The sequence below is a fragment of the Orcinus orca genome, chromosome 11, assembly GCF_937001465.1.
Source record: "Orcinus orca chromosome 11, mOrcOrc1.1, whole genome shotgun sequence".
Classification (NCBI taxonomy): domain Eukaryota; kingdom Metazoa; phylum Chordata; class Mammalia; order Artiodactyla; family Delphinidae; genus Orcinus; species Orcinus orca.
The window spans coordinates 45,814,868-45,959,046 of record NC_064569.1 but is presented as its reverse complement, the minus strand read 5'-3'; the positions used below and the strand labels follow the sequence as shown (position 1 = coordinate 45,959,046).

General features: G+C 43.6%; 2 protein-coding genes and 4 long non-coding RNA genes across 17 annotated transcripts; 3 read left to right on the top strand and 3 right to left on the bottom strand.

Moving 5' to 3' along the window:
* Positions 1–19,542: 19,542 nt before the first annotated feature.
* Positions 19,543–34,722, bottom strand: CCDC163 (CCDC163 homolog). The gene is made up of 3 exons (XM_049694933.1): positions 34,572–34,722; positions 19,973–20,149; positions 19,543–19,841 (listed from the first exon to the last, which is right to left on the bottom strand). The coding sequence occupies exons 1-3, from the start codon at positions 34,720–34,722 to the stop codon at positions 19,723–19,725; spliced, it is 447 nt and encodes a 148-aa protein (XP_049550890.1). The 3' UTR covers positions 19,543–19,722.
* Positions 34,723–48,044: 13,322 nt separating this feature from the next.
* LOC117203939 (uncharacterized) lies at positions 48,045–63,290 on the top strand. 2 transcript variants are annotated; one of them, XR_004486910.2, is made up of 3 exons: positions 48,045–50,418; positions 53,118–53,264; positions 63,051–63,290. It is a non-coding gene; the product is annotated as an uncharacterized LOC117203939 (long non-coding RNA). The 2 variants fall into 2 exon arrangements; XR_004486911.2 differs by lacking the exon at positions 63,051–63,290 and adding an exon at positions 53,363–53,939.
* On the bottom strand, positions 59,236–80,533 carry ATP23 (ATP23 metallopeptidase and ATP synthase assembly factor homolog). 10 transcript variants are annotated; one of them, XM_049694021.1, is made up of 8 exons: positions 80,092–80,229; positions 79,496–79,762; positions 70,776–70,849; positions 68,325–68,370; positions 67,535–67,616; positions 63,792–63,929; positions 61,777–61,860; positions 59,236–59,869 (listed from the first exon to the last, which is right to left on the bottom strand). In XM_049694021.1, exons 2-8 carry the CDS (start codon positions 79,660–79,662, stop codon positions 59,666–59,668), a joined length of 795 nt encoding a protein of 264 aa, XP_049549978.1. In that variant the 5' UTR covers positions 79,663–79,762; positions 80,092–80,229; the 3' UTR covers positions 59,236–59,665. The 10 variants fall into 10 exon arrangements, with proteins under 10 accessions (XP_049549978.1, XP_049549979.1, XP_049549980.1 ...); XM_049694022.1 differs by having other exon boundaries at positions 80,083–80,220; XM_049694023.1 differs by lacking the exon at positions 63,792–63,929.
* Positions 80,363–90,502, top strand: LOC117203937 (uncharacterized). Its single transcript, XR_004486908.2, has 4 exons — positions 80,363–80,481; positions 83,538–84,026; positions 85,517–85,643; positions 86,717–90,502. It is a non-coding gene; the product is annotated as an uncharacterized LOC117203937 (long non-coding RNA).
* LOC125960401 (uncharacterized) lies at positions 85,494–143,675 on the bottom strand. 2 transcript variants are annotated; one of them, XR_007470001.1, is made up of 4 exons: positions 143,453–143,675; positions 142,746–142,791; positions 128,224–128,306; positions 85,494–85,623 (listed from the first exon to the last, which is right to left on the bottom strand). It is a non-coding gene; the product is annotated as an uncharacterized LOC125960401 (long non-coding RNA). The 2 variants fall into 2 exon arrangements; XR_007470002.1 differs by lacking the exon at positions 85,494–85,623 and adding an exon at positions 109,224–109,805.
* On the top strand, positions 115,664–117,276 carry LOC117203938 (uncharacterized). The gene is made up of 3 exons (XR_004486909.2): positions 115,664–116,186; positions 116,328–116,539; positions 116,788–117,276. It is a non-coding gene; the product is annotated as an uncharacterized LOC117203938 (long non-coding RNA).
* Positions 143,676–144,179: the final 504 nt, after the last annotated feature.

The window sequence follows — 144,179 nt, the reverse complement described above, 5'->3', positions numbered from 1 at the left end:
GAGGGCTGGATCTTAACCCTGCAAGGTGTTGCTACGCAGCTGGCGTGGAAACTAAATCTGCAAACTAGAATGCTAGTCTGGCATTCTGACTGGCCAGTGACCTCCGGTGATGAGGAACACAGCAAGATCAATAAATTCCATTAGCACCAGTCCATGGCTGCACTTCAATTACTAGTAAATGAGTTCCTTGGTCAGGAGCAATGCTGTGGGAATACCTCGACATGAATCGTATCATCTAAGTCCACAGATGGTGGTTTTAGCCAAAGCACTGAAGGCAAGGAAAACAAACTCATATCAGGAGTGTCACTTCCAGTAGGAACCAAGTACTGCCTCTTCCAAGATGGATGTGGTCCAGTGTAATCAACCTGCGACCAGGTGGCTGTCTCCTCATCCTGGGGAATGGTGCCATCTCGTAGGGCTCAGAGGTGGTCTCTGCCATTGGCGGGTTGGGCCCCCAGCAGTCACTGTAAACAGATCAGCCTTAGTGAGTGGAAGTCCATGTTGCTGAGTCCATGCATAATCTCCCTCTCTGATGGCATGGCCACTTTGTTCATGAGCCCATTGGGCAAGGATGGGGACACTGGGGAAAGAGCCTGACTGACATCCACAGAGCAGGCCATCTTGTCCACCTGACTGTTAAGATCCTCCTCTACTGAGGTTGCTTTTTGATAAACAGTCACATCTTCATGCTCTGCGACCATTCAGAAAGATCTATCCACACACCTCCTTGTCACCAAATTTCCAGTTGTGCTGCTTCTGAGGCAGACACATTCCAGTCCATAATGCTGACCATCTAGTCAGACCATTAACCACTGTCTATGAGTCAGCATAGAGCCATATCTCAGGGCATTTCTTCTTCTAGGAAAAATAAATCACTAGATGCACTCCTCGAATTACTGTCCAACAATAGGACTTCGCTTCACCACTGCACTTCAGAGCCCCCTCAGAGGGGGCCAGCAGTACTTACTGAGCTACCTGCTTTGGTCTGTGCCAGCATATCATGCAGATCTATAAACTGGGCCTGAATTTTGTTCTTCCTCAGTCAACATGAGTCATAGGGAACTCCCTATGAGGCCAAACTTGTGGGATGAGAAAGAGGAGGCAAGACAGCAAGAGTAGGGACCACGGGCATCTGGGTCTCCTGCTCATTCGACTTACCTTCAGGACCTGCTCAGGCTGTGCTACATGCCCAGCTTTATGGTTTGCTGGGCCAATACTCAGGCAGCTCAGGCTCATTTGATGGCCCATGGCTAAGTGTTGAGTCTCCAGTAAGGCCTAGTAACAAGCCATAACCCGTTTCTCAAAAGAATAGCCATCTACAAAAGATGGCGAGCTTCGCTCCAGAATTCTAAAGGCAGCATACGCTGTGATTCACCTGTGGGGGCTGCAAAGCACCACCCACATCTTGATCCACACAGACGCTTCAAGTACCACTGGATCCTCTAGGTCGCTTGGCCGAGCGCTCTACACAGCAGCCTGGACCCATTACAAAGCCTTCTCTTGCTGGGTGACATTTTGGCTCATTTCTACAATCACCTGATATACAATCACACATGATATAGAATCACTTGTATTTCTTCTCTGCTAATCTAGAACTTACGTAAGGAAAAGGGGGCTATTTAATTTGTGTTCCTCAAACACTCTAAAAGATGGGATGTGGGGACTCTGGCTTTTCTTATTTCAATATATATGGAAAGGGTAGCTCCACGAGGCTGGAGCTCTTCAGGACACCCAGTGACATGTGTAAGATACAGGTCCTAAAATGGAGGAAAGGGCCAAACCTTTGATGACCATAAGACCACTTATCTGATGCCAAAACCATTTACCACAAAGTAAAAATTCAGTTAATCATCTCTTTGGTCTTTTTCACTGCACTAAGCATCCAGTTTGACTGACGGCCCATCAGTCATTTTAGTCCCACAGCCTGTAAATAACAACCCTGTGCTTCCACGAAGAGGAGGGCCTTCTGCGAAATGGAGAATCATTTTGACTATGTGAACATTATAGTTTCCAACTCTTTGCTTCTTATCATATTTACTTTGTATTCTTTCAGGCCAACCTGAATAAAAATGCTAATTTAACCCAGTTTAAAAACCAAAGAGGACAGAGATTTCACTTGAAATGGGATCGTTTTTATTCTTGTCTCTCTGCCTCGGACATAGACATTTAATATTTAAATGCTGCTCCCTGTGAGGTCTGGACTTTCTGTACTTTGTGGCTGCGACAGAATTCAAATTTCGAATTCCACCTTGTGTGAAAATAGCATTTCGAAGTGTGTGCCCCGGGAGAATAATAATAAACCTGAGTCTTGGCATTTTTTAAAATGGACTTTTTTCTTCAGAGGTCTCTTAAAATATGATTCATCCTCACTCCTTCTAGACACCGGGAATTCAGCAATGATGCTTTTCACTTTCTCCCAAGTTTAGTCTGAATCTGTTACCAAATGACTCATGGTAAGCAGAATGAGTAATGGCAAAATGAAGATTATTGTGTCTGCATTTAACACTAATTATAATATTTTATAATATGCTAACCTTATCCTTTTATTCTAATTTAAAATGTTATATTAATTTCTCTAATTATAATTTGAGTACTTAAAACATGTCTGTTGTTTTCCTTTGTTGTTAGTATAATCCTGAAAACACCTGCCCACAATCTACTAAATACTAGGGTTGCAGTGATTAATAGTAACAAATCCTGTGAAATCACTTTTTATCCTTAAGCAGTCTGAACAAATTGGGCCATTAAAACATCTTAGCTTAAATGCTACACTGCTCTGGAATGTTTCATAAGGTTGCATAAAATCTGTCACTTCACATCCCATAATTCACATAAGGCGACAAACGCAGGGCAGGGTTTAACCACTTAGTGTCCACGACTGACTGTGGCCTGGGAAAGCTTAGTGGGCATGTTTTTCATTAAAAATTTATAAAATTATGGAAATATTAGTTTTAAGATTTTCTTTAAAGGTGATTTTCTTGTTTGAGTTCTCCCAGACTTTTTTCACAGTCTCTATTGTAATAGTATTCAAATGACTTCCTGAAAGAGAACTGACTTTTCCTGAAAGTGTAAATATAGAACTTACACTTCCCGAAAGAGAAGTGTAAGTTCTATATTTTGACATATGCCAGAATGACCAGCTAATTTCTGCTTTAATTAGGGTTGGCTCTTTTGCTGTAGACTATTTATATGACTAAAAATGTAATTAACAGAAAGGTAGAAACGTTAAGAAAATCATTATTACACCTCTATTTAGCTTTTGTTTTCAAAGTTTGTTATGGTCTGTTTTTATGAATTGGGACGTTCTGCCTTGGTTGAAAATATTAACAGATTAAGGAAATTTGAATTTTACATCAGGAAGTTAGAATTGGCAAGTATTTTCAAGTCGTATATCATTGCGTCATTGGCATATGTGGCAACAAGATATCCCCCAAACTTGAAGACAAGGCTAAACGTGAAATTGAAAAAACTTTTTTTTCTTCAATAACTAAAATAAATTGCTGGAAAAGGTAACCCCATCCTAAGCAATAATTTGAAAAAATGGCTGAGGAGTTTCAGTGCACCCAAACTCCTGTCATAATTTCAGAAGACAAGGAGTCTATTTGCAGCATGCTCAGTTGCATGATGAAAGAATGTTTTACTGGAAGAGTAAGCTTGATGGCTAGAAAAATGCAAAGACTTACTACCCAGAACCCTTGGCGGATACCTTCTTAGAGTAGAAATGGATGCACCGGGATCTCATAATTCAAAGACACCAGACACCAAGTCACCCAGCCAGCCCCCTGGCTCTAATTCCATGCTGCTACCACCTCTTTGGTGTAATCTGGCTTCTGGAGTGAATTTTTGACAGAAGTTACTGTTGAACCACAGAGATAATATTCAAGTCCCCTGGATGTTCATTTATTCCACAGATACTAACTGAGCAACATCTATGTAGCAAGTACCCTGCCAAGCACTGGGCAATATGGTAGTAAACTGGAAGTCTAGCCAGAGAGAAGACATTAAACAAATTAGCATACAAATTAATGAATGATTATAAATTTTATTAAGTGCTATGAAGGAAAGTAAGAAACAATAACTAGAAGGACTTTCTTTGAATAGGAAGATCAGGAAGGGCCTCTGTGTGGAAAAGATGTTTAAGTTGAAATTTGAAACATGTAGTAACCAAGCAAAGGGTTGGGAAGGAACGCCACTAGCAGGGGGACCTGGAGGCAGGAGGGGCTTGGAACAGGTGGGTCAGGATCTGAGAAAATACTAGTGTGAATAAAGGAGAAGGGGAAGCAGGAGTGGTCTTGCGATGAGGTGGAGCATGAGGTGAGGCTCAGAGCAGGCAGGGCCAAACTCCTTCCAGTTTCTACTTTATTCTGATGGTGACCAGCCACAGAAGGACTTACAGACTGAAGGGGGCGTGATCCGATGGATGGATGTTCCTTAAAGATCACTCTGGTCGTCCTGTGGAGAAAGGACTGAAGGGGAGCAGAGCGGAGGTGGGGAAGCAAGCTGGGAGCTATTGTGGACTAGCTCCCAGGTGGGAGATAAAGATGCTGTGACCTAGGATGGAGAGAAATTGTTGTCAACTATAAATTATTAAAATGGTATTTCAGCTTACCCATCAGTCTCTTCTGAGTTTCCACAGGGTTTCCATGCCCAACTCCGACTGCAATGTCAAAATACAGATTCTGCACTTGTAAAGCTGAGGGCTGCACTCCAGAACAGAAGAACTACACCCAGCTTCCACTTACCCAGGCTCAGTCTGGGTGACTGGCAAGCCACCCTGGTTGCCACCCTTACCTCCTCTCACTCCAGATGCACCACTTCAAAAGGGACAAGCCCTTAAGTCAATTCCTTGGGAACAGGAGTGTATAAAGAACGTGAATTCACTTTGTTATAAAGCAGAAACTAACACACCATTGTAAAGCAATTATACTCCAATAAAGATGTTAAAAAATAAATAAATAAAACTACTTCTTGAAAAGTCAAAAAAAAAAAAAAAGAACGTGAATAAGTGAGTTTGTCACTTGTTCCTCCTGTGGTGAACATTGGTCCCCTTTGTAGCTGTAACGAGTCATTTATGTCAAATTTAAGACTGTGATCCCCATGAGAAAACCTCTGTTCCCAACCAGTCATTTCCTAACTCATAATAACAGCTATCAAACACTCACCATGTATCAGACCCTGATCTGAGCACTTTACGTGAATCCACCCATCTCTGGCCTTTAAACAGCCCTGGGCCCTCTATCTGGACTCACTCCCTAAATGAGCTCATCCACTCGCATGGCTTTTAATGCCATCTATATGCTGCCAACAATGCCAGATCTTTCCAATGTCAACAGTAGGAGATTTATATAAAATCTCAATGACATGTTTAAAATTAAAATCGTTTTTTTCCTAATTATACATGCTCACTGTAAAATATTCAGGAGATATATAAATGTATATGGAAGAATAAATACCACGTGAAATCCCATTGCTCTGCACTGGCCACCATTAACATTTGGTGACCGTATTTTTACGCACCAGCGCCTCTTTTTACCTACACGTGCACACAAGCATAATTATACCTAAGTCGACTATTATACATGCTATTTTTCACCATGGACAACTTTTTATGATTTTTTCCCTTGCCTTCCCATGCCCCCTTTTTGATTTTTCACCATTGGTACAAATAGTTTCAAAAACACTCTGTGGGGGCTTCCCTGGTGGCGCAGTGGTTGAGAGTCCGCCTGCCGATGCAGGGGACGCGGGTTCGTGCCCCGGTCCGGGAAGATCCCACATGCCGCGGAGCGGCTGGGCCCGTGAGCCATGGCCGCTGAGCCTGCGCGTCCGGAGCCTGTGCTCCGCAACAGGAGAGGCCACAACAGTGAGAGGCCCGCGTACCGCAAAAAAAAAATAAATAAAAAGTAAAAATAAATAAATAAAAAATTTAAAAAAAAAAAAAAAACACTCTGTGGGCCAGATAAAACAGGTCCAGCTTACATATCCTCAATTCGTCATTTTTACCTTACACATACCCTGACTCATTTCATGTTCTGTGTTTCTCGGTTCAAATTTTCTAGAGAAAAAAAATCTAGTATTCCACTGGACAAACCACTGACCAGTCTACTCCTAGTCTATGCAGCTATGGAGGAGACCTAAGCCTGATTCTTTACTGTGAGCTAAGGGTAAGGGCAGATCCCGGACAAGGGAGCTGGGAGCTGGAGAAGCCTCGAAAACATTTCTGCTTCGTGCTAGTAGTCCAGGACACTGCCTAAGAGCAAGATCTGTGGAGTCACACTAGATTTAAATCTCAAATCTGCCAATTTACTGTGTAACCTTGAGCCAGTTACTTAACCTCTCTGTGCTTAATTTCTTTTATCTGGAAATTGAGAATCATGAAAGCACCTAACCTGTAGGGTTTCTTCTGAGGATGTAAGTGTAAAAGGCTTAGAACAGTATTTGGCCCATGGTAAATATTAGATAAATTATAGCTAATGGTAATATTATTTTTTTCTTTATTTTTCCCTTTATCTGAAGAGTTTACTAATGCAACAGCTTCCACTCAGCACACTGAGAAAGGCTCTTTTCTACATGACAGTTATCTCTGTAATATAACAAGGAGAATTCATTTATATTTTAGGAAATTGTGACCTCCAAAACATCTATTGTGCTTCTGTTTTCAGTGGTTTCGACTAACCAAGCTTCTACCAATAGTTTCTGCTATTAGTTGACATGACTTTTGTAAAGAATGAACTTTCATTCAAAAGTGAGGCAGGGACTTCCCTGGTGACGCAGTGGTTGAGAATCGGCCTGCCAATGCAGGGGATGTGGGTTCGAGCCCTGGTCAGGGAAGATCCCACATGCCTCGGAGCAGCTAGGCCCATGGGCCACAACTACTGAGCCCATGCACCTAGAGCCCGTGTTCTGCAACAGAGAAGCCACCACAATGAGAAGCCCGCGCACCACAACGAAGAGTAGCCCCCGCTCGCCTCAACTAGAGAAAGCCTGTGTGCAGCAACAAAGACCCAAAAAAAAAAAAAAAAAAAGTGAGGCAGAAAGGACTTCCATGGTGGTCCAGTGGTAAAGAATCCACCTTCCAATGCAGGGGATGTGGGTTTGATCCCTGGTCAGGGTACTAGGATCCCACATGCCGCGGGGCAACTGAGCCCACGTGCCACAACTACTGAGCTCACACGCCTTAATTAGAGAGCCTGCGTGCCACAAACTACAGAGCCCACGTGCCCTGGAGCCTGCATACCACAACTAGAGGAGAGAAAACCTGCATGCCACAACTAGAGAGAAGCCTGTGTGCCACAATGAAAGATCCTGTGTGCCACAACTAAGACCCAACACAGCCAAAAATTAATTAATTAATTAATTTTTTTTTTTTTTAAGTGAGGCAGAAGACAACTAATAAGGACCTACTATATAGCACAGGGAACTCTACTCAATACTCTATAATGGCCTATATGGGGAAAGAATCTAAAAAGAGTGGATATATGTATATGTATAACAGATTCACTTTGCTGTACACCTGAAACTAACACAATACTGTAAATCAACTATACTCCAATAAAATTTTTTTTTTTTTAAAAGGTGAGGTAGGGCTTCCCTGGTGGCGCAGTGGTTGAGAGTCCACCTGCCAATGCAGGGGACGCGGGTTCGTGCCCCGGTCCAGGAAGATCCCACATGCCGCGGAGCGGCTGGGCCCGTGAGCCATGGCCGCTGAGCCTGCGCGTCTGGAGCCTGTGCTCCGCAACGGGAGAGGCCACAACAGTGAGAGGCCCGTGTACCGCAAAAAAAAAAAAAAAAAAGGTGAGGTAGACTTGCTTCCTATCCTCAAGGATACTTCATCTTAGTGGAGGAGTTAAAATATATCATCAACAACTGTAATACAAGTAGAAAGTAATAGGTGTCATTAAAATGTAGTAAGTAAGCCCTTGTAGAAACCCTGGTCACATGCTTCCTCCTTAGATTGAAATTTAATCCAACTACACTCTTCAACAAATTAAGGATAATTGTTGCTAACAGAGTTATATAGACTATATCACAGGGATGAAACTTTCACACTATGTATTGGTCAGAAAAGAATAGTTTATAGTGCAGTAACAAATAAGCCAAAAGTTGCAGTAGCTTCTAAGGAGGAAGTTTCCTTCTCACTCATCGTAAGTTGACAAGGAGGGTCTGCTCACCATGGTCACTCACGGGTGTAGGCGGACATAAGCTCCATTTCAACATGTGCTTCCACAGGAGTAAAAGGTAGAGTTTTGGGGGGTTTTTTGTTTGTTTGTTTGTTTTTGTGGTACGTGGGCCTCTCACTCTTGTGGCCTCTCCCGCCGCGGAGCACAGGCTCCGGATGCGCAGGCTCAGGGGCCATGGCTCACGGGCCCAGCCGCTCCGTGGCATGTGGGATCTTCCCGGACCGGGGCACGAACCTGCGTCCCTGCATCGGCAGGCGGACCCCCAACCACTGCGCCACCAGGGAAGCCCTGGGGGGTTTTTAATTTAAAATTCTTTTAAAGCATGGCCAGTCACATTTCTTAACATTTCTGCCTGGAAGAGCCACCCTCCATTTCTGCTCACATTTCATTTATCAAAGCAAGTCACGTGGCCGTGCCTGAGCTCAGTAGCATGAGGATACGTAATCCTCCCACCTGGTGGCCACCGCAGGCCTGGGAGCCAAAGCATCAACCACACTAGGACTCACACCTCAGACAAAAAAGTAACTCCCTTTATTTTCTAGCGCTGATCTCCTCTCCCTCTAGAGCCCCATTCCCAGTGATGGTGAAAGATTCCTGTTCAGTACTTCCCGAACGTCCTCCGATTACTTCTAACCCGGAGTGCCTAAAGACTTTCAGCCATCGTGGCAGCAGGTGGACCAAGGCCCTCAGGCCAGCTCCTTAGCCCTTTTCCTCTGCACCTCTGTGCTCCTCCTGAGCTCTAAGCTGAGCCCTCGAAATCTGGAGCTTGTGATATTTAAAGGGAAGCTTTTAGAATTTAGAGAGTCCTGTTCTTTTCAACAAAGCCTGGCTTTCAATAACTGCCTCACTGTAGATTTAACAAATCTACTGTAAATGGTATAAATTGGATAATGATAAATCATCTGTGTGAAAACATGGTACTCTATCTTTATGTCTGCACACACTTTTCTTTGACAAGCTTCCACTACCACTTGACAGTAAGAAAACTAAATTTAGTCCAATCCACCAAACCTGGCCCAGTCCAGCAGTCTTCTAATCCACTTCAGGAATTACTGTCTCAGTTAATATCATCCAAGTCTCTTTCCCAGCTTCCCTCTCTTCCTTCCCTCTGACTCTACACCCTGAGAAAAAGATGGGATTGCAAACCAAGCCAGCCACTGCCCCATTCACTTCCACTGGTGAGCTCTGAGCCCACAGCACTAAAAGGGGGGCTTGGCACAGATGAGATATGCTGCAGGTTGAATACACTCACCCTCATCTTTACTCAAAGGAATGTCAGTGATGTCCCATGTCTTCAGACGACCTTGTCGTACAGATCACTTTGAGTTTGCTGTAATTTCTAGCGAGTAATTCATTTTAAAGCTTTGGGAACTATTATTAATCACAAATTACTTGTGACATACCTCACGAGCAACATATCTCAGTTGGGAACTGCTGCTCCAGGTGAGGGCTGCTGGAATTAGTTAAAAATATTGATGCTAAGCGTTATTAGTAAAAGTTGCAATAACCTTACCTATCCTATCACTTGTATTCAGTTATGTTACAATTTATAATCCACTAAAAAAAAAAATCTCTGTTTAATTACCTATGTTTTTTTCTTCAATGATCCAAAGTATTTAAAAGGACAGTATTTATTACCTTTTCTTATCTCAAGCATTCTTCATGTAGCTGCTCATGGTTATTTTGAATATCGTGAATTAACCGCCACCAAGCTTTCATTAGACAGTTTTCAGTCAGGCATGATTTATAAAGGGACTTGTGTCAAAACATGTTTCCATTTGTTCTTCCTGTAGTATAGTTGAGATTGAAATATTATCTTCACTCACCAGCACATGTATGCACATAGAGTTCATATTTGTGACTACTTCTAAAATCATTAGATGGAAAGCAAGTAAAAGTAAAGATACTTAATATAAATGGTTATTCTCAAGACGCACAGCCCATGTTAAAGTATCTGCAGATCTGGTGCTCATCTCAATGGTCAACCAACAGATGGAGCGCTCTGTCTGTCACATTACTTTGGAGCTTCTAAATGTGCCTGGTGGGAATTCCATTACTTGCACCAGCTGTACAGGTGACCTTGCCTTCCACTTGCCAGATTCAGAATCCAGGAGGCAATTTTAAGCATGATTTTAAAATACAACTTATGCCAATATGCCTGTACTTGACATAGTTACTCTGGTGCCAAAAAATAAAAATAAAAAAACAAAAGCTGTCCTTTTTGCTTTAACCCTTGGAATTATGGGATGTATGGTTTTCCATCTTCTGAGTCTTCCTGCAAAAAGTTATTTAACGCCCTTCTACACTGGGAGAAATTTTTAAGATTTTTTTAGTACCTACGGAAGGAGTTTTTTTTCTGGGGTAAAACTTTATAAAGAGTTCTTATTTTCTTATCAAACAGAATTAAATAATTAAAAGGTGGCATTTGGGAGACATCTGGAGACATTCTCAAGCTAGAAATATCTTCCTTCAGAAGGCCTGAAAGTTCTCCATTAATGATGCATTATTGGGGGCTCAGCAATCTCTGTCTGGGCACCCTTTGTATAAAATGCAGTAAGCAGAGCCAGGATTGAAACCCAGTTCATTGCTGCACCACTCTTGCACTTTTCCCTACTACAAACTTCCTCCCTTTGAGGATGGTCACTAACAAGTAAATGTGAGTTTTTTTCCTAAGTGAGAGGAAAGAAATCAGTACATGAAAACACTGAGTAAGTAGAAATGAGGACCCAGGAAAAAGGGAAAAGGAACAGATAAGGAAGCTGAGAGGTGTCAAAAGAATAACGTCCACTTCAGTTTTGCCTCGAGTTGGCCATCGCTTGACTTTGACTTCTAAGAACTCTGTCTACAATGTTACCTGGTAGTAACCCACTCCACTTTCAAGACCTCCTGTCTGAAATTTCAGTTCAATTTCAGTATATGTTACAATATGTCGGATCAGATTGAATTAGAAATGGAACATCCAGCTATTTTTATTTGCTGCCTTATTGAGTGGGTAAGAACAACATTACAAAATATTGTAGTAGCGGTGAGCACCCCTAAAAGCAGTTTGTATTGATATATCATTTCCCACTGAAAGGAAAAGAGCTCCTTGGATAAATGACTCATTCCAAGTAGGGGGCAGAAAGTGCATGGAGATGAATCCGGGAAGGCCTTTTGAAAGGATGCTTCAACAAGGAGTAAGCGCACATCAAAGGGAAATAGGAGCCCTTAAAGGGATACCCACTGGCCTAAAGGAAATCAGAAAGAACAGTAACTGCAATGGATTGATTGAAACTCACCAGTGCTAAGAAGCATTGAAACACATGGAAATGCTACGGAGAAACAAGGAGGAGGAACTGTTTTGGTTAAAAGAAATTTAGTGGACATCCGATCAAGCATTGTTTGGTCCTTGCCTAGACCTTGTTTCAAACAAACCAAAAATAAGAAGACATGAGGACAACTTGAACATGGATGGAACATCAGATGATATTAAAGAATTGTTAACTTTATTGAGTGTGATCACGGCTTGGTGGTTATATTTTAAAAAAAAAAAAACTTACTGGAGATGCAAATGAAAGTATTTACAGGTGAAATGACCTAATTTCAGGAATTTGCTCTCAAATGCTTTAGCAAAAAAAAAAAAGTGTAGTAAAGGAAATAAATGAGACAAAATTGACCAACTCTATATTTGTTGAATCTGGCTGATAGGTATTTGAGGTTCATTTTACTAATCCTTTACTTTTTTACCTAAAATACATAGTTACATTTTAATTTATCTTTAAATTAAATCATTATTTAAATGTTATTAAAGTTATTAGATTTTATCTAAGGTTTAAATTTTTATATAAGGCTTTTTATCCATTGCATTATTACACCCATGTCTACATGACACCAAAATAAGGAGTTGAGACGAGAAAGCTTTGTGGTTGCCAGCCTCCAAGATGAGCACTGTTGATCCTTGCCTCCTGGTACTCATGCCCTTACCTAGTTCCCTTCCACATTTTCTCAGAGTTGGTCTGGGTGACCAAGAGAAACCAGTGGGAGTGATGCTATGTGACTTCTAATGCTAGGTAATAAAAGACATTTCTGCTTCTGCTTTGCTCTTTGGATCACCCACTCTGAGTGTCGTGAGGATACCCAAGCAGCTCTATGGAGAGGTCTCTGTGGCATGAACTGAGCTCTACTGCCAACAGGCTACATCAGCTTGCCAGCTACAGGAATGGGCCACCTTGGAAAAAGATCTTCCAGTCCCTGTCAAGCCTTTGATGACTGTAGCACTGGCCAACATTCTGACTACACCCTCATGAGAAACCCCAAGCCAGAACAGCCCAGCTAAGCCACTCTATGTAAGTCAGCATTCAATCAGAGAAGCAGAACCAGTAGCAATATATGGATTTAAAACAAGGAATTGGCTTATGAAATTGTTGGGTCTGGCTTAGCAGGTCTGAAGTCCATAGGGTGGGCAATCAGAAAAGAAAGATCACAAACAGGCTGAAACCCCAGGCACAGAGACCAAAGCTGTTGTTCACAGGCACTCAGGAAGAGAAGATCAAAAGCAAACAGCAAAGCAAACAAGCAAAGCAGTCAAGGTTGAACTCCTGGATACAGGCAGAAGCTGCTGTCCACAGACAGAAGTGTCTCTTTCATGTTCATGTGCTCACTCTCTCTCTCTCTCTCTCTCTCTCTCTCTCTCTCTCTCTCTCTCTCTCTCTATATATATATATATATATATATATATCTCCCCCCACCCTCCTCTCTCTTGCCTAAACCCTCTTTTAAAAGGCCTTCCAATTGTTTAACTCATGCTCACAATGGAGAATCTCCCTTTCAACTGGATAACTCAGGCCCACCCAAGATAATCTCCCGAACTTAAAGACAACTGATTAAAGACTTTGATTACATCTGCGAAATCCCTTCCCGCCAGCAACTAGATTCGTTCCATTAAATAACTGGGAAGAGGCATATGTGTGTTACAAAATGGTTGTGCTTCTTTTCCATCCTCCAACTCTCACAAAACAACATACCTAGGAGCCCAACCTATCTGGAAACGTACTAGAAAGGGAATTCTAAAGGACACAGTTCAGCCCAGCCAAGTCGACACACCCCAAACTCCTAACTGACAGAAATTGTGAAATATGATAAATGTTTATCATTGTTTTAAGACTTTGGGTTTTGAGGTAAGTTGTTACCCAGCAGTTGAAAACTAATACAGGTTTGATGGAACAAATTATCTGTAATCAAGTGTAACAACAAGTGAAAAGCTGTTGCCTGAGGTCAGCTGAGTTTTACTAGATTTGTACTTACTGAATTCACAGAATATTTGTGAGTGGATAATGGGGGTGGGGGGTGGATTGTGGGAGGGGCTTATATGGGTGGGGGTGGGTTGGATAGTCTTCATCATAATCAGACCAGCAAAGTAACAAAGTACAGGGAGACATCTTGATTGTCTCAAAAACACCTCATGACTCCTGAAAACTTGCTGAGGAATAAAGCAAAAAGACTTAGGAACCTACATTAATGCAATCTCCCTGACCCACGATGCCTCATCCCTGACATGATCATACAACTTTGGGGGTGGTATGAAATGGGACAGGTTCTACAGTCACACACACGTGGGTTCTTGCCTCAACTCCATACCTTACCAGTTACATGACTTTGGCCACTTTACATAACTTCCTGCTATGGACTGAATTTTGTTCCCCGCAAAAGAATCATATGTTGAAGACCTAAACCCTCGTAGCTTAGAATGTGACTGCACATGGGCCATTACAGAGGTAATTAAGGTTAAAAGAGGCCATAAGAGTGGGCCCTAATCCAATATAACTGGTGTCCTTATAAGGAGAGGAACCCCATGGGCACTTTCACAAAGAGGAAAGAGAAGGTGGCCATCAAAAAGCCAAGGAGAGAGGCCTCAAGAGAAATCACACTTGCAGACATGTTGATTTTGGACTTCCACTCTCCAGAACTGTGAGAAAATTAATTTCTGTTGCTTAAGCCACCCTGTCTGTGGTATTTTGTTATGGCAGCCCTAGCAAACTAATATACTTCCTGAGCCTCAAATTTTGCATCTATAAATTAATAATACTTATAGCTCTAGGGTCTAGACCCTCCTTTAGCTGTCAGAATATTTGGGGGCTTAAAGACAGACAAAAATCTTTGGTCAAGAAGAACCTTAGATTTTATTGAACGACTGAGGTTCAGCCTTGGGAGTCAGGCAATGTTCCAGTCACACCTGACTCAGGTTTTACAAGGCAGAATGTTACAATATTTTCCCAATCTTCTCCGAGAAAACACCCTCTCCCAACAACGCACATAATAAAATGGGAAGGAAAAGAGGTTCCTGGGGTTATCTAGTCCAGGAGCTTTATTTTCTGTGATAGCCCATGATTTAAGAGAACCGGTATACACTGTCCATTGTTCTTTAAAGAAGGCAGTTACCTGCATTTTGCATATTAGTAAATCTGATTCCTATCAGGGAAATGGGAGGAGAGGGAGGAGGTGTTTGTTAGGAAATAAGAAGGATTTCCTAAAGAAATTACTTGGAGCAACAGAAAGATAAAATGAATAGCCGTTCGGCAAATACCTGGATATCCATAGCCATTCTGCTCTGATGTCCTTAGGAGAAATGGAGAATGAGGAAAGACAAAATTTTCCGTCTGTCAAATTCTCTTCTGACTTTAGTTTCATATTAAAATTTCTTGTGATTAATAACTTTAATTTTTCTTAATATCAACCTCAGAGGTTATTATAAGGATTAACACAGTAACTTATAAAGCACCAAAAATATAGCAGATGCTCAGTCCTTTCTCCTTCCCTTAGGACAACAAAAACAATTCCTTGTGCAAGTTTTTATATCCTCCAACCTTCTTCTATATGTTGCATACACACAGACACACACACACACCCCTTAGCCTGGTGATTTTGAAGACTGAAAATAACAGAAGACTCCACCAAGATATTCTCTGAGGTGAGGGACTTTCAAGGGGCATGTCACTTCCCCACGAAGGAACCCACAGGAAGTTGTCTTTTTTTCCTGGAATGCCTGAATGACCCTGTCTCGAGGGTGTGATCACTGAACTCATTTTGATTCTGCTTTATGGAACTCTTCCCTCTTTTTGGTCCTGACTTGAGCAATGCAACAAAATGAGTCCTGGATGTGGCCCGTCCAAGTCGACGATGCTTTGATACATACTTCACCTGTTTACCTCCAAATGCCTCTTCAGGAACAGGGAAGCCCTTTAGCACTTTAACATTTATTCTTTCCAGATACTTGCCTGACAGACTTTTACAAGCACAGTTTAAATGGGGCAGGATCTCAGAGTCAATTTTTTTTCCCTTTTTCAGATAGCATTTTTCTTTTTCTCCTGGCAAGGGAAAGGTTTGGGAACAATACATATTTGTTTGGTCCAGGAGAGAGATGGGGAACTGGGATGTGTTTATGTCACTTTTTTAAAAAAGCGTTTAAACAAGGTGCTCAGTACACAAAGAGATGCCTCCAGAAACTGAAGAGGGATGGATCTCAGCATATTTAATGTGAGAATCTGGTAAACAGTTCTAAAGGTTGGTTTCCAAATCTCTGCCCGAAAATCATTTCTTTCTCTCTGTGCACGGATACCATGGAGCCAGTGGACCAGAGGAGGTAGATGGGTAATTGGGCAGCAGCACAACTCATTTCTCAGCTGGCAACCTTTTAAAGACTTTTAAATCCTCAACAGCAACTGGCCTTTCCATTGTTCTTTTCCTCCTTCTGGCTGATGTCTGCACAGACTTTACTGCCTCTGTATTGACGGGCCTAAAAACTCCGCCCACTGCCTGTATCAGGAACACCCAACACAAACCGTCTGAACATAAACAACTAGCCATGTAATAGCATGGTATGTTTCCTCGTATCCAAGTTTCTGCCTAATGGGAAAAATCTGTTTTCAGCTTGAACTGCAATAGGAAAGTTATTTATCTTGTGAAAGATGGTGAAATAAAACAGTCCTTCCATTTGGTCAGCAAATATGTAAAGAGAACAGAATCTGTAACCCTCCAAGATCTGAGCACTGGGAAAAGACAGAACCAGGGAGTTACACAAACCGAGTAGGAATTCCCGAGTTCATAAGGATTAAGAGCTTTTTGTTGACCGCTTTTTTTTTTTTTTTTTGGTACGCAGACCTCTCACTGTTGCGGCCTCTTCCGTTGCGGAGCACAGGCTCCGGACGCGCAGGCTCAGCGGCCATGGCTCACGGGCCCAGCCGCTCCGCGGCTGGGATCTTCCCGGGCCGGGGCACGAACCCGTCTCCCCTGCATCGGCAGGTGGACTCAACCACTGCGCCACCAGGAAATACCTGCCGACCGTTTTTGAGGGAGTAAACCCCCTTAGCAATACTGAAATGAAAAATTTGGTGTTTGAAACGTTGATTCTCAACTCAGGCTGCATATTAGAATCACCTGGGGAGATTTTTAAACTAGATCCTTGGTCCTGGGTCCCGCCCCCCCGAGATTTTGTGGGTTTGTTGTTTGTTTGTTTGTTTTAATCTCCACCAGGGATTCTGATACACAGCCAGGATGGAGAATAACTGGGTTAGAATGTGAAGAAAGTTCATAAACAGAGACTGGAGATCAGAACCCTAGCTGCAGAAGAAACCTCCCAGAGCAGATCAGCCTGACAGGTATATAGCAACAGAGAGTAGAAAAGTGGTTGCCAGGGACTGGAGGGTGGGGGAGATATGGAGAGGTTGGTAAAAGGGTGTAAACTTTCAGTTATAAGATTAATAAGGTCTGGGGATCTAATGTATAACATGGTGACTGTAACTGATAGCACTGTACTGTATAATTGAAATTTGCTAAGAGAGTAGAATGTAAATGTTCTCACCAAAAAAAGTTAAAATAAGGTCAATATGTGAAGTGATGTGTTAACAAACTCAATGGGAGAAATCCTTTTATGACATATACGTATATCATCACTTTGTATTCTTTAAATATCTTACAATTTTATTTGTCAATTATACCTGAATAGAGCTGGGGGAGGGGAGAAATACGGCACATAGATACAGTGGAATATTATTCAGCTGTTAAAAAGAAGGAAGTCCTGCCATTTAAAACAACATGGGGGTGGTGGTGTGATGAATTGGGCGATTGGGATTGACATGTATACACCGATGTGTATATAATTGATGACTAATAAGAACCTGCTGTATAAAAAAATAAATAAAATAAAATTCAAAAATTCAAATAAATAAAACATGGATAGGGCTTCCCTGGTGGCGCAGTGGTTGAGAGTCCGCCTGCCGATGCAGGGGACACGGGTTCGTGCCCTGGTCCTCGAAGATCCCACATGCCGCGGAGCGGCTGGGCCCGTGAGCCATGGCCGCTGAGCCTGCGCGTCTGGAGCCTGTGCTCCGCAACGGGAGAGGCCGCAACAGTGAGAGGCCCGCGTGCCGCAAAAAAAAAAAAAAAAAAAAAGGGTAAATCTTGAGGTCATTGTGCTAAGTGAAATAAGTTAGACAGAGAAAGACAAATACCGTATGATCTCACATGTGGAATCTAAAAAATAAACGAACTCATAGAAAGAGAGTAGATTGATGGTTGCCAGGGGTGGGGGAACAGGTGCAGGTGGTCAAATTCCAGTTCTAAGATGAAAAAGTTCTGGGGATCTATGGTGACTATAGTTAACAACACTGTGTTGTATACTTGAAAGTTGCTAAGTAGATCTTAAAAGTTCTCAACACACACATACAAAAACACAGTAACTATGTGAGATGACAGATGTGTTTAACTGAACTTATTGTGGTAATCATTAGGCAATATACACATACATTGAACCGTCGCCTTGTACACTTTAAACTTAAGCAATGTTATATGTCAATTGTATCTCAATAAAGCTGGGGGAAAAAGAAAACATCAGCTAATAGGTAATAAAAATAATAAATTATCACCACTTGGCAACCCCTAATGAAATAAAGGATTTAGGCCAGTAGTTCTGAAGCTTGATTGTACATGGGAATCACCTTTGGGAGCTTGAAACACACTAACTACCGGCTCCCACCCCCAGAGATTCCCATTCGATTCACCTGGTGGGGAGCTTGGCAATGAGACTTGGGAGGATTAACATCTCCCTGGGTGACTCTAATGAGCAGGCAAGGTTGAGACCATTGATATGGGCAATGGACATCAATAGTCACTGGAACAACAGATAGAAAAGCTGGTCTAGTATAGATGGATCAGATGGATCACAGCTAACTGCACTGATCTATCCCACCATCGTCAAAAGGTGGGATGCAATTGGAAGTACCCAACACCACTTAGGATGTGTACTTGTCAAAAAGTCAACCTGAAACTGGTGTAGCCTCTTAATTTAACTATCACCTACAGGAAGTAAAAGGGACCTACACGAAATAAAGGACACCCTCAGGATGTAATCAGCAAAATCCAGAATGTGGTGAAGTCTACAAGACAAATACTTCAGTTTCTCTAACAAATAAATTATAAGAAAACGATAAAGGATAGGGAATTGATGGATTAAAATAGTCATAAAAGACATAACCAATGCAAATACATAGACCTTATTTGAATCCTGATTTGAACAAACCAACGGTTTAAAAAAAAATTATAAGACAATCAAGGAAATCTGAATATTGCTAGATATTTGATGATACTAAGACATTTATGTTAAATTTTTAGGTCAGCAGCTTTTTCTATAAAGGGCCAAATAGTTAGTGTTTTAGGCTGGGTGGGTCTACAGTCTGTTGCAACTACTCAGCTCTGTCATTGCAGCCTGAAAGCAGCCACAAACAACACATAACAAATGGCTGTGACTGTGTTCTTCACAAAAACAGACAACTGCATGGATTTTGTCAACCTCTGTTTTACAGATACATTCAAAAGAGCTTCTGGATGAACGAATGGAGAGGAGGGGAAGGTGGCTGAGCAGTATAAATGGAACAAGGTCAGTCATGTGCTCATAAGTAGCTGAGGATGGGTACGTTATACTCGTGGTTCTCCAAGCATGGTCCCAAGACCATCGGCATCAGCATCAGCTGCAGACTTGTTAGAAATGCAAATTTCAGGCCCCACCTAAGACTTAGGAATCAGAAACTCTGGGGGTGGATCCCAGCAATCTGCTTTAATAAGCCCTCCAGGTGATTCTCATGCACACAGACTAATGTTATTCATTCTCTCTGTCTCTCCCTGTCTCCCTCTCCCTCTCCCTCCCCCTCCCTCAACTCTCCTACGTGTTTGAAATTTTGTGGAGTAAAAAGGTTTTTTCCCATCTGGTTTTCAAAGTGGCTGTACCAGATAAACAGTCCCTCTTAGGAAATACAGTTGTTTTAGATGACATATGATTGCTGAAGCAGGGAATTTAAAAATTCAAATGAAACAACCTTTTTTTTTTTGAGAGTTAAACCATTTTATTTATTTATTGGTGGGTAGGGAGGGACAGGCAGTGACAAGCCTCAGTAGGGGGGCAAATACCAGCTAGATCAAGAAGGGAGGGGCAGGGGATCCAGAAACGGGGACCTTGGAGGGGAAGGTGAGCAAAGAAGACGTCATCCTACCACTCTTACAAGTCCTTCCAGGTCACTCAGGAACATCTTGGGGCCCTTAAAGAATGGGTCGTCCCGCTCAAGGCTCTGGGCCTGGAGCTGAAAGCTGCTGGGCTCCGGGTTAGAAAGGGTGTGCCTCTGGAGCTCCCCCACCTAGCTTCCTTAAAAGTTCCCAGCTACTGTTACAGTCCGGAAGACTGATTTCAGAGCTAGATGAAGAAAGTGACATGGCGAAGATGGCAGCCGCAGGCAGCTTAGACTGGAGGATGTGAACGGAAGTTCTCCAGCTGCGGCCTGAGTGCCGCCCCTCTGTCTTTGGTTTCAGCAGCAGCACCGGGTGCCGGCTCAGCTGGCCTTGCAGCAACTTCTGTTCCTCCCGAAGCATCTCTGGCTCCTCCCACGGCAGTTGCTGCTCATTCCGCAGCTCTCGGTGAAGGCCGCTGGTAGCCTTGACCTTCTGTGGTCCTGTTTGTATCTGGGCTCTGGAGCATTCCTGCACCTGGCTTCCCAGGCCCTGCAGTTCCCTTCTGAGCCCCTCCAAGCGTTGCTCCGGGAGACGGGCCCTTCGCTCTGGGCCCCCCTGCAGCAACCTCAGTGATGCTTCCAGGGCACAGATCTGGTACTTCTGCTGCTCTTGCTATTCCAGCAGGCCCTGCACAGCCTGCCTCAGCGCCTCAGTCACCTGAGCCTGGGATCCGAGCTGGGATCTAAGACTCGTAGCTACACCCCAGAGAGAGGACGCACCGTGGGCCTCGGCCCAACTCAGCCTCTCTGGGACTATGGAAGTCTCTAGAGTCCAAAGCTGTTGAGCTTGGACTCGATCCAGGTCCCAGCGCAGTGGAGACCCCAAGGGGATACAGCCGCTGCTTAATCGTGGCACATTTCCGTCAATTGAGAAGCACGCGTCGAGCTTCTCAGATCAGCTCAGGCGCCTACTCAGAGCCTGCGGCAGAGGTCTGGCTTCCTGGCATCTTGGGCCCTTGCTCTCCCGATCGTGGACACCTGAGGCACAGCCCAGGAAAGACCACACAACGTCAGATCGAAAGAGGTGAGTGGGGATGCAATGCTAAAGGTAAGGATGCAATATCAGACCAAAACTGCGCCTCTGGGACTAGTCAGGGGAGAGGCATCCTTGGGGACCTGGGGGAAAAGTGGGATGGATACCCTGATACGCAGGTATCCGGTGGGAGTCAAAGGTGCTGCATCTTGGTCGAGACCTCCCCAGACACAGGACGCTGGTGCCAGCACACCAAACCGATGCCAGCTACTATGAAACAACCTCTCCTGAAATGCTTCTTCTAACTCAAAACACATGACTAGCACACAGATTTTTGTATAGTCCTGGGCTTTTAAAAAAAAAGTATTATTATTAAAACAGGAGCTAACCCACCGAAAGTTTATTTTATATGTACTATCAGCTGAACATTTTTATCAGTTTTTCAGGGAAAAAGTCATTTGTTTGATCTGAAAACACCTCTGTTATCAAGAACAAATTATCTTGCAACATATACAAATATCAAATCATTATTTTGTATGCCTGTTATCTTTCAATTATGCTTCAAGGAAAAGGAATATTTCTTCCTAATACTCTACTTTGTGTTTTATAGGTATCAGATATTATTTTCCAGATTTTGTGACATTTTAACAATGATTTACGATATTTATTATGATGATGTCTTGAGTTAATTTGAGCTGAAAAATGTGCCAACTTTCAGAACACAGCAGCAGATTTTTTAAACTTCTCATTATGCCAGCAAATAGTTTGCAATTGTTTTGGAGATGAGGTATGTGGAGCACGTCTCCATTATTCCTTAAAATTTATCCTAGCTATTATAGAACGAAGATGCTCTCTGTGTGGCAAAACAGTCTGTAACAAGCCATTTTGTTGCATAAATTCACTATAGACTCTCTCATTCCTCTACAACTAAGCTCTTCTTTACTTGTGTCTAAGTATATGAATCACTCGTTCTAAAATTACTGATGGTGACAAGAAATCTAGAGGAGGCATCCGAAGTATAATATGTTGTATGTAATATAACGTGAGCAGAAGTTACATCATTCCTACTTCTTGATCTCATTTGCCTAAATGCATTTAGTCTATCAGGATTGAAATATACTATCAAAAGTTATCATTTTTATGTTAAATATTCAGTATCTTAAAAAACGTATTTTCTACAGAATAAGTGATCCGGGCATATTGTTTTCAATCTGTATAATAAGATACAGATTCTCCTCCTATGAGAAAGTGAATTATTTTATCAATTAAGATGACCTGGCTGCAAGAGATAGAAACTGCCTGGGGAACTTTAGCAGAAAAAGACTGTATGGGAAGAAGACAAGGTAACTCACAAAATGGAACAAAATGTGGAATAAACAGATTCAGAAAGGGCAGGAACTAGAGCAACCCTGGAGAAAACAGAAGCCGGACATGATGAATGGTCACTTCAGGGAGTGCTGCAGAGATAAATAGTGCCGGCCATTTGGGGTCTTTAGATCACTCTTTTCAAGAACATAAATGCCTCCAGCCACCTGGCTTGGGTCAGGGGTCATCATGTCACTGATTGATAGTCCATCAAAGCAAAGTTGGGGTGCTATTAAGCAAAATAGCAGATGGGGGCAAAAATGATAAATGTCCACTGAAATCATTGATTTTCTTTTTTCTTTTTTTTAATTGAAGCATAGTTGATTTACAATGTTTTGTTAATTTCTGCTGTCCAGCAAAGTGATTCAGTTATACATATATACATTCTTTTTTTAAATATTCTTTTCTATTATGGTTTATCATAGGATATTGAATATAGTTCTCTGTGCTACACAGTAGGACCTTGTTGTTTATCCATTCTATATGTAATAGTTTACATCTGCTCACCGCAACCTCCCACTCCATCCCGCCCCACCCTCCCCCCGGCCCTTGGCAACCACAAGTCTGTTCTCTATGTCTGTTTCTCTTTCATAGATAGGTTCATTGGTGTCATATTTTACATTCCACATATAAGTGATATCATATGGTATTTGTCTTTCTCCTTCTGGGTTATTTCACTTAGTATGACAATCTCTAGTTGCATCCATGTTGCTGCAAATGGCATTATTTCATTCTTTTCATGGCTGAGTAGTATTCCATTGTATATATGTACCACATCTTATTTATCCATTCATTTCTCAATGGACATTTAGATTTTTTCCATGTCGTGGCTATTGTGAATAATACTGCTATGAACATAGGGGTGCATGTATATTTTTTAATTAGAGCTTTGTCTGGATATATGTCCAGCAGTGAGATTGCTGGATTATATGGTAATTCTATTTTTAGTTTTCTGAGGAACCTCCATACTGTTTCCACAGTGGCTATAACAACTTACATTCCCACCAACAGTGCGTGAGGGTCCCCTTTTCTCCACAACCTCTCCAGCATTTGTTATTTGTAGAGTTTTTAATGGTGGCCATTCTGACCGGTGTGAGGTAGTACCTCATTGTAGTTTTGATTTGCATTTCTCTATTAGCGATGTTGAGCATCTTTTCATGTGCCTATTGGCCTATTTGTATTTCTTCTTTGGAGAAATGTCTATTTAGGTCTTCTGCCCATTTTTCAATTGGGTTGTTTGTTTCTTTTGTTGTTGAGTTGTATGAGCTGTTTGTATATATTGGAAATTAAGCCCTTGTCCATTGCATCATTTGCAAATATTTTCTCCCATTCTATAGATTGTCTTTTCATCTTGTTTATGGTTTCCTTTGCTGTGCAAAAGCTTGGTAAGTTTGATTAGGTCCCATTTGTTTATTTTTGTTTTTATTCTATTGCCTTGAGAGGCTGACCTAAGAAAACATTGGTATGATTTATGTCAGAGAATATTTTGCCTATGTTCTCTTCTAGGAGTTTTATGGTGTCATGTCTTATGTCTCAGTCTTAAAGCCATTTAGAGTTTATTTTTGTGTATGGTGGGAGGGAGTGTTCTAACTTCATTAATTTACATGCAGCTGTCCAACTTTCCCAACACTACTTGCTGAAGAGACTCTTTCCCATCGTATATTCTTGCCTCCTTTGTCAAAGATTAACTGATCATAGATGTGTGGGTTTATTTTTGGGTGCTGTATTCTGTTCCACTGATCCATGTCTCTGTTTTTGTGCCAATACCATGCTGTTTTGTGAAATCATTAATTTTAAAATACCACTTAAAAGCAAGTCAATCATAGTAATCCCTCATTCAAGAAATATGGTCTGTCCATAACACAAAGTCTATCATCTCTTTAATTCTGGTTATATAATTGAAGACACACACACACACACACACACACACACACACATGGATATGAGTAAAAATTACAGATAAAGTGTGTTAAGTTTGAATTATATTGGGCCTAATAATATAAGGGGCTCATCCATTCATTTATCCACAAATATTTAGGCACAGTTCTAGATATTGGGGATACAAGACTGAAAACAAAAATTTATTTTAATCCTTGCCTCATTTTTGTGAGAGAGAGAGAAACAATAGACAAAATAAATAAGTAAATTTTGTGGCATCTTAGAAGTTGACAAGTGCTATGGAGAAGGATAAATAAGGGAGGAAGGACAGAGGAAAGGGAGTGCCAGGTCAAGGTTGCAAGTTTAAAGAGAGTGATCAGGAAGGGCCTCACTGAGGTGACAATGGAGCAAAGACTGGCGGGGAAAAAGGATGTAAGTCAGTCAGGTATCTGGAGGAAAGTACTCCAGGAAGGAGCAGCAGGTGTAAGGCACTGAGGCAGGTGCTCACCTGGAGTGTTCAAAGACCACGAAGAGACCAGTGTATTTGGAGCCCCTGGAGTGAGCCATGGGAGAGGGGTTGGAGGTGGGGTCAGAGTAAGAGGGTGATCAGGCCATGACAGGCCTTGTAAGCCACTGTGAAGCCTTTGGCTTTTTCTCTAAGTGAGATGGGAAAATCACACCGCAGAGAACCCATGCTCCCACCTAAGAATTCATCTTCCCTTGAATCATCTTTCCAGTCCAAAACCTATCAAATATCAAAACATCCTGGGGGGGCTTCCCTGGTGGTGCAGTGGTTAAGAATCCACCTGCTGGTGCGGGGAACACGGGTTCGATCCCTGGTCCAGGAAGATCCCACATGCCGCGCAGCAGCTAAGCCTGTGTGCCACAACTACGGAAGCCCACGTGCCTAGAGCCCATGCTCCTCAACAAGAGAAGCCACCGCAATGAGAAGCCCGCGCACCGCAATGAAGAGTAGCCCCCGCTCGCTGCAACTAGAGAAAGCCCGCGCACAACAGTGAAAACCCAATGCAGCCAAAACCAAATAAATAAATAAATAAATAAATAAATAAATTTATTTTTTAAAAAAAACATTCTGGGGACTTCCCTGGTGGTACAGTGGTTAAGCCTTCGCCTTCCAATGCAGGGGGCACTGGTTCGATCCCTGGTCAGGGAGCTAAGATCCCACATGCCTTGGGGCCAAAAAACCAACACATAAAACAGAAGCAATATTGTAACAAATTCAATAAAGACCTTAAAAATGGTCCACATCAAAAAAAAAATCTTTAAAATAATAATTCTTCCCCCCTCACCCCACCCCAGTTTTCAAAGCCCATCTGTACACTTCCTAAAGAACTAAACATTTCTGCAATATCCAGGCATTGTCTCACTCCTCAAGCACTGCTACTCAACTGTATCTGTCAATGTCCAACTGGGAGACAGAAATCACACAGTAATTTTAACAAGGAAAGTTTATAACAGAAGATTAGATAATGGAGCATAACTAATAAGAAGTAAACTCAAAAGAATATAGGGTGTTTCCCTGGTGGTGCAGTTGTTGAGAGTCCGCCTGCCGATGCAGGGGACACGGGTTCGTGCCCCGGTCTGGGAGGATCCCACATGCCGCAGAGCGGCTGGGCCCGTGAGCCATGGCCGCTGAGCCTGTGCGTCCAGAGCCTGTGCTCCGCAACAGGAGAGGCCACAACAGTGAGAGGCCCGCGTACCGCAAAAAAAAAAAGAATATAGGAATTGCAGATGTAAGGAGCAGTGACCACTCTTAAGGCTGAGATCTGTACCTTGTCAAGAGAGCACAGTCATCGCTCACTGGATTGAGGGGAGTTGCTGAGGTGCCGTTACTGTTGCAACTTGCTGGAAATCCACCCTCCGGGGTGCCAGAGAAAGCAATTCACAGGGAGATGCAAAGGTGCACAGGGAGCTACCAGGGAAAGCTTCTGGATGCTGGATACTGTTGGTTGCTATGCACTCATTTCTGGAGCCAAACACCGGAGGAGGCATTCACTAAACGAGCTGGGTGCTGGAGAGGACATGCACTGCAGAAACTCAGTACTGAAGAAAGTTGGGCCCTGCACTGCCAGCCTGTAAGATAGAAGTCACATAGAGAGTAGAAGCCTGCCAGGAGAACACTCTGGAACCAGGACCAAAAAAAAAAAGAAAGAAAGAAAGAAAAGAATAAAGGAAGAAAGAAAAGAAAAAAGAAAGAAAAAAATTCTCCCCCCAGTATCCCTCTAGCGTCCTCTACCGACAAAGTTTAACATCATGCCAGTTGGCACAGGAGAAATATTTCAAGAGCCCTATTCCATTTTCATAGAGCAGGCAATAACGGATGGATTTGAAGTTAAGAGGCAATAAACTGATAACTGGCATACCCTCTTTTCTTATTTGGATGCAATATTCACAGCATAACCTGTTGATGAACTGCAATATTATACTTTTCTAAGAGTTGCTACTTTCTAATGCAACATACCCTCCCAACCAAAAACAATCCAAAACCATGCCTAAGTGTGAAGCTCCGGGTCCTGAAGAATAAAGTGTAGTCTATCCATTCTGAAAATGTGACACTTAGAAGATACCTGAGTATCTACTTAGGGCACTGAAAGGTACCCTTGTCCAATAATGCCCTGTGTAGGTCTGGGTGCATGCTGTTCTATATAATCATAAATTCAAGTTATTTTATTCACTTTAAATTCTTGCCTCTTAGTATTTGCTTTTGTTTCTTCTTTCTGATATAAGCACACAATTGTTGTCCTCTTCTACTTGGATGTATTATGAATGAATAGCGCAGTAAGATGTATCATGATGGAAAGAGCATTGGCTCTCTGTCAGGCTGACCTGGTTTTAAATTCTGACTCCATCACTTTCTGGGTGTGTGACCTTAAGCAGATCATTTAATCTCTAGAAACTTCAGTTTCCTCATCTTCAACTGGGACAATAACACCCACCTTGCAGAGTTTAAAAAGACTCTCTGGAGCATCTACTAGAGTACTTGCCCCAGAGAAAGTATCTATTTTTAAAGATGGCCTGCATCTGTGATTTCTGCTGCTCTCATCTCTTTAGGAATTTTACTCAGCTGCCCATGGTGAACATTGTAAGCATGCCAAGTTAATTCAAACTCTCATTCCAAAGACAGCCACAGAAACATAAAGTAAAGCTTTGTAAAATGGTCCACTAATTATCGTAAATTTCTAAACAATATTCCAGAATTGTTGGGAAGAAAAAAACAGTAATGGGCATAGGCACCAAAGGTTAATAGAGATTCTCAGAAACATTAGCTGTCTTGCCGCCTCTCCCTGACTTTTGTTACTCTTTATAGTGAGAGATATTTTTTTAAAGTGAACTTTGCTTCTTAAAAGTGTCTTGATATAATAATTCTATTCTCAACTTAGAAAGTCAAATAACTTCTTATAGGACAACTAACCACTTCTTTATAGAGAATGCAGCTGTTGACAACAGTTTACCAAATGGAATGAGATGCTGCACTAAAGGACTATGAAAATAAAACCCAGACCATAGATCTGTACTTTGGGTAGAAACACCAGAATGAACTCAGACTCAAGTTTCTCACTGCAATAAACAAGTTGTTAGAACTTTCATCTAGTTTAATCCAATCTCAATTTTCAAAGACCACAGTGGACTTTCTAGACCATATGTTCCTTCGGTTCATAACATATCACCAGTGACTTTCATATTCATCAGCGGACCTGATGCCAAATATTTTTTCTACTTTTTTAAAGTAGATGTAGCCAGAGAGGAATGTAGCTCTTCCTTGGCAAGAGGGTTCTGAAGTTTCCCCTAAGCCAACTGAATTCTCAACACAAGATCAGACCAACAAGAATATAATGGAACCCAGGTGTTAGACTAATTACTAATTTAGCCATAAATGAAGAAAAGGGAAATATTAATCCATGATGCAAGTTGTTGTGTTATTACAGAACCCATCATAATGAAGTAACGACCTCACTTTGCTCAGAGGTTAACTGTACGGATGGTCCTGTATTGACCGAATGCTAATGAGTTGTGTGTGTGGCAGCAGGTAAGCAGGAGATGGCAGAAGGAAACTATTGTGATAGGTACATAATTACAATGGAAGTCATGTCTCGGGTAACGAGCAAGATTCACGTCACATCTTCTCAGTCACAGCACAGTTTCTCCAGCTCTGGAGAAGCAATCGGTGGGATTATTTGACAGCAAGATGACATTTTGACTTTGGAACAAATTTTTCTCACAGAAAGCACAATTACCCACTGATGTTGTGATATGCAATTAGATACAGCCATACTGGGCAAGTTACATTGTTTTAAACATGCAAATTGTGGATATGTTGTTCATTAGCACAGGAGATTCTTCAGTCTTTGTCTATGGCCCTTTGGGTCTAAATGCCTTTGTCATATGCAATGGATGCATTCTGAAACTTTTTAATTGCCTATTATTTAAGCTTGAAGTTTTAAATTGTTTAATGTAGGAGTATTCTGGCAGCTAAAGCTAATATCTGAGGCGGGTCAGATCTTTATTGTATGCAGAGACTGTGTTTCAAGGAACATTATTTGGCTTATATTCTATCTAAAACCATTTAACCAAAAAATCCATATGATAAAGGAATTTTATTACAGTATAAAATGTACTATGCTGGAAATATGTATGAATTCTTATGAGTCCAGTTGTTTTGTTTAAACTCACTGAGGCATCAGTAATGTACTCTACTGAGTATGTAAAAGAGAGAAAAGCTCCTTTTGTTTGCTTTCCACATTTCACCAAGTTCAGGAAGGGAGTTCTTTCTCTGGAAAGGGAGAGAGAGAGAGAGTGTGTGTGTGTGTGTGTGTGTGTGTGTGGTGTATGTGTTTGCATGCACATGCATTCATATCTGTCCACATTTAGCCATCTCTCAATTAACTGCATATAAAATGGCAAAGTTTTCATCTTACACTGACATCCCCTGCCATCCCTCACAACCACCCTCCTCTCTCCTCAGAGTGTATTCAGGAGAAATCAGTACATTTTAACATTAGACTAAAAAAAAAAAAAATTAAATGGAAGAGATGTCTAAAATAAGTTGTTATCTGTCATAGTCAAATAACTTAAGCATCAACAATGCACTTAAAATCATGAAAAATAAGATAAATGTATTTTCTTTCTGTGGTATAGGTGACATTTAAAACATCCTCATAGAGGACTTCCCTGGAGGTCCAGTGGTTAAGACTTCGCCTTCCAATGCAGGGGGTGCGGGTTTGATCCCTGGTCAGGGAGCTAAGATCCCACATGCCTCGGGGCCAAAAAAACCAAAACATAAAAAAAAAAACAAAAACCAGAAGTAATATTGTAACAAATTCAATAAAGACTTCAAAAATGGTCCACATCAAAAAAAAAAAAAAAACTTAAAATAAAATAAAATATCCTCAGAAAACACGGGAAACTCGTGTTGTTCTATGACACCTTACAAACATGTCGTTAGTCAAAAACAAAAAAATCCCACTAACTTCTTGGTGTGATATCTGATTGCCAGAGATTAGCGGACTAAACTTCTGCAATATTTATCTATAACAAGGGATAATGTAACTACTGTGTGAGGGTTATTGTGAAGATTTAATGAGAATAAGCAGGGGGTAAGCAAATTATGGCTGCTGAGCTAAATCTGGTCCACCATCTATTTTTTTAGGCCACAACGTAAGAATGGCTTTTACATTTAAAAAAAAAAATTTTAATCAAAAGAATAGTAATATTTCACGATGTGAAAATTGTGTAAAATTCAAATTTCAGAGTCCATAACTGAGGTGATACTGGAACACAGCGACACTCGTTCATTTTGTGTTGTCTAGGCTGCGTCCGCACTACAACAGCAGAGTCGAATAGTTGTAGCAGAGACCTCATGGCCTGCAAAGCCTGAAATATTTACTTTGTGGCCCTCCCCAGACGAAGTTTGTTGACCTCTGAAATAAGCATGAGGCTTGGCACATAGTAGGGGCTCAATAAATGATATTCATTGACATAAATACAGCCTTGGCATATTAATAACTATTATATGGACTAAAAATGTTTGGTCCTCCAAGTGCTGGTCAGGTCTCCAATAACATAGTGTGGAGACTCAGCTCAACAGAACAGCCAGGCCATGCGGGGCCCCTAAAAGGCTTTCTCCATCCCTCCCCCGCTACACCAGGACTTGCCCCTACTCATGTTCTGCCCTGCAGAGAAGGTGGAGGGGCATCTTCCGTGCACCTCATCTGTGGCTTTCCATGCTGGTTTAGATCATTGCTCAGAACCCCTCCCTCCCTCTCCCACCATCTCCATGGATGGAACGTACCTTGAGAACAGCCACATGACTTGCCTTGGAACGGAACATGAGCAAACATATCATGACCTACTGGAGTCCTCGCTTTCAGAGTATTCATTCTAGACCTCAGTTACAAGAGGAGCAAAAGTTGTTAGAACTAGAAATAATCTATTAATGAACTGGCCACCTATGAACTCAATCTCCAGTTCAAACTTTCCTCACCATTGGGGCCATTCCTGCCCATCAGATCAGAACCTTCATCATCTCTCTCAACTGACCAACGTTTCTGCCTGGTTGGACCCAAGTTCAACCCTGCCAGCCCAGATGTCTGCAGCCCACCCAGTTGCTGAGGTTACATTTTTAGGTCTGCAAGAATACTGAAATGGATAATTCACAAATATTAAGCCTCAGTTAAATGTATTCTTTCTGCCAGCCACATGGAAAGGAAAAGCTCTGGTGAAAACATAAAACGCAGTCAGCTGGGGTTACAGCTCATTTTTGCATGGGATCAGCTTCAGATTCTCATCTAGAATAGACTACTTCCAAATCCACATGTTTAAAAGTGAGGAAAGAAAAGAAATTGGGTTCATAGTCATTTCAGCAGTGAATGGTCTATGGACCCCCTTGACACTCTCTCGAGACCCCTAGTGTCCCAGCCTCTAGGTAATTTTAAAAGAAAAACAGTTTGGAGGAATGTGTTACCATCATTTATCGACCCACTGGAGGAGGTCTCACACATCACTCCAGTTGGGTTTCCTACTGGGTGGGGCGTATGCTCACCGTCATTCTCTAATAGCAAAAAGAAAGGCTTCATGTCATCAAAGAACAGGGAATTCTGCTCTGAAAGGACATTGCCTCTGAAGATTCCACACCACTAGAATTCTTGGCTCAGTTACGTAATGAAATTATCCAAATGCTTTCTACTAACGCCACCCACCTGATCAGACGTCCTTCATTCCTGGTTCATTTTTTAATAATGTTTTTAACTTTGTTTGTTTTAAAAAAACTTTTAATGTAAATATTCAAAGCTAATTCAAGTCTTATTTTAAAGTTACCTCTTGGGGAGGGGAGGAGCTGCTTCTTTGCCAAGGGCACTTTGGTTGCTATTTTCTATTTATAAGAAAGAGTATATTTCCATGTCTGAGCAGTTAGACAGGCATAAATGAATAAATTAGCATTTGCCTACATTTAAATTTCAAAATCTAAACTACTGGACAACTGACTCTTGATTGATTTATTATTGCTCAGAGTTATTGTTTGCCAACTGAACCCAAATGTTATGGTAAAGGACAAATTACTAACCAAAAAAATGATGCCTCGGTGCCCTGGTTTTGGAGCTCAGAACTCGTCCTGTGGGTCTCTTGCTTCTCCTGGAAGAAGTCTCTTTGACTTATTCCCTCACACTCAAGACTTGACTTTAGAAGATAGATAGGATTTGTAAGCTGAAGAAAGGGGGGTGAGCATGCCACACCAGAGAAACAGGTTGACCATCGTAGGAAACAGTAGGACTTAATAAGCACATTCCTTTGATGAAAATAAAAGGTGCTCAGTTTCAGCTCCATTCTCCCGTCATACATGGGAGAGTGAATAGTGGTCACAAAGCACAGGTTGAGGTGCTCCGTGGAGGTACTCATTAGAAGGAATTTCTTCCTTCCCACACTTGACTACATCCAGCCAGCTTCTTGAGGGTTTGTGTGAATGACTACCTCCCAGAGGGACTTGGACTAGGCCAAAAAGGTCAGCTTCCCACTTGAATGGACCTATCCCTGGGCCGCCACCACAAAGATATCTGACAGTTTTAAAGGTGGAATAGAAACTTTTCAAGGCTGACAGATTCAGTAACAGTTGGGGTAGGGGGTACTGTGTTTTTGTGATGTGTGTGTACGTGGTAGGGGGTGTGAGCCTATGGGTCAGAAGAAATATCACTGTTATACTTGCCACTGTCCTGAGAGGGACAAGGGCGAGAAAGACTGCATCACTACTGAATTCCCTTAGGGAACAAAATTAATATAAGATTTTGTTTGTTTGTTTGTTTGTTTGTTTGTTTTTGCGGTACGCGGGCCTTTCACTGTCGTGGCCTCTCACGTTGCGGAGCACAGGCTCCGGACGCGCAGGCTCAGCGGCCATGGCTCACAGGCCCAGCCAGCGTCCATGGCTCACAGGCCCAGCCGCTCCGCGGCATGTGGGATCTTCCCGGACCGGGGCACGAACCCGCGTTCTCTGCCTCGGCAGGCAGACTCTCAACCACTGCGCCACCAGGGAAGCCCCAATATAAGATTTTTTTAAGTGGAAAAGTGTTCGATTACACAGAAAGATAGAATTATATATAGAAAGAAATAAAAGAGTTTTGAGCACTTGGTATGTTTCCGACACTGTTCTAAGCACCTTATATATATTAGCTCATGGATTAGCTCCTAACAACCATGTGAGGTAGGAGCTCTTACCCTTTTTTTTTTTTTTTTTTTTTTTTTTTTGCGGTACGCGGGCCTCTCACTGTTGTGGCCTCTCCCATTGCGGATGGAGCACAGGCTCCGGACGCGCAGGCTCAGCGGCCATGACTCACGGGCCCAGCCGCTCCGCGGCATGTGGGATCTTCCCGGACCGGGGCACGAACCCGCGTCCCCTGCGTCGGCAGGCGGACTCTCAACCACTGCGCCACCAGGGAAGCCCTTACCCTTATTTTATAAATTTCTGAAACCGAGGTACAGAGTGGTGAAGTCAGTCACCAAGATCTCACAGTTTGCCAAATGGTGGGGCCAGGATGTGAATACAACAGTCTGACTCCAAAGCCCACGCTGGTGTGGAGATTGACTCATACATAATCTGAGTTTGATTGATAGATACAAACCATTGAGTTTCCCTCTGGCAACATCCTAACTCTGGAAATCATTCTACTTGGGTTACACATAGCTCTCTCCATCAGGCAAAGACTGAGTCCTCTACTCACTAAGGGCTTCTGCTATTTCTATCAAGTGTATATTTTGGAGGAAAAGTAAAATATTTTTTATAATAGATGGTCTTTTAAAAAATCTCTATTATGAGATCTTCAAATATCCCGAAGAGTAGAGGAACAGTACAATGAACTCCTGTATGCCCATCACCATCTACACCTTCACAACCCATTTATCCCCGTTAGTCCCCTCCCCCCACCTATTCTGGCTTCTTTCTCCACGGCAGCATGGAAACTCATCAAGGTTCCCAAAGACTTCTTTGAATCACAGGCCAGTGGATGTTTTCCAGCCTTTTTCAATGTCATTCTCTTGATCTCTCTGAATCTCCTGACACTTTTGAGAAGATACTTCTAAGATCATATTAATAGGATAGTTACCATGCTCTGAGAACTTTCTCTGTGCCGGGCACAGTCCTGAGCACTTTTTATACATGTCATTTAATCTTCAAAACAATGTTGAGGTAGGTACTATTACAGTCTCCATTTTCAAAAGGAGGAAACAGACTGGTAAGCATTTCTCATTTTGAGGAAACAAAATGAGGCATAAGGAGGCTAAATAGATTTGACTGAGATTGATGCTGAAAGCTCAACCTCTGTGCACCGGTGCCGAATCGAATCTTAGAGACAGAGTTTTGGGTGAAGTAGAAAAGAAGAGCTTTATTACTTTGCCAGGCAAAGGGGGCCACAGCAGCCTCGTGCCTCTCAAAACTGTGTCTGCCCCGCCCCCCAGCCCCGGGGGATTTAATGAGGGTCTTTATAGCAGTGGTCATGGGTGGGGTTTCTGATAAGATTAGGATGTGTAAAGGTCTGCACTGCCTTAATCTCCTCTCAGGTGGATGTCTCCTAATTTTAATGAGCTTCTCTGGCCCCTTTAATCTTTTTTTTTTTTTTTTTTACGGTATGCGGGCCTCTCACTGTTGTGGCCTCTCCCGTTGTGGAGCACAGGCTTCGGACGTGCAGGCTCAGCGGCCATGGCTCACGGGCCCGGCTGCTCCGCGGCATGTGAGATCTTCCCGGACCGGGGCACGAACCCGTGTACCCTACATCGGCAGGCGGACTCTCAACCACTGCGCCACCAGGGAAGCCCATGGCCTTTAATCTCAGATGGTTTCTTGGCTGCCACTCCCTTGATTAGCAACTGGTCTAATCTGCACTTTGGAACTCAGGGAAGGTCATGGAGGCTGGAGTCTTACCTCCAAGAAATGGGGGACAGAAAAGGCTTCTGGGCCCAGGAGCCCCACAGAGTCCTGCTTGGTTTCAAGATCACATAATTAGTAATGGCTAGAACCTGGACTGCAACTGAGGTCTGCCTGACTCTGAAGTTCATGCTGTTCACCACTACACCAGACCCTGAATCGCTCCCCTTCCTGGCTGTTAGTACATCACTCTCTCCTGGAGCTCCTTGTGTCTCTCTCACCTTCCTTCTCTGTCTCCTCTATGGGCTTATCTTCTTCATTCCATCTTCTAAATGTCAGTGTGCCCTTTGGCGCTGCCATCATGCACTTCTTCCTTATTTCTCTCTTATACTCCACGATCTGAAGGACCTCAATCATGGCAATGACACCCATATGCCAATGACCTCCAACCTATGATTCCAGCTCAAATATCTTGCAAAGATGCCAGTCCCAACATTCTCTTGACCGTCCCATAGGAGCCTCCACCTCAGCATGTTCATTCATCATCTTACCCTCAAAAGCTACTCCTCCTCCTGTGTTGCTGGATTAGAGAAATTGCATCATACAGATGTCCACCAAGTCCTATCAGTTCTGTCTCCAAAATATTTCTTGAACCTGCCCTTTTCTCTCTATCCTTGTTAGTTCAAGTCCACACCATTTTTTCTTGGATTATGGCAAGTGCTGGATTATTGCCAGCCTTGAGTCCCCCAATCCATTCTCCAAAACTTTTTCAGGTTGATTTTTTTAAATACAGATCTTATAACATTACCTGTAAGCCATATAACATGATTCAAAATGGAGTAACACCTGTCAAGGGCCCCTATTAAGTCTCTTTCAGACACCCAAGAACTGGAAAATTACTGAAGACTGCAAGTCTATTCTCCGAAAAACCACATCCTATAGAGACACAGCCAGCCCAGGTACTGCTGTGGACCAGAGTAGACATCAACCCTGTGAAGCCCAGTAAAAGACTCAAATCCCCACCCTTGGGTGCCAACGCCGCTCTATGCATCTGGCCACTTTCCTCTCTTGGGAAGTGAATAAAATCTCTCTTTTCCTCTTGCTAATATTTCTGTGAATTCTTTCACAACCCGCGTTGGCTCACCTAACATTACCTGCCTGTTTAAAATACTTCAACAACCTCACATAACCTTCCATATAAAATCCAAATTCCTTATTATGGCTTACAAGGTCCATTGTAGTCTAGACTGATTCTAGAATACCTGTCAGAATTGTACCTCACCACTACCCATTTGCCCTTAATTTTCTAGCTATGTTGTAACTCTCTGAAATGCTTCTTAGGTGCTTATAATCTTTCGTATTTCCATATTCTTCTACATAATGTCTAGATTGTCCTTCCATTCATCCCCACCTCTGCCCCCTGCCACCATACACCAAAACAAGCTCACATCTTCTCTACTTGGCTAATCTAGCTTATCTTTCAAGACCTAGCTCGAGAGTCATCTTTAAGGACCTACTTTGACCACCCTCTCTTCATCCCAGTCCAAGTTTGGGGTCTCTCCTTCATGGTCCCATAGCACTCTAGATTTCTGAGGCAGAAACCGTAAGTCGTCTACTCAGTGTCCTTTCTCCGCTCTCCTCACTAACCGAGCTCCAATTCCGTACCGTGTACAAGGTGTCCATGTAAAAATACTCATCATCCGGGCTCCCTTGAGCTAAGAGTGAGCATGTGACCTACTTTGCTCAATGATGTGGAAGTAGAATTTTATTGGGTGGGGCTTCCAGAAAGCTAGGGTTTTCCTGATAAACACAGACTTAGCTGGCCAATGCCCTTGCCATTTACCCTTTTCCTGACCCCCTGCCTAGAACACAGGGCACCCGGAAGTAGAACAACCAGCTTGCATCTATGAGAATGGAAGCCAGACACTGAGGATGGAAGAGCAGGAAGTTAGATGGATCCTGGTGCTATTTGACTTGCTTGAGCATGAGTGCCAGCCCTGGGCTGCCTTCCTCTGGTCTTCTTGTTACATGAGAAAAATGAACTTCCATTGGATTAAGCTACTACTGTTGAGTTTCTGTTATATGTAGCCCAACCCAGTTCTGGCTGATAAACTCTCCCTTTTTTCTTATCACTTGTCACATTGTATGTTAGTAGCTGCCTATTGTCTAAGTCTACCACTACACAATAAGATTCATGAGCACATGGACTGTTTTATCAGACTCCTCTTCTGCCTTAGCTCATGTCTCCTGGCCCACTTTTTAGTTCAGCCTGGGCCACAACAGCCGGCAGGAGAAAACGGACAGCATAGTCTCTCAGCTTCACCAGTATCTCTGGTTTTCTATTGGGGAGCCGCGGCGTCTGCTAGGGGACCCCAGGAGTCACTCAGCCGTTCTGATTCTTACACAAACTTGGAAGTGGAGGGAGTTAACATCCCAAGGACAATCCTTATTCAAGGGATTGACTACTGCCCACTTCCATATCTCAAGTAGGCAATTCTGAGGGGCATCCTACACAGCTTCTTAGAGGGTGCCCAGTGGGATTGAACCCTCATTGCCCACAGTGGTAAGTCAGTTCAGTAACGCTTTGTGTCCTTCCTATTTCATTGTTTCCAGTTCCCACTCTTGTTTATTTCCCAAAATAAAACTTCTGCTTTTGGGGGGAACCTGAGCTAAGACAGCTATGACTTAGTGTGGTGCCCAGTTCTTAACAGATATTTGTTCATTGATACATAACTGAATGAATGAACTTCTTTTCCAGTGACGCTTCTTTGTGAGAACTGCTCTTTATTCCATCAAAACATCATAATCATTTGAAAAGACAGGAGTGCTCATAGGGGTGGAATTTAATAGCTACTAACTTCCACAGAAAATACTGGCCTCGGAGAGGGAGGCTATCATAACAGCAGCATCTACCCAGATTTCAATCAGTGAGGATTCACATTTATTATGATCAACTAGATGGGGAATCCCTGAATTATCAATATGAAATTTATTGTCCTAAATACAAGGACACTTAAGCACTAAGCCTTGGTTTATTGATGAATTGAACATTTAGACAAATAAAAGAATTAAAATATTATTAAAAATTAAAAGATTGGGCTTCCCTGGTGGCGCAGTGGTTGAGAGTCCGCCTGCCGATGCAGGGGACATGGGTTCATGCCCCAGTCCGGGAAGATCCCACATGCCGCGGAGCGGGTGGGCCCGTGAGCCATGGCCGCCGAGCCTGCGCGTCTGGAGCCTGTGCTCCGCAAAGGGAGAGGCCACAGCAGTGAGAGGCCCGCGTACCACACACACACAAAAAAAAAAATTAAAAGGTTTGGTTAGGAAACCAACAACATCTATGAATATAAAATCATGTTTTTCCAAAAGATGTGACTCCAGTCCCAAAATAAATCATCAGATCTAAAACAGTTATAATAAAGTTCCAACCAATGGTTTTAAATTATCATAAAATCAGGAGAAAAGTAAGTCGTTTTTAGGATAATAAGAAAATGTTAGCGATAAAGCATTATTAGAAAATACAAGACAACATTCTGTTATCACGGGCTTTGTTTTTAGATCGATGATTTGATAAAAATTCATGTGGCCCTTTCTGTTTATTTTTTAAAAAGAGAGAAAAACCGACCACAGCAAAATGCTTCTGGGTCTGTGCACAGTGCCTTAGAAATAAAAATGTATTATGAAAGGATACAGCCTCAGCCCATCCAAAGAGCTCCTCCTACTGTTTATTCAAAATATAAAAGGAGTCTGAAGAGAGGAACACTCATTGAAGAACCAGAGCATGACAAAATCAAGGAGTAGCAAGCAAGAGGGTCCAAGCTTCCAAGTCAGAGCTAGGTCTCCGATTCCTTGAGCAGGACGAGCCCAAGGCCAAACTCTGACACGGACAGAGCATCCCGGGATTCTCAGGGCCCTACCTCCCCATAAGCGGCCTTGTTGAGGAACTGTGCTCACCTGCAACTTTACAGGGGCTTTCTGGCGATAATATCTTAACTCCAAGAAATTCAGCTCTAATAGGAAAATAGCATAGGAGAGAGTCATGGGAGAGAATTTTTGAAAAAGACACCTCTTCCCATTGTTTCCAAGTACTCCTTCAAGGGCAGTCTCTTTACTCTGCACACATCATCTTTTTTTTTTTTTGCGGTACGTGGGCCTCTCACTGCTGTGGCCTCTCCCGTTGCGGAGCACAGGCTCCGGATGCGCAAGACCAGCGCATCGGGTCAAATTATAATGCTGTACACCTGAAACTTCAATAAAATTTAAAATCCTGGCATAATAAATCACCCATGTTCTCAAAAAGACCAAAGCCATGCCACGACAGAATGGACTCTCTTATAAGATGAACTTCTATCCCTGGAAAGGTTTGTGCAAATGTCGACATCTGGCTGCCCATCAAGAAGGCATAAGGTGGCAGTTCAGACTACCAGACCTTTACTGGCCCTTAAATCTAGAGAGAATATTATTCTAGAGCAACTCTGGGTTTCCACAGTAACGCAGGTCCTCTGAGAAGGGAAGTGCAGCCATAAACTGAAGTGCTGTTTAGTACTGTCTTTGTCTCTGTGGCTACATTGTCAGTTCTTTGAAGACAAACATTGAGTCTCATCCTCTTTGTCATCCTGGGCAACGGCCTCACTCTGGTCAAGGTCACCTACAACCTTTAAGAGACAAATCCAAGGCCCATCTCTCTGTTCTCGTCTTACTGTATCTCTCGGCAGTGGTAGACACTTCCTCCCTAAAACCTCTTTTTCTTTTAGTTTCCATAACACCTCACCTCTCCAGCTTTCCACCCACCATGCTGGCTCTTCCTCCTTTTCCCAACCTCTCTATTGGTGTGACCTAGGACGCAGTTCTTGACCATCTTCTCTCAGATCTATACTCTCCCCTGGGATCAGCTGGTCCAGTCTCTGGTCTTCAAATACCATCTATAGGCAAATGATGCCCAAATTTATATCTGCAGCTCTGACTTATCTGATCTCAGTGTTTTGATGTCCAATAAGCATCTGAAACTAACCAAGTTCAAATCAAACTCTTAATTTCCACCCTCTACAACTCTTCTTTCCCACCTCAGTAGGTTGCTCAGGACAAATACCTCTTTTTCCTTCATGCCCACATCTAATCCATCAATATATCCTATTGTCTCTTTCTCCAAAATATATTTTGTTATCAACCACTTCTATTTCCACCTGAATCCTAAGCCCCTGGACGTACCTGAAATAGCCCAAAGTGTCTTCCTGATCCCATTCTTGCCATTTTCACAGTCATTCTTCTAGCTAGAATGATTTTGTAACCCTTCAACAGCTTCTGACTACACATGGAATAAAATCCAAACTCCTCACCAGAGCCTTACAAGATCCCTCATAGCCCAGTCCCTGCCTGCCCCTCCTTCCCCATCTTCCATTCTCCCTCCCTTGCTCACTAGGCTCCAGCTACAAGAGCTCCTTCCAGAGCCTTGCACATGCCAAGCTTGCTGCTGCCTCAGGACCTTTGCACTTGCTGTGTCCCATGCTTGGGATGCTCTTCTCCTTCCCCACCTGACTCCATCTCCTTCAACACTCCCTCAGAGAGGCCTTTTCTCATCTCACACCTATCACTCTCAGCCACATTTATCCTATCTGATTTTCTTTACAGACTCAATGTTAGTTTGCTTATCGTCTTTATTCCCACTGCAAAGTAAGCTTTAAGAAAGCTAGGACTTCATCCAACATTTTCACCAGTATCCCAGTGCCCAGAATGATGCCTGACACAAAACAGGTACTCAATAGATATTCATTAAAGAAATGAATAGAAGTATTGAAGAGGTTTTGGTTAAGTGATGATTTCATGCCACAACTGGGGTTACAGGAGTTAAAAACATTCATCTCTGTTATAAACAAATGATTACAGAGTCCCGAGTTGCCCAAGTTGCCCTAACAAGTTCACATGAGATCTGGGACTGGAAGAGTGATGCTGGGAGAGGTTGCAGCCAGTGACTCTCAAGTTCAGCTCCTTTTGTTTTGCATTCTCAGTTTCTCGATGTAGGGAACAGAGTTTTAACGATGAACTGGCCTGCTTCTTCCCTGACCCCATAGTGCACTTACATGAAACAAAGAGTAACCAAGGCAGAAAGCCTACTAATGGTGCCAATTGGGACCAAGACATGAATTATCCCGTTTATATGGTCAGATAGGTGTCTCGTTCCCCTAGGATGCGATCCAAATAAGGTCATGAGACACTTCCAATGTCATATGAAAAAGACCCACATGGACATTCTCTGAAATTACTAGTGAGTTTGTAGCTCCGCTGCAAGTTCCATTTCCATTTTCAGAAATGTCCGTATTTTTAGATATTAAAGCAAATCTCATGAGGAGGATTAAGGATTAGGGGTTATCCATGTAAAGAGAACACTATCATTCTTAATCATGACTGCATTATGTAAAAAAATGACTTCCTTGCATTGGATTTTGGTGTAAACCGTTCGACTGAAATCGGCTTCTGAAAAGTTATTTCAGGTAACTTATTTATAGTCATGATGCAGAGAAACACAATTTGCCACCAGTATCCTATTATTTCTACACTGCTCAGTTATTTGTGACCTGAATAAATAAGGCCTGGCGGTTTAATAGGATGATAAGGCTGCTAAGATATGTAAAGGCAAAGATAAAACCTCTGCCCATTCTCTCCAAGATGATGAACTTGATTCAATGGAGCTACAAGTCATGGTACTTCCAAAAGCATAACTGTCCACCCAGAGCCCTTCCACGTGGAGCCTACTTCAAAAGGACGTCAGGGTGACGTCATCAGGCTGGATTAAATAAGATGATTCAAAAGGAAAAATCAGTTTCTGAATACCTCAGGAAAATTTCCAGATAGAATTATCCAGATCATTTTTCATCATCTTCACATTTCCATTTGCACATCTAATCACAACGGAATATTTCATTTCCAGCTCTTCTGTGAATGGTGCAACCATGAATGAATTTCTTCCCTGTTGGTAGTATGCTACACTGCTTGATAAGGCTTTAAAAGAGTCTTAGAGAAAAGGTGCCAGAATCGGGTGAACTCTCACATCTCTGGAGAAGAAAGACTAGAGATCTCCAGCTTACTGACAACTTGTCAGGCAACAAAATTACTGAAAGATACCGACATTTTTTTATTCTCTAAACTCCAAATCCTTTGACCGATCCCCTGATATAGATATCTACATCCTTCATTTGCTTTTGTTCAACTAATAAGTGACATGAAGATGTGATGCTCTGATGAGATGAAATCGAGTGTGTGCATGTGTGCGCGCTTGCATGTGAAAAGGAGAACATCTGTTTTCCCAGGGTATGTCAAAGATGTATGATTCTTAATGACTTCTGTTAGGATCTACTCATAATCAAATGTTTAAATGTCTCATCCTCAAAACGTCTGAGCCATACTAAATTAATGAAAGAAAATGGTAATTGTTCGCTAGGGGAATGAAACAGAATGCCACATTAAGAAATCACTGGGAAAAAAAAAAAAAAAAAAAAGAAATCACTGGAAACCCTGTTATCCATTAACACTATCCTATTCTAAAAATTGGCGAAATAAGATCACAAGAATTGGGCTTCCCTGGTGGCGCAGTGGTTAAGAATCCACCTGCCAATGCAAGGGACACGGGTTCGAGCCCTAGTCCGGGAAGATCCCACATGTCACAGAGCAACTAAGCCCGTGCGCCACAACTAGTGAGCCTGCGCTCTAGAGCCCACAAGCCACAACTACTGAGCCTGCGAGCCACAACTACTGAAGCCCGCGCACCACAACTGCTGAAGCCCCTGTGCCTAGAGCCCATGCTCTACAACAAGAGAAGCCACCGCAATGAGAAGCCCACGTATCACAACGAAAAGTAGCCCCTGCTCGCTGTAACTAGAGAAAGCCAGCGAGCAGCAACGAAGACCCAACGCAGCCAAAAATAATAAATAAATAAAAAGATCACAAGAATTCAAGCTATATTCCCATTCAAACTAAAGGCATTTCTGCCTCCTCACCTAAACTGTAAAGTCCTCTACAATAGGATTTGTGTCATGTCTCTGGGTCCTAACCAAATGCTCTACAAACAGAAGGGGCTGAATACATGTTTTTTGATGATGATAATAAGAATAATGAACTAACTCCCCTTAATTCCTACCATGAATGATATTCCATATATTTATTCATTAGACCCATATTTCTCTAAACATGTTCCACAAAAGGTACCTGTGTTGCAATACTGATGGTTGTTCTATTAAATATGGAGGAAGGGGCTTCCCTGGTGGCGCAGTGGTTGAGAGTCTGCCTTCCGATGCAGGGGACAAGCGTTCGTGCCCCGGTCCGGGAGGATCCCACATGCCGCGGAGCGGCTGGGCCCGTGAGCCATGGCCGCTGAGCCTGCGAGTTCGGAACCTGTGCTCCGCAACGGGAGAGACCACAACAGTGAGAGGCCCGCGTACCGCAAAAAAAAAAAAAAATGGAGAAAGAAGAAGGGCTCCTTAGATCAATTAAGATTGTGAAACCTGAGGTGTACAAGGTTAAAGATGTTTTTCTGCCACAGAAGTTCTTAAGAAAGTTTATAACATGTTTGTGCATTGTGAAACTCTAAGAGATGGTTAAAGTTTGCAATATTTTCCAAAATTGTTTAATAAGGAAAACTTATGAAACTTTGAAGGGCACCAGTGTCCTTCACAACGAAGTTTGGGAAACGCTACCTTAGACAAATGTTAAATGAGTACCCACTGTATGCAAGAATAGTGTCCATGGAAACACATCCCTTCTCTCGGCCTCGGTTGTTATTGTTATTTTTTTTTAATCTGTAAACAGATGATAATAACATCCATCGCACAGGGTTGTCATGAAAATGAGACGAAATCAAGTCTTTAAAAGGTCAAGCCTAGCAGCGCAAAGCAGGCACATGATGAATGCTGCTTCTCTGTCCATACAGGCAGTACTGGGGGGAAAATGAAATTGTCCCGAATTTAACTAGACCTGCATACACCTTTTAGGTGTGTACACGTGAGGACAGAATTGTGGCACGTGCACTCATTCTCTGGTTCAGGAGTCAAATCAGGCCAGCCGTGGCCATCTCCCATCCCAGCTGGGATTTCCATGTCCTTCATCTGATAAACCTCCACCTGCCGCTGCTTTTGTTCATTAGACCCATGAGCATTCACACAATCACACACACTTAGACACACCCGGGCATTCAAGCCTAAACCGAAAGCACAGTGCTTCCAATTGCCAACATGGGCTAAAGTGTATTTCTCAGCCAAGGATCTTGGGCAAAAGAAATATATCAATTAGGGCAATGCAAGTGCTGAACAGTACACTAGCACTGCATTTGGTTTCTAATCTGTGGTGGCAACACTGCATGGCAAAGTGGACTGAAATATTTAAATAAAATCAAAGTAGCACGAGGCACTGCAAAAATGAGCCTTTTGTGACTCGAAATTCATCAGTGATACGCTGGCGCCCTCTGCTGGCTAGATTTTCTAACAGCTCAGATGGCTCAGTAGTGTTTTTTGGGGTTTTTTCCTTCTTTTTAAGAGCCTGCGATGTTTCATTTCGGTTCAATTTTTTTTACACATAAACTAGAAAAAAGTGTTAGTAGAATGGTACTTACTATAGAATCAAAATGCATGGAATTATTTAAAATTATTATTTCTTAACCTTTCAGTCCTCACCTGAAGAGGTAGCTTGGTCAAAAACACTTAGAGATTTCCTATTGAGCTGTAATCATGGAGTATTATTGTATTCTTTCTCTTTAAATTGTAAAATATTCCATAAAAGGCAATTTGTGTAGGCATCCTGCTGGCACATCATATAGATTCTCATTTTTATTAACTATGGATAAAATTTTTGCCTCATTTTACATGGCCTATCGCTTTGGACTGCCAGATCTGGCAAATAAAAATATGTCCCACGTACTTGCATGACACATACTCATACTAAATATATTAAAGAATACTAAATTATTGAGTAGAAAAGAATCCATTGTTTTTCTGAAATTCAAATTTAATTGGGTTGCCTGCATTTATCCGGAGACCTTACTTATTTTCAGGTGTGCTCTGAATTTCATAATTGAAATTCTTTTCTCTTGTGATACGCAGTGCTTATCCTACCATAATAATGAATAGAAGCAAAACATCTCTCTCCCTGTTTTCTGTTTTTCCCTCACATTTGTGAGACACTGAATAGGTTTTAACATATCAAAGCTTAAAGCAAAAGATTGCATTAGCAGGGTCTGCTAGGCCTGAGATTGAAAACATTTGTTCTTTTTTTAGAAAACATTTGTTCTTTTTTAAAAAAAGTTATTTAATTCATGAATGGATTGAATGAGAGAAATCCTGAATTCCTGGATTTCTTTTATGCAGCAACAAAAAGTACTACTGATATATAAAACATATAGAATGTTTTGTTTTGCTTTGTTTTCAGAATAGTAGATTTGAAAATAAGGGCACCTAGATGCAACACGATTCTAAGGCAGGGAATCTCAAGCCAACACAGTAGCCTCACCTGTGGAAGTTTTAAAACTCAAGGCTACCCAGGCCCCACCTACAGACCAATAAAATCAGAACCCTTGAGATTGGGATCCCAGGGAACTTTATGCCTTTAAAGCGGCCCAGGCAATTCTAATATGCAGCCAGGGTGGCAAACCACTGTCCTGAGGCCATCAAGTCCCTTCAGAAAGTGCTTCTTTCCTTTGACTTGCATGTGAATCAGTGCAGATTGATTTAGTAGAATCTGGGCATTTTTAACTAGCTTCCAGTTGATGTAGTTGCTGCTGGGCCAAGGACCACACTTTGAGGAGCAAGATTTTAAGAGAGGTCACAAAAGAAAAGGTGACTTGTTTCAATAGGGAATTACAGAATGTCTGTGTGAATTGAAAATGCAGATTACTTACAACTGCATTACTGTAATGACAACTGCCACAGAAATGAAGGAGGGAGGAAGGCTCAGAGAAAAACTTAATAGTTCTGGATTAGAGACCTAAATGTAAGACCGGACACTATAAAACTCTTAGAGGAAAACATAGGAAGAACAGTCTTTGACATAAATCACAGCAAGATCTTTTTTGATCCACCTCCTAGACTAATGGAAATAAAAATAAACAAATGGGACCTAATGAAACTTAAAAGCTTTTGCACAGCAAAGGAAACCATAAACAAGACGAAAAGACAACCCTCGGAATGGGGGAAAATATTTGCAAACGAAGCAACTGACAAAGGATTAATCTCCAAAATACACAAGCAGCTCATGCAGCTCAATTATCAAAAAACAAACAACCCAATCCAAAAATGGGCAGAAGACCTAAATAGACATTTCTCCAAAGAAGACATACAGATGGCCAAGAAGCACATGAAAAGCTGCTCAACATCACTAATTATTAGAGAAATGCAAATCTAAACTACAATGAGGTATCATCAGAAAATCTACAAACAACAAATGCTGGAGAGGGTGTGGAGAAAAGGGAACCCTCTTGCACTGTTGGTGGGAATGTAAATTGATACAAACACTATGGAGAACAGTATGGAGGTGCCTTAAAAAACTAAAAATAGAACTACCATATGACCCAGCAATCCCACTACTGGGCATATACCCTCAGAAAACCATAATTCAAAAAGAGTCATGTACCACAATGTTCATTGCAGCACTATTTACAATAGTCAGGACGTGGAAGCAACCTAAGTGTCCATTGACAGATGAATGGGTAAAGAAGATGTGGCACATATATACAATGGAATATTACTCAGCCCTAAAAAGGAACGAAATTGGGTCTTTTGCACAGACATGGATGCATCTAGAGACTGTCATACAGACTGAAGTAAGTCAGAAAGAGAAAAACAAACATCGTATATTAACGCATATATGTGGAACCTAGAAAATGGTACAGATGAACCGGTTTGCAGGGCAGAAATTGAGACACAGAAGTAGAGAAAAAACGTAGGGGGGACACCAAGGGGGGAAAGCGGCAGCGGGTGGTGGTGGTGTGATGAATTGGGAGATTGGAATTGACATATATACACTGATGTGTATAAAATGGACGACTAATAAGAACCTGCTGTATAAAAAAATAAATAAAATTTAAAAATTAAAAAAATAAACATTAAAAATTTTTTAAATTAAATAAAAAACTTAATAGTTCTGCAGTGGGTTATTGTATCAACTTGAGTGATCTTCCTGTTTTCTGTCACAGCATCTCTCACTGGCCAAAAGGTGTTAATGTTTGCTCCCTGACTACTTTTGCAGAAAAGGTATGAGAATTTGCATTAGATCATTTTATTTGCAGCATCTCAAATATGCAGTAATTTAGAGCATACAAGTTTAGGTCATATTAGAATTTAGTTCACAGTTCCATGAGACCTTTTTTAACCATTTTAGTCTGTTGGAGCTTAAAGCAGTGATAGGCTGATTGTGAGACCAAGTGAAGCTGATCAAATCAACCCTGGAAAGTGTAATTAGTAAATCTCCTCATGTGCTTTTGAAAAATTAATCAAGATAGGTTTGGTGAACCTTGCTGACAGAGTCTCTTCGGGACAGATGACGCGGTTCCCAATGTATTGTCATAAAAGAAAACTCCAGCTGCAAATCCCAAGGTGACCCATTTATCTGGCTTGGGTGGCACATAATGACTTCCTGAGCCCTGCAAATAATTCTGCTGGCTTAAAAATCAATTTGGTTAATACAATTAAATGAAACTGATCCTTCAGGTTCAAAACCCGTCAATCTGACTCACACATTAACATTTTAATATGGAAACAGCCACAGTAATCTTCCAGCGCCTTCTAAGAGTGTTCTATTAGAGGGTTGTCTATTATGGGGTTGTCTGGTCAGGCCACTCAGGATGGCCGTTCTCTTGCTCTCTGTACGTCCCCTACTTGACCAGTGCCTGCTTCATCTATACCCTATGCACATGACTGACCTTCCTACGGACTTGCCCCAGCCTCAGCTAGTGATTGTTCTGATCAAAGGGGTGGTGAGGGGCGTGTCCCTGTGCTGGTTTCCCTGGTAACTAATGAGGTTTCCCTGGTAACTAATGAGGCCACCTGACATCAATTCCCCCTATAACTGGCAATCTCCCCTTCCCACAACCAGGAGAAAGTCTGCTACCATGTCCTGCCCACCGTCTGTCTGCTGCACGCTGTGGGGTGTCCCTCCAGGACCCTGCTTCAGACCTGTCAGCTCTCCCATCCATTAAACCACTGATGTCTCTGTTGGTGAGTCCGGGCTCTTCGGTTTTAAAGCTGGGCAAGTGCAGCCCAACAACTGGCGGAGCAGCCAGGAGACCAAGGAAACTCCCGGGTGCCGAGATGTTGAGAAATACACAACGGGGAATGGAAAGCTGCGGGGGGCTGTCCACTACACGTGGTGCCCAGAAGTTCCAGGGGTGATCCCAAAAGTTATGGGGGAAATCCCCGGTGGCTGTCCTTGATGAACGGGGGCTGCCAAGAGATCTGGAGAACAACGGCCCCGATGGTTCTGCTATGGTATCAAAGTGAGGCTTTTGTAGCTGGTTAAGCTAGCTCTCTAGAAGCAATGTATTCTCTTCTTGTGCCTTTGAGATGTAGATGATCTACCTGGGTTCTCAGGAACTTTAATCACATGTGATCTCTAAGAGTAAATGAAGAAAAGGGAGAGAGGCTTTTAAAAACCATATAGGAATAATTATGTTTTGGGAATATCTATCTAAAAGAGTCTCTCCAGATTTTGGTAACTTGAAACTAAACTAAGTTAAATGAAGAGAATTCATTGACTGGTTCATTTCAAATAGGGTAAAATATTGGAACATTAATTGCTGGGCAGGCCTAAGTTTGTCTCTCTTTGCCTGCTTGGGAGAGGAAGACTAGAGCATTAAGTTTTCCAATCAGGAAATTTACAATTACGTGCTTCTTGGTTTTTGCCAGAGATTAACGTTTTTAAGTGTTAAGACTACAATCAGACATAATTTAGTTATTGTAACCAAGTTTGTTTATCCATTACATTGTGATCCAGCGTTCAACGGTGACTTTTTAAGTCTTTTGTCATTTATAGGCAGTAATTGTTGTGCTCTGATGCTTCTGCAAAAGTGCTTCATCTTCAAGAAGATTCATAGGAAGGCCTTTTGGCAAGTACAGGTCTCTGATAAATTTCAGATCATAGAGCTGAACGGGGTAAGAAATTAAAGAATCCTAATGGAAAACCCAATGGCTTCATAAAAAGGTAACAAAAGGGTTGTTTACTGGTGAATATGGTTATAATGTTTATGGGTTTTGTTTGGAATGTTACTGGTTTTGATCTGTTTTCCAGGTAGAGGGGAGCCCTTCCCCTCAAGTTAGCTTTGACTTACAGCAATTTGGTAAACTACACCTATGGGTAGAATTTGTCGACTGAAAAAAAAACGCGCTACCTAAAAGTTGAGAGTTGTTTTAGTTGGCGGACTTTCAGAGGACTTCAAGCCTGGACACAGCATCTCGGATAATGCTGAGAAAATTGTTAGAGGCGAGAGGGAAGCCAGGATATATAGGACTTTCTGCAACAAAGGGCAGGTAGTAGGGATATCAAAAGATTACTGTTAATTAAGGAAAACCAGACATCTCAAGTTAATGAAATTAGCCCTTTTCTATGTATGGGAAGAGGTAAAGTCTGGGCTCATTGAAATCATTCCTTTGATATGCACCTCAGCTGTCTGGGGCCAGTAACCTGTGTTTTCTCCAGAGCTTCAGGGTGCACCAGTCGTTGGTGGCTGCAGCAGTTGACTGCTAGATGGCAGGCATCCTGTTTCTATCTTGAGTTCCCTCAGAGCTCACCATAGGGGCGGCTGTAATGTGGTAGCTTGAAGGCTGCAACATCTTTTGTTTCCTGATATGGCAAGCAGCATTCTTAGTTCATAAGTTGAAGCACTTTTCTGTCTGGTCTGCCAACTAAAGGTTGCCCCTTGCCATCTACCTCTACAAGGACTAAATCCCAAGCTGCTATGACTGCTGACCTTCAACACATCCTGAAAGGAGTTCAGGGTGGAGATCAGGAATGAGGTACTCTGTGCTCTGGGAAAAACTGGCAGAACAGGCCTTCAGATAGTTAGATATTTTCAGGAGAAGATTTTATGAGCCCAATGCTTGCATCTCCTCGTAGCTAGAAAAGCACTGAAGTCTTTCATGGTGACGTCTGCTCCTCACGACTAGCAGAAACCTTCTGCAAAAATGTGTGCTAGATTGCATGCATCCCGCCTTCACCACAATCACATATATACTGACCTTCCGCCCTATCTCTTTGGAGCAGTTTCTCAGCTATCTGGAATGCTGCCTCCAGGGCTATAGTCCTCCTTTTGCCCCCAATAAAACGACTCACAACTCTCACATTGTGCAATTTTTTTTTCAGATCACAGGTCCCTCCAGAAATTGGAGACTCTTAGGTTCTGAGCAGCCTTATGAGGTGAAAGGGAAAGACTGTCTCCTGGCATGTGCAGGAATCTCTATATTTGGGGACCGAGAAATCCAAGGTGGAGCCTGATGGCAGGTCTTTGGCATGGCTTTCTTGGCCTTGAGAGGCCTTTTGGGAATTCAGCCTGAGACTCCTGAGGAGTTCTGCCTCAGCCACTTTGGAGGAGCCTACGTGGTCAATTGATCAGACTTGTTTTGCAAACAAATTAGCTTTGATTTGGCTGTGTTTGCTGGAGATGAGAGTAATTTTAGATTGAAAAAGATTGTTTCAATAGATATTAAATTCTAGTTCTGTTAATTGAGGTCTGTATTGAGGAAAGTTATTGTGTTAGCCACACTTGCCCTGATGTTCAGGAGGAAAAGATTATCCAGTGAAGTTATCACAGAGTGTAACTACTCATGATGTATATAACATTGCTCGCTTTAAGTCGGCCGCTAAAAGCACACGTACAAGTCTTGTGTAACAATTTGGTATAAGTGATAAAATGTATGGCCTGTAAAGTGTTTCCCCATTGACATACCCCTGAGTCTGTTCACAAGATCTGATTAAGTTTCCCCCAGTGTGAATAACTAGGCGAAAATAAAGGAGGTCCAGCACCGAGGGACATGATCTGAACCTGGGGTAGGAGCCAGCACCCCAGCATTGAGGGACGGATATTTTGATCATCAATGCTTTCTATTGGAAGATTTGCAATCAAAAGGGGAAATGATGGAAAAATCTACACATATTGAGGTATGGGGTTGTATATGAGGCTTATACATGGTTTAACTTAAATTTTACTGACAAGAGCAGCCTGTTTTGTGGCCTTTCAGACATACATTTTACATCTGCTTTGGCCATTGCGGAAGGGAATGCATTTGAAAGTCAAAATGGAGTAGCTGTGGTTCAGACATCCAAGGTAAAATGAGGTGGCCATCACATGATTTTAGACATAGTCCTCTGTTACTGAAAACTTGAGTTTTCTGAACTGTATTGCAGACCAGGACAGAAACCACAGGCGGATGTGGTATTATCTCAGAATGTGGCTACCGCTTGTATTTTGCTTAATTGTTATCATCTCCCTGTGTTGTGCCTGTTAGATGTCTTACATTTTTGTCCCTAGCCTGAGGGAGGAAATCTATTCGAGGGCTGGGCAGCCACACCGGCCTCACTGTGCAATGAGTCTTAGTGCTGGGTCTACAGGGAGATACCATTGTTGTCCTCCTCTGGACTTCTATGAAAAACTGACCCGGCTAATGTGACTATATGGGACGACTGACCATGGGGGAAAGACTTACCAGCTTCCAGTCCCATGTGCAACATGTCAGAAGGATCCCCCCACCGTAAACGTTACTGTACCACTGACTGCCCGTGACCCTCCCTGGGCTGTGCTGTGTGTGGAGTGGGACAGGCTGGCTTCTGGACACAGAAGTCCAACTAGTGGGACTATTTTCTGCTTGGAAAGACCTAATGTGTCCACCCCTAATTGCACCCAACGTAACACGGGGTGACAGATGTGTACTAGGGCGGCTGACCCCCGGCGAGGCCACCAGAATGTTTCTTTTAGAGCCAGGCCTTCCCCTCCCCATGGGGGTGGCTCTGGGTTTGTGAAAACCAGGGGCGGCCTTACCTTCCTTATTACTGGACAGGGCACTGCCGCTTCGTTGACCTGGTAAGCGCCTGGGTCCAGAATGTGCCCACATCCTGGCAATGACTGTTCTGAGCACACTGGGTAGCTTACTCTTTTCTTTTTTTTTTTTCTTTTTTGCGGTACGCGGGCTTCCCACTGCTGTGGCCTCTCCCGTTGCGGAGCACAGGCTCCGGATGCCCAGGCTCAGCGGCCATGGCTCACGGGCCCAGTCGCTCCGTGGCATGTGGGATCCTCCCGGACCGGGGCACGAACCCATGTCCCCTGCATCGGCAGGCAGACTCTCAACCACTGCGCCATCAGGGAAGCCCGGTATCTTACTCTTGGTGCTGTTTGGCTGCTGCTGTCTGTATTGTATTGTTGCAGCTGGTTGCAGTGCGCCCTACATACCTGACCCCAGGGATGTCATGGAAGAGGGGCTGGACCGAGATACTTAAGGGTCATACAGGGTATGTAGGGGTGGAGTGTCTAGTCAGGCCACTCAGGACGGCTGCTCTCTTTCTCCCTGTACACGCCCAGCTTAACCAGGGCCTGCTTCACCCACACCTACTCACAGGACTGACCTTCCTACACACTTGCCCCAGGCCCAGCTAGTGATTGTTCTGATCAAAGGGGTGGTGAGGGGCGTGCCCCTCTGCTGGTTTCCTTGACAACTAATGAGCCAACCTGACCCAATTCCCAACCTGTAACTGGCAATCTCCCCTTCCCCCTCCTCCCCAGGGAAGCCTGCCACCGTGTCCTGCCCGCTGTCCACCTCACGCGGTGGGGTGTCAGTCCAGGACCTTGCTTCAGCCGTCTAAGCTGTCCCATCACTGATGTCTCTGTTGCTGACTCTGGGCTCTTTCTTTGGTCTTAAAGCTGTGCAAGTGCAGGCCTTGAAGGCGGGCAGGGTGCAACCCAACAGGGTTACGTGTAGAAAGCAGTGCACAGGAGACAAGGGAACCCTCCTGCACTGTTGCTGGGAGTGTATATTGATACAGCCACTGTGGAGAACAGTATGGAGGTTCCTTAAAAAACTAAAAATAGAACTACCATACAACGCAGCAATCCCACTACTGGGCATATACCCTGAGAAAACCATAATTCAAAAAGAGCCATGTACTACAAGGTTCACTGCAGCTCCATTTACAATACCAGGACATGGGAGCAACCTAAGTGTCCATCGACAGATAAATGGATAAAGAAGATGAGGCACATACATACAATGGAACATTACTCAGCCGTAAAAAGAAACGAAATTGAGTTATTTGTAGTGAGGTGGATGGACCTAGTCTGTCATACAGAGTGAAGTAAGTCAGAAAGAGAAAAACAAATACCGTATGCTAACACATATATATGGAATCTAAGAAAAAAAAAAAAGGTCATGAAGAACCTAGGGTTAAGATGGGAATAAAGACACAGACCTACTAGAGAATGGACTTGAGGATGTGGGGAGGGGGAAGGGTAAGCTGTGACAAAGTGAGAGTGGCATGGACATATATATACTGCCAAACGTAAAATAGATAGCTAGTGGGAAGCAGCCGCATAACACAGGGAGATCAGCTCGGTGCTTTGTGACCACCCAGAGGGGTGGGATAGGGAGGGTGGGAGGGAGGGAGACACAAGAGGGAAGAGGTATGGGGACATATGTATATGTATAACTGATTCACTTTGTTATAAAGCAGAAACTAACACACCATTGTAAAGCAATTATACTCCAATAAAGATGTTAAAAAAAAAAAGAAAGAAAGCAGTGCATATAGTGTTGTCTTTAAAATCTCACCAGAATTAGTCATGGAAATTAATATTGAAATATTTCTTCTAGCACTCAAAGCCAATGCCTTTACAAGGTCTTTGCCGTGTATTCACCAGAGAAGGCAGAAGCATTACAAATGGTGCCTCAGAGTCCACTGGACAGCCAATCTCCCCACCGACTACCTGCAAAGTTACAAGGCCTACTTGGAGCACACAGGTAAGGTGAACGATAGTTTCAGTTCTCATTGTATTAACTCAATCAATGGTATGTAACCTTGCGACCACTCCCTCTCTTGGAACTCTGTTTTCTTACAGGGAACCACACCTATTTTTGGTCTTTTTCACAATATTTTCTTCATGTCTTCTTTCTCTGACAAAACCTTAGATGCTGGTATTCCCCCCTTCTAATCCTTGGCCCTCTTCCCTTCCCTTTTCATTTATTCCCCTTCATTCATGTGGCTTCAACTATCAGCCGTAAGGTGATAACTCCGCCTGTAACTCCAGGCCTGGCCTCTAAGCTCTAGATTCTTGCTGTTCAATAGGGCAGTTACTAGTCACATGTGACTGAAATTTTTTAATTAGAATTAAATAAAATTTAAAATTCCATTCCTCAGTCTCACTAGCCACATTTCAGTACTGAGTAACCACATACGTCTAGTGTATGCCACATTGTATAGTTCAGGTAAAAAACTCTTCCATCATCACAAAAAAATTCTACTGGACAGTGATACCTGGATAACAATAGCTAGTAATGTATGTGCCAGGGATTCTTCCAAGTCTTTTATATGTAAACTAATCCTCAGGACAAACTTCTGAGGTACTTAACAGTAGTCAAAATCACAGAGACAGAAAGTAGAACGTTGGTTGCTGGGGGGCGTCAGGGAGTGAAGGTTGGGGAATTGTTGAATGGATATAGAGTTTCCATTCTGCAAGACGAAATTAGTTCTGGAGATGAAGCATGGTGATGGCCGCACAATATGAATGTACTTAATACCACTGAACTGTACACTTAAAAATGGTTACGATGTCAAATTTTATATGTGTGGTAGCACAGTGAAAACAAACAAACAAACAAGGTTTGTACTAAGTACTTTTAAGATTGTGGTGAAACGGGTATGCATTGTAGCTTTGGAAACAGGTATTTGGAACTCCTCACTATAACAGATAACTAATGCCAGCAGTAAGACTACTGAAAGAGAATCCAATTAAAATGGGAATTTTATGGTAGACACTTTAGAAAAAAAAAGTGTGCTTGGGACTATATCTTGAAAAATGAAACTAATATGATGAAAATAAATTTATCATATATTTAACAACATTGAGGTTAACACTGCAACTATTTGCTCACACTTAGAACAAAGACATTGGTTATACTGACATAACAATTTTGAAAAAATTATGAATAAGTAAATGTGCATTTAATTTTTTTAGATTCTACAAGCACCTGTACAAAATTCAAAAGGTTCAAAAGTGTACACAGAGAATAGTAACACTTCCCTCTCTCCAATATTCAGTTCACCTTCCCTGGTGGAGACTTCTATTTATAGCTCATTGTATTTACATACAGGGATATTCTAGAAACCTGCAACATGTATGTATGTATGTATGTATATATTGTCTCTTTCCTCCTTTCCTTGTCCAATGCCCTGCTGTTTTCGCTTAATATATCATGGAGAGCTTTCCATATCAAGAGTATGTGTATTTAAATAATACTTGCCAAATTATTCTCCTTAGAGGTTACAGTCAATTATTCCCTAATAATGTCTGGGAGTATATTTTTTTAATTTACTTTTTAATCAGTTTCAGGTGTACAACATAATAATTTGACATTTGTATACATTGCAAAATGATCAACACAATAAGTCTAGTTAACATCCATCACCTTACATAGTTACCAAAAAGATTTTTCTTGTGATGAAAACTTTTTTTTTTTTTTTTTTTTTCGGTACGCGGGTCTGCCACTGCTGTGGCCTCTCCCGTTGCGGAGCACAGGCTCCAGACGCACAGGCTCAGCGGCCATGGCTCACGGACCCAGCCGCTCCGCGGCATGTGGGATCCTCCCGGACCGGGGCACGAACCCGTGTCCCCTGCATCGGCAGGCGGACTCTCAACCACTGCGCCACCAGGGAAGCCCGTGATGAAAACTTTTAAGATTTACTCTCTGGGACTCCCCTGGTGGTCCAGTGGTAAAGAATCCGCCTTCCAATGCAGGGGACGCGGGTTCTATCCCTGGTTGGGGAACTAAGTTCCCACATGCCACGGAGCAACTAAGTCTGTGTGCCCTGGAGCCCAAGCACCACAACTAGAGAGACAAAATATGCATGCCACAACTAGAGAGAAGCCCACGCACCAGAACTAGAGAGAAGCCCATGCACCGCAATGAAGACCCAACAGCCAAAATAATAAAAAAAGAAATAAAATATTTTTTTAAAAAAGATTTACTCTGTTAGCAACTTTCAAATACAGTAGTCCCCCCTTATCCGTGGTTCAGTTACCTGCGGTCAACCATGGTCCAAAAATATTAAATGGAAAATTCCAGAAATAAACAATTCATAAGTTTTAAATTGTGCACTGACACAACTAGCGTGACAAAATTTCACACTGTCCCAATCCATTCGTCTGGAGCATGAATCATCCCTTTGCTCATCGTATCCCACCCATTAGTCACTTATTAGCTAACTTGGTTAACAGGTCAACCATCATGGTATCTCAGAGCTTGTGTTCAATAACCCTTCTTTTACTTAATAATGCCCCAAAGTGCAAGAGTAGTGATACTGGCAATTCAGATCCGCCCAACTGAAGCCATAAAGTACTTTCTTTAAGTGAATAGGTGAAAGTTTTCAACTTAATTAGGAAAGAAAAAAAATCATATGTTGAGGTTGCTAAGATTCACTGTAGAGAACAAATCTTCTATCCATTAAATTGTGAAAAAAGGGGAAAAAAATTGTGCTAGTTTTGCTGTCATGCCTCAAACTGCAAGTTATGGCCACAATGTGTAAGTGCTTGATTATGATGGGAAAGGCATTAAATTTGTATCAATACGATATTTTGAGAGGGAAACCACATTTGCATAACGTTTATTATAGTGTATTGTTATAATTGTTCTATTTTACTATTATTGTTCACCTTTTACTGTGCCTAATTTATAAATTAAACTTTATCATAGGTCTGTATGCATAGGAAAAGACATAGTATATATAGGATTCTGTACTATACAAGTTTTCAGGCATCCATGGGGGGCGGTGGTCTTGGACCATATCCCCCACAGGTAAGGGAGGACTACTGTATGCAATACAGTATTATTAACTATAGTCACCATCCTGTACGTCACATCCACGTGACTTATTTCATAACTGAAAGTTTGCACTCTTTGACCCCCTTAACCCATTCTCCCACACCTCCACCCCCTGCCTCAGGCAGCCATCAACCTGTTCACAATGTCTTTGTCCATTCACCCACATCCAGCGATGGACACTTAGGTTGTTTCCATATCTTGGCTATTGTAAATAATACTGCAATGAACGTAGGGGTGCATGTGTCTTTTTAACTTTTTTTTTTTAATTGGAGTATAGTTGCTTTACAATGTTGTGTTAGTTTCTGCTTTTCAAGTTAGTCTTTTAGTTTTCTTCAGGTTAACACCCAGAATTGGAATTGCTGGATCATATGGTAGTTCTATTTTTAATTTTTTGAGAAACCTCCATACTGTTTTCCACAGTGGCTGCACCGACAGAGCATGAGGATTCCTTTTTCTCCACGTGCTCGCCAACACATTATTTCTCGTCTTTTTTATAATAGTCATTTTAACAGGTGTAAGGTGATAATTTCATTGTGGTTTTGATTTGCATTTCCATGATGATGAGTGACGCAGAGCATCTTTTCATGTTCCTGTTGGCCATCTATATGCCTTCTTTGGAAAAATGTCTATTCAGATCCTCTGCCCATTTTTTTAATCAGGTTGTTTGCGGGGTTTTACTATTGAATTATATGAGTTCTTGATATATTTGGGGTATTAACCCCTTATCAGGTATATGATTTGCAAATATTTTCTCCCACTCAGTAAGTTGCCTTTCATTTTGTTAATGGTTCCCTTTGCTGTGCAGAAGCTCTTTAGTTGGATGTATATCATATATTTGACCCTTGTAAACCTCTTCGGTGAAAACAGTATGCCACAGTTTACACATTTCTTATTATAGGTAAGGTCACATAAGTCATATGCTTAAAGAGGCACCTACTTGCATTTTCTGTTCTTGTTATTTCCTCATTTTTGTTTTTTTTAATATAGATGTAAATAGTCATCACTTTATTATGAATAACATCTTTCAGGATACCGTATTGAAAATATTTTATTTAAATTTTTTGAAAATTAAAAAATGCTGTTAAGTATATCAATAACTTGTTTTATGGTTTTGCAATTTTTATGCTACTTTAGGCATTCCCATTCTAAGATTATGTTAAAAATTCTCCCATGTTCTGGTATTTTTATGGCTTTCTTTTCTATTAACATCTTTGATATCTCTGGGACTTACTGTGGTATAAATGAGTGAGGCATTTAACTTAATTTTTTCCAGGTCTCCAGTTTTCTCCAAACGATTTACAGAATATTTCTTTCCCACTGCTTACCTTTTTTATTTGACACTCAGGTCACAGAGCTTCTCCTCTCCCTGGGAATTGGGTACGAGCTTCCTTGGGAACCAGGTACTTTGTTCCACATTATCCCTTTCCACAACCCTTCTCTCACTGTCCCTGCCCCCTTCTAAGGCCTTCACACAAAGGGTCTCCTCTTGTCTGGAAGTCTCCTTCCCCACCCCCTTGACTTGCTAACTCCTTCTCATACTCTGATCTTAAGTTGTTGTTTTTTTTTTTTTTTTGGCTGCGCTGGGTCTTCGTAGCTGCGCGGTCTTTCTCTAGCTGCGGTGAGCGGGGGCTACTCTTCGTTGCAGTGCACGGTCTTATTGCGGTGGCTTCTCTTGTTGCAGAGCATGTGCTCTAGGCACACGGGCTTCAGTAGTTGTGGCACGCACGCTCTAGAGCGCAGGCTCAACAGTCGTGGCGCATGGGCTTAGCTGCTCTGCAGCATGTGGGATCTTCCCGGACGAAGGTTTGGACCCGTGTCCCCTGCATTGGCAGGTGGATTCTTAACCACTGTGCCACCAGGGAAGCCCCTCAGGTCTCAAGTTTAAATATCACTTCTCTAGGTTAGGTGCCAAATTTTATATCCCCAAACAACTGCACACTTCCTCTCTGGTGCAGCTGTTCCCCATGATGACAAAGATCCAACCCATGTTGGACACTTAAGTATCCCCAGTGCCTACATCAGTACATAGTAGATAGAGCTTAATAAATATTTATTGAATTAATGCAATGTCTATTTTTTCCCTCTGATTGATTCTCCTCCTTATGCTGTGGTTGGGAGAATGAGGGGGAGCTGTGGTTCCATTACTGAATGCTGAGTCCAGCCACTTGACGCTTACAAGGCTTCCCAGGGCCTCCTACTAATAAGTGAGCACTCTAGGGGCCAGCCTGGCCCCTCCAGACATGTCGGGCTTTGACCCAGCAGATCCAGATTTGAAAGGTACGTACATATAGCTTTGGCCTTTGCTGTGGGACTCTGGGACTTATTAATCTTCAGAAAAAGAAGCATTATGTTAGGAGAGTTTCCTTGACCCAGTTTTTTCCCCCTTATTTTACCACCTTGGATGTGAGGCGGTATGAACGCAGTTAGCATTCAGAGAAGCTGCCACTTGACACTTAGGATGTCACGTGATTAATTTTTCCCTTTTAACTTAGCCTTGGTACCTGTTGAAAAAATATTATCCTCATAAAATCCCAGATATTCTACTTGGTAATTTCTGTAGAACCAAATTCTGCTCTTGGGAACTCTAACACTTGCATTATATAAGTTAGAAGCAGAAATCAGCAGGGAAGAAAAAGAAGAAAATAATGTGAGAAAAAAATGCAGGTGATGGGCTTCCCTGGTGGCGCAGTGGTTGAGAGTCCGCCTGCTGATGCAGGGGACACAGGTTCGTGCCCTGGTCCAGGAAGATCCCACATGCTGCGGAGCGGCTGGGTCCGTGAGCCATGGCCGCTGAGCCTGCGCTCCACCACCTACTGAATGGGAGAAGATATTTGCAAACAATATCTGATAAGGGGTTACCATCCAAAATATACAAAGAACTCATACAACTCAATATCAAAATAAACAACCTGATTTTAAAATGGGCAGAGGATTTGAATAGACATTTTTCCAAAGAAGACATACACATCATAAAGGGCATACTTCACAGGTTTCATAATCAAGTTTTAAAATGTAATAAAAGCAAATCACAATCATAAAAAATAAAACACAAGTAATAACAAGTACATTGTAGAAAATTTAAAAATGCTATTTATTTGCCTTATTTACCAAATGGTTAGCTACAAAGATACAATTTTTGCCTTGGAGTTTAAGGCAGTTTCATTTCTTACCACAGTTACTTTTTCTGATGCTAGAATCTTCTGTGCTAGAATCTTCTGTGTCTTCTCTGTATTTAATTGATCATTTACGTTTTATGTTGTCCACTTGGGAACCATACTTTCTTCATGATCACTGAAGCTCTGCCATATAAAATGTCATCGTCTTCATATGTTTGAGTAGTACCGATCCCGGTTTTGAAAGTCTCTATGAGCATATCTTGCATAGGTCTTATTATGAGGGATCCTTCCAAAAGGTTCATGGTCATTGAAACAAGATTCAAAAACTTCATCAACAGCCTTCTGAGCTACTTCTTTGCTGATGTTCCTAACAGCCAGGATAGAACGAATGGCTCTGTCTCGCACACAAGTCTAAGGAGAAAAGTATGTGGCTTTAATTTTATTAATATATGAAAATTTTGTCATGAAATAGTAACATTTTATACAATGTGTGAACCACAGTCAAAATTAATTTCCTCTCATGTTACTTTATTAATTTCTGTCAGTCCAAAGAAGAAAGATTAAATTATGGAACATGTTTAGCTCAACCTAAAATTATTTAGGTATAAGTAAGATCTCCTTCCCCTCCTCCCTTCTTCTCATCTTTCCTAATGATGATAATTTCTAGGCAGTATCTGCTAAACAATAACTCCAACTTTGCAAAATCATAAAAAAGTCTATAAGGTTCTGGTTGAGCTTTTTAATTTGAATAAATATGAAATATACTTCTGTGCCTCTCTCTCCCTTAGCTTTTCAGGTGACCAATGCTAGATAACTTTTCTTTCGAGAGGGGCATCTCCCCTGGAGGCAACAGGAAACCACACATACATACACACAAAATTTGAAGGCATCCTAATTTTTCAGGGGGAAAAAAAAATCAAACAACTTTTTTCTTGGGTACATACTGTACAAAAGCAGGGACTCTGTTCTCTAGGACTCTTCTCCCACTACCTCCACGTATTTTCCATCCTATTGCTAGTTCTATTCATTTTCTGCTGCTGTTACCCAAGTTAAAAAGAGGAGAGATTTCTCTTTCAAAGACTCTGGACTCCGGATGACATGCCTTAACTGCGTTAGCCTCTTCTCTGGGATGTTCTGATGTGCACCCTACTTCCACTGAGAGCCAGAACACACCGCCCATACGAAGGCTGCCTGAGCTGAATTCACCAGATGAGCAGGGATTGGAGGGCACGGAAGACATGCAGCACAAGTCAGTGGCACATCACTAAGCGGACTTGGCACAGGCTGAAAGCGTAACAGCCCTATCAGGTTAGGCACCCTTCCCAGGCCCCAGGTTTGCCGTCTAACTCCCATTCATTGAGTTCAAAATTTCTCTTCGTAGTTCTCTGTGACCTTCTACCTTCCTCCCCAGAGTTGAGTTACTCTTTTCTCTGGAGAGCCAAGGGCCTTCCTGCTGTTGTTCCAAGCCTGTCCTTTTTGCATCTGGTTAAAACTGCTATCCTGACGCCCATGTACCTGACACATTGGCCCAGTAACCTCTTCCCAGAGAAGAGCTCTGACCAGCCTTTCTCCTAAATGTGGACACAGAGCCCCTTGGTTGCTATGGGCAGAACTGCTCACATTCTTCACCAGTCCATCAGTTCTAAACTTCCTCTCCCCATGCCCATCTATCGTGGACCTTAAAAGCTTTCTAGTACAGTAGAAACTAACACAACATTGTAAAACAACTATACCCCAATAAAAAAATATAAAGTGTTTCTTTTAGACAAAAACAACAAAAAAGCTTTCTAGCAGGATGAGCTTGCTTACAGTTTTCATTTTGTTTTGTTTACAAAATCGCTCAGCTCAGCTCATCATGATCAAGTCTGTGCTGATCCGAAGCTTTGCTGTCACGTCATACAGCCTTTAAAGGTGTGCTAATACACAGTGCGCTGCAGTGCAGTCTCTGTGCTGACAGGTATTACTTTTTTGTCTAGAGAATACTGTGATGGTTTCAAAACACAAGTCCAGTACTGTTAGGATAAAAGTAAGACAGGCTGTGATTTCACTTCCAGTCCTTATCTACCCCCATCCAAAAGTATCCCACGTGTGAGACCATAGCGCTTTTCACTGTGAAAATCTCTCAGTCACATAGCTTGCCCATAATTATAAAATAGAACTGAATTCCATCTATTTGGCTTCAGTGATACACATTTTGTATTCTTTCATATAAGTAGTTCTTTCAAATTTCAAATACTAAATATACTTCTCATTTTTCTATTCATTATTTCCACTCATAGCACTCTTAACAGTAAATGATTTCATATGTTAGTTTTTACCTGATGGTGTCGTTTTAATCCAAAATGTAACCTGAATATTTCATTTAAAAGTGAGCAGTCTCCACTAAGGTTAGCAGCTCGAACCTATCACAAAGACAGAAGGCAAACAAAAAGAAAATAAGCACTCGTGCTCTATACCTTTATATCAACTGATTTTTTTAATTGTAAAATATAAAATTGGTATATTTTTCTGAGAACAGAGTACCTGTAAGATTTTTTTTTTAATTCTATTGACTTCTTAAGAAGTTCTTAAGAAAAAGAGCAGATATCCATGAGCTACACTAGGCAGCGCCAGATACACTGTGGGCAATCACCTATTCAAAGGGAATTTTCAAAACTTTCCACCAGAGTCTTACAGACAGAACTAATTTCTTTTGGAACCAAAAGTCAAAGAGTTGGACCTCAAAGTTAAAGATTATGCTCTCTACAAAATACAAACACTGCTAGAAATTACCAAAAGGACTTCAAGAAAGCATTCTTCCAAAGATCTACAAACTGAGTTTCAGTGTGAGCTTAAAACTGAATACATCAGTACCTAAGACACTTTAGGCACACAAACCTCCCAGCTCTCCTAGCCCAAACCACTGAAACTCTCTCGGACCTTCCCTTAAACCCGTGTAAGTTCATGCCCTTCCTCCAGGGTCTTGATGGGCCTATGAAAAATTAAGTGGTACAGAGAATCAAGAACATTCCAAACTGGGCATGCTATGAACATGACAGCCTGAAGTTAGTATGTATTTTCTATATCTTTAAGGTAAAAAGCAGCTTTAATAGGTGAAAAAGTCATGGAATCACCCACATGGATTCTACAGCCAACCTGGCCACGTTTTTGCTCATTCACTGCAATCAGAATGGCCCACTTCTTGTTACTTCTATAATAACATGGCTTCATTCCTCTGAGGAGCTCAAAGCACTTAACACACTTTAACTAGCTAACAGGCATTAATTCTCATAACACCCAAGAGAGAGAAATATTTAAAAGCTCAGATTTCGGTCTTCTTTCCAAATAATATGAGTTATAATCAGATGCAGTGAGGCTACTTATTAATTTCAAGGGAAAGAGAAAATAATCTAAGTTATAAAGTATAAGCTTGAAATTTATATTTTCTTTAGCTTCTCAGCACACTGCACTCTTCAATTAATGAAATGCAAGTATGAAATACAAATGTCTTTCTAGGAGCATATATATGTGTGTATTTCTGACAGCAATCCAAAATGCTTAATAATAAATATCTTCCTATGTTGTATTTTTTAAACGAACTGTTTTACTCTAGGGAAAGCTAGGAACTTTACCTATGGAAGGCAGCACAGCAAACCACTCAAGAACCTTGGTTGTAATCCTGCCTCTGCCACTTACTATGTATGGTATCTGAACAACTGCCTCACTTTTCACAGAAATAAAATGGGGATAACAGTATCTACCTCAATGGGCTGTTGTGAATATTAAATAAGAGTCCACAGGGCTTCCCTGGTGGCACAGTGGTTGAGAGTCCAACTGCCAATGCAGGGGACACGGGTTCGTGCCCCGGTCCGGGAAGATCCCACATGCCGTGGAGCGGCTGGGCCCGTAAGCCGTGGCTGCTGAGCCTGCGCGTCCGAAGCCTGTGCTCCGCAACGGGAGAGGCCACAACAGTGAGAGGCCCGCGTACCGCAAAAAAAAAAAGAGTCCACAAACAGCACAGGGTTAGGGTTTGGCACACAGCCCCTCAGTAAATGTTAACTATAAAGTTTTTGTATTATATAGTTTATTCCATAGGAAAAATAGCTTATTATTAAAAGTCATCACTATTATTAGGATTTAAAGGTTATATTTAAGACAATTCTAAAAAGATACTTAAAAATGTCTACCTGCTGTATCTAAAAGAATTGTATTCAATAGTTAAAAATGTAAACTGAAGACTAATGTGGAATTATGACAAGAAAAGGAATACGTTTAAATAAGTCATCCTTGAATAAAATGTTCAAACGCACAACAGTGTCCTTGGGGAAAAAGTACCTTCTACAATAAAACTTACCTCAGAGCAAGCCAAGTGCCTGACGTTGGTGAACCAGTCGACATGAGCTCGACAATGATCGAATGCGTGAATGAGCTCATGGGTGACCACTCTGTTCATATGCGCCTGATTACAGATATTATTCTGGCACAAAACAATCTAAGAAGCACCAAAATGAGGAAAGTTCGGTTATTTCTAAGATCTACTTTCACTTCGCAGATTCCATCTTCTCTCTCACCTGAGTGGGCTCAACTGCCTGGAAAGCCTCACCCACTCTATCCACCCAACACCCACCCCTCCATCAAGGCTCGGTCTTCACCATACATTCTCCATGAAGCCTTCCCAATGGCTAACTTCTCCCTTCTCCTCTCTCTGGACTACATAGCACTTAGTTTAAGGACATTTATTCACACACCACCCTCACTGGGTTGACTGTACCAGCCATCTTAGACTCCACAGTCTTGTATTAAGAGTGGACTCTGGAATGAAGCAGGGAGATTCAAATTCTAGCCCCACGCCTTACTAAGTCAGTGACCTTGGGCAAGTTTCTTAAGCTTTCTGTGCCACAGTTTCCTCAACTATAAAAAAGGAGATGACTTAGAGTACCTACCTCTTAGAATTGTGAGAATTAAATGAGAATATGTGTAAAATGTTTCTTATCAAGTTTCTCAATAAGCAATGAATCAACAATGAATGACCACACTGTCCCATCCTACTAGAATTGCCAGGAAAAGTCCTCAGAAAGAGCTTCAGAAAGAAGTACAAAAAGCCAGCAGCACACTGAGCAGGACCCTATAAGAATAATAAAGACGTGAGGGGTCCTAATAATAATAGTCCCCACTTACTGTGTACTTACTGTGTGCCAGACACTGGGACATGTATTTTATATACATTCATTCAACATTCATTTATTCAACTAATATTTATCAAGACCTACTAGAGATTTATAATCTAGTAATGGAGATAGAAATTAATCACATATTCACCAAAATGTTTAAACACATGCAGTGACAGTTGTCATGAAGAAAAACCCAGGTTGTCATGAGTACATACAATGAGAGTGCCTGACCTGGTCTGCAGGGTTGGGAAAGGCTTTTCTGCAGAAGGAATGTTTAAACTGGGATCTAATGGATGAACAGGAGTTAAATTCGAGGAGAGGGGAAGGGAGCATTCCAGACAGAGAACAACATAGGCAAAAGGTAGGGGGAGGGTTGAAGGAAAAGAATGTTGGAGAAGCTGACGGCGGCAGGCCTGTATTACGAAGCACAGAGTTGGAGGCGGTAGGCATGAGATAGGGCTGGTGAGGTCGGCAGGGGCCAAATCACTCTTTATCCTGACAACAGTGGGAAGTCACTGAAAGGGAGTAGTGAAACGGGGGGTGTTTTATTTTGTTTTTATCCTCTTGACCACAGTTGGAAAAATAAAAGATGATCAAAACTGGATGCACAGAGACTAGCTGAAGGCGAATGAAGTATTCTAGGCAAGAGATAATAGTCCCAGAGCTAGGATGGTGGGGGCCTAAAAAGGTATTTAGGAGGGAGACTGGACAAAATTCTGTGTTGGACAGAATATGGGAAGAGAATCAGAGGTATCAAGGATGATCCCTAAATTTCTGGCATGGGTAATAGGACGGATGGTGGTACCGTTCACCAAGATATGCAAAACTAAAAGACCAGGATGGGTGGGGATGGAGGATCGTAAAAATCAATTTGAACTTGGACATGGCACGTCTGAGGTGCCTTTAGGACACCCAAGTGTAGGTGTTCAGTGAACACCTGGCAATATGGATGTGGAGTTCAAGAGAAAGCTCTGACCCAGCAAAGTAAATGAGATCCCCTCGGTAGAATGCAGAGTAGAAAAGAAGGGGCTCTAACACCAAGGATTAAGGGACTTCATTTAAGGGCTGGTAGAGGAAGCTAAGTTAGCAAAGGAGCAACCACAAGAGTGTGGCAGACTGGAAACCATGGCAAGAAAGTGGCATTAGCTGTTAACGTCAAGTGTGTGCATGTGATAGGACCTCCACTCTAGCCAGATACCTTGGAATAACTCTTGCCCACGAGCACTGGGAGAGAAGGTGAAGAACATTCACAGCAGCATTGTTTATAATAATAATAAAGTGGGAAACAATCGATACTCGATAGGGTGAACGCTAGTACAGACATATAATGGAATAATATACAACACAAACTAAATTAACCAGAGGTGCACACAACAACACAGAAGAATCTCACGATGTTGAACGAAAGAATTAAGTTACAAAGACTGTATGATTTCATAAAATGACAAAGTATTACACATGACCCCAAGTATAAAGCTTAAAAGGAGGAAACTAAACACATTGTTGGACTGTACACATAGATGGCAAAACCATTCAGACAAGCAGGGAATGGTTATCACGGAAGTCAGAATAAGGAAGGGAGGGGGTTGTAACCCAAGAGGGGCACACAGGCTTCTGAAGTCCTGGCAGTGTTTTATTTCTCAAATCTGGGTGGTAGTTATATAGATGTTCATTTTACTATTATGACTGAAAGTGTACATACAGGTATTTTACTCTTCTATATGAATGAGATACTTCACAACAAAAATTTTAATTAAAAAAAAAAAAAGAGTGCCCAACTGTGTATAACACTGCTGAGGAATAAGATGAAGATTCAAAACGTGCACTCTAACACCCAAAGAGGATGAACTTACCAAGACCCATCTTGGGAGCTACAGGTGTTGGCAATTATCAATTTACAAATGAGGAAACTGAGAATAAAACGAATAACTTGCCCAAGCCCCACAGCTAATAAGCAGGGGAACTAGGATTTGAACTCAAAGTCTATGTGACTCCAAAACTCAGACACCTCACCCCTCTGCTATGTTGCTCTTTCCCATGATTACCATGAAACAGCTATAAATAACTCAAATACATATAAGATTCCCTAGCAGGAAACAATTAAATGTACTTCAATGTGTCATATATTCATGATGGAAACAGTGACTTACAACACTTTTATCTACCCTCATATCACATGACACATCCATCTACCACCTCAAGACTGTCAAAACCCCCCATTGACTTAAAACTTATAACATTTATTGACTTAAGTGCTCTGCTTACTATGATAAGTAGTTTACAAGAGAAATTGCATTTAATTCTCATAACCATTCTATAAGATAAATACAATCATTACCCATATTTTACAGGTGAGAAAACTCACTCTCCTCATCAAAAATTCTCAAAGACCTATCACTTCTCATCGTGTAAAGGTGAAACTCTATCTTGGCATTCAAAGCCTCCCACCATATAGCCTATCTTTCTTTCCAATCCTATTTCTCCTCATTCCCCATGCATTCCTGCCCTCCAGCTGAACTAGACAACATGCCATTCCCCAAATACACCTTGTGCTTTCTCAACACGTCACCTTTGCTCGTGCTCCCCCTGCTTTTGGCAACAGTCTTTGTCTTCTTTGCCCCTGAAGAGCCTTTACATCCTCTAGCTGAATCTGCTGGCATCTTTCAATCAATCACATCACTGTCCCACTGTGGTAACCACACCCACCTCAAAGAGTTTAACCCGCCTCAAATTTTATCATTGTCTCTGCGTTCCTGTCTTGTCTCCCCTGTGAGAAGTAAGGACCTTAAGAGTAAGGACCACAGTTAACTCATTTTTTGAATTCTACACAAAGTCTACCAAATGGAATGCCCAGAACATAGAAGGCAATCAGCAAACATCAGGAGAGAGAACTGCAGGAAAGAAGACAGCTTGGTAGACCACCTACCTGAGACACTGAAGCATCAAAACCTCCACTGACATTTCCATTACAGTCTTCACAAGAAAAGTGTCTTTCTTTGTTAACAGCGCTGGAAGGTAAGAATGGATTAAAAAGACAACGTCCAGAAGTAGTGTGCATGGGGCACAGGGGAAACAGCCCTGGGCCCGGAGACCCAGATGACACATCTCTCCATCACTATCACACAGGACACCTTGGGAAAGCAACTCAACACCTTCAGGACTCAGTTCTCTCATCTGTAAATAAGAAAACTGTCTCTGCAAAATCTATCCCAGTTCAAATTCTATGCTATGATTCCATAAAGAATTTGATCAACTCATTAAGACCATATTGGAAAAATGCTGGAGTTTCTGCCCTTGGGCCGGAATGTTAAGAAGTGGACCTCAGAAATCACTTCTTCCGATCTCCTCAAAGTTTAACAACACCTGGAAGGCTTCTACGTGCATAATAAGCTGAGATTTCTTCTCCGTTAAGGAGAATGCTGGGACTGGCATAGTGGAAAAACCAGGTTTGGTGATTACTTACAAGTAAGATTTTAAGTATCGTCTTTACTAAATACCTGAGGTGAATAGTAGAGCCAGAGATGTGGAGTTAGGGCTGAAGAGGTCCAGAGAGAACACGGCCTGCCTGGGGAGAGTGCAGCCAACCACCACCACCCACCATATGGAAAGGGCTTTGTGGCCTGAAGTGAAATATCTCAAGTACTTCCAGTTTGGGTGGGGATTTTTTGTTTCCAGCAGCCAGAATATAGAGCAGCACTTCAAAAAGATTCACTTACCAGCCCGAATGCTTCATGGCATCAAGCAGCAGTTTAACATATGGATCTAGAAAGATATTGATTCAGTTACATATGGTAATTGGAAAAAAAGAGCACCAATTAAATGATCCAAATAGCAGTGTAAGATATTATCAAACAAAACCTCACAAATCTTAGCAAAGTAATACCATCTTAAAAATGATAAAAAATGAATATGAAAAGATAAGCTTAAATTAACATAAAAGCAAGACTTTAATGAAATGAAACACTGATAGAAATACCAAAATGGGTAGTACCAAACATCTTAGATAACATCAAATATGCTTTTCAGTTAAATGATCGAACACAATGTATTAAAATATATACCAAGGGGCTTCCCTGGTGACGCAGTGGTTGAGAATCCACCTGCCAATGCAGGGGACACGGGTTCGAGCCCTGGTCCGGGAAGATCCCACATGACGCGGAGCATCTAAGCCTGTGCGCCACAACTACGGAGCCTGTGCTCTAGAGCCCGAGAGACACAACTACTGAGCCGCATGCCACAACTACTGAAGCCCGCACGCCTAGAGCCCGTGCTCTGCGATGAGAAGTCACTGCAATGAGAAGCCCACGCACCGCAACGAAGAGTAGCCCCTGCTTACTGCAACTAGAGAAAGCCTGCATGCAGCAACGAAGACCCAACGCAGCCAAAAATAAATAAATAAAACAAATAAATTTATTTTTTAAATAAATTAATTAAAAAAAAAATACACACACACACACACACACACACACACACACACACACACACCAAAAGACTGAGAAAATTTGGGACCAATATCCATAGAAACAAATAGCAGCATAGTATCCAGGTTAGAGGAAGGCAGTAGGTAGCCCCACTATTGTCTGTCCTGGTCTGTGAATAGTGTCCCATTCTGAGTACCATACTCTAAACAGGACCTGCCAACCGAAGCTGTTCCATGGGAGAAAGTGACTAGAACAGTTCAGGACTACTTTCCACAGGAAGCAAGAAAGGGATCTGTAGATTTGGAAAAGAGAAAAAAGACTTAACTAGGGCCACAGTAGCTTCAAGTACCTGAAGGGGTGCCGTGTGGGAATAAATTCAGCCAACATTTCTTCAGAGGGCAGCACAAGGACCAAAGGGCAGAAGTTACACAGGGCACATTGCAACTCAGTATGAGAAAGGATTTTTCCAACAATCAAAGCTGTCGATACAAGAGCCCAATAGCCTCAAAGGGCCTCAAAGATAACCTGTTCCAGCAGAGGTCTATAAACACGCTGGTCAACTGATGGCACAGAGGTTTCTGGTCAGTGATGGGGGTTGGAAAGGCCCAGATGACTCCTGAGGCCCCCCCACTTCTAAGAATCTATGAGGGACTTCCCTGGTGGCACAGTGGTTGAGAATCCGCCTACCAATGCAGGGGACACGGGTTCCATCCCTGGTCCGGGAAGATACCACATGCCGCAGAGCAACTAAGCCCGTGCGCCAAAACTACTGAGCTCTGTGCTGCAACTACTGAAGCCTGCGCGCCTAGAACCCATGCTCTACAACAAGAGAAGCCACCACAATGAGCTCAAGCACTGCAACAAAGAGTAGCCCCTACTCGCCACAACTAGAGAATGCCCGCACAAAGCAACGAAGACCCAATGCAGCCAAAAATAAATAAAATTTAAAAAAAAAAAACCTCTATAAAAAAAAGTGGGGGGCGGAGTCAAGACAGCATACTAGGAGGATGCAGAATGCGCGTCTCCTCACAATTAGGGCACCTACCAGGCACCAGTGGGGGACCACAGACACCTAAGGGGATGGGAGGAACCCCCAGCAACTGGGTAGGACGTGGGGCATTGGGGGAGCGAAGGGGGAGGAGAAGCGGAGGCCGGACAAGACTGGCGCCCCTGAGGGGCAGCTAGGGGAGGGCAAGGGATTCCCACGGCCGAAGGGGGAAATTGGGGAACCACTGGGAGGGCAGAGTATCAAAAGGGGGAGTTGCCATGCTTCCCCTGACCACTTGGGCCCCCAGGAACCTGCTGAGATCCCAGGCCTGATCCTCTGCCCACCTAGGCCCCCTCCAGCCACACGGGTCCTGAGGGAGTGGGAGGGAGGGAAGGGGGAGCAAAAGTAAAGGCCGGACCTCCGGGACCAGCACCCAAGAGGGGTGGCTGGGGGAGGGGAGGAGTTCCTACACCCAGCGGGACCCCCCCCAGTTAGGTGTCCAGTGGCGATGGGGGAGACCCTGCGGGAGACGGTGGGGGAGGGGCACGAAGGAATGGAGCCAGTGCCTTCCCTGTCCACTTAGGCACCGGGAGGCCTAATCCTCTGCCATTGGAGCTTCCCTTGTGCCCCGCAGAGCCCAAGGCCCACCCCTCTAACCACACCCAGGGCCCCACCTCTACACTCGGAGACACCCTCTGAGACCCCCTCCAACGCAATGGACCTAAACCCCACCCACACACCCTCACTCAGCGCCCTACCTCCAAACTCCGGAACTCCACACTCCAGAGGCCATCCTTTTGACGTGCTGCCTCTCCCCTTCCGTGGGCAGGTCCTAAGCAGAGGCCCCACACCATGCTCAAACATCACCCCCAACCTGCCTAGGTTCTGCCCCACCCTAAACCCCACCCCTGCCTGAGTTCCGCCCCTGTCTAAGTTTCACCCCCATAGCCAAGGCCTTTTTTTTTTTTTCCACTTTTACATTAGGGTTCTGTGTTACCTTGTTGATTCATTGTTGTTCATTCTTTTATATTTTTATTTTTTTTACTCTTTTATTTTTCTAATTTTATTTTATTCTTTATACTTTGTTATTGTTCTCTCCTTTTGGCTTGTTCACCCCCCCCCTTTTTTTTTCTTTTTTCTCTTGTGGTTTTATTTTACCCTGTTGCAGTTGTTTCAATTATAGTTTTATTTTTCCTAATATATTTTTTTATCTTTCTAATTTTATTTTGTTTTTTATTCTTTGATATTGTACTGTTCCTTTTTTCTTTCTTTCTTCCTTTTTTTTTTCTTTTCTTAATGCACCACAAAGCTTGTGGGGTCTTGGATCCCAGGCGGGAGATCGGGCCAAGCTCCTGTGGTGGGAGCACTGAGTCCAAACCGCTGGACTAACAGAGAACCTCAGACCCCAGGGAATATCAACCAGAGTGAGGCCTCCTGGAGGTCCTCATCTCAGCACCAAGACCCAGCTCTATCCAACTGCCTGCAAACTCCAGTGCTGGAGGCCTGAGGCCAAACAACCAGTAAGACAAGAAGACAGCACCACCCATTAAAAAAAAAAAAAATGCAACGACAAAAAAATGTTACAGAGGAAGGAGCAAGATAAAAAACCTACAAGACCAAATAAAGGAAGATAAAATAGACAAACTACCTGAAAAAGAATTCAGAGTAATGAGAGTAACGATGATCCAAAATCTTGGAAACAGAATGGAGAAAACACAAGTAACATTTAACAAGGATCTAGAAGAACTAAAGAGCAAACAAACAGTGATGAGCAACACAATTACTGAAATTAAAAATACTCTGGAAGGAATCAATAACAGAATAACTGAGGCAGAAGAACAGATAAGTGAGCTGGAAGATACAATGGTGGAAATAACTGCCAGGGAGCAGAATAAAGAAAAAAGAATGAAAAGAATTGAGGACAGTCTCAGAGAGCTCTGGGACAACACTAAACACACCAACATTCGAATTATAGGGCTCCCAGAAGAAGAAGAGAACAAGAAAGGGTCTGAGAAAATATTTGAAGAGATTATAGTTGAAAACTTCCCTAACATGGGAAACGTAATAGTCAGTCAAGTCCAGGAAGTGCAGAGAGTACCATACAGGATCAACCCAAAGAGAAACACACTGAGACACATATTAATCAAACTATCAAAAATTAAATACAAAGAAAAAATATTAAAAGCAGCAAGGGAAAAGCAACAAATAACATACAAGGGAATCCCCATAAGGTTAACAGCTGATTTTTCAGCAGAAACTCTGCAAGCCACAGGGGAGTGGCAGGACATATTTAAAGTGCTGAAAGGGAAAACCCTACAAACAGGATTACTCTACCCAGCAAGCAACTCATTCAGATTCAATGGAGAAATTAAAACCTTTACAGATAAGCAAAAGTTAAGAGAATTCAGCACCACCAAACCAGCTAAAAATGCTAAAGGAACTTCTCTAGGCAGGAAACACAAGAGAAGGAAAAGACCTACAAAAACAAACCCAAAACAATTAAGAAAATGTTAATAGGAACATACATATCGATAATTACATTAAATGTAAATGCTTAAATGCCCCAACCAAAAGACACAGACTGGCTGAATGGATACAAAAAAAGACCTGTACATATGCTGTCTACAAGAGACCCACTTCAGACCTAGGGACACATACAGACTGAAGGTGAGGGGATAGAAAAAGATATTCCATGCAAATGGAAATCAAAAGAAAGCTGGAGTAGCAATATTCATATGAGATAAAATAGCCTTTAAAATAAAGACTATTACAAGAGACAAGGAAGGACACTACATAATGATCAAAGGGATCAATCCAAGAAGATAAAAGAATTATAAATATATATGCACCCAACATAGGAGCACCTCAATACATAAGCCAACTGCTAACAGCTATAAAAGAGGAAATCGACAGTAATACAATAATAGTGGGGGACTTTAACACCTCACTTACACCAATGGACAGATCATCCAAACAGAATATTAATAAGGAAACACAAGCTTTAAATGACACAACAGACCAGATAGATTTAATTGATATTTATAGGACATTCCATCCAAAAAGAGCAGATTACACTTTCTTCTCAAGTGCACACAGAACATTCTCCAGGATAGATCACATCTTGGGTCACAAATCAAGCCTTGGTAAATTTAAGAAAACTGAAATCATATCAAGCATCTTTTCCGACCACGGTGCTATGAAATTAGAAATCAACAATTACAGGGAAAAAAACGTAAAAAACACAAACACATGGAGGCTAAACACTACGTTACTAAATAACCAAGAGATCACCGAAGAAATCAAAGAGGAAATCAAAAAATACCTAGAGACAAATTACAACGAAAACACGGTGATCCAAAACCTATGGAATGCAGCAAAAGCAGTTCTAAGAGGGAAGTTTATAGCAATACAAACCTACCTCAAGAAACAAGAAAAATCTCAAATAAACAATCTAAACTTACACCTAAAGCAATTAGAGAAAGAACAACAACCAAAAAAACACCAAAGTTAGCAGAAGGAAATAAATCATAAAGATCAGCTCAGAAATAAATGAAAAAGAAATGAAGGAAACAATAGCAAAGATCAATAAAACTAAAAGCTGGCTCTTTGAGAAGATAAACAAAATTGATAAACCATCAGCCAGACTCATCAAGAAAAAAAGGGAGAAGACTCAAATCAACAGAATTAGAAATGAAAAAGGAGAAGTAAAAACTGACACTGCAGAAATACAAAGGATCATGAGAGATTACTACAAGCAACTATATGCCAATAAAATGGACAACCTGGAAGAAATGGACAAATTCTTAGAAGAGCACAATCTTCTGAGACTGAACCAGGAAGAAATAGAAAATATAAACAGACCAATCACAAGCACCGAAATTGAAACTGTGATTAAAAATCTTCCAACAAACAAAAGCCCAGGACCAGATGGCTTCACTGGCAAATTCTATCAAACATTTAGACAAGAGCTAGCACCTAATCCTTCTCAAACTCTTCCAAAATATAGCAGAGGGAGGAACACTCCCAAACTCATTCTACGAGGCCACCACCACCCTGATACCAAAACCAGACAAAGATGTCACAAAAAAGAAAACTACAGGCCAATATCTCTGAAGTACTTAGATGCAAAAGTCCTCAACAAAATACTAGCAAACAGAATCCAACAGCACATTAAAAGGATCATACACCATGATCAAGTGGGGTTTATCCCAGGAATGCAAGGATTCTTCAATATATGCAAATCAATCAATGTGATACACCATACTAACAAACTGAAGGATAAAAACCATATGATAATCTCAATAGATGCAAAAAAAGCTTTCGACAAGATTGAACACCCATTTATGATAAAAACTCTCCAGAAAGTAGGCATAGCAGGAACCTATGTCAACATAATAAAGGCTATATGACAAACCCAGCCAACAACGTTCTCAATGGTGAAACACTGAAACCATTTCCTCTAAGATCAGGAACAAGACAAGGTTGCCCACTCTCACCACTATTATTCAACATAGTTTTAGAAGTTTTAGCCACAGCAGTCAGCGAAGAAAAAGAAATAAAACGAAGCCAAATCAGAAAAGAAGTCATCTGTTTGCAGATGACATGATACTATACCTAGAGAATCCTAAAGATGCTACCAGAAAACTACTAGACCTAATCAACGAATCTGGTAAAGTAACGGTACAAAATTAATGGACAGAAATCTCTTGCATTCCTATACACTAATGATGAGAAATCTGAATAAGAAATTAAGGAAACACTCCCATTTACCACTGCAACAAAAAGAATAAAATACTTAGGAATAAACCTACCTAAGGAGACAAAAGACCTGTATGCAGAAAACGATAAGACACTGATGAAAGAAATTAAAGACGATACAAACAGATGGAGAGATATACTATGTTCTTGGATTGGAAGAATCAACATTGTGAAGATGACTATACTACCCAAAGCAATCTACAGATTCAATGCAATCCCTATCAAACTACCAATGGCATTTTTCACAGAACTAGAACGAAAAAAATACACAATTTGTATAGAAACACAAAAGACCCCGAATAGCCAAAGCAATCTTGAGAAAGAAAAACAGCTGGAGGAATCAGGCTCCCTGACTTCAGACTATATTACAAAGCTACATTAATCAAGACAGTATGGTACTGGCACAAAACCAGAAATATAGATCAAAGGAACAGGATAGAAAGCTCAGAGATAAACCCACGCACATATGGTCACCTTATCTTTGATAAAGGAGGCAAGAATATACAATGGAGAAAAGACAGCCTCTTCAATAAGTGATGCTGGGAAAACTAGACAGCTACATGTAAAAGAATGATATTAGAACACTTCCTAACACCATACACAAAAATAAACTCAAAATGGATTAAAGACCTAAATGTAAGGCCAGACACTATCAAACTCTTAGAGAAAAACATAAGCAGAACACTCCATGACATAAATCACATTAAGATCCTTTTTGACCCACCTCCTAGAGAAATGGAAATAAAAACAAAAATAGGGGCTTCCGGGGCTTCCCTGGTGGTGCAGTGGTTGAGAATCTGCCTGCCGATGCAGGGGACACGGGTTCGTGCCCTGGTCCAGTAAGATCCCACATGCCGCGGAGCGGCTGGGCCCGTGAGCCGTGGCCGCTGAGCCTGCGCGTCCGGAGCGTGTGCTCCGCAACGGGAGAGGCCACAACAGTGAGAGGCCCAAGTACAGCAAAAAAAAAAAAAAATAGGGGCTTCCTTGGTGGCGCAGTGGTTGAGAATCTGCCTGCTAATGCAGGGGACAGGGGTTCGAGCCCTGGTCTGGGAGGATCCCACATGCCGTGGAACAGTTAGGCCCGCGAGACACAACTACTGAGCCTGCGCATCCGGAGCCTATGCCCCACAACAAGAGAGGCCGCGACAGTGAGAGGCCCACGCACCGCGCTCGCCACAACCGGAGAAAGCCCTCGCACAGAAACGGAGACCCAACACAGCCAAAACTAAATAAATTAATAAACTCCTACCCCCAACATCTTCTTTAAAAAAATAATAATAAATAAATAAACAAATGGGACCTAATGAAACTTAAAAGCTTTTGCACAGCAAAGGAAACCATAAACAAGACGAAAAGACAACCCTCAGAATGGGAGAAAATATTTGCAAATGAAGAAATGGACAAAGGATTAATCTCCAAAATACACAAGCAGCTCATGCAGCTCAATATCAAAAAACGAACAACCCAACCCAAAAATGGGCAGAAGACCTAAATAGACATTTCTGCAAAGAAGATATACAGATTGCCAACAAACACTTGAAAGGACACTCAACATCACTAATCATTAGAGAAATGCAAATCAAAACTACAATGAGGTTATCACTTCACACTGGTCAGAATGGCATCATCAAAAAATCTACAAACAATAAATGGTGGAGGAGGTGTGGAGAAAAGGCAACCCTCTTGCACTGTTGGTGTGAATGTAAATTGATACAGCCACTATGGAGAACAGTATGGAGGTTCCTTAAAAAACTAAAAATAGAACTACCATATGACCCAGCAATCCCACTACTGGGCATATACCCTGAGAAAACCATAATTCAAAAAGAGTCATGTACCAAAATGTTCATTGCAGCACTATTTACAACAGCCAGGACATGGAACCAACCTAAGTGTCCATCGACAGATGAATGGATAAAGCAGATGTGGCACATATATACAATGGAATATTACTCTGCCATAAAAAGAAATGAGGGCTTCCCTGGTGGCGCAGTGGTTGACAGTCGGCCTGCCGATGCAGGGGACACGGGTTCGTGCCCCGGTCCGGGAAGATCCCACATGCCGCAGAGCGGCTGGGCCCGTGAGCCATGGCCGCTGAGCCTGCGCATCCGGAGCCTGTGCTCCGCAACAGGAGACGCCACAGCAGTGAGGGGCCCGCGTACCGCAAAAAAAAAAGAAAAAAAAGAAATGAAACTGAGTTATTTGTAGTGAGGTGGATGGACCTAGAGTCTGTCATACAGAGTAAAGTTAGTCAGAAGGAGAAAAACAAGTACCGTATGCTAACACATACATATGGAATCTAAAAAAAAAAAAAAGTGGAACCTAGGAGTAGGACAGGAATAAAGACACAGACGTAGAGAATGGACTTGAGGACATGGGGAGGGGGAAGGGTAAGCTGGGATATAGTGAGAGAGTAGCATTGACATATATACACTACCAAACGTGAAATAGATAGCTAGCGGGAAGCAGCTGCGTAGCACAGGGAGATCAGCTCAGTGCTTTGCAACCACCTAGAGGAGTGGGATAAGGAGGGTGGGAGGGAGACACAAGACGGAGGGGATATGGGGATATACATATGCATATAGCTGATTCACTTTGTTATACAGCAGAAACTAACACAACACTGTAAAGCAATTAAAATCCAATAAAGATGCTTAAAAAAAAAGCAAGAAGAGAAAAATACAAATAAAAGTTGTTATTTATAAAAAAAAAGAATCTATGTGCCTGCTAAATTACAGCAAAGTATTATGAACCCAAGTGCCTCTAATATCAACTTTTCGCATAGATGTCCTGTCTGAGAGTATAAATGCACAGCAAATTACGTGACATAAGCAAAAAAAAAGAGAAAAAAATCAAGGTTTTTAAGTGCTGAAAGCAAAAACAGGTGAGTAAAATTAGTGTGGGATGAGAAAGTTAAGTATAGGTTACTGCTTTACTAACCTGACCCCTCTTAAGAGAGTTAACAATAAAACAATTATTATTAATAATAAGTATTATTTAGTGTATATCAGGTATCAGGCACCATACTAAGTGCATTATTATTCAAGCAACTAAGAGTTTTACAAAGTTGAAATGGATTCAAAAGCCTACAGTCCTCTTAAAAAAAAAATTTCTGGGAGCACATTGGTTTGGTACTTCAAAAAGGACCTGCAGTATTTGGAATGGATTTGCTTTGGAGAAAAAGAAAACAAAGGTCGCCCTTGAGGTCTGATTTCTCCCATCACACTCGCCCCAGGGATAGGATTTTACAGCTTTAAGTTGATGCTTTAATACTACCAACAGGTTCTCCCAGCAGCCTTCCCCTTGAAAGGCTGAGGTGGGTTAATTCCTACTGGGTCTCAAGTTCAGCACCTCACCCTCCTCATATCCTGCCTATATCAACTCTTCATCCACTTTTTGGCTCTGCCACTGTAAGAACAGCTACCTTTTCTTTACTCAGCTCCTGATATGCTGGCCCTTTACACTCATAAAATCTATTCCTCACAACAACCCTAAAAGGGGTATTTTTATCCCTCCCCCACTCCCTTTTTTTTTTTCCCTCAGATAAAGATAGAGAGGATCAGAGAGTTAAATCACTCTTCCATACGTAACAAGGGATCAAAATTTGAACCCATGTCTAATTCTGCAGCCTACGTTCTTTCCACTGCATTCCACTTTGAAAGATCTTAAAGGCAGGGTCCCAACTCCTCTCTGTATTTGCCCAAACCAGAACCTAGGAGGCATTCAATACATATTTGCAAAGTAAATACAATGACATCATTTTCTCTACTCCCCCTCCTCCTCCCTTGACTCCCTAGATGCAGGTAATCTCAAGAAGGCTGGAAAATAATTGGGTGGTTGACTTTTGAAGTGTGACTGGCCAGCTATTAAACAGTAACCTTACTTTGGAACAATAAGTTTAAGTCTTTGATTTTCTAAATGTATCTAAAGTAAACTTTAGATGGCAATGTAAAAAAGTTAAGAAATCTCTAGTGCAATGTCCCTGGGATTAGAGAAAAATTGGTCAGCAGATGGTGTCCCTATTTAACCCACAACAGTGGTTCTTAACCTTTTTGGGATCGTGGGTCTCTCTGAGAATATCATGGAGCTATGAACTCTCTCCCCAGAAAAATGCACTTAGGGGCATACACATACGGTTTCGTAGTCCATGTCAGGAATTTCTACACTCTGACGTCCACCCATGTATGAAGGTTAAGAACCCTTTCCATCAAAGGGTAGGATTGCAAAACTTGTTTTTAACAGGAGGGAAGAGGGCAGGGCACAACCCTTAAAGAATGACAGAGCTGTTGTGGACACGACATAAACTGGTTAAAACCTGGTTAGAACCGATTAGGCCCAAGATGGAAGAAGATTCAACTTCCAGTAGATCTTGAGCCTCATTATACGCTCATTGTAATACATTAGCGTATGCTACATAACACACCCACGGGCACCATGACTGTTCCAAGGCTAACTATAAAAGACCGAAAAGTGGGCAGTGGCCCAAATCCTGGAAATCCCCACCCCTTCTCCAAAATAGTTGGAATAATCCTCCCACTCATTAGCCTATGAAATTACCCAGCCCATAAAAACTAACCACCCATATTTCCTGGCTGCTCTCACCTTTTGAGACAGACTGTATTCTGTCTATGGAATGTGTATCTCCCAGGGCCTCTCCCCTTCTGAGATGGCCCACACTCTATGGAGTGTGTGTCTCTCTCTCAACAAATCTACTTCTTACCTATCACTTTGCCTCTCGCCGAATTGCTTCTGCAGTGAGACATAAAGAACCTGAGCTTCATTAAGTCCTGAGACCAGGAGAGCAATTTCAATTAAAAGGCAGTGGGTTGGAGTCCCAGCCTGCGGGTTCAAGTCCCAAGCTGAGTTTTGGCGGGGTTCAAATCCCATCTGAGTTGTGCAGTTTCAGCAGGTATGCCTTAATTAACATGGTTCTTTAAAACTCTGCTTCACCTGGACTCTCAATTCCTCATATTACTGCATAATTTACCTAAAATATCAAAGGATCTGTCAGACCAGTGCGCGTGACGGAAAGGGCAAACTCCTAACCCAACTCCTCAATCACGCCGCAAGCAAAAGTAGTGCTGAAAGGGGCCTCCGCGCTTCCTCTGATGGAAACTGAGGCTCAGACCCCCACACCCGCCCTCACAAAAATCTGCCTTTAACTCTGCACTTGGTGCCTGAACCCCGCCCCCGACCTGGGCTGAACCCGGAGCTCCCTAGCGGAGCGGCACCAAGGCCCCTCCCTGCCCGCCGGCTCTCAGACACCCCCCACCGCACCCTCCGCAGACGCCCAGCCCCCAGGCTCACGGCTCCTACTTGTCTCCAAAGTCTGCAAGAGCATAAGCTGGCACTTCTGGTTGTTGGTGAAGAAGCTGGAGAGGAACCCTTGCTGTGGCTTCCCCTGAGCCAACCGCTCCGGGAAGACCTGGCACCCGACGTGTTGCTGCTGCAGCTGCTCCCCCGCAGCGGGGCCCGGGCCGCGTTCATCCGGAGCTCCTGCCATGCCGCCCACGGACTTTGCAGCTGCTTCCGCCCGCCTCAGGCGGCCCGAGGGGAGACAGGGAAAGGCAACCTCCCTCCCGCCTACCCACAGCCCAGGCCCTCCCTCCGCCGAGCCGACCTGGCGCCAGCCGGGCGACGGCCGCAGGGGTCCACAAGCCCGGAGACCGAAGGAGCGCTGGGCCACAGGCGCCGGGAGGGAAGACGGTAACGGGGCGGGGCGACGGCTGCTAGGCGGGCAAGGGGCGGGGCCAAGCGCCTGCTGGCTGAGCTGGGGTTAGAGAGTACCCTCGCAGGCTACAACCCGCCTGATGTGGGCTCGGCCTTCGCCGCTCAGCGTGCTTGTGCCGTCCCCATAAGCCTTGTTCCGCAGCCCTGCTTACTCGTGCACACTCTGTCCTTACCTCCTGACCAGTACTGGCCATTAAATACCCTTCTCCCTCTGAAGGTTTCTGCCATCTTCGCACTCCCTGCTTTGTCCACCAGCAGGCTAATTGCAGCCTCTGGTCCACCTCTCTCTCTTGACGCCCCAAGCCATATTAAAAGCCCTGTTTTTCAGAAACGTTTGAAAGCTGCAATTATAATGAATGGTCGCGTCAAAACCCTCAAAATATAAGACCCAACTACTTTTTTTCTGCCTCTTCTAGGCCCATTCGCCCACCCTACTCTTTTGCCACTGCAAATAACTCTCTGATAATTGATGAAATAAAATTCATATTTTATGGCAAGGCAAGAAAAATTTAAACAAAATTTTTCTCTGCCAGTTTGGGCCTCCTCCCTCCCCCTTAGAGTATATTGTGCATCTGCATTAACCAGACCTCCTTAGAAGATATTCCTTCTTAATCTTGTATAGGGTCAGGATGACCCACTACTCCATAACTCCTTGGGAGATAACCTTCCTTCTGTCAATAATTCATTTGACGTATAATACTTTGTCTCAAAAACTTCTTTAACTGTGCTGTGATTTCTAGTGGGTGAAACAGTGCTCAGAGCTTTCTGAAAGACTGTCTCCCAGGTTATAATCCTCAGATTCGCTCAAATAAAATTTTCCATTTCTTTCTTAGATCGACTATTAATTTTTTCATCAACATAACAAAATACAACCTTTTTACTTATAACTCCAAGCCTTAACTCATATTTCCATCTTTAAGCCCCCATCCTCAGTCCTTATGATCCAGGTCCTGATCAAATCTTCCTAATCCACAGGGCCTTCCCAGATACCTTAATCAAAATTAATCTCTCCTGATCTCCCAATGTACAAAGTACTTCATACCTATTATGGCTTCATCACTGCCTGACAGGTTTTAACTAATTTGTGTTTCTCTTTTCCCAGTAAATTTACTCAGTTCAACTCACACATTTATTCAGTACCTGCTATGATGGGCCAGGCATGGCAGCAGAAACAGGATAAGAGAACTTCTAAGGTTGAGAGGAGCATATGATTTATGTAAGAAATGTATCTAATTCATAAAGGTTCAAGAGACATTGAGGATTATGAACAGTACCTATGTGTCATAGGCGCTCAATAAGTATCTAAATTGAGTGAGATGCTAGGATTACTCATTTGAAAAATAATATTATGAACACCTTCTATGTACATAGACTACTAAAGCTGTAACAAAAAAAAGCTACTTTTTATTGAGCTCACCTGCAATACATTATTTCTAATCCCTACCACAACCCTGCAATATAAATATTGTTATCACTATATTTTTCAGATAAAGAAAGTGGGCTCAGCGAAACTGAATAATCCAGGACCACACAACTAGCTCTTAATCTAGTTAGAGGACTAAAATATACACATATGGAAAACTAGACCATTTCAAGTTAGTGTAATTAGTCTGGAATTCTCAGGGAAGGCTAGATAGAAAAGATGGGGCCTGAAATGGACCACAGACTGTAAACATTTGAAATACTATTCAGCTATATGAATAAGCAAAAAAATGCAAATTAAAAGCTCTCATTTCCCCGCACCAAATTAGCAAACATTTTTTCAATGTTCATTGCTGAAAGCAACAGAGAGAAAACTAGAAAATTGTACACCAAGATATGATCAGTAGTTGTCTAGGTATCAGAATATTTTTATTATTTTTCCAAATTTTCCTAATGTTCTACAATAAGCATGTATTACCTTTATAATCAGAAAGGTATACTTTAAAAAAATTGAGTAGCCTTTGGATGGCATATATGTTAACTTCATCCATTTATACTATAAAGACATAGGAGTGGAATGGGACGGCATTAGGGGAGAGAGAGGGAAGTGCAAATACAAATTACTAAGGTAAAAAGAGAAAAATAATCACCACAAAGAAATGAGAACATGGGCAAAGACTTAGCTATAAGGATTTTCATTTCTCCATTGCAGTACTAATTAAGAACAAAAAGGATAGAAACTGTTTTAACAAAAAGTGCAATGGAAAACATACAACCATGTTGTTTTTTAAATGAAATATGTTCATAAAAGCTTTTTAGGTTACAAAATAGCATGTACAAGCTGGAAATTTATTATATGCACAGAGAGGGTCTGGAAGACTGCTGCAAAGTGTTTTTAGTGGTTGTTTCTGGGTGGATATGTAACCGAGCAGGACCCTATGGGGCCTTCCCAGGACGGACCCCCTCCCCCATATCCTCGCTGTAGCTCCTCTGAAATACCTAGATAATAGTATCTGATGCACACTTCCTGAGTTACAGATGCTAAAACCACCACCAATGGAAGAAATTACTTGATGATGATGAGCCCCCAGACCCTATAGGCCCCTAAGGATTGATAATGTTAACCGCCCTATTAGCTCAACATCAACCAGAGAATTGTGCAGGACCTGATCACATACCCTGCAACCAGTCTCCCTCACCTGGCTTTTAAAAATGCTTTGCAGAAACCCTTCCGGGAGTTCAGGGTATTTTGAGCAGGAGCTCTGTCCCTTCTCCTTGCTGGGCCCTGCAACATACCTTTCTCTGCTCCAAACTCCCACGTTTTGGTTTGGGCTCACTGTGCATCAGGCACATGAGAGAAAGATGAAATTTGGGAGTTTTGTTTTGTTTGCACCTGTGCTTGCCTTCATTCTCTAAAGCAAAAATAGTTGTTTTATAGTAAGTTGTTTGAAGCTGCTTAAATAAATCACAGCAACAAATGAAGTTGCATATAACTTTAAAGTGCTTTCTAGCTTTGTTTTTTCTCAACTAATAAATCCACTTCTCCAGGGCCGCCAAAACTTGGGGGACATTATAGCCTTTCCTTAGTGATCCAGTCATTTTGAATACAGGGAAAGAACAAAACAATCTCCACCACTCTCCGCGGGAACACGCCACACTCGGCCCGGTAATCGCACACCGCTGGGAAACGCAACCCACCAACAAACACACCTACTTCCAGCAGGAGTCAGCCCTCCGAACCCGGAAGTGAATGGGAGAAGGCACGCAGCATTCTGGGAAGATTTAAAGGAGCCGGGTTGGTGTGGCTGGCTGTTACCGGGGCAACCAGAGGGGCTTGGCGGTTATCCGCGGTTTGGCGCCGTTAGCTGGACAGTCTGAGACGCTCAGAGGCCATGTGGGATGAGCGAAGAGGGAAGAAGGGCCCTTTCAGGAGACAGTTGTCCTGTCAGGTTATCTAGTCGTGCCCTAGGCGGGAGCGCCACCTCTGAGAATCTGGGTCACGACCCCCTTCTTCTTTCAGCCTTTTGGCCAAATGAAGTAGCCCAGCGGCTCCTGACTGTCATTTCTTTACTTTACTTTTCTGCCTCCTCTCAGAAAATGTAAGTTAAGAATTTCTGATTAACACTGTAATGTGTTCTAATATCAACGTAAAATTCTTGTTTAAGGACATTTTATGGGGCCACAAATTGAGAACTTAAAATTCACACTCAAATTGTAGACTGCCCCTTGAGATATGGTAAGGGCATAAGGATTTTAGATGAAGAAATTTTGGGGAAATTACTTTCCCCAAAAGGAATTTTTGAATTCCGTTAGGGAAATAATGTGAATATTTTTTTCCATGTAATGAACAGAAAATAGAGTGTGTGGGATTAATCACTTGTAACAGTGATCACAGTGTAATTCTGGCCACAAAGGGACATTAATTACCACCCTCCTCCCTCTCCATGCTAAACTCCCCCATTTATGTTCCAGCTAACTTTTAATTTCTGCAGTACTATGCTTTTTCAAGTCTGCTCCTTTTGCAAATGGTAAAAATGCTCTTCCTTGCCTTAATTTTCTTTGTTCAAATCCTCATTTAGGTATTATGTCCTTTACAGTCCTTCCCTGGGACTTTTGTCCACCTCCCATTCAAGATAGAATATGCTCTTCTTTATGAACATTTGCATATTTATCATAGTAATTATGATTCATTTAGTGACATCTGTTCTTCCAACTTTGGAGACCTCCTTGTGGGCAGGGCATATTTTATATTTATCTCAATTGCATTGAGGCTCGGCTCATTTGGTTCTCCACAGATATTTGTTGGATAAACGTAAACTACCTTTGTTAACTAGTCTAAAGGAATGTGAACTAAAATGAAATAAAGAAGGGTAACCACTGAAATAAATTAATTAATTAATTAAATTGAAGACTTTTTTTTTGGCTGTGCGGGGTCTTAGTTGCAGCACATGGGATCTTCGTTGCCCCATGCGGGATCTTTAGCTGCGGTATGCGGGATCTAGTTCCCCGACCAGGGATCAAACCCCGCACCCGCTGCATTGGGAGCGCGGTCTTAACTGTGGACCACCAGGGAAGTCCTGAGGATATATATATTTTTTTGGCTTTGTTGGGTCTTTGTTGCTGTGCACAGGCTTTCTCTAGTTATGGAGAGTGGGGGCTACCCTTCGTTGCGGTGTGCGGGCTTCTCATTGTGGTGGCTTCTCTTGTTGTGGAGCATGGGCTCTAGGCGCACGGGCTTCAGTAGTTGTGGCTCACGGGCTCTAGAGCACAGGCTCAGTAGTTGTGGCGCACAGGCTTAGTTGCTCCGTGGCATGTGGGATCTTCCCGGACCAGGGCTCAAACCCGTGTCCCCTGCATTGTCAGGCAGATTCTTAACCACTGAGCCACCAAGGAAGCCCCTGAGGATATTTTTTAAAAGAAGAAAATAAAACTCACCAGTCATCCAGAAGTAACTTAAAATTTTCATATATTACATATGTTATTTTCTCTGCATAAATATTTTTTGCATAGTTGAGTATATTTGGGGAAAACCATTTTAAGTCCTGCTTTTTCACATGTATATGATATAATTCTGTTACTAAAATCTTAGCAACAAAGACAGCATTGAAGACCTTAATGTAAATCATCTGTAATGAGTTGAAGAAACAGGGATGAAGTGGACGCAGCATGTGAAGACAATTCTTTCAAGATGTTTGGCTGTAAAGGAGAAGAAAAAGGTCAGTAGCCGGAGGAGAATGGCAAGTGAAAGAAAAATGTTAGTTTCTCTGTAAGGAGAACAGACAGTGATGTTTGTTAGTATAAGAGAAAAAAACCTGGTAGTTAAAGATACTGCCAAGAAAGAGAATAACTGATTGAATGATTCCATAAAGAAAGAGGAGATGACAGGGAGATCAGTTCGGTGCTTTGTGACCGCCTGGAGGGGTGGGAGAGGGAGGGTGGGAGGGAGGGAGACGCAAGAGGGAAGAGATATGGGAACATACGTATATGTATAACTGATTCACTTTGTTATAAAGCAGAACCTAACACACCATTGTAAAGCAATTATACCCCAATAAAGATGTAAAAAAAAAAAAGAGGAGATGAGATCCATAGATCAGGTACACAAATTAGCTTAGATAGGAGGCAGAACTAGGAAAGAGGATGTCAAGGTGGGTATGGATGTTAGTAATTTTTAAACTATTGAAAATCGGCAAAAGAGTAACAAAAATATGTCAAAAGATATATATAAAAATGGCCAATAAATAGGTATGTTCAGCCACATTAGCTAAAAATATAAATGGCATATTAAATGCCTATTAAATTGGCAAAGATTAAAAAGAAATTAGTATATGCATTGGGCAATTGTTCAGTGAAACAAGCATTGCAGGTGGGGATAGAAATTCGTACATGTCCCCCTTCCCCAGGCATTTTAGAAATATGTATCAAAATCCTTAAAATATATACTTTAACTAAGCAACTATACTTCCAGGATGTTCTCAAAAGGAAATAATCAAAACTGCATACGTGTGTTAAGCTGGGTGGAGTTCATTACAGTTTGTCCACCAAAAAAGATAGGTTAAATATATTACACCCATACTTCTTAGACTTGGATAATATTGTTGCAGATAAGAGAAGTTCACTCATACTAGTTTAAGTAAGAGCATCCGCAGGTTATCTAGGAAGGGAATGTAGAGTTGCAGTCTGACTGACTACCCTGATACGCAGTTAGTGGGATGCTTTGTACCATTTAAAATGATGATGTAGGGCTTCCCTGGTGGCGCAGTGGCTAAGAATCTGTCTGCCAATGCAGGGGACACAGGTTCGAGCCCTAATCCGGGAAGATCCCACATCCGCGGAGCAACTAAGCCCGTGCACCACAACTACTGAGCCTACGCTCTACAGCCTGCGAGCCACAACTACTGAGCCCATGTGCCACAACTACTGAAGCCCTCATGCCTAGAGCCCGTGATCTGCAACAAGAGAAGCCACCGCAATGAGAAGCCCACACACCGCAATGAAGAGCAGCCCCCGCTCACTGCAACTAGAGAAAGCCCACACGCAGCAACGAAGACCCAACACAGCCCCCCAAAATAAATAAATAAATAATTTTTTTAAAAAAGACAATATTTGAGGGCTTCCCTGGTGGCACAGTGGTTGAGAGTCCGCCTGCCGATACAGGGGACACGGGTTCGTGCCCCGGTCTGGGAAGATCCCACATGCCGCGGAGCGGCTAGGCCCGTGAGCCATGGCCACTGAGCCTGCGCGTCCGGAGCCTGTGCTCCGCAATGGGAGAGGCCACAACAGTGAGAGGCCCGCATACCGCAAAAAAAAAAAAAAAAAAATTACTACATGGGAAAACAACAACAACAAAAACAACGCTCACACACACACACATATACCATAATTGAAGTTGAAGCAACAACCCAAGAGAAAATGTTTGCAACATATATGACAAATGTGTATGTCATTAATACACAAAGAGCTCTTACATGTCAATAAAAAGGTTCAACACCCTAACAGGCAAACCTGGTAAAGAACATGAACAAGCAAACAACACACACACACTCTACAAAGCATAGGAGAATATTTTTATTCTTGCTAGTTATGAAATACAAAAATCCCAACAATGAGATGACATGTTTTCATTGGATTAGCAAAGCTACAAAGGTTGGTGTTGGCAGAGAAGTGAAAGAGGGTCCTGTGGGAATATAAGTATGTTCAGCCTTTCTGAGTGCAATCTGGCAACATGTATCAAAATGTTAAATATGTATACTTTGAACCACCAGTGATACTTCTAGGAATGAATTCAGAGGTGATAATCAGGCAAATCAGAAAATAACTTGTTATGATATTAGTTAAAAATTAGAAACAACTTAAAGTTTTATAAGTAAGAGACTAAATATACTTTTGAGTGAAAAGAGCTAGTTACAAAGCATCATGTTCATTGTGATCCTATTTATATAAATAGGTAAGTGCACATAGAAGTAATATTTAACAAAATGTTAGTAATGGAAACTCTGGTGGGATTGCGAGTGACTTTCAAGGTTACGCAAAAGTGAGACGAGCATGAACTCCTATGTATCTCCACTCAGCTTCAGTTGACACCCTTGTTTATAGTCCAACCTACTCCCTCTCCCACCCCAATTTTTGAAGTAAATCCAAAACATTTTATCTGTAAATATTTTAATACAGGGACTTCCCTGGTGGCCTAGCAGCTAGGATTCCAGGCTTTCACTGGTTGGGAACTGAGATCCTGCAAGCCGTGCGGCGCGGCCAAAAATAAATAAATATATATATACATATATATATATATAAATATGTACCTCTAAAAGACAAGGATGCTTTTAAAACATAATCTTTTCTTTTTTTTTTTGGCCGCGCTGTGTATCTTGCAGGATCTTAGTTCCCTGACCAGGGATGGAACCCGGGCCCTTGGCAGTGAAAGCACAGAGCCCTAACCCTAACCCTAACCCAGAGCCCTAAATTCCCTGGACCTCCAGGGAATTCTCTAAAACATAATCTTGATACCATTATCACACTAAAAAGAAAAAATCCTAACAATTTCTTCATAAGATCAATTATATCCAATCAGTGTTCCAATTTTTTATTTTATACATCATTTTACAGTTAGATTGAGATCCAGACATTCCAATCGGTTCACATTTTTCCTAATCTATAGATTCTCCCTCCCTCCTCTTTTTTTTTTTTTCTTGCAATTTATTTGGGGAAGTAACTGGGCTGTTTGAGCTTAGGAGTTTTGAGAGTAGGCCTGACCCTAACATTTACAGACCTGGGACAGTAGTACAAATGGAGCCCGAAATACCATATATCTAAGTATTTAAATGCTATAACTCCAGCTAACAGTTAAATATGTTCTATGATCCTTCCTTGACAAATAAACCCTCTTAGACCTGGAAGGCCAAGTTAGAATTTCGAATTCTCAGACTCCTTAGAGTTCCTCACTGGATTGTGGTTGTACAGGACAGCTGGCCTGTGGCCCACAGGCTGTCCCATTCTCTTTCCACCCCTGGCTCCATCTCCTTCTCAAGGACACCCTGCCCACCCCTCCTGCCCCCACCCCTCCTCCCACCCACATCTCTAAGCTCAATCTACATCTTCTGCAAACAGCTACCCCTGGCTGCACAGTCAAACCTTGGGAAGATGAACTAAAGAAGAGACCCACGCAGGCCCTGAAAGCAGGCGTAGGTTGTATAAAGTGAGAAGTTCAGGTTCTAGGGAGCCAGAACATGGTCTGGAAGGGGCAGTGGCATATCCCCTTGGTCCCGTGGACTTCCTGCCCCATCTGAAAGGACGCAGCTAGAGGAGGGCACGAGTAGGGCCCCTTGCGGGAGTCTAAAGACCATACTTCAATAAAGTTCCCCACAATAAAGCTCTCACATCCCCAGGATGTTATTAAATAAGTTTCTTTGTCCCCTCTGTTGCCTATAAATTGATACTTAGATCTAGGAGCTTGATCAGATTTCAGATTCAATGTTTTTGTCAAGAATATTTTGTGAGTTTTGTGTACACCCATCAGGAGGCACAAAAAATCTGGTTGTCTTTTTAAATGGGTTAAAATAAAGTGCACAAATCTTAACTGTTCAGTTCGTTTTAGCAATTGTGTACATCCATGTAGTTTACTCCCAAAACAAGATATAGAATATTTCCATCACCCCAGAAAGTTACCTCCTGAGTCTTTACAGTCAATTCCCCTCCACCCACAGAGCCAACCACTTTCTCGCTTCCATCCCCATAGACACTTTTGCCTGTTCTTGGACTTTATGCCAATGGAATTATACAGCATATACTCTTTTGTGTCGTTTGTTAACATATTACCTTTTAACTTTATCCATGTTGTTGATATATCAGTTCACTAGTTCATCCTTTTTATTGCTGAGTATTATTTCATTATATGAATGTACCATAATTTATCTTTTCTCCTGTTTATAGATATTAGGGTTGTTTCCAGTGTGGGGCTATTATGAATAAGGCGTCTATGAACATTTTTATACATATTGAGTTATGGGCATTTCATTTTTTCTGGGTAAATACTTAGGAGTGAAAATGATTTTTTAACTTTAAAAAAGACTGCCAAACAGTTCTTAAAAGTGGTTGTACCATTTTACATTTCTGTCAACAATGTATGAGAGTTCCAGTTGCTTCACATCCTCTCCAACATTTGGTGTTGGCAATCTTTTTGGTTTATAGTTGTCTCGCTTTTTATATTGTTAGCAGCTATTGATAATCGTTACCTTGACATATTAATGTATTTGGGTTTACAAAATGGTGTTATTCTATAATTCACTTATTTGCTGAAATGCTTCTATAAGGAGAAAATTTCAAAGACAAAGAAACTTCCCTTCAAATCTATTTGGTTCCCCTGAAATACAGTTCATATAGGAAAGGCAGGATTAACACAATTCTTTCTATTTACCAATTTTCAAAATTATGAGTTGGTTCTCTCACATCTATCAAAGATTGACAGTGAGAGGTCTTTTTTTTTAAGTATCATTTTAGTATCATTATTTACTTATTTAAACTCATGTATTTAAATATTTGATGTGTAAAAAAGATAAGTAAAAAAGAATTAAATATTTGATGTGTTTAATCTTTCTCAATTATCATTCTTATTGTTGCTCAAATTGTCCTGTCTTTAGCCAGTGGGAATCTCTTCTGATTAGCTCCTGAGTCCTTTGACACAACTCTCTAAGTCTCTGATAGCTTCCTTGCCTTCTAAATGACAAGATGTTCCAGACTCATCTTCAGCATTTCCTGCCCCAGACATGGAACCAGCCATTTCTCCAAGGAACCCTGGTTCTTTTGAGTGGGAAATGGTTATTTTAGAGGCCACAATGTGCTAAAGACGTTTATTGCTACTGAGTGGTTCATTGTTTCTAGACCTTTCCAGTTAGTGGAGCTAGGAAATGTGTCCTTGTTGGTTAAAGATACAACGCAACATGAGTTTATACTAATATGTCCAATTCAAAATCAGGACCACCCGCATCAATCTCAAATCTGTATCTGCTTTCACCCATGCCTAAACTACAACAATTGCTCATTTGCTTTATCCCACCACGTACAAACAACAGTCTCAGAGCAACAGTCTTGGCACTACCACCACAGCATGATTACTGAAAACTGTTATTTGTTGGGGGCGGGGGTGGGCTTTTTGTAACTCCTTTTGTTATCAGGATATATTCTAATAGGGATGTGTAGTCAATTACAGTGTTTTAAAGTCACTTAGATTCCTCGTGTGATTATGCCACCAACTCAATACATAGTTAGGTTAATTTGTTTATTCTTGATTTCAATTTTTAGGCATTATTATTATTATTTTTTTTTTTTTTTTTTTTTTTTTTTGCGGTACGCGGGCCTCTCACCGCTGCGGCCTCTCCCGCTGCGGAGCAACAGGCTCCAGACGCGCAGGCCCAGCGGCCATGGCCCACAGGCCCAGCCGCTCCGCGGCACACGGGATCCCCCCAGACCCGGGCATGAACCCGTGTCCCCTGCATCGGCAGGCGGACTCTCAACCACTGCGCCACCAGGGAAGCCCAGGCATTATATTTTTTAACTTAACTTTGGTTTCTAACTATATAAAATATTTACATGGTTCTAAAGTCAAGTTTATAGGACAAAGGCTATTAGAAAAAAATCTAGCTTCTACCCCTGTCCTTTCTGTGCTTATCCCTCCCTTGCCATATAAACAACCATTCATTTTACTGGTTATCCTTCTATTTTTAGATATATAAGCAATTATATTCTTTCTTTTAAAATAAATGGTATGCTACTGTGCAGTCAATTCACTCATTTAAAATGTAAATGTCCATTGACAGATGAATGGATAAAAAGACGTGGTATAATTATACAATGGAATATTACTCAGCCATAAAAAAGAATGAAACAATGTCATCTGCCGCATCATGGATGGACCTAGAGATTATCATACAAAGTGAAGTAAGCCAGTCAGAGAAAGACAATATCATATGATATCGCTTATATGTGGAATCTAAAAAAAATGACACAGGGCTTCCCTGGTGGCGCAGTGGTTGAGAGTCCGCCTGCCAATGCAGGCGGCATGGGTTCGTGCCCCGGTTGGGGAGGATCCCACATGCCGCGGAGCGGCTGGTCCCGTGGGCCATGGCCGCTAAGCCTGCGCGTCCGGAGCCTGTGCTCCGCAACGGGAGAGGCCACAGCGGTGAGAGGCTCGTGTACCGCAAAAAAAAAAAAAAAAAATGATACAAATGAACTTATATACAAAACAGAAATAGACCCACAGACATAAAAGACAAACTTATGGTTACCAAAGGAGAAGTTGGGAGGGATAAATTAGGAGTTTGTGATTAACATATACACACTACTATATATAAAGTAGATAACCAACAAGGACCTACTGTATAGCACAGGGAACTATACTCAATATTCTGTAATAACTTATAAGGGAAAAGAATCTGTGGAAAAAAAAATATATATATATATATGTATAACTGAATCAGTTTGCTGTACACATGAAACTAACATAACATTGTAAATCAACTATACTTCAATAAAAAATAAAAATAACTGTACAATTTAATGGTTTTTAGTATATTCACAAAGTTATGCAACAATCCACAATTTTAGAACATTTTAATTATCCCCAAAAGACACCCTGCCTGCCTTAGTCATTCCCTCTCAATCCCCCCATCTTCCCTAGCCCTAAGTAACCACTCATCTATTGATACTTTCTATCTCTACAGATTTGCTTATTCTGAATATTTCATATAAATGGAATCATACAATATGTGTTCTTTTGTGTTTGGCTTTTTTAATTTACCATAATGTTTTCAAGGTTCATCCATATTGTATGTGTATCAGTACTTTGTTCCTTTTTTATTGCGGAATATGTTCCATCGTATGGATACACCACATGTTACTTATCTATTCATCAGTTGATGGACATTTGGGTTGTTTCCACTTTTTGGCTATTGTGAATAATGCTGCTCTGAACATTTGTGTACAAGTTACTGTGTAGTGTAAGCTTATGTTTTCATTTCTCTTGAGTAGAATTGCTGGGTCATATGATAACCCCATGTTTAACATTTAGAGGAACTGCCAGACTGTTTTCCAAAGCAGCTGTACCATTTTACATTCCCACCAGCAATGTGAGTTCCAATTTCTCCACATTCCTGCCACATTTGTTCTTACCCATCTTTTTTATTATAGCCATCCTAGTGGGAGTGAGATGTTAATTCACTGTGGGGTTTTTTTGTTTGTTTGTTTTTGTTTATTTTTTGGCTGCATTGGGTCTTCATTGCTGCGTGTGGGCTTTCTCTAGTTGCAGCCAGTGCGGGCTACTCTTCGTTGCAGCGCATGGGCTTCTCATTGCGGTGGCTTCTCTTGTCGTGGAGCACGGGCTCTAGGCACGCGGGCTTCAGTAGTTGTGGCACGCAGGCTCAGTAGTTGTGGCGCACGGGCTTAGTTGCTCTGCGGCATGTGGGATCTTCCTGGACCAGGGATCAAACCCATGTCCCCTGTGTTGGCAGGTGGATTCTTAACCACTGCACCACCAGGGAAGTCCCACTCATTGTGGTTTTGATTTGCATTTTCTAATACTAATGATGCAGAGCATCTTTTTATGTGCTTATTGGCCATTTGTATATCTTCTTTGGAGAAATGTCAGTTCAAATCCTTCACCCAATTATCAATTGGGTTATTTGTCTTTCTATTGCTGTTATAAGAGTTCTTTATATCTTCTGGATACAAGTTCCTAATCAATGTGTGATTTACAAATATTCTCTCCCATTCTGTTGTCTTTTCATTTTCTTGATGGTGTTCTTTGAAGCACAAAAGGTTTTTTTAATTGTTGTTATTTTGATGAAGTCTAATTTATCTACTTGTTCTTTTGTTGCTATATTTTGGGCATCATGTCTAAGAAGGCTTTGCATAACCCAAGGTCACAAAGATTTACTCTGGTGTTTTATTCTAAAAGTTTTATAGTTTTAGTATTACACTTCGATCTATGATTCATAGTTATGAATTAATTTTTGTGTATGGCATGAGGTAGGGGTCTAACTTCATTCCTTTGCATGTGAATATTCAATTGTCCTAGCACCACCTGTTGAAAAGACTTTTCTATTCTTTCCCTGATTTAATTGTGTTGGCACCATTGTTGAAAATCAGTTGACCATAAATGTAATGGTTTATTTCTGGACTCTCAATTTTATTCCATTGATCTATATATCTACCCTTATGCCAGTGCCACACTGTCTTGATTACTGTAACTTTGTAGTAAATTTGAACTCAGGAACTGAGTAGTCCTTCAACAATGTTCTTCTTTTTGAAGATTGTTTAGTTATTCTTGATTCCTTGCATTTCCATATAAATTATAAATTTCTGGAAAAAAAAAGCCAACTGGGATTTTGATAGGGATTGTGTTGAATTTGTAGGTAAATTTGGAAAGTATTGCCATCCATCTTAGCATTATTAAGTCTTCCAATCCATGAATATTTGATGTCTTTCAATTTATTCATGTCTTCTTTAATTTTATATATTTTTGTAGTTTTCAGAGTATAAGTTTTGCACTTTATGTTAAATTTATTCCTAAGTATTTTATTCTTTTTGATGCTATTGCAAAGGGAATTGTATTCTTTTTTTTTTTTTCAATTTTAGAAACTTGATCTATTTATTTTGGAATTTTGGATACATACTATCTCTTTTCAAGTCAATTCCAAAATTGAAATAAATAAAAACTATGATCCTATCCATAAAAATATTGAATCACTATGTTTACCACTGAAATTAATATAATGCTGTAAATCAACTAGACTTCAATTAAAAAGTAAAAAAAAATTATGATCCTGAGAAGGGGAACAATATAGCATTAGTATGGCAGGAAAATAAATGTTAAGGAATATCTGCTGTACAAGATCAATTGAAGAGGTATTACAGGGCCTTCTCTGGTGGCACAGTGGTTAAGAATCCACCTGCCAATGCAGGGAACTCAGGTTCGAGCCCTGGTCTGGGAAGATCCCACATGCCACAGAGCAACTAAGCCCATGTGCTACATCTACTGAACCTGCGCTCTAGAGCCCGCGTGTCACAGCTACTGAGCCCGTGTGCCACAACTACTGAAGTGCACGCGCCTAGAGTCCGCGCTCCGCAACAAGAGAAGCCACGGCAAAGAGAAGCCCGCGCACCACAACAAAGAGTAGCCCCCGCTGTCCGCAACTAGAGAAAGCCCGTGTGCAGCAACGAAGACCCAACACAGCCAAAAATAAATAAATAAATTTTTTTTTAAAAAAAGAGGTATTACAGATGCATTTATAACTGTTTTCATACAATGTTATAACTGTCTAGTATCAGTGTTTCATCATTCCTTACTTAGGCCTCCAGCCTTCATTACTGTCCTTTACAAAGATTCATATAATTTAACAGAATTTTTTTTCTTAATTTCAAATCCCTCCTTGCTTTTTAACTTACCAGTAGAACTGAAGATCACTCCATTGTAGTAAATAAACATACTCCTCCTTCCTCTTTACAACTGCAATTATTTTCTTAGTTTATGGTTTAACTTCTTTACAAGGATTATATATTTATATGATTTAACAAAAAGTTGTTATTTTGGAATAAATTTTAAAAATAATGTTCCCATCAGATAATCACATTCATCACTAGTTAATTGATGCAACAAATGTTAATATATGAGATGGACTTCCCTGGTGGTCCAGCAGTTAAGACTCCGCACTTCCACTGCAGGGGGCGCGGGTTGAATCCCTGGTCGGGGAGCTAAGATCCCACATGCCACGAGGTACGGCCAAAATAATAATAATAATGATGATAATAATAATAATATATGAGAGGTGCTGATAATTGTCTGCCAGGCCACATCGTCTTCTAAGCGAACTTGCTTTGTGCACAGATTTTTTCCCTGAAGGACCATTTACCGCACCATATAGCTACCTACCATCACCATCACTCATTGGGCGAGGGGATGTGGCACTATATCCAATATCAGTCCCCCTTCTCCCTTCTTCCATTCTTGTGGAAAATTTTATTTGTTTTAGGTATTTGTTTTATTTGTTTTATTTATTACTATACTTCCTCCTCAGCCTAAGAGGATTAATCTTGATTATTCTAAGTCATTCATGATAATTGCCATTTCCCTTGCCAACTCTGCCAATGAGATGCCAAGGGGAAATCTGCTGGAGGCCTTCTAAGAAAGTTGCTCTTTAAAAGGAACACATGATAGGCACAGTTTATTTCCTGTTTCCTGGTGTTGTCAACCCCTGAAGCTGTGGCAGACAACCTGGAATCATGAAAGAAGGCAGCTTCAGAGGAAAAGGTAACATGCTGAGGATGACAAAAAAAAAACAGAAAGATGGAAGGAACGTAGGTCCTTGATGAGGTCACTGAGGACATGCCCTTTCTCCAGATTGTTATATAAGATAGTAAATGTTTAAACAAATTTGAATTGGATTTTCTATTACTTTTGGCCAAGAGCATCACAACTGATAAAGCACATTTCTGACTCAAGAGTAGTCAATCCCTAGGCTGACAAGTTGGACACAGAAAAGTACAAGGTGTCACTCAATTACATTAATGCCAAGAATGGAGCTAAGGTCCACACATTTCTACTTAAATTTGGAAAAGTGAGTACCTTGGAAAATATCCCACTTCCTTAAAGAAAGATGTAGACCTTGACCTTTAGCCTAAACAGCATAATAGATACATTATACCACATTTTACCTGTCTGGCTACCCTTATAACAAACTAAAGAAGGAGACCCAAAAAATCATGGTTCTAAAGTCAAAACTGTACACAAATGCTTATCCAGAGAAGTGTCATTATCTCTTATATTCCTTCCACTCTGTTCCCACTCTCCCTCTATAGGTAAATTTCATTCGTTTCTGGTTTATTCTTTCAATATATCATTTTGTAAAAAATGAGCAGATACAGATATATTATTTCCCCTTATTTGTAAAGGTTTTTTTTTTAATTTATTTATTTAATTTATTTATTTTTGGCTGCGTTGGGTCTTTGTTGCTGTGTGCAGGCTTTCTCTAGTGGTGGGGAGCGGGGGCTATTCTTCGTTGTGGTGCATGGACTTCTCATTGCGGTGGCTTCTCTTGTTGCGGAGCACGGGCTCTAGGCGCCCGGGCTTGAGGAGCTATGGCACACAGGCTCAGTAGTTGTGGTGCACGGGCTTAGCTGCTCTGCAGCATGTGGGATCTTCCCAGACCAGGGCTCAAACCTGTGTCCCCTGCACTGGCAGGTGGATTCTTAACCACTGCACCACCAGGGAAGCCCTATTTCTCCTTATTTCTTACCCCAAATGTAGCATACTATTTATTCTTTTTTGTTCTTTGCTTTTTTCACTGAACAGTAAATCCTGAAAATCACTCCATAAAAGCTGCCTGGTAGCCTATGATGGGTATAGCACTCTAGTATGTATATTCAGTCTGTCTCCTATGTATACATATTGAGCTTAGCTCCAACATTTTGCAATTACAAGTACACTGCGACATATAATCTTATGCATATGTAGTTTTGTATTGTTGGAGATGGTTCTTCAGGATAAATTCCTACAGAATTGGGTCAAAGAGTAAATTCATATGTAGTTTTCTTAGATATTGCCAAATTCCCTCTTCAAGACAAATACTGTATGAGTTCACTTATATGCGGAATCTAAAAAACAAAACAAATGAACACACATAACAAAACAGAAACAGAGTCATAGATGCAGAGAACAAACAGGTGGTTACCAGAGGAGAAGGCGGTGGAGGGAAGAAAGAAATAGATGAGGGAGATTAAGAGGTACAAACTTACAAGTGCAAAATAAATGAGTCATGAGTATGAAACGTACAGTGTGGGGAATATAGTCAATAACTAAGGATTATCTTTGTATGGTGACAAATCATAACTAGACTTATTGTGGTGATCATTTTGAAATGCAGAGAAAAAAATCACTATGTTGTGTGACAGGGAATAACATAGTGTCGTAGGTCAATTATACTTCAAAAGCAAACAAACATACAAACTTATAGAAAAAGAGATCAGATTTGTAGTTACCAGAGGTGGGTGAGAAGGGAGGGGGAATTGGATGAAAGCAGTCAAAAGGTACAAACTCCCAGTTATAAGATAAACAAGAACTAGGGATGTAATGTACACCATGATAAATACAATTAGCACTGCTCTATGTTATATATGAAAATTGTTAAGAGAGTAAATCCTGAGTTATCCTAACAAAAAAAAATTTTTTTTCCTTTTTTCTATGTCTTTGATTTTTTGTGTGTGTGGTATGCGGGCCTCTCACTGTTGCGGCCTCTCCCATTGCAGAGCACAGGCTCCGGACGCCCAGGCTCAGCGGCCATGGCTCACAGGCCCAGCTGCTCCGCGGCATGTGGGATCTTCCCAGACTGGGGCACGAACCCACGTCCCCTGCATCGGCAGGCGGACTCTCCACTACTGCGCCACCAGGGAAGCCCCAATGTCTTTAATTTTGTACCTATATAAGATGATGGATGTTCACTAAACATATTGTGATCATCATTTCATGATATACGTAAGCCAAATCATTCTACCTTAAACATATACAGTGCTGTATGTCAATAATATCTCAATAAAACTGGAAGAAAAATTAAAAATAATTAGTGATGATTTTAAATTAATTAAGGAATTAAAAATTTAAAAATACAACAACCATAACCATCATTCATGTCTATTTTTATATTCTAAAATTGATACTTTTCCCAAAAGAATTTTAGGTGGAAGTCCATAGACCTATAAGCACCCCTCGCATTCATGGTTTTCATTATGTGGATTTGGAACCACGTGAATTTTCTATTGGATTTCCTTTTTTTTTGGCAGCTATGCTTTGGAACAATGTGGTTGAAAACCTGGACAAAGGCATGGTGCATGTCCAAAACTTGTAGTCAGTCTGGCTATCAGCCTGCAGCAGGCTACAGTAGAAATGTAACCTGAGGACAACCACTCAAATTTACACCCACCCATCCCTGTCATTATCATTGTCTTAAAGACTAGGTGCTATTGTTTATCTTCCCTGCAACGTGTATCTTAGTTTCCTTTACATATTTTCGTCCTGTAAGAAAATAAGTTTCCACTTTTGGAAACTTTGGCACAAAGAAACAAGGAAATGCTAAACCTATGGGTTTGAAACTAAATGTCACCAAGAGATACATGCAAGGAGAAGCCAGCATACTGCAGATGTTTCCTGGGTTTGACTAAAAGCACACTGCAAACCCCAAGAAGCTCAAGGAAGCTGAGTGAATAGAATGAATAGAAAGTACATGCCTTTAACCTTCATTGTGTTCTTCCCATTCTATGGTACCGTTCATACCATAGAATCCCAGGCAGGAAAAAGCGTATCTGTCAATAGACAAAGATTTTGGAACCAGTCACAAGGCACAGCTCCTTTTTGAAGGAGTCAAGCAACTCATCAATGTCTTCCCCTTACACCTCCTCAAAGCCCACTTGCCTGGCCGGCTGTCAAGGAAAGGCCTCCAAGCCATCGACCACGGCTGGTGGAAGAAACCACTCTGCTAACTCCCAACCTTCATCCAGCCACCTTTCTCTGCATATGCCACATCTCTTCTGTCTTTCCTTTGCTCTTTCTCTCTCATGCTTCACCTCGGCTTCCCTTGGCCGCTTCACCAATCATCCGCTGGTACTTCACCAAGCCCACTGTGGTCATCTCCTTCCCAGCCTGACAGAGGCTGCATGGCATATGGGTAACAGCACAGGCTCTGGACTAAAAAATGGTAGGTTTGACTCTTGCCTCTGCATTAATGAGCTTTATGAACTTGGAAACATCATAACAGTCCCACCAGGTCTCACTTTTGTCATCTACACGTGGGGATAATAAGATCTACTTTGTAGAATTGCTGTAGGATTAATAATGATGGTTTTGATATCTGACACATTAGTAGCTCAATAAATAATAACCGGTAGTGGTTGTGGTCATGGAAGGAGGAGAGAAGGAACTTCAGCTTCCTACATAAAAAGCCCACGGAAGGAAAGCCAGAAAGGTATCTTCATACTTTCTCTTCTTTCCACCTTCTATTCTGTGCTTCCTCACTTTAAAAAGGAATTATTTTAAAGGTCTGTCCCAATATTAAAATTCTAGTTTTAATGGCAAAAATTAAACAGATGTATACTAAAGGCCTATTATGTGCAAAGAAGGTCACATAAAATTTCTTCAGGTGAACCAGATTAAATTAAAATCTGCTGAAAAAAACAATCTTTAGATTTTCATTTTTTTCTTTCCTTCATACATTCTTGCCAGTGGTATCACTGTGTATATGACCCAAAGGAGCAGCAAGGGACAATCATTCCTCTACATATAAGTACTTTGGCTGTTGAGGCTCTTCTCATATATGTGTATATATGAGTCCTTAAATAATGTTTATACCTCAAAAATTTGATTTCAATGCTTCATTATTCTCTAAACCTTTGGATGATCCTCAAATCACTAGATATCAGTGGCTATCTGATGAAGACTGACTGTCACACTCAACAGTGTGCCCCCCAAGGAGCTCATCAGTAAAAGAGCAGGCTGAGATGGTGGCCTTTTAGCTTCACTAGCTATGAAATTCATTTCATTGAAACTGAATTAGTTCAATGCAACCCAGCTAAGTGCTCTCCTGGGTACTGCGACAGCCTTCGGTGGGAGATTACAAGGCAGCCACTTGTACCCTGCTTGTCTCCACTAAACACTACCATCTGCAAAGGTTTTTAACCTGAGCCATGAGAGGTGCTTGGTGGGTTCATGAACCTCTTGAAATTATATTCAGTTCTGTGTGTATATGAATTCTTCTAGATAGAAGACCCGTAGCTTTCATCACATTCTCAAAGGTGTCTATGACTCTCAAAAAGTGAAGGACTACTGACATAAGAAATTAAGTAGTGGGATTTCCCTGGTGGTCCAGTGGTTAAGACTCCATGCCTCCACTGCAGGGGGTGTGGGTTCAATCTCTGGTCAGGGAACTAAGATTCCATGTGCCACGTGGTGTGGCCAAAAAACAAAAAAAATTAAAAAAATAAAAAATATATATATATACACATATATATACACATATATGAAAGAAACTAAGTGCCTGACCTGCTGTATTAATTTTCTATTGCTTCAGTAACAAATCACCATAAATTTAGAAACATAAAACTAATTTATTATCCTACAGTTCCGTAGATCAGGAGTCTGACATGGTCTCTCCAGGTTAAAATCAAGGTGTTGGCAGGGCTGCATTCTTTTCTGGAAGCTCTAGGAGAGAATCTGTTTGCTTGATCATTCAGGTTGTTGGCAGAATTCAGTTCCTTGTGGTTGTAGGACTGAGGTCCTCACTTCCTTGCTGGCTGTCACCTTGCTGCTCTAGAGGCTGCCCTCTTGGATGTGGCCCCCTTCCTCCATCTTCAAAGCCAGGGTTTGAGTCCTTTCTAAGCTTCAAGTCTCTCCTGCCTCTTCTTCAGTCTCATACCTCTGACTCCTTTTCCTGCCTTTCTCTCCCCCTTCTAAAGGCTCATGTGATTACGATGTGATTACATTAGGCCCATCTGGATAATCCAGGATAATCTTCCTATGTTAAGGTTCATAACCTTAATTCCCTCTGCAAAGTCTCTTTTACCGTATAATTTAGCATATTCAAAGACACCAGGAATTAGGGGGCCATTATTCTATCTACCACACCTTTCCACCCACATTTGTGCTACTTGTTCCATTCTAATCACAGAGAAAGTGGGGTTGGTGACCAGTTCCTATGCAAGGTGTCCTTCAGCAGAAAGTTTATGAGGCAATGTTTGTCCTCAACAGCTTCCACAGTCTTCTTTTAGTTCCTAATTAGCGAAGTACCACCTAAGTCCCCCCCTACAAAAGATTCAATGCACGTAGGCCCCAACAGCACCCCACTCCTCTTGCTCCTCAGACCAGGCTAGACCCCCAACTCTCCACCTTTTCTCCTCTTTAAAAAAAATAAAGTGAGACATTTACTGTCTGGAAAGGATCTAATAAAATAAGTCCCTCTAAATTGTTGAAGACGAATAAGCAGTAATTCTTCCCTAATAATATAGAGCAAAAAAACAGATTTTCAAAAATGTTTAAATCATGTAGACAATTTATTACTGAATGTCTGTGAATTTCAGTTAAGCTGTGTCCAGGGCTTACTAAATACTTCTGCTCACCCACATCCTCTTTGTTTTCTTCTTATCATCAGCAATCAACCCCACTCACTTGGTTGTACCCTGGGGACTACTGTTCATCCCTCTCCCTTCTAGGTCTCATCTTTTGGGCCAGACCTTCAGGCCCAGCTCAGCTCACAGGTCTCCAAGAGAACATTACGGGTCTGCCTATCGTTAAGCTTACAGACAACGAGGCAAGGAGTCTGCATTACAGAGGAAAACAGGTTTCTTGGCCTAGACCACCTTCAACTGTCTCCTTTATATCTGCCCTAGATATTTCCTCATAGCATCCTTGTTTTTTAGAAATAATCAATGTAAACAGGTATTGGGAATAATTGTCTTCACAGTATAGATGTGAAGGTGTGTTTTATATTTAGTTTAAAACAAGATTTAGCAGCCAATCTAAAAAGTTATGAAGAAAAAAAATCAGAGATTGAAGTCTGGTTTGCTTAAAAACTCTCTCCTCTCCCTCTCTCCCTCTCTCACAAGTGTCTGCACTCACACACACACACACCCCTAAAATATTAAAAATGATTTGTTGCTGATGGACGATTTCATTTTCATAACTGTTTCCAGGTCCCTTTCACTAAACCATCTCCTTGACGCAACAGACAAGATGGCGAGGGCTCACCAGGGTGGAAAGGGGGACTTCACATTTTAACATGGCTGTTCTGATGTGGAGTTATTTTTTTTTTTAAGTCTGAAAGACAAAGCATCATTTCTCCTCGCACTCTCTCCCCAACCCTTCACTTTGTAGAATCATCAGGTAACATGTAGTATACACATCCTTCTCTTGATACTTATAGCCCATCTCTGATCTCTCCCTCATCCCTCACTCCACACCCTAGTCACCTCCAAAGGTGATTCACAGTGAGGCTAAGGAAGTTTCAGCCTCAGGGCACTCACCTGTGAGGCCTCTGGGCATGTTGGAGTTGTCAAGGGTCTAGATGGGGAGGCCAAGCAATCAGAAGGTATTTCTCTGTGAGCAATTCTACTGAATTGCCTAAAAAGAATCAGAAGAAAAGGACTTCCCTGGTGGCGTAGTGGTTAAGAATCCACCTGCCAATGCAGGGGACACGGGTTCAAGTCCTGGTCCGGGAAGATCCCACATGCCTCAGAGCAACTAAGCCCGTGTGCCACAACTACTGAGCCTGCGCTCTAGAGCCCGGGAGCCACAACTACTGAGCCCGCGTGCCACAACTACTGAAGCCCACGCGCCTAGAGCCCACGCTCCGCAACAAGAGAAGCCACCGCAATGAGAAGCCGGCACACTACAACAAAGAGTAGCCCCCGCTCGCCGCAACTAGAGAAAGCCCACGCGCAGCAAGAAAGACCCAATGCAGCCAAAAATAAATTAATTAATAAATTTAAAAAAGAATCAGAAGAAAGTATGCTGAGTCTCCAAAGCATCAGTCATTCATTGTGGTTTATTTTTTCATCCTAAGTAAGTATCTAAATAGGCAACTTTGTGCATACTTTTGCATGCTTTTCCTTAAAGGGCCCCCCAAGTTGTAAAAACTTCAGCCCCACAAAACCTGGTTCTGTTTCTGCTCACCTCATCACAGGCCCTCACTGCCTCCTCAGGCCTCCACCAGTCATACTTCATTCCTCACCCCCACCTCGCCCTCCCTCTGCAAGGGTGAGAAAATAATTTAAAGACTATTTCTAGCACTTATTAGCTATGTGGCCCTGAGTGAGATGTTTAAATTCATCGAGCTTCATATTCCTCACCTGTGAAAGGTGGATAATAATAATACCTACTTTGAAGTATTATTTTTGAGGATCAGAAACAATGGATGAAAAGTGCCTATTGTGGGCTACCCTGGTGACGCAGTGGTTAAGAATCTGCCTGCCAATGCAGGGGACATGGGTTCGAGCCCTGGTCCGCGAAGATCCCACATGGCACAGAGCAACTAAGCCCATGCACCACAACTACTGAACCTGCGCTCTAAAGCCCGTGAGCCACAACTACTGAGCCCGTGTGCCACAACTATTGAAGCCCACATGCCTAGAGCCTGTGCTACACAACAAAAGAAGCCACCGCAATGAGAAGCCTGTGCACCAACGAAGAGTAGCCCCCGCTCGCCGCACCTAGAGGAAGCCTGTGCGCAGCAACGAAGACCCAATGCAGCCAAAAATAATTAAATAATTTAAAAAAAAATAAGGCACTAATCCCATTCAAGAGGGCTCCATTCTCATGGCTTAAGCACCTCCCAAAGTCTCTACCTACTACAGTATACTGATACCATCACACCAGGCATTAGGATTTTGACATACAAATTTTGACATACAAACATTCAGACCATAGCACACACCCCCTTAAGCTACTTCCTAAGGATTTCTGTATAATCAATTATTCCTCTAATATTCACTAAGCATACAGCATATAGGACATTTTGTTAGGCTCTTAGGAGAAAACAAGGGAAATAAGACAAAACTTTTCTACCTTAACAGGCTTAGAGGGAATAAAATGGATTCAAAATTACTACAGAAGAGGAAAGTATGTGTTAAGTGCTATAGAAGTTCAGAAAAGTAAAAAACAAAAAAAGTCTGGGCTGGAAGAATCAGGGAATGTTGAATGAAGGACAGGTTAATCTTGACCTTAAAGGATGGAAAGAATTTTGGTGGCAATGCAGAGGAAGGGGAAATGTGTTCCAATGTGTTTAAGGGTCTGGCTTGGAGGAAGTGAGCAGAGGAGTACTGAGAGATAAAGCTGAAAACTATAAGACATATAAGACTCAAATAAATGGAAAGATATTCCATGATCATAGATTAGAAGAATTAATATTGTTAAAAAGCCCATATTACCCAAAGCAATCTACAGGTTCAGTGTAATCCCTATCAAAATTCCAATGGTATTTTTCACAGAAACAGAAAAAACAATCCTAAAATTTGTAGGGAACCACAAAAGACCCTGAATAACCAAAGAAACTGAGAAAGAAGAACAAAGCCAGAGGCATCACACTTCCTGATTTCAAACTACATTACAAAGCTATAGTAATTAGAACAGTATGGTAATGGCATAAAAACAGACACATAGATCAATGGAATAGAATAAAGAGCTCACAAATAACCCCATGCACATATATCCAATTAATTACAACAAAGGAGCCAAGAATATACAATGGGATATGATAGTCTCTTCAATAAATGGTGTTGGGGCTTCCCTGGTGGTGCAGTGGTTGAGAGTCCACCTGCCGATGCAGGGGACGTGGGTTCGTACCCTGTTCCGGGAGGATCCCACATGCCGCGGAGCGGCTGGGCCCGTGAGCCGTGGCCACTGAGCCTGCGCGTCCGGAGCCTGTGCTCCACGCAACGGGAGAGGCCACAGCAGTGAGAGGCCCGCGTACCGCAAAAAAAAAAAAAAAAAAAAAAAAAAATCAATTAAAAGATGGGCAGGGACTTCCCTGGTGGCACAGTGGTTAAGAATCTGCCTATCTGTGCAGGGGACACGGGTTCAATCCCTGGTCTGGGAAGATCCCACATGCTGCGGAGCAACTCAGCCCATGAGCCACAACTACTGAGCCCACGTGCCACGACTACTGAAGCCCGTGCACCTAGAGCCCATGCTCCGCAACAAGAGAAGCCACCACAATGAGAAGCCTGCACACTGCAGCGAAGAGTAGCCCCTGCTCGCCGCAACTAGAGAAAGTCCGCGCACAGCAACAAAGACCCAATGCAGCCAAAAGTAAATAAATAAAATAAATTTATTAAAAAAAAAAGACAAGAGATAACAAGTGTTGGTGAGGATGTGGAGAAAAGGGAACCCTCGTGCACTGTTGGTGGGAATGTAAAGTGGAGCCACTACGGAAAGCAATATGGAGGTTCCTTAAAAAATTTATAAATAGAACTACCATGTGATCCAGTAATTCCACTTCTGGGTATACATACCGAAGGAAACAAAATCATCTCAAAGAGATATCTGCACTCCCATGTTCATTGCAGCATTATTCACAATAACCAAGACATGGAAACAACCTATGTGCTGTTGAGTGGATAAAGAAAATATGGTGTATATATATATATATATATACCTATATATATATATACACATATATACACACACACACACACACACACAGTGGACTATTATGCAGCCATAACAAAGAAGGAAATCCTTTTATTTGTGACAACATGGATGGACTTGGAGGGCATTATGCTAAGTGAAATAAGTCAGACAGAGACAGACAAATGCTGTATGATCTCATTTGTGGGATCTAAAAAACCAAACTCATAGAAACAGTGGGCAGATTGGTAGTCAGCAGAGGTGGGGGTGGGTGGGAGGTGGGGGAATTAGGTGAAGGTGATCAAAAGGTACAAACTTCCAGCTATAAGATAAGTTCTGGGGATGTAACATACAGCATGGTGACTGTAGTAGTTAACAATATTATATACTTTAAAGTTGTTAAGAGAGGAAATCTTAAAAGTTCTCATCACAAGGAAAAAATTTGTAACTATGGGTGGTGGTGAATGTTAACTAAACACACCACGGTAACCATTTTGAATATACATATATTATCGAATCATTATGTTGTATGCTTTAAACTAACACACAGTTATATGTCAATTATATTCCAATAAAACTGGAAAAAATTTAAAATAAAAATAATAAATAGTACTTAAATCCATTCCTTCCTCAATGTTCCGTTTCCACCATCTCAGGCCCTTATCATTCACCAAATTATTAAAGTAGCCTGCTAATTAGTTCTCTGCTTCCTTCTCACTGCTAACCAAATTATTATTTTTTAATATTTATTTTTTTGGCCGCACCAGGTCTTCGTTGCTGCGTGCGGGATCTTCATTGCAGCATGCAGGATCTTTAGTTGTGGCATGTGGGCTCTAGTTCCCTGACCAGGGATCAAACTGGTGCCCCCTGCAGGGGAAGCACGGAGCCCTAACCACTGGACCACCAGGGAATTCTCTAGCCAAATTATTTATTTATTTATTTATTTATTTATGGCTGCATTGGGCCTTCGTTGCTGCACTCGGGTTTCCTCTAGCTGCCACGAGCCGGGGCTACTCTTCCTTGCGGTGGCTTCTCTCTTGCAGAGCACGGGCTCTAGGCACACAGCCTTCAGTAGTTGTGGCGCGTGGGCTCAGCAGTTGTGGCTCCCGGGCTCTAGAGCGCAGGCTTCAGTAGTTGTGGTGCACGGGCTAAGTCGCTCTGCGGCATGTGGGATCTTCCTGGACCAGGGCTCGAACCTATGTCCCCTGTATTGGCAGGTAGATTCTTAACCACTGCGTCACCAGGGAAGTCCTCGCCAAATTAGTTTTAAAACATCCATCTGATCCTGCAGCTCTACTGCTTAAGCACTTCAATGGTCCCTGCCCCACCCTCCCTCACCTCTTCCAGCATAATGTTCATATTCCTTATGAATTATGGAACATAATTATGGAACATATTCCACAATGTTCATATGGTCTGCCCCCCACATAACCTCTTCACCCTCCTCTCCCATCACTCCCGTCATCATCATTCATTCTCTCATTCATTCATTCAGCAAGGATTTATGGAGTATCTACTATGTACCTCCCACCCCATGCTACAGCCGTATTTGCAGTACCTGGACACCCAATGCAACGTCCCGCCTCCCTGCGTGTGCTTTCCAACTGCCCAGCCTCCCTCTTCTATCTCCACCCTCACCCAGCCCACCTGGAAAACTCCCTCTTCTGCAAGACACAAGTCCGGTGCTACCTCCTCTCTTTCAAGCCTTCCCTGACCTCCAGGTAGAAGTGGCCATTCCACATCTCTGTCCTACAGCAAGCATGGTCTTCCACTGTCACTGCATACTACGTGGCATTTACCTGTTCATTCATCTGTCTTTACCTCTACACATTTAACTCCTTGAGGAGAGGGTTTATACGTATCTAAATCATCTTAGGTCTCTAACAGCGCTTAGTACAGAGGCTAATAGTAAAAATTCAACACAGTTTTGTTGACTAATTTCTAAGATCTTTTCCAGCTCTAAAATTCTGTGATTCAGACACAGGATAATGATCAAAAAATAATAATTGAGAATATGTCATATATTCATACCACAGCCACACAAAATTATAAATTTGGATTTTCATATTTGGGGTTTTCTTAAATATCCTGCAGGGCAGCAGGCAGCAACTGCAAATGCCATGCCAGTGTTGGCACTCTCCTGGCTCATCTCTGAGTCCTATCTGCTTTATGGGTGTTAAGTTAAAAGTTAACTCTTAACTGCCTTCCTCATCTGTATCTTTACTTCTGTAATCCTACAGAAGGCAGGGAAAGGTTCCTAGGGTGTCATGCTGCCTATTGCCACGAGAGGGCAACCGGGAGTCCACGTTTGTGTTAAAAACCTTCTGGCCACAAGATGGACCCCAAACACCAGTTTAATGGCGGCAAGGATTTGATTTCCATCGCGTGCACGTCCGACTCAGGTTACTTTTATTCCCTCTCCCTGAAAAGTGAAATCTCTCCCACAGGTGACCAAATACCTGGAAATCGTCTAGAGCTATACGTTACTTTGCTTAGGAAGAGGGAATAGGAGGAAAGCGAAGCAACACTAAGAATTTTTTAAAAATTGGCTAGAAAGAGAGGCCCTCTTCCAGGCCAAATAAAAGACCAGAAAATTGAATGTGGACTGAGGATTTAGGTGAATACAAAGAATTATCGTTAATTTGTTTAGATGTGTTAATTAATGGTGTTTTGCTTAAGGATGGTGGTTTGATTAATGGTGTTTTGCCCATGAGGGCAGGACCTGGGTCTTTTCTGGTCACCACTCTCTCAGCTCTTACCAAAATGGCACAAAGTGTGCGTTTAGTAAACAGTTGCTGAGTGAGTGAGTGAAGAGGAAGTTTAACGTCATCCAAATTCTACATACACAAAACTAAAGGGAAAACTAAAATTCTCTAAAAAAGTCCTGGGAGATGGGTGGTGAATCCTAATCACAATCATCAAATTATATCCTTGAAAACCTGGTGCTCTCATCATGGCTCAAACAACCAAAATGAACGTGTTTATGAACTGAGGAAACTTGTGCTTGGCAAAGACTTCTGGGCCAAGAAGACGGTTAAGCCGTGTGCTGCTACTTGGCCCTGGGTGGGCTGGCAGGTGGGAAGGGGAGCAAGGGGTGGGGAGCAGAAAGCAAACCTTCCAGATGCGCTTGGAGGAAGCGGCTTTATTGAAGGGCAGCAAACTCAGGAGAGGAATTTTTCATGTTATTTCTAGACAGACTCTAGAATTTGTATTCTCCTTAGATGCTTTCAGGTCCTCCCATTAAAGATGGGTGGTAGTGGGCTTCCCTGGTGGCGCAGTGGTTGAGAGTCCGCCTGCCGATGCAGAGGACACAGGTTCGTGCCCTGGTCCGCGAAGATCCCACATGCCGCGGAACGGCTGGGCCCGTGAGCCATGGCCGCTGAGCCTGCGCGTCCGGAGCCTGTGCTCCGCAACGGGAGAGGCCGCAACAGTGAGAGGCCCGCGTACCGCAAAAAAAAAAAAAAAAAAAAAAAAAAAAAAAAAAGATGGGTGGTAGTTATTTACCTCAAGGAAGAGATTTCCATTAAAAATCACGATTCACACCCAGATAGTAAGAAAAGACTGTGCTAGGGGGGTGCATGGTACTTCCCTTCAGAAGACCTAAGCAGGAAAGGCTGTCCAGGGAGCCTCATCATTGTCTTAGTTTTGTAGCCCCCAAAAGAAATCATTCCATGTCCTGCTTTTCATCTTCATAGAGTGCTGCTGTTTCTCCTGTGCTAAAAGAAAACTGTTGAGAGGCAGGCTGATTACAGGAGGGATTTTTAACCAAAAATTAAATGTTAGTACCCAATCACCCACAAAATGTATGTGACATTCCCGGGCTCCCCCCAGCTAAAGGTGGTCCCCATATTATTCTCTGTCACGGCACCTGCAAATGTGCTTCACAGCACTGATGACAGCCGTTAAGTATTTCATTTGTTTGTTTACTTGTTTATTATCTTCTCCACTAGACTCTAGGCTCCCTGAGGGCAGGACCTGAGTCAGTTCTGTTCACCACTCTCTCAGCTCTCAGCAAAACGGCACAAAGTGAGCACTTAGTGAAGAGTTGTTGAGTGAAAAAATGAGTGAAGAGAAAGTCTAGTGTCATCCAATTCTACCAAATGCAAGAAGGGGAAAATAGATTCATGGCTGGTTTCCTGTGTTGAACATCCTTTCAGGAGTGAACAGTACTATTAAGATGACTGATCTTTTTCAATAGAGTCCAATTATAATTACTGTTCATTTACCTGTGTTCTCCTGGAAGGACTACTTAAGCCAATTACTAACATTAAAACATAGAAATGTAAAATTTCACTGTTGAGATGGCAATCTATTTAAAATGTGTCCTAATTTTACGCTCTTGTTAGAAGGTTCTCCTGACAAATCTCTTTATAAAAGCTGAGTCCTCCCCTAATTGAGCCTAATCATGGTAGAACCATTAGTATTACTGCACAGACCTGGCCTGGGGAGGGAGCTAGTCCCGAGCTGAGACCCAGCTTGGCCACTTACAGCCTAGTGACCTGGAGCAAATCAGCTTTCTCAAGCTTCCATCTCCCCACCCAGTAACGCCTCCCATCAGGCTATGTGCCTGGCACATCTGGACCCTCAGAACTATTCAATCCCCTACTCTCACTGCCAGCCAAGAGTAGCCAAGCTACCCAATGTAAGGCCAACTGGCCCGAGGCAGGGGAACACAATCAGATTCACAGGTTGCATCAGACCGAAATTCTCCGGACCACCCAGTTCCAGACACTGACCTGGAGACATTACGGACCACCCAGTTCCAGGAACTGACCAGGGGACTTTGCACCGGGCCCAGCCTTCCCGCCTTTCAAGGGGCGCGACCAACGGTCCCCCAGGATACCCGAAAAGACCACCAAATAAGGAATACCCTGCGCCCTCCCAGATTCACCACACCCCTTTCCCTTCTTCCCCTATAAATTCTGCCCAAACCCTCGCCCGGGCGCGACTTCTCGGGCCCCTTTCTCTCGGACCAGTGAACCTCGCCCGGGAGCGCTCCCTAATAAAGCTCACTCGAAGCTTTCCTCTGTTTCGCGGTGCCGTTTGTTAAGATCCGACCTTACACCCAAGACACGTCAGACTTACTCATCCAGGCATTAGTAACATTCTACTTCTTAAGAAATAAGAACGCAGGCCACATCACCGTCACCCCAACTCAAACTCTCTCCCCAGCCTCCATTTTTATAATCGCCTCAATATCAGATGGCCGTCCGTCCACAACGCACACGCGCGCTCCCTACCTCAGCTGCTCCCACTTACACAGAACAACACTCCTCCCTCTGCCGTCCCCACAGCCTCCGACTGCAACTTTTTACTTTATTGCTCAATGTGGCCAAGTGTTCAAGGGCCAAAGAGGGTAAATGTGTTATAGAGGCTAAGGTTTCCCTAATCCAGTGGGCCGCAGTGAAGGGCTATGGGTACAACATATAGGCACACACATGGCAGAACAGGCAAATTTCTTTCACTTTCAGAAACGCTTACAAATCCATTAGGAAAGTCAATTAAGAAAAAGCAAACTACCCAATAGAAGAAATGAAGCATAAGAACAGAAAAAGAACCCTATGAAAATATGTTCAGGCTTACTCATAATTAAGACGAATCAAAACCATGAGGCACCATTTTTCAGGTATCAGATTAATAAAAATTAAAACCGATAATGCCCCGTGTTGGCAGCAGTGTGGAGAAACAGGCATTCTTATACACCTTTGACCGAAGTCTAAGCTGGGCAATTAACACTATCAAAAATTTAAATACAAAACAACTACATTAGTTCAGCTTTTGTTCATTCAGTCACCCATTTGAAAAGTGAAAAGAAATAGACATTTCTCCAAAGAAGACATACACATGGCCAAGAGGCACATGAAAAGATGCTCAACATCACTAATGATCAGAGAAATACAAATGAGGTATCACCTTCCACTGGTCAGAATGGCCATCATCAAAATCTCTACAAACAATATGGGACTTCCCTGGTTGTCCAGTGGTTAAGACTCCAGGCTCCCAATGCAGGGGGCCCGGGTTCGATCCCTGGTCAGGGAACTAGATCCCGCATGCCACAACTAAGACATGGCGCAGCTAAATAAATAAATAATTTTTTTTAAAATCTACAAACAGTAAATGCTGGAGAGGGTGTGGAAAAAAAGGAACCCTCCTACACTGTTGGTGGGAATGTAAATTGGTACAGCCACTGTGGAGAACAGTATGGAGGTTCCTTTAAAAACTAAAAATTGAGCTACCATATGACCCAGCAATCCCACTCCTGGGCATACATCTGGAGAAAACCATAATTTGAAAAGATACATGTACCCCAATGTTCACTGCGGCACTATTTACAATAGCCAGGACGTGGAAGCAACCTAAATGTCCATCGACGGCGGGATGGATAAAGAAGATGTGGTATACATATAAATTGGAATATTATTCAGCCACAGAAGAATGAAATAATGCCATTTGCAGCAACGTGGATGGACCTAGAGACTGTCATACTGAGTGAAGTAAGTCAGACAAAGACAAATATTATATGAAATCGCTTATATGTGAAATCTAAAACAATGGTACGTTTGAACCTATTTACAAAACATAAATAGAGTCACAGATGTAGAAAATAAACTTATGGTTACCAAGAGGGAAGTGGGGGGCAGGAGGGGTAAATTGGGAGATTGGGATTGACATATACACAGTACTATATATAAAATAGATGACTAATAAGAGCCTATTGTATAGCACAGGGTACTCTACTTAATGCTAAGTAATGACCTATATGGGAATAGAATCTAAAAAAGTGGATATATGTATAACTGACTCACTTTGCTGTACAGCAGAAACACAACATTGTAAATCAACTATATTCCAATAAAAATTAATTATAAAAAATAAAAATTTAAAAAAAGTGAAAAGAGAATCAACAGATTGGGAGAAGATATTATTTAACCCATAACAGACCAGTAAGCACGAAATATAATGAAATTCTGTAAATCAATAAGGAAAGTGAGGCAGGAGATAGATGGGCTCCAGGTTAGACATTTACAGCCAGCCTCCTGTTTACACTTCCTGATAAAAACAACAACAGGAATACGGTAAATAACTGGACTTCGCCTCCGGTGGACACTTTAAGATAACAGTAATGGCAGAGGCAAAGAGGAGCTGAGTTCTGCCCAGATAAAAGATAAAGAGACCACATATTTCTCATTCTTGAGGTCAAGGAGACCTTACCGACTACACATGCGCAGAAAGGCTCCTCAGGGATCAAAAAGGGAGGGGGCACCACCCCATAGTAGGCGATGTCAACCTACCCATAGGCCTCCTCGCTAGAATCCATCTTGGCTAAGAGATGCCCACGCGCGCACAGGGGAGGACCCTAAGATAAACCAAATACGGACTCAGCGCCAGGCAAAGCAAGATGATTGGCCAGAGGAAACCCGGAAGAAATGCCCTATACAAGTGATTCAAACTAGCACGAGGGCGTGACTCTCTCTCTGAGCCCGCCCCTGTGTATCCACACGTACACTTTTTCCTCCTAATAAACACTTTACTTGTTTCACTACTTTCCGTCTCTTTGAGGAAATTCATCTCTACAAAAGCGATGGGCCAGGGCCTTGTCACTGGCCACTGATCTAGTTACTAGGATTCAGCGCTCTCACTGTCTCGGCCTGACTTCAGTCTCTGGCTGGGTAAGTAACCGAAATCCTGCTTCAAGCCGCTAAAGGCCGAGGCCACCGGAGATCACAAAGGACAAACACTCCAACAGGAAAAAAATGGGCAAAGGCAATTCACACGAGAGGAAACATGCATGGCCACAAAATACATGAAAAGACACCCAATCTCATGAGTAATCCAAGAAATGTGAACGAAAACCACAAGAAGCATTTCACATCAAACTGGCAAAATTAAATGATTGGACAATACCAAGTGTATTGGTGAGGATGTCCAGTAACTGACTGCAGTGAGAGTGTAGAACCACTTTGGAGAACAATGTCTAATATCATTGAAAATTCTCATATTCTGTGAACAGCTGTTCCCTCATAGGCAAATACCCTAGAGAAATCCCCAGACATACACAATCAAGAGAGATACACAAGAATGTTCACCGCTGCACTGTTTGTAACAGAAAAGAAACTGGTACACCTTTAATGTCCATTAACCAGGAAATGGATATATAATTTGTGGTGTATTCATATAATTTGAAGTTATTTGGTACTGAAAAGAATAACTTGGTATTCTTTTCAGTACTGAATAACTTCAGGACTGAAATGGTATCAGCATGAAAGACTCCCAGAAATATAATACTGAGGAAAAGATGCAAGTATCAGAAGAATATATACAGCAAAGTACTACTTAGGTAAAAGTAAAAACATTCAGGGACATCCCTGGTGGTCCAGTGGTTAAGAATCCACCTTCCAGTGCAGGGGACACGGGTTCGATCCCTGGTTGGGGAACTAAGATCCCACATGCCGCGGGGCAACTAAGCTGCACGCCACAACTACTGAGCCCACGCGCTCTAGAGCCCACACACCGCAACTACTGAACCCGCGTGATCTGAGGCCTGCACACGGCAACGAAGAGCCCATGTGCCGCAACTAAGACCCGCTGCAGCCGAATAAGTTAATTAATTAAAAAACAAATAAATAAAAACATTCAAAGCATTGCATGGGAACAATAAATACCAAATTTAGGATCCTGGCATCCTCGGGGTAGAATAAGAGGGATGGCGATCAGGCTTGTACAAAGGAGAATTTATGTGTGTTAACAATGTTTTTAAGCTGTTTTTATGCTTTATGTCTTTTCATATGTCTTAAGGAGTGCAGAACAACATTTTTTTAATTTATGTACACGTACTTTCACCTAACTCCACTGCTAGGAATTTATCTTACATACACACTAGCATATATACAAGTATGCAACAATCTATACAAAGATGCTTATTATAGCAGTTTTTAAGGGGAAAGAAAAAACTGGAAACAACCTAAATATGGGAATATTATATAAAATATTCAATGAAATGCCAGAGCTAGACAATCATTTAAAAGACTGAGATAGACCTGTATGCCAAGATATATATTTAAGTGGGAAAAATCATCACAGAACTAGACCATTTGTGTTAAAATATTACATGTATATACACACACACAACATAAAAACTTTCTGGGTCATAAGAAACCATTAACTTTGATCGTCTCAGGGGAGTAAGATTGGGTAATGAGAGGGGACTTCTACTTTTCATTTTACACCCTTCAGAAAGATTTGCATGTCTGTTTTTACCATTAGTGTGTATTACCTTTCTAATGCAAATAAATAAATCAGTGGAAAAAAATAAATAACAGCTATAAGATTAGGATGCTAACCTACCAAGATTTTATTTTAAAAGCAAAAATCACATGTAATTCTTTGAATCATTTTTTATACTTATCTCTTTGGGGAAATGATAGCACTCAAAGAAATGAATCCTACAGGTGGCTGCTTTGAACAGGATGCTGAACAGTACGGCAGTGAGAGTACATTATTGTGGCTCTTTCACAGCTTTATATAACTATCTGCAGAACAGGTTACACGATTTGTCTACTTCCAATCACCGTTCTGAAAACCATAACCTGTTTTCTGACCTCAAAGGGTTTGTTTTTCAAGAAACACATTCAAAAAGGAAATAAGGACTCAAAGCACAGTGAGTATGCAGAGCACCCCGGCATACCAGCCGGGGTGGTTCCTGGGACCAGGGACACCAGGAGTGGCTGTTGATCGTGTCTGACCAGAGACAGCACCCCAGGCCTTCCGTGTCCGAGCGCCTGCTGGTCCTGCTCAGCTGGTTCATGCTCCAGGCAGCAGCATCACCAGAGACAACACTTAACCTGCATGATGGGGGTCTGTGAAGCCTTCTTGGGCTCCAGCCAGGCCTTCAAAGTCAGGAAGTTTGTGGCTGAAAAGGAGGGGAAAGAAGCTGAGTGTAGAGACAGAGGCTCTGGGTGCGGGGCCATCCCAGAAGCACAGCCTCATTTCCCAGCCTGGCCTGGGGACCAGCAGTAGGAGCAGAGCCCAGCGATCGAGAATCGAGCAATCGAGCCTCCTGATTCCACTGAAACCAGAACTCGGTTGCCTGTATCTGATTTGACTCCTGGTAAAATTTATTTCCAAAAAATAAAGGGCTGAAAAGATTTCCAAAGTGTGGAAATCTTTGAACTCGAGGGTACCGCTAGACACGTGCTTGGTTCTCAAACATAATAATCAAACCTTTTACAAGATTTCTTCCATTTTTCAGGGGGACAAAAAGGCCTGACAATAACCGCCCTCCCGAACCTTGCAGGGCAGCTTGGAAGGATCAAATGAGGTAACAGCCATCTTCAGCTAAGAGATCCTTAGGAAACAAATGGATTATTTCCTTCCTTTATAACGGAGGGTATCTCCGGTTCAAATAATCAGTCACGCAAAGACTGTTTCTTCTAGAAGGAGAAGAAGATGAAGGCGACTTGGGTAAGAAGAAAAACCACAGCAACAACAGTTCAGTTACGATTTAAGAAGGGAGAGGCTCTGTTCGAGTGCCAGTCACTTAAATGAAATGGGGGTGCGGGGAGTGAGGTGGGAAGGGCAGTGCAGAGAGGGAGGACACTGGGATTAAGCGCACGCTATGTGCCAAACACCGTGCAGTGTGCAACAGGCTTCATGTGTTTCCCGTAATCTGCACAGAATATGATAACAGGTGTGCTTCTCCCATTTTACAGATCAGAGAGAATCAACAACGTAGCCGAGGTCAGGCAGAGACACTACTCACTGAGGCTGCATGTTCCTCCACAGCCTCCCCACTGGCTCCTCCCCCTAAACGTGGGTGTTCCCAGGCCCTGGGTCTCCTTCTCCCTTTCTGTTATCTCCCTTTAAAATCTTGGGTCAGGGCTTCCCTGGTGGCGCAGTGGTTGAGAATCTGCCTGCTAATGCAGGGGACACGGGTTCGAGCCCTGGTCTGGGAGGATCCCACATGCTGCAGAGCCACTAGGCCTGTGAGCCACAACTACTGAGCCTGCGTGTCTGGAGCTTGTGCTCCGCAACAAGAGAGGCTGTGATAGTGAGAGGCTCGTGCACCTCGATGAAGAGTGGCCCCCGCTTGCCACAACTAGAGAAAGCCCTCGCACAGAAACGAAGACCCAACACAGCAAAAATAAAATAAATTAATTTTTAAAAAAAATCTTGGGTCATTTCACCCCTTGGGTCATCTCCGTGCAGATCCTCTGTTCTGATTTCCAGCCCCTTGGACAGTTCCCAGTTAAGATCCACTCCCCTTACAAACCCAACATTTCTAAAAGGAGCTCTTCACCTCACCACTCACATACCCCCTCCTCCCAGCATCCCAAGCTCAAAATCACCATCACTTTTGGTCATTTCTCCTGCATATACACAACCCCTCAATGATCTCAATTCTTTCTTCAAAAGCTCTCTTACCCTTCACTTTTCGTTTCTACTTTTTCTCTTCACAGCCTAGCACTGTGAACCTTCCGTCTCCCTGGTCCCCGCAGAAGCCTCCAGCTGGTTCCCTCAGGGTTTTCAGTTCACCTGTACACTGCCGCCAGAAACATCACACCTCGTACCTGCCCTTCACCTTCACTGGATGCCAGGCTGCCTTCATCAAATCGAGTCCGCGCTCAGCCCTGCTCCCTAGGCTGCCTGCATCTGGCCCCGTGTCTTTCCAGCCTCCAGCCCCATCCTCCACTCCTCTGTTCCACAGTTTAGCAAAGGATTGCTTGCTGCACACACCCCTCCAACACCAAGCTCCTTTCCTCCCCTCTCCTCCCCTCCCCTCTCCTCCCCACTTGTGGCCCCAGTGCCCCCAGGAGGCTGTCCCCTCCTCCCTCCCGCCACCTCTCAGTTCAGGCCTGCCAGCCCTCCCCTCAAAGCCTGCAAGACTCATTATCTGTACTGTTCATCAGGCAGTAATTATGTACTGCCTTGTAACTCTTCTATTTAGCCTGGAACAGGCTTTGAAACATGCTAGTGCTATGTAATCTCTCACAAGTCTCTATCTCATCACCCCCAAACAGTATAAACCACTTGAAGAAGACCGTCTAATGGGTCTAGTAGGTTTCTCCCTGCGGTGCCTAATACTTAGATAGTAGGTGCTCAACACGTGTTGATCTCCTTTTTCTTCCCACATACATTGGCCTCAGACAAATAGCCAGGACTGGTCAGAATAACAAGCGTCAGCCTTGGAAGCCTGATTTTGGCCACAACAGATCTCCCACAGGACAGTTTCATGTTGACCCCTCAGCTGAGGGCTCCCCAGGGGCATCCAGGGCGCCAGCAGCTTTCAGGGGGAGCTGGTCTCCAGAGAGGTCTCTGACCCACGCCGCCAACCCGGGTTGACTCTGCTTCCTTTGGTGATCATACTTCCATGTCCTTCCCCGGTCTCCAGCTAAAAGGAAACATCCCCGAGTATGGGGTGGGGGTGGGATGGGAGTGGGGGGCTCCCTAAACCCTGACGCTCTCATTAGTGAAGCCACCTCCAGCCAGCTCGGGGCCGTCAGAAACACCCCGGGGCATCCCTGCCCTTGGGAGAGAAAGAAGACACTGCACCTTTAAGTCTGCAGCCAGTTGAGAAAAACAAGCTGTGATTTATATAAGCGGGAAAATCATGTGATTTGCAGGAACGCTCCCTCCTCCACCGGCCCCCTCCCGGTGTCGCCTCCAGCCCTTCCCATAGGGGCCCAGGCCGCCGGGCTGGGCTGGAGGGGAGGGGGCCAGGCGGGCGGGCCAGGGGGCGCCCCGAGCCTCTCTGAGCGCCGGAGCCCCGCGAGCCGGGGCGCGGCCGTGACCGAGAAGGGCCTCGGTCCACGGTGCCTCATTCCTGCGGCGCTGCCCGGTGGCCCCAGACGCCGGCGGAGGGCGGTGTTCGGCCTCGGGGCACAGCGGTTTGCTCCCCAGCGTTCTGGCGGTGGGTCACGTTCAGGAGCGCTGGAGACGCCCCTACCCGGCCCCGCGGTCTGCGCCCCGGGTCGCAGCTGCCCGCGACCGCGCCGCCCGAGCATCCCCTGCCCAGGGCCGGGGGCCGCCTGCCCCCTTCGGGCCAAAGTGTGCGACAGAGAAACAGGCTCTCCCTCAAGTACTCCGGGAGAAAGAAACACCAGGGGCCCCCACGGACTGGCTCCTGTGTCCCGGAACACCCAGCAGGGGGGAATGCAATTTAAGAAATAACTTGATCGGGAAAGGGCATGATGAAAACCAGCCATTTCTAGAGCTGAGAGGCGGTTGTGTTTAGCCCAGAGGACCTAGCTTTCAGGAAAAAAAAAAAAAGACCGATGTGGCCTTTTCAGGCAGAGCCAAGGAAAATAAATCGATGATTTTAAGGCCCTAAGAACCAGCACAGATCTTTTAAATATTAGAGGGAGGGTGGTGTAGCTACAAGGAGCCCAGGCCCACGCCCACGTGGAGTTAACTCTGACAACTTATGAAGGAAAGGAAATGCTTAGATCCTCCTGAGATGCAGAAACTGTAGAGTGGGCAAGACTTGGAGAGGCCATCTCAGCCATCCCCCTGTCTCTGGAGGAACACTATACCAAGCCCTTCCAGGAAATGCTTACAGCAGGAGACGATTAACCATCACTTCCAAAACCAAGCCCAAGCGAAGTTGGGGGATGAGAGCCTCCCACAAGGCATAGAGCTGGGAGGGGAGGAAATATCTCTCTCAGTGCCGTGTCTTTTCCCTAAACCACAGTAATGGGCCCTGAAATTGTCCAAGGAAGGTGACCCATGGTTTCTTAGAGTAACCAGTTCCAGGAGTTAAACCTTGTCAGAGAAAAGATTTGAGTTCCATTTTATTTTCCCCCACTGGTTATCTGCTGGGGATGAGGCACAAGCCAGGCGCTGTCACATGGAGAAAAACATGATGCAATTACCAAAGTTGCTAATGCATCATCGTGCGATGACCTCCGCATCACCAGCACAGCTTGGCGAATTTCAGTCCACCCTCTATCCCACAGAGCCAGCTGGACCCTGAGAGGTCATTCTGGCCCTCCTCCTGTCTCCCCTCCCTCCCCAAATGGAGGGTCTTTATGCTGAGACAGTTTCCAGAACAGTGCCTAATGCCCTCTGTCACACCAATGGTAAGATCCTTCCTGAAGCAGAAGGCTCAAGTTAGGCAAATATTCTTGATTATTCTTTAAATCCTGAAGAAGAAAAATAGTAGTTGACATAGGGATTCAAGAGAACAGCACTCCATGCGTTCGGACAGATACCAACTTCATTCATTCAGTTATTCAGTAAGCAGCTTCTGGGTGCCTGGCCCTGAGCCGGGCACAGGGGGACCATGGGAACAGCACACACAATGCCCCTGCCCTGAGCCCTGACTTTCTCCTCCCCCACTGGCCTCCCCAGACAGGAGCCTTTGAAAGACTTTCCTCTCCCCACCAGCATATGTATGTCCCCTCCCCAGCCCACACCCAGCTTGTGTTGCCCCCAATTCCAGCTGCATATGTCTCACTTGTCTGCCAAGAGCTTCTTATATCAGAAGGTGATAGCTCTCTGGTGATTGGGTGGTGGGTATAAGAAATAACCCAAAGGCCTGTCCAGAAAGTGAGATCAAAGTTGGCAGCCTCCTGGGCCCCTCCCACAACTTATAATCAGTTCAGGCCCCGCTTCATTCCGTGCCCCTTACTCTCTCTCTTTCTTTGCTCTTTTTCTGATAGAGCCGGCTGTCCCCCATCCAGGTCTCCTCTTTCCTAAGCTTCCTGTGCCAGAGGCCTGCCTATCCTCAGAGCCCTCCCTTATTAATCCAGGTGCCATCTTCTTAAGGCAGCCTCTCTGCTTCCACAGGCGGCCCCAGCGTCCAGCCCTGCGCAGATGCGGCGCCAAGGTCTCTTCTGTTGCCGTAAGGCTCCTCGTTGAGGGTGCTCAGACCTCCACCCTTAACCACAGGCCTGCCAACCTCCATCTTCCAACCCCCACCCAGACCATACCAGCCCCTGCCTTATTCCAGTCCTTTCCTGAGTTCGGTTTCTGGCTTCCCTGGGCCATTCACAAGCACAGCCTGATAACGTGCAAAAGGAGATCTGGCAAGAAGCCTGTGGTGAACAAACAATTTAATGAACAAACAGAAATGATGGCTCCAAACTGAAAACTCCCTGGAAGCCACAAACTCTGTTAGTTTCAAAGAAGCCAGATCTGGACCTCTGAGGGCTGTTTTGTTTGTTTGTTTGTATTTGTTTTTGTTTTTTTTAATGCACCAAGGAGGCCAATGAGTGAATGAGTGAAATCAACTCATCTCGGACACTCTCTTTCAGGAAACGGGGCCTCAGAAGAAAAAAGGCATCCCAGCCCCTGCCAAATTCCATTCTGTTTCAAATTAGCCTCCCAGCAAAATGAGGGGGCTGTACTAGCTGGTCTTCAACACCCTTCTAGCACCGAAGCTCTGAGGCTCTGCAGTTCCCCCAAACAACCGATTTCAGAACCCATCCACATTCTCCTAATGGAGTAGAAAATGCATCTGTGCCCTGGGCCTGAGTCCGCAGCTGAAGCTGAGAATTAGGCTTTCACTACAGTGTTTTCAGGCCTGTTTTCCCTCTTTCTCCTTTCCCTGAAAGGGCCTCTGGTCTTTCCCAAGCTGCCTGAGTAGAAGGGAACACACAGCTCCCCCAGAGCAGAGGGGCCCATCAAAGGGAAAGCTGGCCCGGCCCCAGGACAGACTTGCCTGTGATTCTGCAGCGACATTCCTCCCTCCCAACCTGCAGGGAACTTCTGGAACTTCTAAACGGCACATCCTCGGGCCAGCCCAGGCCCCTCAGCACCCTGCACCCCAGTTTACAAGCTTTTAGTGGCAACTAACACATTTGGCAAACCTCCTCAAGTGTGAGCCAAGCCGGGCCCTTTTCCCCAGGACCCAGCTAACGAAGGGATGCTGGGCTGGGACCAAAATGGGATCCAGCTAGTCAAGCCCTGAGCCTTGGTTCTCTGGGCCAAGGCTGGAGAGGACCAGAGGGAAATGTCCTCGGTCGGCCCCACCTCCACCATGCAGGCTGGTCCTGAGATCTCTGGATGCATCAGTAATTCCAGGCAGGGCTCCATCCCCGGCCCACACTTAGCCCAGGACCTGGTGAGGGAATCTCCAACGTTCCCGGTGACACGAAGCTCGCCTTCCATGCCAGATTCCTCTGGGATCTCTGGGTGGGAGCAGCCAGACCCTCTCGTTGGGCTCCTGCTATGTCTGGAAGTTCCCAAAAACATCTGTCTCCATCAGAGACAGTCACGGCCCCAGATCTGTGCTTTCAGACGATTTTAAAGAGAAGGGTGTTTTGAAAGCTCAAGACATGTTCTGGGCTTGGGTTTGGCTCTAGCCCCATCTCCACCTCTCAGAAAAACAGTTCTCTTCCCCGTGAATCTGGACATCCTGGAGGCAGTGAGCTTAGCTGATGGGACCACAGAGAGCCTCTGCTTCCTAATGAACCAGGCTGTGCCCTGTCTAGATTTTGCCAGAAGGTCTCCAAGAAGAGAAATCCACAGCCACTCATTCCTTCAGGCTATCTAACTGGAATGCCTGCCCCTAATATTCAAGAAACGACTTGAGCCCCATCCCAACTATGGGGACCCCATCACTGTGTCGCCCCCCTCAGCCTCACAGTCCCTCTGGCCTCTTGCCTCCATCACGGACCGTGTGCGCAGGACCCTCAGAAGGTTAATGCTTCCTCTGGCGACCTCTGGCTCTATTTCCTGCTTGTCCGCCTCTCCCCTCCTTCTGCATCTCACCTCCTGTAGCTGCCGTGCTCCCCCAGCACCCCTCTATCACCCATGCAATGCCCCCTTCCCGCTTCCCCACCAGCCACCCCTCCAACTCCCACCAGGCTAATGGGCACAGTAGTAGACATTTACTTAAAGTTTGGGGAAATGGAGGGGAATCACAGTGAGCACGTTCAAATCTACTAGTAGACATTACTCTCCAGATCCACCATCTCCCAGCCTTGAAAAATTTCTCACTATTTCCTAAGTCCCAACTTATACTATCTTCTCCAACCTCTCTCTTCTCCTCTAGACCCTTCTATCCAAACTCCAAGTTCCTGTGGATTTCTCTCACACAACAATTTGTCTTGCCTTCAGCATGCCCAGAGGGGCACACTGTTCTCACCAGACAAAGCGGCTTCTCCATCAGGGTTCATAATCCTCAAAAAAGAGGCATCTATCTCCAGGGGGGATGCACCCCTCCCCTGGAATGATAAAGCGTGCCATTTTTTTCTATGTAACACTTTCTCCTTCTCCACTCCCCACCACCGCCCCCTTACATCTGGTACCCCTCCCAGTTGAGAAATTCACCCCAAATCACTTTTGTTCTCTCTCTCTCTCTCTCTTCTTCTCTCTCTCTCTTTTTTTTTTTTTACCCCTTTATGGGCATGGAGCACTGCTAATCAGTATCCCAGTTGTAGTTAAAAATGATGATCCAATAAAAAATAAGTCAACGTAAGACAGACACAAAAGGACAAATACTGTATGATTCCACTTACACGAGGTCCCTAGAGTACTCAAATTCCTAGAGACAGAAAGTAGAATAGTGGCTGCCAGGGTCTGGGGAGAGGGGAGAATGGGGAGTTATTGTTCAGTGGGTATGAGTTTCAGTCTGGGAAGATGGAAAAGTTTCTGAAGACGGATGGTGGTGATGGTTGCACAACAGTGTAAATATACTTAATGTCACTGAACTGTACACTTAAGAGTGGTAAAAGTAGTAAATTTTATATGATGCCTACTGTACCACAGTAAAAACGTAATGTCAGCAACATTCACTCTGACCCTATGGGGGCTTTTCCCTCTGCCACCTTGGATCTCAGCAGCTCTGTGAACACCTGTCACAGAGTTCCAGGCTAAGGAGGGCACCCTCACCTGCTCTCAGTCATCTCTCTGCTGACCCCACCTACATGGCTGTAGGCTTCTGCTCCCTTTTCAAACTGATGGAAAGCAGAAGGACCACAGAGGAGACATCACTGGAAAAGGAGTATTCAGACCTTGGCTCTAAACCTAGTCAGTAACTAGCTGTGTGCTCTTGGGCAAATTATCTAGTCTCTGTATCTCAATATCCTTATAAAGGAAATGGAGAAGGGAACAGGCCGCCCCGCATGAGATAATGGATGTGAACACAGTTTGAGGAGTGCATGCAAGTTGGTTTCATCATCTCTAATTTCACTTTGTCAAACTAGAAACATCTCAAACATTAGAAGGAAGTTGCTGCCTGAAGATAGGGAGGTAGACAGTAAATCACTCCATAAATACGACCTAAAGATAATAACTTTGATCTTCCACCAACACCCTAAACCATCATCCTCATCAGAGGTGGAATGAAGCCGAGTCCTTCCCAGTCTGATCTCCGCCATGAAAGCCCATTTTGTCAAGACACATCTTCTCCACGATTCACTCTTAATGCAGAGCTGGGATCCAGCTTTGCCCACAGACTGCCCATCGCGTCACCTCCACCAGGCGTGCAGTGGGGTTCCAAGCAGGGGCAGAGTTGGGGGAGGGGTACGCGAAAGGCCAGAGAGAGTTGAACCCCTCGAGCACATATTCAAAAGGTGCCAGCACAAGTAGGGCGGCTACAGGACCACAAACCCCACAAAGAAGGTGGCCCAAAGGTGGCTTCAGTTAGCTGAGTTGGCTGCCCCTCAGTCTGACCACCAGCTGGCTTTGCTGCTGTCGGAAGCCCGCCAGCCCCAGCTCTACACGGGACGCAGGAGGCAGCACTTCTCTCCAACAAGAGTCCCTCTGTCCCTCAGGCCCAAGGAGGACGTTCAGGTCACCCACAGCCCAGGGGAGTCCACACCTGGCTCTTCCCTTTCCTCCTGCTGCCAGCCACCCCTACCTCACCAGGACCCCTTCTGGTCCTTCTCCCAGCCTTCCCTTCCCTCTGAGGAGGGGCTTGTCAAGGGCCCTCCCCCCTGCATGGAACACCCCAGAGGCAGGGGTTCCCAGGCCTCCACGTCTAGGGCCCTGGCCGCTCCTCAGGACAGCCTCACACACCTCACAGGGACCCGCTCAGCCCAGATGGAAGTCATCCGGTTAAGGCTCCACACTGATTTCACCAATAATTACGTTATGCTCGTCCACACCCATTCCCACAGCACGTCCTCCGGAGCCACCTTCCCACTCCCTCAGGCGGTGCCAAGATGTGAAAATGGAAGCAGTCCCGAAGGAACCCTGGTGGACGAGCTGGGGACACAACCAGAGCCCGAGGCTTGGACTGCGTGCAACTCCAAGCTCCCACCTGGTCGGGGCCCAGCCTCCTGCCCCGCGCTGCCCCTCAGCTGCAGAATCAGTAACATCAAGGAGCCAATTCTTCCCTTGAGGCACAGGGAGGGGTCTGCAGACGTGTCCCAAGAAGCCAGCTCCCTCTAGGGTGGCCTGTTTCCCTTCTCAACTCTGGGCCTTCCGGGCGCCCGGGCGGCCCGTCGTTGCTGCGGCCCCAGGGCCCCCACCCCACAGCCAGCCACAGGCGTCTGTGGGTCACCACGCCTCAGGTCCAAGGACCCCAGGGACAGGGGGTTGTCGTGAGGGCTCTGAGACTAACACTGTGAGTTCCAGAATGTCTTTCCGTCCCGTTCTGTGGGCTTTCAACTTTTCTAAGTATGCAGGAGAGCAGACCAAGGGGACGTTGATCCCACAGGCACCTGGTGGAATAAACTGTCAGTGCAAATGGGGCCTTCTCGCCACTCTTCCTTTCAAAGGTGGCCTGTTTAAGAGCAAGCTGCTCTCACACTAACCTGACCACAGTTTCCTGGGAGCTGGGGGGAGCCAGGGTAGAAGGGTAGGGATGGGGGCGTGGAGCCTGGAAGGGGGAGGGGACTCACGCACCAGACGCACACCCCCCATCCTTCCTGACACAGAGCCAGAGTGGTTCCTCACAAGAAAGCGTCAAGTGTCAATAAGCAGACACTAGCACAGCCTGACATGTCTGAGCCGCCACCTCCTCCATCGGCCACCCTCTCAGCTCCTCAGTGGAGGCTGGGGGATGGGAAGGAGTATAGCGCCCGGCGTGGGGGGGTCCTAGGCCCAGATCCCACCCCCTCCCCAGCCTTCTCACAGGGTGCTCTGAGGAAGTGCAGCTCTGGCTCCTCCAGCCTCTGCCCTCACAAAGGCACCCTCTGTCACAGCCTCCGGGGGACAGCCTTCCCACTCCCCTCCCCCCCCCACCGGCACACACAAGCACTTCCTACAGCGGCGGATTCCGAGCCCGAGCTCCCACCACCACCACCACCACCACCACCACGACCACGACGATGTGCTGGAACAAAGGCTGCGCGTGACTCCATGTGCCCGAGTGCCTGTCAGGGCTCAGGGCACGTAATTATAGGGGGCCCAGCAGCTCTCGGGGCCACACCTGGCCGTACAGTAAACAGCACTTCTTCCTGTCGAGCTGGGGGGAGTTGAGAGACAGGGAGGCGACAAACCACAATTTGAATCATTTGGAGAGAAGCTATAAATATAATAATGAGTCATTTGTAAAATATAATTTCATCCAAAAGCCTGGAAAAAATGGGAAAGAAGTTCTTATGCTATTTCAGGCTAAATCGTTCAAGGGTGTTCTGCCAGAACGTGGGGAGGAGACCCAGCTGCCCACCGAGAGCCGGGCGGGGCGGCCCTCCAGGCCCGAGCCCTCCCGACACGGCGCTGCCTCACGCCCCCTTCCCCAGTTCCCCTTCATACCCTGGGATCAGAATGTCACGATGCAGATTTCTCTCTTGGACGGCTGATAAGAATCACGGGCCCGAGCAGCCCCGCATCCAGGCTGTTCAGCTGAGAACAGCTTAGGGCAGGCATGCAGTTTGTTTTGGGCAAGATCTTCCCCAGCTTCGGGGGCCCCCAGCCTTTTATTCACAGGGTGGCTTTTCCAGGGTGGCCCCAAGGCCTCCTTCAGAGCCCCGGGAAGCCTTGATTCCAGCCCTGGGCCTCAGCTGCCCAGGGGGGAAAGGAGGCGCGTGGACGGGGCCCCGGGGGAGTGTGCCGAAGTCACCACTGCTGTTGGGGTGTCTGTGAAGAGCACGAGCTCTGCAACCAGACCTCTCCTAGGTTCAGTTACAGGGGGGCCACTTACTCTCTGCGTGATCTTAAGTAAGCAACTTACGCTCTCTGAGCTCAGTTACTTCATCTATTAGATGGGTTTAATAACAGTACCTTCCTCAAAGGGTTGTTGAGAAGATGAAATGAATTAATATGTAAAACAGTTAGAATAGGGCCTGGCAAAGTGAGCACTCAGTAATGTTGGCTAATAAGAGTCTGGTTGTTACTTGTCACTGGGCGCTTGGTGCAGCAAGGGACCACAGGACAGAGGCACCACAGAGTACAAGATCAGCCCTGAGTGATGGTGGATAAAACAGGGTCAGGGCCCCGGGCTTGTCCTTCAGCCCTTTCGTCATCTCAACTTGCCCATCGACCTGAGCAAACTCCTTAATCTCTGCGGCTGGAGCATCCCCTTTATCCCTCCTCACAAGCAGCTTTGTCTCTGGACTGAACTGCAGGCAGCACGAGGGGAGGAGGGTAGCGTTCCACCTAATGTCTAGAGGCTGAAGTCAGCTGGTTCTTGGAAGCATTTGAGTGCACGCCGAGCTCTCTCTCCTTGTTCTCTTCCCTCTTCTCCTTCCCTCTCTTCTTTCCTCTCCTTCATGCCAGTTCTCTCCTCTCTCCTGGTCTGCTACCCCCAGGCAGAGCTGAGAAGGTGGGAGGAGGCTGAAGTGCTCAAAGCCTCTGTCTCCCTCAGGCTGCTGGGTGCTTGTCCCCTGTTGCTAAGGGTGGCCTTGAAAGCCCTCAACAAGATTTCTTCCCCCAGGTGGTCCCTACACCCAGGGAGGCCAGAAGAAGTCAACAGAAATAGTCTCCACGTCAATATTCTGCATTTTCCTTTATCAGAAACCAGAGCACCCCAGCCAGCCCTAGCCCGGGGGAAAGGTCAGAGGACGCGACGCAAATGCAGCAGGAGTCTTTTCTCCTGTAAATGCCAACTCTGCCCCTCTCCCTAAGAGGCCATGCCTTCGCCAGTGCTGTCCCCACCCACTGAAGGGATCTTCCTCCTCTCTTCGGCCTGGATAACTTTTTTTTTCCTCCAGTAATTCCTTAATATATCTGTCAGTGTTCCCATTTCCCTAAATGTCTTATCTTTTTTTTTTTTGTCCCTTTTTCGTTAGTCTGAATTAGGAATCAAAGGTCCGTACCTTGTGACTGTTGACGTGGCTCTGACGTGGCTCTTAAGTCTCTTGTAGTTCGTAGCTCCCCATCCCCGTAAATGTCAATCTCTCTGTTGATGAAAACAATCTGATTGTTTATCCTACAGAATTTCCCAAGCCTAGATTTTTTTTTTTTTTTTTTGCGGTACGCGGGCCTCTCACTGTTGTGGCCTCTCCCATTGTGGAGCACAGGCTCCGGACGCGCAGGCTCAGCGGCCACGGCTCACGGGCCCAGCCGCTCCGCGGCATGTGGGATCTTCCCGGACCGGGGCACGAACCCGTGTCCCCTGCATCGGCAGGCGGACTCTCAACCACTGCGCCACCAGGGAAGCCCCTAGATTTTTTTTTTTTAATTAAAACACAGTGGCGTCATTTAACATGTTTCTCTTCCCCTTAGATATCTTGTAAATTGGTAGTTAGATCTCGAGGCTAGATTCAGGTTTATTATTATCTTTTTGTTTTTGTTTTTTGATAGCACATAGGTGGTGAAGTGTGCCTCTAACAATGTGTATAATACCTGGTCATCTCTCTTTGTCATACTATCAGCCATTGTTCTTCATTGCCTAGATCCATTAATTCAGTAGGGGTTTCAAAACTGTGATGTTCTTGGGATTTCCCTGGTGGTCCTGTGGTTAAGAAACCGCCTTCTAATGCAGGGGATATGAGTTCAATCCCTGGTTGGGGAACTAAGATCCCACATGCCACGGGGCAACTAAGCCCTTGAGCCACAACTAGAGCGCCCAAGTGCCGCAACTACAGAGCCCACCGGCTCTGGAGCCCGCCTGCCACAACGAAGAGCCCGCCCACCGCAACTAAGACCTGATGCAGCCAAAAATAAATAATTTTAAAATTGTGATATTCTAGTTATATCATTCCCTCTTCATTTATTAGTTGGAACATCTCATTTCTACTGCTCTTAACTGTCTTGTGTAGATCCAAACTTCCATATATTGCGTTGACCAAAAAGTTCGTTCAGGTTTTTCCATACCATCTTACAGAAAAACCCAAATGAACTTTTTGGCCAACCCAACAGTATAAGTTTCCTTCTGCTTGAAGGACTTATGTCAACATTCCTCATAGTGCAGGTCTGCTGATGATGAATTTTTTCACATTTTGTCTAAAAAAGTTTTCATTTCACCATAATTTCTGAAAGGTATTTTTTGTTGGGTATAGAAGTCAAGGGTGACAGTTTCTTCTTTCAGTACTTTAACTACGTTGCTCCATTGACTTCTGGTTTCATTGTTTTTAAAAAGAAGTCTGGGGCTTCCCTGGTGGCGCAGTGGTTAAGAATCTGCCTGCCAATGCAGAGGACACGGGTTCGAGCCCTGGTCCGGGAAGATCCCACATGCCGTGGAGCAACTAAGCCCGTGCACCACAACTACTAACCCTGCGCTCTAGAGCCTGCGCGCCACAACTACTGAAGCCCATGCGCCTAGAGCCCGTGCTCCGCAACAAGAGAAGCCACCGCAATGAGAAGCCCGCGCACTGCAACGAAGAGTAGCCCCTGCTCACTGCAACTAGAGAAAGCCCACATGCAACAAAGAAGACCCAATGCAGCCAAAAATAAATAAATTTATTTTAAAAAAAAAGTCTGCTGAAATTGTTTACCTTTGTTCCTTTGTCATAAAATGTCTCTCCCTCCCCCCACACTGCCCACTCTTAAGATGTTCTATTTAGCACTGATTTTAAGCAATTTCATTATGATGTCCCTTGTTGAAATTCAGTTTCTTGTGCTAGGGTTTCATTGAACTTTTTGGAAATGTGGGTTTATAGTTTTCATCACATTTGGAATATATTTGGCCATTATTTCTTCAAATATATTTTCTGCCCTCCCCCTTTTCCTGGAACTCCAATTACACATATATTAGACTCCCAGAAGTTTTCTCACAGATCCACTGATACCCTGTTCGTTTTTTCTTTCCTCAGTCTATTTTCTCTGTGTTTCATTTTGAATAGTCTCTATAATTATATCTTCAAGGTCACTAGTGTTTTCTTCCTCAGTGTCTAATCTGATGTTAATCCCATCAGGGTATTTTTTATTTCACATTATAATTTTCATTTCTAGAAGATTGACTTGGATCTTTCTTATATCTTCCATGCCTTTACGTAACATGCTTAATATTTCTTTTACTTTCTTGAGCATATAGTAACTGTTTTAATGTCTGTCTGCTAATATCTTTGTTCTAACATCTGTGTCAATTCTGGGTCTGCTTTCATTGATTGATTGATTTTCCTTGTTATGGGTCATATTTTCCTAATTATTTGCATGTCTGGTGATTTTGAACTGAATGGCAGACACTGTGAATTTTACCTTGCTAGGTGCTGGATATTTTTGTATTCCTATAAATATTCTTGAGCTTTGTTCTGGGATACAGTTAAGTTACTTGGAAATAGTTTAATCCTTTTCAGGCTTGCTTTTCAGTTTTGTGAGTTGGGACCAGAATATCCATTAGTCTAGAGCTAATTTTTCCCCACTACTGAGGTGATCCCCTTCTGAGCACTCTATCTGATGCCTCGTGATGTATGAGGTTTGCCATTCTGGCTATAGTGGGAACAAACACTATTATTTGTCTTGTGTGACCTCCAGGGATTGTTTCCTCTGCTGCCTTTATTTGGTTGCTTCTCTAGACTCAGGTAGTTTCCTCGTACACATGCTCTGACCAGTGCTCAGCTGAAAACTTGAAGGAACCCTCTGCAGATTTCTGGATATCTCTGTCTCTGTCTCTCTCTCTTCTCTATCCTCCTTCCTCTCTCCACATCTCACTCTCTGGTAATCTGCCCTGAAAAGTCTAGCTGCCTTGGCCTCCCTGGACTCCCTGGTCCATCTCCCCAGCTCAGAAAGACTATTGGACTCCACCTGTGTTCCTCTTCTTTGTGCTGCATCCTGGAAACTCTCCCAAGGAACTAGGCTGAAGCGCTCACGGGGCTCATTTCATTTTTTCTCCCTCTCTCAAGGATCACTGTGCTGTCTGATGTCCATAACGATTGCTTCATATATTTTGTACAACCTTTTCATTGCCTCAGGTGGGAGGGTAAATCCCATTCCTGTTAGTCCATCTTGGCCAGAAGCTGAAGTTGACCTGGGTCACTTATACTTAAGTTTATATATTCAGCCGGGAGCCTGCTCCCAGAAGATTTCGCTACACCCCACCATCATCTCCATCTCTCCAAATTGTATGCCCTTCCTTAGTGAGCTCAGAATACCCTGCCTGTGACTATGATCATTGTTCATGAGTCTCTCTGCAGGGCCACTATGTCACTTCTTAGTCTGTGAGCTCATTTGGGGTGGGGTTGTGTCTACATAGCTTTGTATCCTCCCTGGTGTCTGGCATACAGTAGGTGCTGAATTAAATACGTAGGAGAATGAATAAAGAGAAATCTATGATCACTTGGCCATGACCAGTCAGAACCATACGGCCATACTCATGACTGGTATATGCTTCAGACTTGCCATAAACAGTGGGCACTAACTCTGACAGCTGTCCTCTGAGCACTTCCCTCTTCCTGAGCTGAGCTGGCAGTGTCCAGGGCACTCCCAAGAATGTGGCTTTAAATATCCTGACCTTGACAATTCCAAGGCCTTCGATGGAAGGCGTGTGGAGTTGAGACACATGAGTCACCTAAGGTACTAGAAAAGTGTAGCTGCTTCACTCAGGCTCTCAGAACACTCCCTGTCTGAGGTGCAGTAGAAGGAAGAAAATAGACATGGCGAAACCTAGTAAACTCTCTCCTCACTCCCACAGATGTATCCGGAACTCTCTGCCTGTACAAGGGGCACTGACAGAGGATCCCAGACATAGTCACTGCCAGCTCAGTGTCTGCATAAGGCCACCCCAACAGGTGCAAAGCAGGAATTAGCAGAATCGAGGAGCCGGGGAGGGGGGACTCAGGGCAGATCCGTCTCTGGAATCACAGTCTGCACACTTCCCAAATCAACCTTGGATACCCCTGCTTTTCAGGTCTAGTGGGCAAGGCCCTGCCAAGCTCCCATTCTGTGCCCTACACAGTGCTAGATGCTACAAGGACAAAAAAAGTCCTGCTGTCCTTAAGGAATTTAATAATTTCCCTAAATGCAATGCTTCCCAAAGTGCGGGTTCCCAGTCACCTGCATGTGAACTGTCAGGGAAGTTTATTAATAATGCAGATGCCAGAGCTCACTCCCAGACAGAAGGAATCACATTCTTTAGGAATGAAGCCCAAGAATTGATACTTTCTTTTCTTTCTTTGCCGAACCTCACGGCTTGTGAGAACTTAGTTCCCTGACCAGAGATCCCAGGGATCGAACCCGGGTCCCCTGCAATGGAATCATGGAGTTCTAACCACTGGACCACCAGGGAATTCCCAAGAATTGATATTTTTAATAAGCTTCTTATATACATAAAAGTGTAAGAAATACTGCTTTAATGTTTTATCCCTATGAAGGTTGATTCACTGGGTCTGGAAACCTAAGAAATTTGTTAGGAGTTGAACAGTCTCTGGCCATTGGCATCTGGGCTTAGAGTTTCTTTGGCACTATAACTCCCTTGATAGGCTTCCAGTCTGTTTGCTTCTGGTGGATTCTGTGAGCTAGTCTATAAAACCAGAAATCTTGGGCTTCCCTGGTGGCGCAGTGGTTGAGAGTCCGCCTGCTGATGCAGGGGACACGGGTTTGTGCCCTGGTCTGGGAGGATCCCACATGCCGCGGAGCTGCTGGGCCCATGAGCCATGGCCGCTGAGGCTGTGTGTCCGGAGCCTGTGCTCCGCAACGGGAGAGGCCTCAGCAGTGAGAGGCCCACGTACCACAAAAAAAAAAACAAAAAAAACCCCCCACAAATCTTGCTGAGACTAGTCTTTGGGTCTGGAGTCTGGTGTGGGTATATCTTTCTCTAAGTAACAGGCCTTAGTGCTTTCCTAGACACTCAGCCTTACATTTAATCTTGAGCTATACCTTAGGACAGCTGGAGAGGCATCCCAAGTCCGGTCCTTGCCTGTAGGCTATATCCCACTTAATATCTAATGGAACTGATGGTTCCCTTTGTCTTGGAGGTAATGAAAACCAGGAGGTACTTAGGAAAGAGCTAGGGATCAGACTTCATGTGTGTCCCAGTCTTTTTTTTTTTTTTTTTTTACGGTACGCGGGCCTCTCACCGTTGTGGCCTCTCCCGCCGCAGAGCACAGGCTCCGGACGCGCAGGCTCAGCGGCCACGGCTCACGGGCCCAGCTGCTCCGCGGCATGTGGGATCTTCCCGGACCAGGGCACGAACCCGAGTCCCCTGCATCGGCAGGTGGACTCTCAACCACTGCGCCACCAGGGAAGCCCCAGTCTTTTTTTTTTTTTTTTTAATTTAATATTTATTTATTTTGGCTGCGCCGGGTCTTAGTTGCAGCATGCGGGATCTTTTTTTTTAATTGCTGCATGCGGACTCTTAAGTTGCGGCATGCATGCAGGATCTAGTTCCCCAACCAGGGATTGAACCCGGGTTTCCTGCATTGGGAGCGTGAAGTCTTACCCACTGGACCACTAGGGAAGTCCCTGTCCTTCCAGTTTCCAGAATCTTAGCCACTTTTTTTTTTTTTTTTTTTTTTGGTACGCGGGCCTCTCACTGCTGTGGCCTCTCCTGTTGCGGAGCACAGACTCCGGATGCGCAGGCTCAGCGGCCATGGCTCACAGGCCCAGCCGCTCCGCGGCATGTGGGATCTTCCCGGACCGGGGCACGAATCCGTGTCCCCTGCATCGGCAGGCGGACTCTCAACCACTGCACCACCAGGGAAGCCCCCTTAGCCACTTTTGACCATAGGCAGAAAGAGCTTCTCTTAGCAAAGCTCTATTTTCTTCCTTTTCTGTTTTTGGGTAGGCTAGTTTGAACATAAGTTTACCTTTTTATAGTACCTTACTAAGAGCAACAAGAAGGAACTAACCCTATCCAATGCTCTAAATTTCTCTACTAAGTAATGTGCTGCTATAACCACAGTAGGCACATGAGCTACATCCCAAGATACAATAGGAAACTGTACAACTAGCTGTATCAGACTGCCAGTTTCTCAACCCAAGATATAGGGGTTAATACTACCCTTCATCTTACCTCCTTGGGTTGAATCATTTTAGGGTTGAATCATCTAAGGGGGGGAGCTGCCTCTTGAAACCCCTGGCTCATGGTACTAATTTCTGTGCTAATTAGGACTTTTTAGGTTGAAATAAACAAAAATCCAACTCAATCGGCTTAAACAATAAAGAAAATTTATTGGATCACATTACTCTAAAGTCCAGAAGAAGAGCTGGCTCTGAGCAAGGCCTGATGCAAGAGTGCATACAGTGTCAGCAAGGACTCTGCTCCCTGTCTCCCACTCAGCTTTTCATGGGGGCTTCATCACCATGTTTCATGCAGCTTCAGGCCTTCCATCAGCTCCAGGTTCATCCGGTCATAAAGTGGCCACAGCAATTCCCAACTCATATCCTCACACTAGTTATCTGCTTTACAAGTCCTGGGACTCATATTCTCTCATTCACTCGAAATGGGTCAAGTACCCACCCCTGAACCAGCCCTTGTGGCCAGTGTGCTGAGTGGCTACGGGATAATTGGAGATAAGAGTCCATCCCACCCAAATCCCAGTGCTGGGAATGGGCGAAATCCTCTAAGGGGAACCATGCGCTGTGGCAGTAGGGAGGGAATGGCTGCTGGGTAGGCAACCAACAAGGAGTTCATAGCCAAATGTAGAGGGGAGCAGACACCTAAATGGTGTTACCAAAATGAGGTTAGGACTGTAACATTAACCAGGGGGATAAAAGAAGGTGCACCTAAGTCTGCCTTGAGAAATTTAGAAAGGCTTCTCAAATGTTGGTGAGGATGTGGAGAAAAGGGAACCCTCCTACACGGTTGGTGGGAGTGTAAGTTGGTGTAGCCACTATGGAAAACAGTATGGAGGTTCCCTAAAAATAGAACTATCATATGACTCAGCAGTTCCACTCCTGGGCACATATCTGGACAAAAATGAAAACACTAATTCGAAAAGATACATGCACCCCAATGTTCACAGCAGCACTATTTACAATAGCCAAGACATGGAAGCAACCCAAATGCCCAACAACAGGCGACTGGATTAAGAAGATGTGGTATGGTTATATAAATGGAGTATTACTCAGCCATAAAAAGAACCAAATATTGCCATTTGCAGCAACAGGGATGGACCTAGAGAATATTATGCTTAGTGAAATGTCAGACAGAGAAAGACAAAACTGTAGGATATCACTTGTATGTGGAATCTAAAAAATAATACAAATGAATGTATATGCAAAACAAAAATAGACTCACAGGCATAGAAACAAACTTACGGTTACAAAGCAGAGAGGGAAGAGGGAGTATAAATTAGGAGTATGGGATTAACAGATACAAACTATTACATATAAAATAGATTAGCAACAAGGATAGACTGTATAGCACAGCGAATTATACCCATTATCTTGTAATAACCAATAATGGAGTATAATCTGCAGAAATACTGAATCCCTATGGTGCACACCTGAAACTAACACAATATTGAAAATCAGCTATGGACTTCCCTGGAGGCCCAGTGGTTAAGAATCCGCCTGCCAATGCAGGGGACATGGGTTTGAGCCCTGGTCTGGGAAGATCCCACATGCCGCGGAGCAACTAAGCCCGTGTGCCACAACTACTGAGCCTGCGCTCTAGAGCCCGTGAGCCACAACTACTGAAGCCCATGTGCCACAACTACTGAAGCCTGTGAGCCTAGAGCCCGTGCTCTACAACAAGAGAAGCCACTGCAATGAGAAGCCCACACACCGCAACAAAGAGTAGCCCCTGCTCACCGCAACTAGAGAAAGCCTGCGCGCAGCAACGAAGACCCAATGCAGCCAAATAAATAAATAAATAATTTTTTTAAAAAAGAAAATCAGCTATACTTGAGTAAAAAGATTAAAACTAAAAGAAACCTACAAGACCATGTTGCCTTTATTTGCCACCAATGACCTCTCTCTTTGACAGTCTTCATGGACATAGTACTTCCCTGGTTTTCCTCCTATATTCTGGGCTGCTACTTTCAGTTTCCTTTGTTAAATTAAGTTAATGGTGTTGAAGCTGGCTATGGGCTCATAGGAGGGCGTGGTAGTATTTTATACTTCTCTGTGTTCTACACTTCCCAAGATACTTTTGAAGAATAATTTTTTTTTGTTTTCTTTTCTTTTCTTTTTTTTTTTTTTGGCCGAACCGCGAGGTTGGCGGAGATCTTAGTTCCCCGATCAGGTATCCGGCAGTGAAAGCCCCGAGTCCTAACCACTGGACCAACCAAGGAATTCCCTGGGAGAATATAAATGAAGTTTCTCTTCTCATCTCTTCCCTTCTCCACCTCCCCAAGTTGCTCTCCAATGTGTGCAAAAGCGCATGTAACCATCACCTGCAGATCTTGTTAAAACTTTGCTCACCCGGCCCTGCTATTTTCCTGACCTTATCTCTCACCACACTGCCTTGTGCTGATGTCATTCCAGCCATTCCGGCCTTCCTATCCGTCCTCAGATACACTGGTAAGTTCACTCTGACCTTTGCACTTTCACAACCACAAACAACAGGATCCCTGCTCAAATGCCACCTCCTCAGTCAGTCGGAAATAGTGCGCACACACACGCACACGCTCTATCACACGGGCCTGTATTATTGTCTGCGTAGCACTTACCATTAGCTAAAATTACCTGGTTTATTTGGATTTCGTCTACTGCTCCATATTGTCTAGCCCTCCTAGAAGGTGAGTTCCTGTCTACTGCTTTCTCCCAACTCCTGGCAGGTTCAAACTACTGGATAAAGGAAATTCCCTGACGGTCCAGTGGTTAGGACTCGGTGCGCTCACTGCCAGGGGCCCAGGTTCGATCCCTGGTCGGGGAACTAAGATCCCACAAGCTGCCCGGCGTGGCCAAAGGACAAAAAAGAAAAAAACTGCTCAATAAATATTTGTTGGTTGGCTGGATAGATATATGCCTGCGGAACTCAGGACAGGGAGCCGGGGGTGTAGATTTGGGAGCTGGCGTCACAACAGTAACAGCTGAAACCATTTCATGAATCAGTTTGCCCAGTGAGAGTAGGTAGAAGAAGTGGGGAAGACCAGAATAGAATCTAGGAGATGTCTACAGAGTGGAAAAAGGGAAAGGAGCCTGGGAAGGAAACCAAGAGGTGGCCAGAGAGGCTGCAGAGAAGCAACGGAGGAAGACTTGGCCTAGAAACCAGGGCAGAAGAGAGCTCAGGAGCAGGAAGTGGGGGACAAACACAGCAAAGAAGCAACTGAATAGCAAGATGCCCACTGGATTCTGGTCACCAGGAGGTTACCAGTGAACATCCAGTTCCAGGAAAAGGAGGAGTGACCAGCAACCAATGAACATCGTTGGGTAAATGCCCCAGCCTCGCGCCTATGGAGAGACAATTCGGATGTCCCTCAGAGGGTCCCCAGCAGGACTAAGCCCCAGTGCAACAAGCTCAAAAGTACACCCTTTATTGGCTTGTCTTCCTTTCCTGTTTCCTTCTCCCAACTCTACCCTCTCTTCTCCCTCTCCTCTGCTCCCTGGGATCCCCTCTCACGGAAACCTCTCATGGAAACATTAGCATGTGAGTCCTTTCTCAATTCTGCTTTCAGTGAAATCCAAACTCCAAACAGACCAGTTGTGTTTCTCATCCCTTTCTGTTTTTCAAGGAGAGAACAAGACTTCCCCTTACATCTCATTGTCCAGAACTGGACCATGTAATTGCCCAGGTGTAAACGACTCATAAGCACAAGGGAAGGGATGATTATGATTGGCTTAGACCAGGCATGGCCCATTCCCTGGGGCTGGGCACAGCATCCACTGAGAGCATCAAGCTCCATCCCAGCTCCAGCTCCAAACCATCATGACTCCCGTGACGAAGGAGTGTGGGGGCCCCTCACAAGGATGGCACATCTTAACCCCTGCACGACCCGCCCCACCAGCTGCACCAACCACAGCTCTGCACTGCTGGATGTTCGGTGCACACCTCCGCTCTTCAGGTCACCATGCTAAGCGCTGGGGGCCAGAATACAAGCAGCGCAAAATAGAATTCCTGACCTGAAGGGCTGTATCATCTAGACACAGTACACACACAGGACTAGGGCGCAAACAGAAGGAGAACAGCACAGCTGATTCTACATCACAGAGAGAAGAATTATCAGTCAGAATAGACTCGGTTATGCTGAAGAGACAAGCACCCCCTCCGATTTATTTCTCCCACACTTATATAGCCCTCACGCTCGACAGGAGGCTCTGCCCCAGAGCATCACGCTCACGCCAGAACCCAGGCTGACAGAGCAGCAGATATCTGGATATTGCTGAGCCAGAGGGAAAGAGAGCTTGGGAGGATTTTGAATTAGCAATTGAATTCTTGGCTCAGAAGTGAAATGTGTGACTTCCACTTACAACCCATTGGCTAAAACTGGTCACATGGCCCCATCCAACCTCAGAGAGCCAAGGAAGTGAGAGCCCGCCATATGCCAGAAGACAGAGAGACAGATATTCAGTGAACGGTGCAAAGACTTCCAGAAAGCATGAAGGAAGAATGACGCTCGAACCGCGCTTTGAAAAATAATTTAGTCTTTAATAGATGAAGTTAGGGGAGAGGTGGGAGGACCTGCCAAACAGAGAGCTGCACAGGAGAAGACACGGAGGTCTGAAAGTGCCTGGCCAGTGTGACCAAAGCCTGGCTTCATGAGGGGTGAAGATCAGGCTGGGATTGGGACTGGGCAGAAAGGCTGAGTTTAGACTGTGAAGGGCTTTGTGTATCATACTAAGGGTTTTATACTCCTATAGGTTATTGACAGTAGGGAGTTACCGAAAGATTTTTAAGCAGGTAAGTAACAAGATCTGATCTGTGTGCTGGGAGGATAACTTCGGCAGCAAAATGGGAAGGAGATTGGAAGGGAGAGAGACCAAAGGCTGGGAGACTATAGGAGGAGGCTGTCCTAATAGTCCAGGAGAGCAATAAAGTGGACTTGAAGCAAGGGAAGAGCTGGAAGGATCCACAGGAAGAGACAGATGGAAGAGACACTTCCCATCTAGAAAGGATCACTGCCTTTTTTATACAAGAGCATAGAAAATAGTTGACCAACCCCCCATAGACCATCACCCACCTTTTTTTTTTTTTTGGTCACGCTGCATGGCATGTGGGACCTTAGTTCCCCAACCAGGGATCAAACCCGCACCCCCTGCATTGGAAGCCCAAAGTCTTAACCACTGGGCCGCCAGGGAAGTCCCATCACCCAGCTTTAACTGTCATCGACACATGGTGGATTGCCAATTCTGCCTCATCTACGCCCCAGCACCCACTTCAGTCCACTCAATTATTTTAAAGCAAATCCCAACTACCATATTATTTCATCTGTAATTTCTTCCGTATATACCCTAAAAGATAAAGACTCTTTTTAAGAGTAACTACAATACCATTATCACACCTAAAAGATCAGCGACAATTACTTCACATTATTGAATATCCAGCCAATAGCAAAATCTCCCTGATGGTCTTTTTCTTCTCCCGGTCGGTTTGTCTGAATCAGGATCCAAATAAGGTCCACACATTCCGTTTCTCCCTCTTTCTCTCTCTCATCATTTACCAGTTGAGGATTCTGGGTCATTTTTCCTATAGAATTTCTGAAATTCTGGATCTAAAATTTCTCCCCTTTGAACAGAAGCAGAGGGAAGAGAAGGGAAGAGGGAAGGGGGCCATTATTTATACAACACCTACTATATGGCAGGCAGTGGGTGGGCTCTTCAGGAAGATGATCTCATTTAATCCCCACCTCAACCCTCTGAGGTGAGTACTCATTATCACTGCTTTGACAGATGAAGAAACTGGAGCTCAGAGATGTTAAGCAACCCGCCCAACTCACAAAGCCAGAAAATGAAGGAGCCAGGTTGGAACCTGGTTCTATCTGACTCCAGAGCCCCTTCTCTTTCCACTGCCCCAGGGTGGGAAAGGGACTTGACCCACAAGTGGCAGTCGGGAAGGAAACCTAGCTATCCTGACTCCGGAGGTAACTTTCGTATTAGTAATAGATACTGTGACTTCAGATGTGCCAGGTACCTTAATACATCACAAGGACCTAAATGATAGACGCATTATTATCCCCACTTTACAGGTGGGGAGACTGAGGTCCAGAAGGGTCACTGCAGTTGGTGAGCAGAGCCAGGGTTCACCCCCAGGTTGGTCTGACGGCAGAGCCCGCGATTCGCACCACTGCCCTCTGCAGCTCTCCCTGTGAACGGTCCCAGCCTTCCTGGTGGCCTGGCAGGATGGAGCTGCATGCCGAGGCAGGGGTCAGCAGGCCGCCTTTCCTGTCTGGAGTCTGGAGAGTGAGGTCTCACTATGGGCCCAGAGTGGATCTACTCCCTCTGCCACACATGCCCCAACCAGAGACGGCACAGGCTCAGCTCACACAGCAGTGAGGCAGTGAGGGAGGGCTGGCTGCGCGGCCCCATCGATCTCTGTGGCATGGACTCCCTCCTAGAGCTTTCTCACGAGGCCCTGCTCCCTGGTTTGGCAGAGCAAGGATCCAGGTGGAGCCCACTCAAAGGGGAGGTGGAGGCCACGCCGGGGAAGCCCTGCGAGCCCTCTTCCTCCCCAGAGCTGTCACGGACAATTGAGAGAAAAACCGGGACGTTCTCCCCCACCAGGGTATTTTGTATGCTTTACACTTGCTGCTGCGTTTCCTTCATCTAAAAGCTCTAAAATTTCAAATAAAAAGGTACAATGAAAGCATCAGCAGGATAAATAGCCACAGAGATCTGAGCTGAAACCCTGCAAGCTTTATTCACATCTTTAGAAAAACTCTGAAGGCTCCTAGTAGCAGCTGCAGTACAAAGCCTCACACTTTAATTCTAAGGCTGCCAGAAATAGGTCTGTCAGGCCTGAAATATCACTGCATTTCATTACTCTTAAATGTGCATTACCATCTCTGCCTCATTACCAGCTGGGGGGTATTCTCCAGACCAACTCCAGAGAGAACCGGGAATCTGGGACTTGTGGGGAAGGGGAAGATTGTGCTGGAGCTAGAACATGGGGACGGGAGGGGAGACCCAGAGGCTTAAAGCCTCACGAGGACACAGATGAGACGGAGACCCACGGAAGTGGAGGATGCTGTTATTAACGTGTCCCCATCAGGCAGGCACTTGGGAGAGTCTGATGTCACCAACCTGGGCGGTGAAGCCGGGAGGAGACGGGGAAGAGGCAGGCTGCTGGGGTGCCAGTGAGGACTGGCTGCTGAGCAAAGAATGGGGCCTGAAGTGGTGCGTAAAGGGCACCGAGGCCTTCATGCCCGGCGGCAGGTAGGAGCTAGTCAAAGGCAGATTAGGCCATCAAGGCCTGGGGAATCTGAAATCACAGGCACAAAGCAGCCAATGAAAATTCCTGGAGGGAGATGGCTGCTGGAGATTTGGAAGTTGGGAGCCCGGAGAAATCTGCATGTTTATAATAACACTGACACTCAGGGCGGCTCTGAATAATTCAGCAGGCACTGTGATCTCGTTACAGTGCGTGTCCCTGGGGTACAAAGGGAGAGGGGCTGGATGGCCCAGGCCGGCCGCTGATGCCTGGCTCTCTGAAAGGGCATGACAGATGGGCCAGCGCTGGCCACCACCCAGTCACGCTTCGCACGATGATTGGTTTTCAAAGGAAGACAGGGTTTGTGAATGGAGCCAGCTTGTTGCTTGCTGCCTTCGAAAGGATGCTGCTGGGTCGCGTGGCCAGCCTGGGCCCCCTTGTGAATGGGGCATCACCGGTGGGTGGTGAACAAGCCAGAGGTGACTCCCCATCCCCTCCCCCTGTCCCTGATGAGGCTGAGGCAGAAGGAAGGGGGAGAAGTACCCTAACCCTTCTCTCTGCTGACAAGTCTAATCCTCCATTGGTCTTTCTCTGTGCTAGCCCTATATCAGTTGGAATCAAGTTCAGTTGCATATACAAAAAAAAAAAAAAACGTTAAGATGGAAGTTTCTTTTTCTCCCATGTAAAAAAGTCCAAACATAATCAGAGACCTAGGCCCCTTGCATCTGCTAGTCTGGCATCCTTAGTCCTTACATGCCACTCCTGGCCTAACATGGTTGCTCACACTCCAACAACATATCCACATTCCAGCCATCAGAAGCGCAGGGCATATGCCAGCCCCCCCCCTTTTTTTTTTTTTTTGCAATTCCCCAGAAGCTGCCACACAAAAGCTTACACTTAATAGACCACAACTTAATTAGATGGTTACACCTAGCTGCAAGAGAGGCTGGGGGCTTCCCTGATTGCGCAGTGGTTAAGAATCCACCTGCCAATGCAGGGGACACAGGTTCCAGCCCTGGTCCAGGAAGATCCCACATGCTGCGGAGCAACTAAGCCCGTGCACCACAACTACAGAGCCTATGAGCCACAACTACTGAGCCCGCATGCCAACTATTGAAGCCCACGCACCCTAGAGCCTGTTCTCCACAACAAGAGAAGCCACCGCAATGAGAAACCTGCGCACTGCAACGAAAAGTAGTCTCTACTCACCGCAGCTAGAGAAAGCCCGCGTGCAGCAATGAAGACCCAACGCAGCCTAAAATAAATAAATAAAATTAATTAATTAAAAAAAAAAGATTAGGGCTGTTTTACCTATGGGCTTCTGTATCCAACACTTCTCATTTAAAAAAAAAAAAAAGAGAGGCTGGGAAATGTGTTGTTTGTTTTCTCTGGCCATGTGTTTCCTGGCAGAGAATTCTCCATGGTTCTATTCCATTTCTGCATATCTTGCAAGTGAACCACTGACTGTCCTCCATTTTAGATTATCATTTCCAGGATACAGTGAACATCCATAGAAGGTATATAGTGCCTTCCTCTAGAGTGAAGGGCAAGCATACTTCCCATTATAAAAGATTTGGGTTCCCCAAGTTCGGGGTTCCTCTCCTGAAATGCAACTGACTGTGTGTCCTGACATCATCACTTGGCCATCCTTGTGAAGCCCTATGGGAACTGAGGTTGATACTCTTCTACTGCTATTGCTGTAATAAACTGCCCTTCATCTCGGACCAGGAGTCTCAGCTCCCCAGCAGCTATCACAGGGGCTCATTTGCTAGCTTGTAAATAGAATAAAATCTCAGACCTTCACAATTCTCAACAGTGTTCAGCAGAGAATCAGGGTTTCCGTGGGGCGGTTACTAGAAACCTGCCACAGGTCCCTTCCAGCTGCATAAACTGTCCACATAGGTGTTTTCAGGTACCTCTGCCGCTCCCACAAGCAAACAGAAGCATCAGCCTTCAGATTAAACTCCAGCCACTTCCGGAACTCCAGCAGGTGCTGACACATCCAAAGCTGGGGGGTGGGGTTAAAACAGTTGCTCGCCTCCTCGCCTCTGAGCATTCTCTCAGGGCCCCATGGACCTCCTTGTCCCCAGGTGGTCCATTCTCAGATTCCAGGAGGATGTTGAATCCTGCTCTGGCTCTGTGTCTGGAATGACATGGTGACCTTCCCTCAGTTCCCTGAACCAAACTGCCCTCCTTCTCCATCCCTCACGCCATTTCTTTCAGTGCCCCTCCTCTCCACTCCCCCACCCTCCCACCAATGTCTCCCAGGTCAGGGCCCCCTGAGCCACCTGAGGGAGCTACAACCCTCAGTTGGCCTGTTCTGCAGCTGCCTCCCATCCCTAAGACAGTTCTCCTCCGGGCAGTGAAGCTGGCGGTCCAGCGAGCCCATCTGTGCAACACCCCATCCCCGGCCCCCACTCAAGACGCTTATCTGGGGCTTCCCTGGTGGCGCAGTGGTTAAGAATCCGCCTGCCGATGCAGGGAAATGGGTTCGAGCCCTGCTCCGGGAAGATCCCACGTGCCACGGAGCAACTAAACTAAGCCAGTGCGCCACAACTACTGAGCCTGCGCTCTAGAGCCCGTGCTCCGCAGCAAGAGAAAGCCCCGCAATGAGAAGCCGCGCACTGCAACGAAAAGTAGTCC

Coding starts and splice junctions, on each gene's coding strand:
- CCDC163 (XM_049694933.1), bottom strand. CDS start 34,722: ATGGGTGTCATTGCCATGATTGAGGTCCTTCAGATCGTGGAGTATAAG. Junction 20,150..34,571: donor AGAGGAGACAGAGAAGGAAG/GTGAGAGAGACA, acceptor AGATACAAACAG/GACCACAGAAGGTCAAGGCT. Junction 19,842..19,972: donor GGGGCGGCACTCAGGCCGCA/GCTGGAGAACTT, acceptor CTTTTAAGGAAG/CTAGGTGGGGGAGCTCCAGA.
- ATP23 (XM_049694021.1), bottom strand. CDS start 79,662: ATGGGATTTGAACCCCGCCAAAACTCAGCTTGGGACTTGAACCCGCAG. Junction 63,930..67,534: donor TTGATGCTTCAGTGTCTCAG/GTAGGTGGTCTA, acceptor GGTGCTTCTTAG/ATTGTTTTGTGCCAGAATAA. Junction 61,861..63,791: donor GGCACTTGGCTTGCTCTGAG/GTAAGTTTTATT, acceptor TCTTTGTGATAG/GTTCGAGCTGCTAACCTTAG.